Source organism: Aotus nancymaae, unplaced genomic scaffold (assembly GCF_030222135.1).
Source record: "Aotus nancymaae isolate 86718 unplaced genomic scaffold, 86718_ANA_hifiasm-v0.15.2.pri h1tg000072l, whole genome shotgun sequence".
In the NCBI taxonomy this organism is placed as follows: domain Eukaryota; kingdom Metazoa; phylum Chordata; class Mammalia; order Primates; family Aotidae; genus Aotus; species Aotus nancymaae.
The window spans coordinates 13848814-13988361 of record NW_026988487.1 but is presented as its reverse complement, the minus strand read 5'-3'; the positions used below and the strand labels follow the sequence as shown (position 1 = coordinate 13988361).

At 47.8% G+C, this 139548-nt stretch overlaps 9 protein-coding genes, 1 non-coding gene and 1 pseudogene across 10 annotated transcripts; 6 read left to right on the top strand and 5 right to left on the bottom strand.

The window, feature by feature from the left end:
- The first annotated feature begins 11475 nt into the window (after nt 1-11475).
- On the top strand, nt 11476-12688 carry LOC135270957 (ras-related protein Rap-1A-like; annotated as a pseudogene).
- A 15170-nt stretch (nt 12689-27858) lies between these two features.
- Nucleotides 27859-27965, bottom strand: LOC135271015 (U6 spliceosomal RNA). The gene has a single exon (XR_010339168.1). It is a non-coding gene; the product is annotated as a U6 spliceosomal RNA (small nuclear RNA).
- Nucleotides 27966-50086: 22121 nt separating this feature from the next.
- Nucleotides 50087-58055, top strand: SLC46A1 (solute carrier family 46 member 1). The gene is made up of 5 exons (XM_012449383.3): nt 50087-50314; nt 50739-51591; nt 54522-54605; nt 56090-56246; nt 57355-58055. Exons 1-5 carry the CDS (start codon nt 50087-50089, stop codon nt 57410-57412), a joined length of 1380 nt encoding a protein of 459 aa, XP_012304806.2. The 3' UTR covers nt 57413-58055.
- Nucleotides 58056-58903: 848 nt separating this feature from the next.
- On the bottom strand, nt 58904-83483 carry SARM1 (sterile alpha and TIR motif containing 1). The gene is made up of 9 exons (XM_021669796.2): nt 82680-83483; nt 75608-76226; nt 72912-73124; nt 72552-72643; nt 72207-72442; nt 68971-69073; nt 68708-68897; nt 60983-61104; nt 58904-60837 (listed from the first exon to the last, which is right to left on the bottom strand). Exons 1-9 carry the CDS (start codon nt 83147-83149, stop codon nt 60708-60710), a joined length of 2175 nt encoding a protein of 724 aa, XP_021525471.2. The 5' UTR covers nt 83150-83483; the 3' UTR covers nt 58904-60707.
- A 1192-nt stretch (nt 83484-84675) lies between these two features.
- On the top strand, nt 84676-87757 carry VTN (vitronectin). Its single transcript, XM_012449385.2, has 8 exons — nt 84676-84965; nt 85059-85178; nt 85256-85546; nt 85623-85762; nt 86021-86177; nt 86376-86528; nt 86985-87323; nt 87560-87757. Exons 1-8 carry the CDS (start codon nt 84902-84904, stop codon nt 87670-87672), a joined length of 1377 nt encoding a protein of 458 aa, XP_012304808.2. The 5' UTR covers nt 84676-84901; the 3' UTR covers nt 87673-87757.
- An 89-nt stretch (nt 87758-87846) lies between these two features.
- SEBOX (SEBOX homeobox) lies at nt 87847-91293 on the top strand. Its single transcript, XM_012449388.3, is given in 5 exon segments — nt 87847-89241; nt 89427-89558; nt 89735-89892; nt 90039-90174; nt 90177-91293. Coding segments are annotated over 5 exon segments (687 nt in total). The 5' UTR covers nt 87847-89222; the 3' UTR covers nt 90419-91293.
- A 1401-nt stretch (nt 91294-92694) lies between these two features.
- On the bottom strand, nt 92695-97660 carry TMEM199 (transmembrane protein 199). Its single transcript, XM_012449386.3, has 6 exons — nt 97432-97660; nt 96322-96395; nt 95906-95995; nt 94369-94411; nt 94086-94198; nt 92695-93772 (listed from the first exon to the last, which is right to left on the bottom strand). Exons 1-6 carry the CDS (start codon nt 97640-97642, stop codon nt 93677-93679), a joined length of 627 nt encoding a protein of 208 aa, XP_012304809.1. The 5' UTR covers nt 97643-97660; the 3' UTR covers nt 92695-93676.
- A 192-nt stretch (nt 97661-97852) lies between these two features.
- POLDIP2 (DNA polymerase delta interacting protein 2) lies at nt 97853-106712 on the top strand. The gene is made up of 11 exons (XM_012449389.3): nt 97853-98013; nt 99428-99509; nt 100383-100480; nt 101171-101267; nt 101437-101512; nt 101743-101850; nt 102604-102740; nt 103765-103791; nt 103986-104111; nt 105350-105429; nt 106268-106712. The coding sequence occupies exons 1-11, from the start codon at nt 97853-97855 to the stop codon at nt 106380-106382; spliced, it is 1107 nt and encodes a 368-aa protein (XP_012304812.1). The 3' UTR covers nt 106383-106712.
- A 776-nt stretch (nt 106713-107488) lies between these two features.
- TNFAIP1 (TNF alpha induced protein 1) lies at nt 107489-119226 on the bottom strand. The gene is made up of 7 exons (XM_012449390.2): nt 119123-119226; nt 114731-115049; nt 113978-114147; nt 113157-113246; nt 113028-113080; nt 112035-112230; nt 107489-110150 (listed from the first exon to the last, which is right to left on the bottom strand). The coding sequence occupies exons 2-7, from the start codon at nt 114933-114935 to the stop codon at nt 109914-109916; spliced, it is 951 nt and encodes a 316-aa protein (XP_012304813.1). The 5' UTR covers nt 114936-115049; nt 119123-119226; the 3' UTR covers nt 107489-109913.
- Nucleotides 119227-119486: 260 nt separating this feature from the next.
- IFT20 (intraflagellar transport 20) lies at nt 119487-126476 on the top strand. Its single transcript, XM_012449392.2, has 5 exons — nt 119487-119658; nt 123170-123298; nt 124649-124734; nt 125541-125644; nt 126080-126476. The coding sequence occupies exons 2-5, from the start codon at nt 123172-123174 to the stop codon at nt 126159-126161; spliced, it is 399 nt and encodes a 132-aa protein (XP_012304815.1). The 5' UTR covers nt 119487-119658; nt 123170-123171; the 3' UTR covers nt 126162-126476.
- A 1509-nt stretch (nt 126477-127985) lies between these two features.
- Nucleotides 127986-136139, bottom strand: TMEM97 (transmembrane protein 97). Its single transcript, XM_012449391.3, has 3 exons — nt 135929-136139; nt 129274-129418; nt 127986-128406 (listed from the first exon to the last, which is right to left on the bottom strand). The coding sequence occupies exons 1-3, from the start codon at nt 136124-136126 to the stop codon at nt 128147-128149; spliced, it is 603 nt and encodes a 200-aa protein (XP_012304814.2). The 5' UTR covers nt 136127-136139; the 3' UTR covers nt 127986-128146.
- Between the last annotated feature and the right edge of the window lie 3409 nt (nt 136140-139548).

The window sequence follows — 139548 nt, the reverse complement described above, 5'->3', positions numbered from 1 at the left end:
TGATATGTATGTACATATGTATGGTGCATATGTATTTGCTTGCAATATGTGAGTTCATGTGAATGGATTGATGAATGTTAGTGTGTATGGTGGATTCACACATGTGCATGTTAGCATTCTTCAGTTTATGACCAGCCTGGGCAACATGGTCAAAGCCTCTCTCTACTAAAATTACAAAAATTAGCTGGGCATGGTGGTGTATGCCTGTAATCCCAGCTACTCAGGAGGCTGAAGCAGGGGAATCGCTTGAACTCGGGAGGTGGAGGTGGCAGTGAGTTGAGGTCGTGCCACTGCATTCCAGCCTGGGCAACAGAACAAGACTCTGTCTCAAAGAAAAAAAAAAGCTTCAGTCTACACATATACTATACATTTCAGTGACTAAGGGAAGATTTGACAAGTACTCTATGTACCTAATGAGAAAGAAAGATAACCTGACAGCTTGCAACTGGCCCATAGAGTAGTCAACTGTCCCGGGTTTCCCAGGACTCTCCCAGTTTTAGTGCTGAAAGTCCTACATCTTGGGTAAGCCCTTGGGCTTTGGTCTCTTGGCCTCAAATGGAATGATGTATTTGGTCCCAGATAAACTGTGATGGTCACCCTACTGGCCTGGCAGCCAACAGCTAGGCTGTCATGTTCCTTGCTGAACATGGCAGAATATCACAGAATATTGACGTCAGATGAGGTTGCTCTGCCACCATGATAGAACAAGGCAAAATCAAGGACACTATGCCACTCGAAATGACCAAGCATCCTTCTCCCTTGGCGAACATGAGTGACTACTGCTTTTTTTTTTTTTTGAGATGGAGTCTCACTCTGTCGCCAGGCTGGAGTGCAGTGGCGTGATCTCGGCTCACTGCAATCTCTGCCTCCTGGGTTCAAGCGATTCTCCTGCCTCAGCCTCCCGAGTAGCTGGGACTATAGGCACGCGCCACCACGCCCTGCTAATTTTTGTATCTGTAGTAGAAACAGGGTTTCACCTTGTTGGCCAGGATGGTCTCCATCTCTTGACCTCATGATCCACCCACCTCAGCCTCCCAAAGTGCTGGGATTACAGGCCTTTTTTTTTTTGAGACAGAGTGTCACTCTGTCACCCAGGCTGGAGTGCAGTGGTGTGATCTCAGCTTACTACAACCTCCACTTCCCGAGTTCAAGTGATTCTCCTGCCTCAGCCTCCTGAGTAGCTAGGATTACAGGTGCTCGCCACCACACCCAGCTAATTTTTGTATTTTTAGTAGAGATGGGGTTTCACCATATTGGCCAGGATGGTCTCAAACTCCTGACCTCATTATCTGCCTGCCTTGGTCTCCCAAAGTGCTGGGATTACAGGGGTGAGCCACTGCGCCTGGCCCATTGCTTTTTTTTTTTTTTTTTTTTTTTTTAACAATGACAACTCTAGCCCTACTAGGACCCTCCTACCTCCTAGATAAAAATTATTAAGATTCCCAATCATCAAATTGCCCTTGCTTCCTGACAGTGCTCGACCCAGAACAAACTCTTGCTTCCTTAAATGCTCTCCAAAATCACCAAGCACAGTTCCAAACAAGCCCATCCTCACTGCCTCTTACTAAGACGTCCCACAGTCCCTGATGGTGTGTGCTCCTTCACTGCAGCAAGTTGAGAAACCTAACTTTGTTCAATTACAGGTGTACTCCTGGTGCTATTTAGTTACTGGGCTTTATCATGGGGTGAGAGTCTATCAAAATCTCTAGTGAGCAGAATGTATCAATTCAACCATCATTCGTTAAACAAACACTTACGCTTTCTGAGTGGCCGGGAGCAGTGGCTCTCACTTGGTAATCCCAGCACTTTGGGAGACCAAGGAAGGTGGATTACTTGAGATCAGGAGTTTGAGACCAGCCCGGCCAACATGGTGAAACCCCATCTCTACTACAAATACAGAAATTAGCCGGGCGTGCTGGTAATTAGCACACCGGTACTCCCAGCTACTCGGGAGGCTGGGGCAGGAGAATTGCTTGAATCCAGGAGGCGGTGGTTGCAGTAAGCTGAGATTGTGCCACTTTGCTCCAGCCTGGGCGACAGAACAAGACTCTGTCTCAAAAATAACCCCCCCAAAACAAACAAACAAAACACACCTACTGTGTGTCACAGTATCAGGCACTATGCTGGGCACTGGTTTACGGTTGGTGAGGGAGGCAGACTATTAAATAATGACAAAACTAAATACGCAATTAAAGACCACATTAAGTGTTGGGATCCACATTTAGTGGGTCATGGAATAGTTAACAACACCTAACACAGCCTCACTGATCAAAGAAATACCTCATTCAAATCTGGATTCCTCCCCCTCCCCTCAAAAAAAACTGGATTCTCCCAATCCCCTACAAGCCAGCCTTCCAAAGAACCTCTTGGGTTGTTAAAATTCTATCTGCAGCCAAAGACCTATTTGGAGTCTGAGGCACAGAGAGGCAGAAGTTCTCTATTTCTCCTTTCAGGTTTCTTCCCTTAAATGAGTTCATTGGGCTGGGTGAGGTAGCTCACGCCTGTAATCCCAGCACTTTGGGAGGCTGAAGCCGGTGGATCACCTGAGGTCAGGAGTTCGAGACCAGCCTGACCAACATGATGAAACCCCGTCTCTACTAAAAATACAAAAAAAAAATTTAAAAAGTAGCAGGGCATGATGGTGGGTGACTATAATCCCAGCTACCCAGGAGGCGGAGGCAGGAGAATCTCTTGAATCCAGGAGGCAGAGTTTGCAGTGAGCTGAGATTGAGCCATTGCCCTCCAGCCTGGGCAACGAGAGAGACTCCGTCTCAAAAAAACAAACAAACAAACAAACAAAAAAAACAAAAGAATTCACTGGAGCCCTAGGTTGTAACTCCCATCCCAGGAGATGTTGAAGGTCCTAATAGCAGCTAGAGATTGGGAATGTGGGTCTTTGGTAAGGTAAGCCAAATTGGGAGCGGCGTAAGCCCTGCTGGGTGGGACAGTTTAGGGTCTCGGAATTTTCAATCGTCTATGAAAACTCTTGAAACCTGAAAACAAACTTATGGTGTCACCAAAACTAAAAACTGAATTTCAAAATTAAAAAAATCAATTTAATAATTAGTTAAATAGGCTGGGCATGGTGGTTCATGCCTGTAATCCCAGCACTTTGGGAGGCCAAGGTGGGCAGATCATGAGGTCAAGAGATCCAGACCATCCTGGCCAACATGGTGAAACCCCATTTCTACTAAAAATACAAAAATTAGCTGGGCATGGTGGCGCATGCTTGTAGTCCCAGATACTTGGGAGGCTGAGTCAGGAATATCGCTTGAACCCAGGAGATGGAGGTTGAGATGAGCTGAGATTGCTCCATTGCACTCCAGTCTGGGCAACAAGAGGGAAATTCCGTCTCAGAAAAACAGAAACAAAAATCACCAAAAAGGATACATGTTCCTTGTATCAAGGGACAAACTTGCCTGGAATGCAATGTCATTTCCCAGAGCCACACGCAGGAGGCCTGGGCCACCACAGGATTCCCTGCCCAGGCGCAGCTTGCAGGTGGGGTGGGGGTGTGGCCGGGGATGGGTGGGACTGGGCAGCCCAGCTAGGCAGCTGCCCCACCTCACAGGTGAGCCTTACCTCCAAGCCGCTGCTACGATGCCAACCCCAACCACGGCACCCTGAACAAAGGCGTCAACTCTCTCCTGACCAAGCACGAACTTGTGCCGCCCGGACTGGAGGCGTTTGTGGCTTTTAAGTTATCTTGGGGCCTTATCTTTATATTCCACCTTTAGTCTGTCCTTGCCTGAACTTACTCTTCATTCTGTGTAGTCTCATAGGCCCGGCAAGTCCTTTTTGAAATGAAGAAATAAACAAACTGAAATGCAAGACTCCAAGTGCGCCAATAATAAGTATTTTAAATTTCTCTAAGACTAAAGACTCTTAACAAAGTTGAGCAATGACTTGGTGGGAAGAAAAATATGTGGAACATCCGAAACAAGGCATATATAAAATATTAAAAACTCCTACAAATCACTAAGAAAATGGCCAAAAGTCCAATAGAAAAAAGGATTTGGTCTGCTCAGAAAAAAAAGAAAGAAAAAAGGATTTGAACAAGCAATCTGCAGAAGACACTGAGTGACGACCAATAAACATGAAAAAAACTACTGAATGTCAGCAATAGTCAAATAAAGCATTATTTGCCTATCAGATTAGAAAAAATTTTTAGAGAATTGGTGAGAGCAGGGGAAGTGGGCTAGCTTTTTAGTGGGACTATAAATTTGTACAACTTTTCTGGAAGCAATTTAACAGTAACTATCTCAAAAAATAAAAAATGAAACAAAAATCAAAAACGAAACAGTAACTATCCCAATTTTATTTTATTTTATTTCATTTTTATTTTTGGAAACAGAGTTTCACTCTGTCACCCAAGCTGGAGTGCAGTGGTGCAATTCTGGCTCACTGCAACCTCTGCCTCCCAGGTTTAAGCCATTCTCCTGTCTCAGCCTCCTAAGTAGCTGGGATTACAGGTGTGTGCCACCGTGCCCAGCAATTTTTTTTTTTTTTTTTTTTTGGTATTTTTAGTAGAGACGGGGTTTCACCATGTTGGCCAGGCTGGTCTTGAACTCCTGACTTCAAGTGATCCACCTGCCTTGGCCTCCCAAAGTGCTGAGATTACAGGCCTGAGCCACTGAGCCTGGCCATTATCTCAATCTTAAATGCAAATCCCTTTGATTCAGGAATCTTCCTTCTAGGAAATCAATCCTGCAGACTTATTCAAATGACCATACATTTTTTTTGTACAAGAATATTCATTGAAACTTTATTTTCAGTAGTTTAGGATTAATACTTAATTCATAATAAACTATGAAGCATCTGTACAATGAAATATTATGCAGCTATTAAAAAAGAATGGCCTATATGAATGGACATGGAAGAATCTTCACAGTATACTATTAACAGAATGCAGCAAAATGATTCTTTTTTTTTGGGGGGTGGGCAAGGTCTTCCTCTCTCACCCAGGCTGGCATGCAGTGGCATGATCATGGCTCATGGAAACCTCAAACTCCTGGGCTCAAGCGATCCTCCTGCCTCAACTGCCTAAGTAGCTGGGATTACAGGTGCACACCACCATGCCTGGCTAATGTTTTCAATATTTATTTATTTATTCATTTTTGAGACAGAGTCTTGCTCTATCATCCAGGCTGGAGTGCAGTGATAGAGATCTCGGCTTACCGCAACCTCCGCCTCCCAGGTTCAAGTGATTCTCCGGCCTCAGCCTCCCGAGTAGCTGGAATTACAGGCATGTGTCACCATGCCTGGCTAATTTTTGTATTGTTATTATTTTTTTTAGTAGAGATGGGGTTTCTCCATGTTGGTTGGGCTGGTCTTGAACTCCCGACCTCAGGTGATCTGCCCACCTCAGCTTCCCAAAGTGCTGGGATTACAGGCGTGAGCCACCGTGCCCGGCCAGAAAAACATTTCATGCTCATGCATAGGAAGAATTGATATCATTAAAATAGGCATACTGACCAAAGCAATTACAGATTCAATGCTATTCCTATCAAACTACCAATGACATTCTTCACAGAACCAGAAAAAACTATCTTAAAATTCATATGGAACCAAAAAAAGAGCCCAATAGCCAAGGCAATCCTAAGTGAAAAGAAAAAAGCTAGAGGCATCACGTTACCTGACTTCAAACTATACTACAGGGCTACAGTAACCAAAATGGCATGGAACTGGTACAAAAACAAATACATAGACCAACAGCGTGGAACAGCTAACCCAGAAACAAAGCTGCACACCTACAACCATCTGATCTTCAACAAAGCTGACAAAAACAAGCAATGGGGAAAGAAATCCCTATCAATAAATGGTGCTTGGATATGTGGAACTGGCTAAGCATATGCAAAATATTGAATCTGGACCCCTTCCTTACACCATAAGCAAAAATCAACTCAAGACTAATTGAAGACTTAAATGTAAAACCCAAAACTAAAAACCCTGGAAGACAATACCATTCTGGACATAGGAACAGGCAAAGATTTCATGACAAAAACAGCAAAAGCAACCACAATAAGAGCAAAAATTGACGGCGGGGCATGGTGGCTCACGCCTGTAATCCAAGCACTTTGGAGGCCAAGGCGGGTAGATCACCTGAGGTCGGGAGTTCAAGACCAGCCTGACCAACATGGTGAAACCCTGTCTTTAAAAAAAATAAAAAATAAATAAAATAAAATTGACAAATGGAATCTAATTGAACATAAGAGCTTCTGCACAGCAAAAGAAACTATCAACAGAGTAAACAAACAACTCACAGAATGGAAGAAAATATTTACAAACTATGCATGTGACAAAGGTCTAATATCCAACAAAGAGGGGAACAACAGACACTGAGGCCTTCTTGAGGGTGGAGGGTGCGGGGAAGGAGGGGATCAGAAAAAATAATTATTGGGTACTAGGCTTAGCACCTAGGTGACAAAATAATCTGTACAACAAACCCCCATGACATGAGTTTACCTATATAGCAAAGTTGCACATGTACCCATGAACCTAAATAGAAGTTTTAAAAAAATAGTATAGAGCCTCTGTCACATGCCTGAGTTCTAGCAGCAAGGGAAAACAAATTCTAGCTCCTCTGTTGGTAAGACAGAACCGCATAATGTAAGAAATTCCCCCCAGATAGGAAAGCTATTCAAAAGACATACAAGCACGATGCATGCCCACTGCACTCCTCTTCTTGGCTGCCCAACATCTGCTTTCATACTGAAATTCCCAAAACAATAACAAACTCTTCTTGCTCACAATTCATTTATCCTGTGGACAAATGAAAATGAACTTACTCTTCCCTGCAAAGGAAGACGTTGGAAAGCCCCATGACTTACTGCATCCAGCTCCAAGACTAGGATCTCTGGGTAATGTCCCCTTTTCTTTTAATTCTGTCATAGCATTAGCATTCTGCCAATAGATTATAAAGTTAATCAACAAAAAATAAATATTTTTTATAAAACGGGGAAAATTCATTAAAAATGTCAACACAGCAAAGAAGAAAATATGGGTGCATGCTATAGTCCTCATTTACGCAACTGGTCACTAGGTCACTAGGAAATGACATTTGTAATTTCCTCCTTCCACCACTCATTCCATGCTCTCTTAGCTCACAACCAGCAGCTCAGCCCAGCAGCTCTCCATCTCGTGCTGTGACCCAAACGTTTATTTCTAAAGGATCTGGGCCCTTGGTACCCTTATGAGGTTGCTTTCTATTGACTTCTTTTTTTTTTTTTTTTTTTTTGAGATAGAGTTTCGCTCTTGTTACCTAGGCTGGAGTGCAATGGCACAATCTCAGCTCACTACAACCTCTACCTCCTGGGTTCAAGCAATTCTCCTGCCTCAGCCTCCCGTGTAGCTGGGACTACAGGCGCACACCACCATGCCCAGCTAATTTTTGTATTTTTAGTAGAGACAGGGTTTCACCATGTTGACCAGGATGGTCTCGATCTCTTGACCTCGTGATCCACCCACCTTGGCTTCCCAAAGTGTTGGGATTATAGGCGTGAGCCACCGCGCCCGGCCTTTCTACTGACTTTTAACCCCTAAACGTGGTAGTATTAGGAAGCATCTGCAAGGTGTTCCTCTAGATTCTAAGTAGCTCTTGTTTTGCTCTTATTGTACAGCAGCAACCCTATTTCTTCTATTTTACAATTTTGAAAATCAGGATCAATAATCAATAATAAAATAATATTTCGATCTCATCTTTTTCCTGATTATTCAATGGTAGAAAAGCCCAAAAAGTCTAGGAGACAGTCTCAACTTCCAATTCAATGGAACCGCTCTCATGTTCCTTAGTGGAAGCATGGGAACTCACTTTCTTTCTTTTTTTTTTTTTCAGTGTTCTTTTTCTGACTTCTTAGTTTAAGACCTATCAGCCCCTTGCTTTTCTAATATAGGCATTTAAAGCTATAAATTTCCTCTAGAGGACCATGTTGGCTTCATCCCACATGTTTTAAAAAATCTGGTGAAATTTGTTGAGCTTCAATGAATAGACCATGAACCAGAATATGGTCTATCTGGGTGGACATTCTAGTTGCATTTGAAAAGAATGTGTATTTTGCAGTTGCTGTAAATAGCATTTTATAAATGTCAGTTAGGTCCAGTTTGTTGTTAGGATTATTCAAATCATCTATATGTTTTCTGATGTATTATCTACTTGACTCATCAATTATTGAGAGAGGTCTAAACATCTCAAACTATGGTTGAGAATTTGCTTATTTCTCCCTTTAGTTCTGTCAGTTTTTGTTCATATGTTTTGTTTTTGTTTGTTTTTTGAGATGGCATCTTGGTCTGTCACCCAGGCTGGAGTGCACTGGCACAATCTCGGCTCACTTCAACCTCTGCCTTCCGAGTTCAAGCTATTCTCCTGCCTCAGCCTCCTGAGTAGCCGGAACTACAGGCATGCACCACCACACTTGGCTAATTTTTATATTTTTAGTAGAGACAGAGTGTCACCATATTGGCCAGGCTGGTCTCGAACACCTGATCTAAAGTGGTTGCCCTGCCTCAGCCCCCTGAATTGCTGGGATTACAGGTGTGAGCCACTGTGCCCAGCCTTTTCATATCTCTGTTACAGGTGCAAACATGTTTAACATTGGTATAGCTTTCTAAAGGACTGACTGTTTTGTCATTATGGTCATTTCCCTTTTTATTTCTGGTAATACTCCTTGTCTTTTATTTTTTTAAATAATTGAAGTCAGGTATGGTGGCTCATGCTTGTAATCTCAACACTTTGGGAGGCTGAGGTGGGAGGATGACTTGAGTCCAGGGCTTCAAGACCAGTCTGGGCAACATAGCAAGTCCCTGTCTCAATTATTTTATTTTATTTATTTATTTATTAATTTTAAAATATATATATTGTAGAGACAGAGTCTCATTCTGTTGCCCAGGCTGGTCTTAAAATCCTGGCCTCAAGCAATCCTCCTGCCTCAGCCTCCCAAAGTGTTGGGATTACAGGTTCGAACCACTGTGTCTGGCCAGTACTCCTTGTCTTGAAGTCTGACTTACCTGATATTAAAAGTTACATTAGCTTTCTTATGTGTACAGTTAGCATGTTGTATCTTTTTTTCCATCCTTTTACTTTCAACTGATCTGTGTCTTTACCTTTAAAGTACATCTCTTATAGATAACAAATAGTTGGGTCTTTTTTTTCCCTAGTCTGTAAATCTCTTGCCTTTTAGTTGTATGACTTAGTCCATTTATTCTTAATGTAATTATTGATATGATTATATTTACATTTACCATCTTGCTATTTGTTTTTTATTCATCCCATCTATTTGTACATCAATTCTCTTCCTTTCTTTCTTTTAGGTTAACTGATTATATTTTTAGCATTCTATTTTATTTAACTCCTCTATTGGCTTTTTAGTTATGCCTCTTTGTTTTTATTTTTAGTGGTTGCTCTAGTTATTAAAATAAATAGCCTACGTAGAATTAACAATAATATAATTGTTTACTTCTCTTTCTTCTGTAACAGTATTGTCATATATTTTATTTATATATACATTATAAGCCCCACAATACAATGTTATTTTTTGTTTAACATTATGCTAGACAAATTAAGCCAGTCACAAAAGATCACAAGTTGTATGATTCCATTTTTATGAGATGTGAGGAACAGGAAAATCTATAGTGATAGAAAATGGATTAGTGGTTGCCTAGAGCTGTGGAGGAGATGCTGGGGAAAGAGGAGATGACTACCAGCAAGTACAGGTTTTGTTTTTGTTTGTTTGTTTTGGTAGGTGTCTTAGCTCTGGCTGCCATAACAAAATACCATAGACTGAGTGGCTTAAATAACAGAAATTTCTGTTCTCAGTTTTGGTGACTGAAAGTTCAAGATCAGGGTGCCAGCATGGTTGAGTTCTGGTGAGGGCTCTCTTCCTGGCTTGAAGATGGCCGTTTTCTTTCTTTCTTTCCTTACTTTTTTTTCCCTCCATGACACAACTCTAGGAGGTCCTGAGAACATGTTCCCCGTGGCCACTTTCATGCTGTGTCCTCACATGGTAGAAAAACAGCAAGAGCAAGCTCTCTTGTGTCTCATCTTATAAGGCACTAATCCTATCCTGATGGTTCTACCCTCATGAGCTCATCTAAACCTATTACCTGTCAAAAGCTCCATCTCCACGTACGGTAGTCCCCACTTACCTGCAGACCCCCATGGCATGATTGAAACCACAGGTAGTACCAAACTATATGTATACTATGTTTTTCTTATAACTATGGTAATGCTTAATTTATAAATTAGGCACAGTAAGATATTAATAGAAATTAATAATAAAACGTATAACAATATGCCAGCATCACTACTCTCGCACTTTGTGGAGCCATTATTAAGTAAAATAAGGGTTGCTTGAACACAAGCACTGTGATTCTACAACAGCCGATCTGATAACCGAGATGGCTAAGTGGCTAATGGGCAGGTGGCATGCACAGTACTGATATGCTGGACAAAGGAATGGCTCATGTCCCAGGTGGGATGGAGCAGGACAGCATGAGATTTCATCATGTTACTCAGAATGGCACACAATTTAAAACTTATGAGTTCTTTGAGACTAGTCTGGGCAACATGGCATAACCCTGTCTCTACAAGTAATACAAAAAAATTATCTGCGCATGGTGGCATGTGCCTGTAGTTACAGTTACCTGGGAGGCTGAGATGGGAGGATCACCTGAGCCCAGGAGATTGAGGCTGCAGTGGGCCATTATCATGCCACTCTACTCCAGCCTGGGTGGCAGAGTGAGATCCTGTTTCAAAAACAACAGCAACAACAGCAAAAACAAAAACCTTATGAATTGCTTATGTCTGGAATTCTCCATGTAATCTTTTCAGCCACAGTTAACTGCAGGTTAGTAAAATTGCAGAAAGTAAAACTGGGTAAGAGGAAACTACTGTACCATTATACCGAGGGTTAGGGCTTCAACATGCAAATTTCAGGGGCAACACATTTAGTTCATAGCAGTGGGTAATGAAAATGTTCTAAAATTGATTGTGGTGATGGTTGCACAACTCTGTCAACATACCAAAAACCATTTAATTGTACACCTAAATAGGGAAATTATAAGGTATGTGAATTATAGCTATATAAAGCTGTTATTTAAAAAAAAATAGTTACACTTTATAAACAGAGGCTCTCACCACGTAGAGAGTGCATCAGCAGAAGCCACGGCTGAAAGGTGGAAGGAGGAGGGGAGGGGAGATAGGAATAGATTCCCACAGGGCCAGCCCTGTGTATAAGAGTGTGAGGGCTGGGAGAGATGGCTCTAGCCCGTAATGCTAGCACTTGGGAGGCTGAGGGTGGGAGAATCCCTTGAGCTCAGGAGTTTGAGGCTGTAGTGAACTGTGATTGTGCCATTGCAGCCTGGGCAACAGAGGGAGATCTTGTCTAAAAATAAATAAATAAATAAATAAATCATGCCTTTGTGTCTCACTGCACCTTCAAGGGCATTGAGTAGATTGTCAGTACTTAAACAGACCCTATCATGCATGAGTACAAGCCAGTGGTCCTTGGTTCAGGAGGTGTTGGGAAGTCTATTCTGACAGTTTAGTTTATTCAGGGAATTTTTGTTGAAAAATATGACCCAATGATAGAAGATTCCTACAGAAAGTAAACTGAAGAAGACTGCCAACAGTACATGCTCAAAATCTTGGATATAGCAGGAACAGAGCAACTTACAGCAATTAGGGATTTTTGTATGAAGAATGGCCAAGGGTTTGCACTACTATATATATATATATATATATATATTTTTTTTTTTTTTTTTTGAGACAGGTCTCACTTTATTGCCCAGGCTGGAGTACGGTGGTGCAACCACGGCTCACTGTAGTATCCACCTCCCTGCCTCACACAATCCTCCCACCTCAGCCTCTTGAATAGCTGGGACTACAGGTGTGCACCACCACACCCAGCTAGTTCTTTATTTTTTTAGAGATGGGTTCTCACTATATTGCCTAGGCTGATCTCACACTCTTGGGCTCAAGTGATCCTCCCGCCTTGACCTCCCAAAGTGTTAGGATTACAGGTGTGAGCCACCATGCCTGGCCTGCACTAGTATATTCTATAATAGCTCAGTCCATGTTTAATGACTTACAGGACCTGAAGGAACAGATTTTACAGGTTAAGGACACAGAAGATGTTCCAATGAGTTTGGTTGGCAATAAAGGTGACCTGGAGATGAGTGAGTAGCTGACAAAGAACAGGCAGACAGTGGTATAATTATGCCTTTTTAGAATCTTTTGCAAGGTCAAGGTTAAACTTTTTTTTTTTTTTTTTTTGGATACAGAGTCTTGCTCTGTCACCCAGGCTGGAGTGCAGTGCCACCATCTCTGGTCACTGCAACCTCTGCCTTCCAGGCTCAAGTGATGCTCAAACAATTCTTGTGCCTCAGCCTCCTGAGTAGCTGGGATTACAGGCCACCACGCCTGGCTAATTTTTGTACTTTTAGTAAAGACAAGGTTTCACGTTAGCCAGGCTGGTCTGGAACTCCTGGCCTCAAGTGATCTGCCTGCCTCAGCCTCCCAAAGTGCTGGGATTACAGGCGTGAGCTACCACGCCCAGCTCAAAGTTAAACTTTAATGAGTATTTTATGACCTGGTCAGGTCAGACAGATAAACAGAAAAACACCAGTGGAAAAGAAGAAACCTAAAAAGGAATCATGTTTGCTGCTCCAGGTCCATAGTCAACAGCAGCTCTGAGCCAGATTACAGGAATGAAGAACTGTTGCCTACTTGGAAAGTGCCAGCATTCCAGACTTCAAAACATCAGTCTGAGGAAGCTTCTCGTTTTATATATTATGTGAAGAATTTAGATCTTATATTGCTTTGCACAAGTTCCATGGAGAAAAAAAATGCCCTGTGTGTATCTCTTGGAAAATAAGACAGTATTTTTCCTTTGCAATAGCAGTTATAACACATGTGAAAATAAATATACTTGACTCTAATATGAGTATACTAAAGAGCATGGATGCATTTCAAATGGTAGATATTGCTACTGTAATTAAAGGGTTTCATACTGACCTTTTTGTCATGATTCCTTCTTGTCAAGCACTAAAAAGTTGTACTATTATATTTTATATCTGTTATGATCTAAATTATGAAATTTCCCCTCAAACTTAGTGCAGTGATAACTTTTTTGAGTCATTGACCTCACTTTATATTTTAAATATTATGAAATATCATCTGTCATTATATTCCAATTAAATTTTTTTCATATAAGGCTTTGAAAAATATGGTATTTTATAGAAAGAAAACTGGGATAATTGATTTCTATTGCTTTCAAAGCTAAAACATAATCTACTAAACAAACTCTAATATTGCTTCTTGTGTTGTACTTTCAGATTAAATTACTGCTTTTATGGATGACTGAATTTTATTACATTAAAAAGAGATTAAGAAAAGAAAAAATAGGCCGGGAGTGGTGGCTCACGCCTGTAATCCAAGCACTTTGGAGGCCAAGGCAGGCGGATCACCTGAGGTCAGGAGTTCAAGACCAGCCTGACCAATATGGTGAAACTACATCTTAAAAAAAAAAAAAAGAAAAGATAAAAATAGTTTCTATATTTACCCACAATTTTGCCATTTCTTTTCTTTTCTTTTTTTTTTTTTAAGACAGGGTTTCACCATATTGGTCAGGCTGGTCTTGAACTACTGACCTCAGGTGCTCCACCTGCCTCAGTCTCCCAAAGTGCTAGGATTACAAGCGTGAGCCACTGTGCCCAGCAATTTTGCCATTTCTGATATCTTTCATTTATTTCTGTAGATCTGTATAATGTAGTATAATTTCTCTTCAGTGTGAATAACTTTCTTTAGCGTTTCTTGAGGTGCAGTCTCCAAGTGACACATTAACTCAGCTTTTGTTTAACTAAAAATGTCACTATTTCACCTTCATTGTTAAAGGATAATTTTATTGGATATATAATTCTGGGTTGACAGTTTTTTCCCTGCTTTCAGCACTTTAAAAATGTAGTTCCAAGGTGGGCGTGGTGGAGCATGCCTGTAGTCCCAGCTACTTAGGAGGCTGAGGCAGTAGGATCACTGGAGCCCAGTAGGAAGGCAGATAACTCGAGGCCAGGAGTTTAAGACCAGCCTGGCCAACCTGGCAAAACCCTGTCTCTACTAAAAATACAAAAAATTAGCTGGGCATGGTGGTGGGCACCTGTAATCCAGCTACTAGGGAGGCTGAGGCAGGATAATTGCTTGAACCCTGGAGGCAGAGGCTGCAGTGAGCTGAGATTATGCCAATGCACTCCAGCCTGGGCAACAAGAGTGAAACTCCATTTTAAAAACAAAAATAATAATAATAATAATTAGGTGCCTCTTTTTTTTTTGCTGCCTTTCCCCGCTTTTCTTTACTTTTTCCAACATCTTAGTATGAAAAATTTCAAATATAAAAAATGTTGAAATAATGGAAAAGTGAATATATAATACGTACCCAGCTAGATTCTACTTTTTACTGTATTTGCTTTAACACACATCTATTCATCCTTTACTCCATTTTATTCTTTGGATGCAATTCAAAGTTGTACATCCAGTGGTGTGCTGATAAACATTTAACGAGTGGATCCCTGAAAAAAAAGTCTTGATTTGTATTTGCCAATTACTATTGTGTAAATACTCCCATTGTGTCTGATTCCAAGCTATCAATGTGATACCACTGAATACAGAGTTGGGAAGAGATGTTCAATAGCACACCATTATGTAGGCTATCCACGTGCAAAGAATGAAGTTGGACCATTTTATACCATATACGAAAATTAACTCAAAATGTATCAAAGACCTAAGTGTAAGATCTAAAGCAACACAATTCCTAGAGGTAAACCTAGGGCAAAAGCTTCACGACATTAGATTTAACAATGATTTCTTGGATATGATACCAAAGGCACAGGCAGCAAAAGAAAAAATAGACAAATCAAACTTCAAAAAAACTAAAATAGGCTGGGCACGGTGGCTCACATCTGTAATTCCAGCACTTTGGGAGGTTGAGGCAGGCAGATCGCATCAGCCCCAGAGATTGTGACCAGCTTGGGTAATATGTGAAACCTTGTCTACAAAAAATACAAAAAAATTAGCTGCGTGTGGTGGCGCATGCCTGTAGTCCCAGTTACTCAGGAGGCTGAGGTGGGAGGATCACCAGAGCCTGGGAAGTTGAGGCTTCAGTAAGTTGTGATTGTGCCACTGCACTCTAGCCTGGTCAACAGAGGAGACCCAGTCTCAATCAATCAATCAATCAAGTAAAAAAATATTTTGTGCATCAAAGACACTGTCAACAGAGTAAATGGCAACCCACAGAATGGGAGAAAATATTTGCAAATCAAATACCTGATAAAAAATTAACAACTAGGTTGGGTGCAGTGGCTTATAGCTGTAATCCAAGCAATTTGGAAGGCCGAGGTGGGTGGATCACTTGAGGCAAGGAGTTTGAGACCAGTCTGGCCAACATGGTGAAACCCCGTCTCTACCAGAAATATAAAAATTAGCTGGGAGCGGTGGCACGTGCCAGTAATCCCAGCTACTTGCGAGGCTGAGGCAGGAGAATTGCTTGAACCTGGGAGATGGAGGTTGTAGTGAGCCAAGATTGTGCCACTGCACTCCAGCCTGGGCAACAGAGTATCGCCCTGTTTCAAAATAATAATAATAATAATATCTAGAATATATAAAGAACTCCTGAAACACAACAACAAAAAGTCAAACAACCTGATTTAAAAATGGGCAAAGGATTTAAGGAGATATTTCTCCTAAGAAGTTATGCAAACAGCCAATAAGCACACAAAAATATGCTCAACATTACTAGCTGTTAGAGAAATGCAAATCAAGACTACAAGATATTACTGTCAAATAAAAAAATTAGGCCTAAAAGTTAGTTTAATTCAGTCTTACTGAGGATTGCAACCCAAGAGAGAGAGTTTTTTTGTTTTATTTTGTTTTGTTTTGTTTTTAGACGGAGTCTGGCTGTTGCCAGGCTGGAGTGCAGTGGTGCGATCTTGGCTCACCACAACCTCCGTCTCCTGGGTTCAAGTGATTCTCCTGCCTCAGCCTCCCGAGTAGCTGGAACTGCAGGCGCACATCACCTCGCCTAGCTAATTTTAGTACTTTTAGTAGAGACTTGGTTTCACTATCTTGGCCAGGATGGTCTTGATCTCTTGACCTCGTGATCCGCCCGCCTCGGCCTCCCAAAGTTCTGGGACTACCAGCGTAAGCCACAGAGCCCGAGCAAAATCTCATCAAAGTTTGACATAATAATTAATCCTGTTTGACATTATCTTACGTACAGGAAAAGGCAAGGGCTAGGATCTTTGAACTTACTTTTTCTAACAATGCCGTGATTCAGGGTACAGATGTGGGAGGCTGTGCTCTGTCCTGATCATAGTCTTCAAGGCGTTCTTCCAGAGGGCCGTGCTCAGTTGGGGGGTCATGAAGTTAGGCTGAAAAGCAGAAGGAGAAATCATGGCTTCTTAAGGCAGGGGCTGATAAGAGGCAAACGTCTGCCACTTTATCACACACCATCTCATACCCATTAAGATGACTACTATTTAAAAAACAGAAAATAGGCCAGGCATGGTGGCTCACGCCTGTAATCCCAGCACTTTGGGAGGCTGAGTTGGGCGGATCACCTGAGGTCAGGAATTCGAGACCAGCCTGACCAATGTGATGAAACCCCATCTCTACTAAAAATACAAAAATCAGCCGAGTGTGGTAGTGAGTGCCTGTAATCCCAGCTACTCGGGAGGCCAAGGCAGGAGAATCAGAGAATCACCTGAACACGGGAGGTGGAGGTTGCAGTGAGCTGAGATTGTGCCACTGCACTCTAGCCTGGGTGACAGAGCGAGACACTGTCTCAAAAAAAAAAAAAAAAAAAAAAAGAGAGAGAAAAGAAAAAGAAAAGAACAAGTGTTTGCAAGGATGTGGAGAAATTAGAACCCTTCTGCACTGCTGGTGGGAACATAAATGGTGCAGCTGCTGTGGAAAACAGTATGGTGGCTCCTCAAAAAATTTAAAATGTACTCAGGAGGTTGAGGCAAGAGGGTCACTTGAGGCCAGGAGTTCGAGGCTGCAGTGAACTATGATTGTGCCACTGTGTACCAGCCTAAGCCACAGAGCAAGGCCCCATCTCAAAAAAGAAAAAGTTTAAAAATAGAATTGCCCTGCTCAGATGTACTTTATATAGTAGGAAGAAAAAAGAAAAAAAAAAGTAGAATTACCATATTATCTAGCCATTTCACTTCTGGGTATAAACCCAGAGTCATTGAAAGGAGGGTTTCAAAGAGATATTTGTATACCCATGTTCATAGCAGCACTATTCACACTAGCTAAAATATGGAAGAAACCCAAGTGCCCACAGATAGAGAAATGGATAAGCAAAATGAGGTATATCCATACAATGCAATATTAGCCTTAAGAAGGAAGGAAATTCTGCAATATGCTACAACAATAATGAACCTTGAGGATATTATGCAGAGTGAAATAAGCCAATTACAAAAGGACAAATACTGTATATTCCACTTAGGAACTTAGGTACTTAGACTAGTCAAAATCATAGAGACAAAAAGTAGAACAGCGGTTGCCAGGAGCTGTGTGAGAGGAGAATAGAAAGTTATTGTTTAATGCGTATAGAGTTTCAGTTTCGCAAATTGAGAAGAATTACAAAGATGGATAGTGGTGATGGTTGCACAACATTATGAATGTATACAATACCACTGAACTGTACACTTAAACATGCTTAAGATGGCAAATTTTATCTTATGCGTAATTTACTACAGCAAAAATGGAAATAAAATAGTATACCATAATAATAGTATTCTCACAATACAGATACAATTGATAGATGTAAATAACCTCAAAAGCACAGATTAGGATGGGCGCAGTGGTTCACACCTGTAATCCCAGCAGTACTTTTGGAGACTGAAGCAGGAGGATCGCTTGAACCTAGGAGCTGGACACCAGTCTGGGGAGCATAGTGAGACCTCGTCTCTACAAAAAAATACTTTAAAATTAGTTGGGTGTGGTGGCACACGCTTGTAGTCCTAGCTACTTGGGAGGCTGAGGTAGGAGGCTCGTTTGAGCCTGGGAGATTGAGGCTGCAGTTAGCCATGGTTGTGCCACCACACTCCAGCCTGGGTGACAAGGAGACTCAAAAAAAGAAAAAAAGAGCATAGATTATAGTAAAATATCATAAAGTAATTAAGAAGTGGTGATTTTAAGTATTCATTACCTTTGTTTTATATATATATAAAACAAAACCTTTGTATATATATATTTTTAAAAACCTTTGTTTTATATATATATATGTTTTTTTTTTTAGATAGAGTCTCACTCTGTCGACCAGACTGGAGTGCAGTGGCGTGATCTCGGCTCACTGCAACCTCTGTCTCCCAGGTTCAAGCAATTCTCCTGCCTCAGCCTCCTGAGTAACTGGGATTACAGGTGCGCGCCACCACCCTGGTTAACTTTTGTATTTTTAATAGAGACAGGGTTTCACCATGTTGGCCAGGATGGTCTCATCTCTTGACCTTGTGATCCACCTGCCTTGGCCTCCCAAAGTGCTGAGATTACAGGTATGAACCACTGCGCCCAGCCCTGATTTTAATATTATTTATTATTTTTAAATGTGTATAATTTAATTTTTTTTTTTTTTTTGAGAAGGAGTCTCGCTCTATCGCTCAGGCTGGAATGCAGTGGTGCCATCTCGGCTCAATTCAACCTTTGCCTCCTGGGTTCCAACTATTCTCCTGCCTCAGCCTCCTGAGTAGCTGGGATTACAGGCTCACACCACCATGCCCATCTAATTTTTGTATTTTCAATAGAGACAGGGTTTCACTATGCTGTTCAGGCTGGTCTCAAACTCTCGACCTCAGGTGATCCACCTGCCTCGGCCTCTCAATGTGCTGGGATTATAGGTATGAGTCACTGAGCCTGGCTTAATTTTTAATAATAGCTCCAGTTAACAACTGGTCCTTCTATTGGAAGTTTGGAAGTTTTCTGTTTTTGACTTCTGACCTAATTGTATTATAGTCAGATAATGTTGGTATGCTATTGATTTTTTTGATTGTTGAAGTAAACTTTGTAGCCTCATACACGGCCAATTGTCAGAAATTATCCACATATACTTAAGAAAAATATGTACTCTTGAATTTTTTATAGTGTTCTAATATAATGTATATTAAATCAAATTTAAGTTGCTAACATTTTTCACTTTCTTGTGAATTTTTATCTGCTTGATCCATAACTTACTGAGAAATGTGTGCTAAAGTCTCCTATAATGATGGAAATTAATCTCTGTCAAGTATCCTTTTGTTTTTTTGAGATGGAGCTTTGCTCTTGTTACCCAGGCTGGAGTGCAATGGCACAATCTTGGCTCACCGCAACCTCCGCCTCCTGGGTTCAAGTGATTCTCCTGCCTCAGCCTCCCGAGTAGCTGGGACTACAGGCGTGCGCCACCATGCCCAGCTAATTTTTTTGTATTTTTTAGTAGAGACGGGGTTTCACCATGTTGACCAGGATGGTCTCAATCTCTTGACCTCGTGATCCACCCGCCTCGGCCTCCCAAAGTGCTGGGATTACAGGCGTGAGCCACCGCGCCCGGCCCTCAAGAATCCTTGCTTGTCCGTTTGTCCTGGTAGTTGTACTTGCTTGTTATATATTTTTCTGCCTTTCAAGTTCAAGCTTAAGGTATCTTTACATTGTAGTAGACATTTAAATACCCAAAAAAGTAGCAGTTTTCTGTCCATGCCTCTTCACTCCCCACTTCCTCAACATCAGCCATTTCCAACTCTTTTCACCATTTATTTTGACATTCATATTATCCTTGTTTCTAAATGGAATACTTATATATATATATTTTTGAGACAGAGTCTCACTCTGTCACTCAGGCTGGAATGCAGTGGTGCCATCTGCATATAAAAAATTACATATTTTATATGTAATCTAAAATATATAATTATTTATATATAATCTTAAAAAATATATATATATATATATGTATATTTTCAAGACAGCGTTTCACTCTTGTTGCCCAGGCTGCAGTGCGATGGCATGATTCCGGCTCACTTGCAACCTCCACCTCCCAGGTTCCAGGGATTCTCCTGACTCAGCATCCTGAGTAGCTGGGATTATAGGCACATTCCACCATGCCCGGCTAATTTTTGTATTTTTAGTAGAGACAGGATTTCACCACGTTGGCCAGGCTGGTCTAGAACTCCTGACTGCAGGTGATCCACCCACCTTGGCTTCCCCAAGTGCTGGGATTACAGGTGTGAGCCAAGCACTAGGCCACATTTATATTTTATTCATCAATTTTGGACTTCAGCTATCAACTTCCTATTAGAGTATAATTTAAATATAATATAACCACACTAGAAATATTTAGCTCTCTTAAATTAAATAAGATTATATTATAATTTTAAATTAAATCAGGATTCAGTGTTTACATTAGAACGTTCATGCAAATACTCATAGCTGGATAATGTATATGGTGATTATGATTCCTTTCTTAGTTTTGGCTTTTTCCTGAAGTTAATAATTGCCTAGTGTTTTCATTAGCTTGGTTTCTTTGTACATATCACCAACCCTTCTCACACCATCTAAAGGCCTCTTGAGAGCCAGGCCCGGCATCTTGCACCTGTAATCCCAGCTACTCAGGAGGCGGAGGTGGGAGGATTGCTTGACCTCAGGAGTTTGAGACTACCCTGGGTAACAAAAAAAATAAAAATGAACAAATAAAATTTTTTAAAAAAGCCTCGGTACAATTTTCCACAAGTTTAGTCACATCAGGTCCAGATCCATCACTTCCACACATTTCTTAGAGAGCTTTATTTTCCTCCATCCTGGAGGCCTCCAAACCTCTTCAATCTGGTCTAGCTGGTCTCTGGACCTGCTGCACGGCTAGGGTCTTCCTTTCATGTCTCCTTGTAAATACTCTTTCCCTTTTTCCTGAGTTGGGTTCCGTGCCTTCCTCCTTGATTTAATTCCTTCTTTTGGTGGATCACACTCACCAGCAGAGGGCATGGTTATTATAAGCCTCAGTTACGTCCACTTGCCTCGTGAGTCACACTGCCTCAACGTGAACAGGCTGTCCTCTCCACCTGGAACACAAGCATCATCTTAGGATCTGCCTTTGTCGTCATTCTGGAAATTCCCATACCTTCCCTTCTGTGTTGGATCTCCTGTTTCATGCATCTGCTTTCTGTTTCCTAATTTACACTCTCATTTTGGTAGAGGACAGCTTCTAATAGCTTGTTGAGAAGGGTGTATGAGGTAACTTCTGAGACGTTGCATATCTGAAACTGCGATTCTACTTTCAAATTGAAGCAATAGCTTGCCTGGTTGAAGAATTTGAGGTTGGAGGCCAGGCGCCATGGCTCACGCCTGTAATCCTATCACTTTGGGAGGCCAAGGCGGGTGGATCACCTGAGGTCAGGAGTTCTAGACCAGCCTGGCCAACATGGTGAAACCCTGTCTCTACAAAAGTACACACACACACACACACAAATTAGCCTGGCATGATGGCGGGCGCCTGTAATCCCAGCTATTTGGGAGGCTGAGGCAGGAGAATCACTTGAATCCGGGAGGTGGAGATTGCAGTGAGCTGAGATCACGCCATTGCATTCCAGCCTGGGCAACAAGAGCAAAACTCCATCTCAAAAAAAAAATTGAGGTTGGAAATAATATTTCTTTAGAATGTTAAGTTATTGCTTCATTGTCTTTCTGTTTCAAGTATCTCTTTTGGGAGTTCTAAAGTCATTCTGGTTCCTGATCTTATGAAAGTTTTTTTTTTTTCTTTTTGGAAACTTGAAGGTTATCTCTTTGTCTTGAAGAACCTACAGTGTGACCATAATGTGCATTGGAGAGGGTCTATTTTAACAATTATGCTGAACATTCTGTGACTTCTGTCAATCTACAAGCTCACATCCTCCAATTCTGAGACATTTTCTTGAATAGTTTCATTGATGTGTTCTTCCCTTTAATTTCCCTGTTCTCTCTTTTTGCATTATTTGGATTCTCGGCTTCCTGGGCTGTCTCTCTCTCTTTCTTGTCTTTTCTTTTTGCTTTAGTATCTTAGGTATTTCCTCAACTTTTTCCTCAAGTTTTTCGTTTCTACTACTGCTTTTTTTGGTTCTCTTAATGCTCTTATTTTAAATAGCATCCATTCTTGTTTTGTAGATGTAACATTTTCTCTTATCTCTCTAATGACTTAACAATAGGTTTTTTGTTTTGTTTTGTTGAGACACGGTCTTGCTATATTGCCCAGGCTGGTCTTGAACTCCTGGGCTTCTCACTTCAGTTCTTCTGAGTAGCCGGAACTACAGGTGTGCACCACTGAGCCTAATAATAGGGTTGTTTGGAAATTCGGAGGTTTTTTTCCCTGTCTAGTTTCTATTCTTCTGAGAGCTTTTCCTGTTCGCTTTAGTTCCTCCCTACAACGTTAAAGGCTTAACTCAGATCCAGGCTTATCTCATAATCCATGTCATTTTGTTATGATTAAGAGTGGGAGAACGAAAAACAAATTAGATACTCTGAGTCAGTGAAGTCACAATAAGTTTCATTTGGTGACCTGGATTGGTCACTAGTTTGGAAACACCAAGTTTCTGTATCTTCAGGTCTTTTCTCTGTGGCTGTTCATATTCCTCAGAAATGACTCTTCTAATCTTCCAATTAGAGGATATAGGTTTTACTTCTAGCATTCTGGGAGCCAAGCTGGAGAAAAGGGTTAAGGAAGGTCTTAGCTTTCAGTACATCTACAGTCACATAATCCCACCTTCCAGGGTAGTCTTCAGCTGTGCTAATCAGCCTCCCTCCAGGCAAAGGCGTTCTGTCATTCCTTCTTTCAGGAATAATCCGCCAATCATCTGCTAGGGTGTAGGAGAAGCAGGAATGCCATGGTGTAGAATACTGGAGGGCATTTGGCACCCAACTGCTTCTCAGCTTTTACCTAATCCTCCTTATTTTAAATTCCACTCGCATACCATCTCCAGTTTTAGAGTTGCTTGTAGTTTCCGACGACTACGTATTTTGAGGATCCCATGGTGAGAATGTGGTTGGTGCCTCACTGCTGTCTCAGAATTCTGCTTCTCTGTTGTGTTAAGTCATTTGGCCCATATGTTCATGTCTTCCAAACTGTTGTCTTCCCTTCCCCAACTCTTCTCCCCTCCATTAATTTTATTTCCTTTTTTTTTTTTTTTAAATAAGACGGGGTTCCACCATGTCGGTCAGACTGGTCTTGAACTCCCGACCTCAGGTGATCCACCCGCCTTGGCCTCCAAAGTGCTTGGATTACAGACGTGAGCCACCATGCCCAGACCTCTCCATTAATTTTTAAAAAATAAATATTAAAAAATATATATTGAAGCCAGGCATAGGGGCTCATGCCTGTAATCCCAACACTTTGGGAGGCCAGGGTGGGCAGATCATTTGAGGTTAGGAGTTCAAGTCCAGCCTGGCTAACATGGAGAAACCCCATCTCTACTAAAAATTAAAAAATTAGGCCGGGCGCGGTGGCTCACGCCTGTAATCCCAGCACTTTGGAAGGCCGAGATGGGTGGATCACGAGGTCAAGAGATCGAGACCATCCTGGTCAACATGGTGAAACCCTGTCTCTACTAAAAATACAAAAATTAGCTGGGCATGGTGGCGCACGCCTGTAGTCCCAGCTACTCGGGAGGCTGAGGCAGGAGAATCACTTGAACCCAGGAGGCAGAGGTTGTGGTGAGCTGAGATCGTGCCATTGCACTCCAGCCTGGGTAACAAGAGTGAAACTCCATCTCAAAAAAAAAAAAAAAAAAATTAACCAAGTGTGTTGGTGGGCACCTGTAGTCCCAGATACTTGGTAGGTTGAGGTAGGAGAATCACTTGAACCCAGGTGGTGGAAGTTGCAGTGAGCCAAGATTGAGCCACTGCACTCCAGCCTGGGTGATGGAGCGAGACTCAGTCTCTCTCTCTCTCTCTCTCTCTCTCTCTCCCTCTCCATATATATATATATAACTTTTAATTGGGGCTTTTGGTTGGAAGTGTATGCATCTTAACTTGGAAGACTAGTTGATTCTGCATCTTAACTTGGAAGTATCTTATTCTTCAAATTTAATTCTTCCTCTCCCTCTTTGGTTTGGAGGTTATAAACTCTGTCTTCTCTCTTTTAGAATATTAATCATTTGACATGCATATTTTATATAAAATCTAAAATTATTGGCCAGGCGCGATGACTCATGCCTGTAATTCCAGTACTTTGGGAGGCCAAGGTGGGTGGATTACTTGAGGTCAGAAGTTTGAGACCAGCCTGGCCAACATGGTGAAACCCCATTTCTACTAAAAATACAAAAAATTAGCTGGGCGTGGTGGCGTGTGCCTTTAATCCCAGCTACTCGGAAGGCTGAGGCAGGAGAATTGCTTGAACCCAGGAAGCAGAGGTTGCAGTGAGCCGAGATCGCGTTATTGTGCTCCAGCTTGGGCAACAAGAGTGTAACTCCGTCTCAAAAAAAAATCTAAAATTATTCAAGTTTTCTACCATTCTTCTCATACCAATCATCCCCATCTGTCTTATACAGTCCATTATCTTATTTCTATTTAGTTATTTTTTATAGTTCTCTCAAGTTAAACATTATGACTATATTTTTTGTGCAGTTAATGTTTGATTTACCTACTTGCTTCCCGATTTATTGGCACACAACTCCTTCTTTCATCCCATTTCCAGGAACACTCATTATCCTACGCAGGACTTATGAATTGAATGATTTGTGCCTTTCATGAATTCTGGAAATGCCTCGGCCAATACCTCTGGAAGAGCTGAGCATGGGCAACATAGCAACACTCTGTCTCTAAACATTTTTTTTAAAGGTCTATTTCTATTCTCTCCAGACTCCCTCCTAGAATTCGGAGTAGACCTGTTATATACTTCATACTTTTCTATCCTCTAGGTTTTCAAACCTCTATTTTACTTGCCTCTGTTCTGAATTCTGGGTATTTCTTCAGCTCTATCTTCAGTTCTTCATTTCACTAATTCACTCTTTATCTGTGTCCAGTCAACACAGATGATGTTTAGCCTGTCCTCTGAATTTGGTTTACTTTTATAAAAAAGCAAAACACAACAAAACCAAATTTATCTATCATCTATTTATTTGAGACAAGTAGGAGAGAATGGGGTGGAGGAGAGTATATGGCTAAGGGAATTTTTTAAAAGATAAGATCAATTTAGCATGCTTAAATGCTGACAGGAAGGACCCAAAAGGGGGGGAGAGAGAGAGAATGAGAGAGAGAATGAGAGAGAGAGTCCAGGTTTCCTCATTCTTCCATGTGGAGTAGTTATGATCTGTAAGCAACTGTTGGATCTTCTGTTGCTAGGCACGGTTCCTACTTTTGGTCCACAGCATCTATTCTACCTAATTTAAGCAGAAGGTTATTGGTAGATATCAGGTGACTCTAAGAGGGTTGGACATAGTGGCTCACGCCCGTAATGTCAGCACTAATCCCAGCATTTTGGGAGGTCAAGGTGGAAGGATCACTTGAGCCCAGAAGTTCAAGATGTGGCAAGACCCCATCTCTACAAATAATTAAAAAGTGGCCGGGTGCGGCGGCTCACACCTGTAATCCCAGCACTTTGGGAGGGTGAGGCGGGCAGATCATGAGGTCAGGATATCGAGACCATTTTGGCCAACATGGTGAAATCCCATCTCTACTAAAATACAAAAAATTAGCCGGGCATGGTGGCGTGTGCCTATAGTCCTAGCTACTCAAGAGGCTGAGGCAGAGGAATCGCTTGAAGCTGGGAGGTGGACAGAGGTTGCAGTGAGCTGAGATCGTGCCATTGCACTCCAGCCTAGCGACAGAGCAAGACCCCGTCTCAAAAACTTAAATAAAATAAATAAATAAATAAGTTAGCTCAGTGGGTGGGGTATGCCTGTAGTCTCAACTACTTTGGAGGCTGAGGCAGGAGGATCTCTTGAGTCCAGGAGGTCAAGGTTGCAGTGAGCTGTGATCATGCCACAGCATTGCAGCCTGAGTGACAGAGCAAGACTTCATCTCAAAAATATATAAAAAATAAAAATAAAAAACAGTGAAATCACCAACAGAAAGTCCAAAAATTTAAAAACCAAGGCATTAAATAGACCTTGAAGGACATATTTACTTACGAGCCGAAACAAGATGGCAGAGTGTCGCTCGGTTTGACCTCAGCTGGGAATGTGCATTGGATGACTCAATTTTCACCATGTTGTGTATGTCCCTGAATGACCCAAAAAATGCTGAGAAAGTGCCAAGAGTATTAATTTTGAGTCACACATAAATTTTAGCAACTAGGAGAATTTGCAAATGCAAAATCTCCATGTAATGAGACTGTACTAATGTTGGAAACCATTTGGGAAAAGGGGCTCCATTTCTGCTGGGAGTCAGACTGAGAGGACAGGACCTAAGCTGGGCGCTGCTTAGCTGTAGTTCATTCATTCCCGCTCTGTGATATCCCATTGTGTGAATACCCACAATTATCGATCTGTTCTACCGGTGATAGACATTCGGGTTGTTTCTAGATACTTGGCTATCTCAGTCAATACTTGATATTTTCTGTTTTTTACAAATTTTTTTTTTTTTTTTTTGAGACGGATTTTCGCTCTCGTTACCCAGGCTGGAGTGCGATGGCGCGATCTCAGCTCACCGCAACCTCCGCCTCCTGGGTTCAGGCAATTCTCCTGCCTCAGCCTCCTGGGTAGCTGGGATTACAGGCACGTGCCACCGTGCCCAGCTAATTTTTTGTATTAGTAGAGACGGAGTTTCACCATGTTGACCAGGATGGTCTCGATCTCTTGACCTCGTGATCCACCCGCCTCGGCCTCCCAAAGTGCTGGGATTACAGGCTTGAGCCACCGCGCCCGGCCTACAAATTGTTTTAGCCATTCAGATGTAGTAGCATCACACTGTGACTTCAGTTTGAACTTCTGATGATAAATGAGGTCGTACGTTTTTTATATGTTTTTTAGCCATTTGGATGTTTTCTTTTGTGAAGTATCTGTTCAAGTTGTTTGCCCACTTGTAGAAATTGAGTTTTCTATCCTTTTCTTACTGATTTTTAGTTCTTTATACATCCCGAATATGAGTTCTTTGTCAGTTAAATGCACTACGAGTATCTCCTACTCCATGGCTTGCATTGTCACTCTTTCAAGGATGTCTTCTGAAGAATAAAAGTTCTTTTTGTGTCCTGTTGAAATCATCTTTGCTTACTTCAAGGCTATTAAGGTACACTCCTACGTTTTCTTCTAAAAAGCTTTATTATGCCAGGTGTGGTGGCTCACACCTGTAATCCCAGCACTTTGGGAGGCTGAGGTGGGTGGATCACCTGAGGTCAGGAGATTGAGACCAGCCTAGCCATTATGGCAAAACCCTGTCTCTAATAAAAATACAAAAATTAGCTGGGTGTGGTGGTGCATGCACCTGTAGTGCCAGCTACTCAGGAGGCTAAGGCAAGAGAATCGCTCGAACCTGGGGTGGAGGTTACAGTGAGCCGAGATTGCACTACCTCAAGCCTGGGTGACAAAAACAAAAAAAAACCAACAGCAAAAAACACCTTTATTAGCTTACTATTTACAACTTATCTAGATTTGATTTTTCTATAGGTGTAATGTAGAAGTCAATATTTTTTTTTTCCAAATGGACTTTCTCTCTCTTTCTTTATTTATTTTTAAGACGGGGTTTCACCATGTTGGTCAGGCTGGTCTTGAACTCCCAACCTCAGGTGATCCACCCGCCTTGGCCTCCAAAGTGCTTAGATTACAGGCGTGAGCCACCACGCCTGGCCCCCGAATGGACTTTCAATTGACCCAGCATTACTTATTAAAAACACCTCTGTGATGGTTAGTTATTTTTTCTTTTTAACTTTGTATTTTAAAAAATTTTTTTATATGGAACGCTTCACGAATTTGCCTGTCATCCTTGCACAGGGGCCATGCTAATCTTCTCTGCATTGTTCCAATTTTAGTATATATGCTGCCGAAGCGAGCACGATGGTTAATTTTTACATCAACTTAAGTGGGCTATGGGATGACCAGATAGCTGGGTGTGTTTGTAAAGGTGTTTCCAGAATACATTAGCATTTGAATTGAAAAACCACGTAAAGAAGATCACCCTCACCAATGTGGGCAGGTGTCATCCAAGCCACGGAGGGCCCGAAAAGAACAAAAAGGCTGAGGAAGGGTGAATTCAGTTTCTCTGTTTGAGCTGGGACATTCACCTTCTCCTGTTCTTGGACATCAGTGGTCCTGGTTCTCATACCTTCATACTCAACTCGAGTCATACCCTCAGCTTTGCTGATTCTTCAGCTTTCAGGTGGCAGATCATGGGATGTGATGGTTTCCATAATCATTCGGGCCAATTCCTATAATAAATCTCCCTTTCTCTACACATACACATACACATACACACACACACACACACACACACACATACACACAATTTATATTTATATTTATACTTATATTTATGTATCTCCCATTGGTTCAGTTTCTTTGGAAAACCCTAACTAATACAACTGTCTTGAGGATGGGAATTATAAGAGATGTTACTATGGCTTGTGAAGGGGATCTCTGAAAAATCAGAATGACTTTTGACACTTTCGGTTGTTACACTGTTCTTTCTCCACAACACAGTCCCAAAACGAGGTCAGGTGAAGCGCCAGACTTTATTTTATAATATTCTTTATCTCTAGGTAGAGTACTAAATACATGTGTTTATGATTCGGGTCAGGTGATGGCTCATACCTGTACTCCCAGCACTTTGGGAGGCTGAAGCAGGAGAATCACTTCAGGCCAAGAGTTAAGACCAGCCTGGGCAACATGGCAAGATGCTGTCTCTACAAAAAAAAAAAATTAAAAATTACCTAAGCATGATGGCACATACCTGTGGTCTCAGCTACTCAGAATGCTGAGGCAGGAGGATTGCTTGAGCCCAGGAGTTTGAGGTTGCACTAAACTATGAGAACACCACTGCACTCCAGCCTAGGTGGACAGATCAAGACCCCATCTCTAACAAAAACAAATCTATTTTATTTTATTATTTTATTTTATTTTATTTGAGACGAAGTCTTGCACTGTCACCCAGGCTAGAGTGCAGTGGTGCAATCTTGGCTCACTGCAACCTCTGCCTCCTGGGTTCAAATGATTCTCCTGCTTCAGCCTCCCAAGTAGCTGGGATTACAGGCATGCGCCACCACACCCGGCTAATATTTGTATTTTTAGTAGAGATGGGGTTTCATCATGTTGGTCAGGCTGGTCTTGAACTCCTGATCTCGTGATCTGCCCACCTCAGCCTCCCAAAGTGTTGTGATTACAGGCATGAGCCACCACACATGGCCAACAAATCTATTTTTTTTTTTAATTTTTAAGAGATGGGGTCTCGCCATGTTTCCCAGGCTGGCCTCGAACTCCTGGGCTCAGGAAATCCTCCCTTGTCAGCCTCCCAAAGTGCCAGGATTACAGGTGTGAGCCACCATGCCCAGCCTATTTTTAAAATGTTAAATAGCAATAGAATTCGGCAATATACAAAAGAATTATACACCATGACTAAGAGAGGTTAATTCTAGGTATGCAAGTTTATTTCAATATTTGAAAATCAAACACTAATTCCTTTGGCAGCATTGAGAATATAAGATAAACACACAAAAATTAATTGTGTGTCTATATAAGTTGACCCTTGAACAGCACGATTTTAACTGTGTGGGTTCTCTAGTATGCAGATTGTTCTCCATAAATATTTAAAAGTTAAGATTTATTGAAACGTACACACTCACAGATAATACATGTGCAGTCAAGAGAAATGTAAATGAATGTAAGGATGCAGTATTACATCATAACTGCATAAAATTAACTGTAGTACAGACTATACTACCGTAATTATTTCCACTTCCTGTTGCTATTGTGGTGAGCTTAAGTGTTGTATCTGCTTATAATACTATATGGTGCTAACCGTCTCCATGTGAGCAGTTTGTCTCTGCAGTAAATTGCATATTGTGTTGCGGTAAAAAGTAATCTCCTGCAGTTCTCCTGTATTGTTCCTGTCTTTTTTTTTTTTTTTTTTTTTTGAGACAGAGTATCTCTAGTTTGCCCAGGATGGAGTGCAGTGGCGTGATCTTGGCTCAGTGCAAACTCTGTGTCCCAGATTCTCTGTGTTCAAGCGATTCTCCTGCCTCAGCCTCCTGAGTAGCTGGAATTACAGACGTGTGCCACCACACCGGCCAATTTTTGTAGTTTTAGTAGAGATGGGGTTTCATCATGTTGGCCAGGCTGGTCTCAAACTCCTGACCTCAGGTGATTCACCCACCTCAGCCTCCCAAAGTGCTGGGATTATAGGTATGAGCCATCGTGCCTGGCCTAGCTAATTTTTTTCAAGTGCTGGGATGAGCCCCTGCAACTTGCCTTCCTTTTTTTTTTTTTTTCCTGGAGAATAAGGTACAGTCTATCTTCTGGGGATACCCAATATGTGGTAGCTGGCTGGCTGATGGGGGTCTAGGGAAGAAGTGCAGGCAGTCAAGTCTGGAGTGGGTGAGAGGTCCTGAGTGATCAGAGAAACCCCAGCAAAAGGGTGGGTGCTGGGAAGGAAGTTTCTGGTGGGAGGGCATGTGAAATGTGAAAAGCTAACACTCTAATAGTGTGTACCTTTCATCCTAGCGTAAAGCCCCACGGGGCTGGGGATCTGGCCCCTTGGAGGGACACCACTAGCATGATTTGATCCTTGCAACATCCTGGGACAGTCCTAGTTCCTATACTTCTACATAGGTGACTTGGAACGTGGCTTGCTGGATGTAACTGCTCATTCACAGGACTCGAGTTTACAGGACTCATCATTATATAAGTCAACCCACCAAAAACCAAATCTCTGCCATGACAAGTCTTTGGAAAATATGCCTGCTTAATCCACTGGCTCATTTTCCAGACGTATAGCTGGATCCCTATCTACAGGCTGGGGACTTTTCCCCTGCGTTGGAGAGCACTGTAGTACCAGGCGTGGCCACCAGGAGGGAAACGAGAGCAGCTTGGGGCAGGTCTGGAGGAAGTCCATGAGGACCAAGGAGAGAAGGAAAAGGGAGGCAGCTGGGGCTCCCAGTCAGCAAAAAGCGGGGAAGCCTCCCAGGCTGAGGAGGTTGGAATTCATCTTGCTGCTGAAGCCTGGTCCCTGGAGTTATCTGTGGGGTGGTGAGCACTGAACCCACGTACACCATCAGTCCTAGCCTGTCACCAGGTGAGGTCAGCTCTGAGCACTGCTCACTCCTCATGTCTTCTCAAGGCCTGCTACTGCCCCCACCTGGAAGGCCCTATGCCCGCACCACCTGCCTGTTTGATGGAGAAACTCCTTCCCACTCAACCTTCTAGACTTGCCTTGGATACCCCCTGCTCCAGGAAGCCCATTCCCCCTCCGGAGACGGCACTAACCAGAGCCCTATACTCCATCAAACAGGCAGGTGGTGCGGGCATAGGGCCTTCCAGGTGGGGGCAGTAGCAGTCGCTGGGACTATATGGGTAGTGGGCATAGTGTCTGGCATGGAGTGGGGGCAGAGTGTGAGGGAGCTGGCACCAGACTGGAACGAGCCTCAGATGTCATACCAAGGGAACGATCAAAGGTTTTTAAGTAGAGGGGGAACAAAATGAGATGCATTTTAAAAGATTACCATGGAGAAAGATTTGGAAGCAGAGCAATTCTAGAATATATGAGACAAAGCCAGGTGCGGTGGCTCACGTCTGTAATCTCAGCATTTTGGGAGACCGAGGTGAGTGGATCACTTGCGGTCAGGAGTTTGAGACTAGCCTGGCCAACTAAAAATACAAAAAAAATTAGCTGGGTGTGGTGGTACATGCTTGTAATCCCAGCTACTCCGGAGGCTGAGGCACAAGAATCATTTAAACCAGGGAGGCGGAGGTTGCAGGGAGCCAAGATCTTGCCACTGCACATCATGCCAGTGCAGCCTGGGCACACCAAGATCACACCAGTGCACGCCTGGGCAACAGAGCAAGACTCTGTTAAAAAAATAAAATAAAATATATAAGACAAGTTAGGAGTTCGTTGGAATAGTCCAAGGAGGGCCTGAGATGGTGAAGTGACAGTGGGGACAGGGATGAGGACGATGACAAGGCTATTAAGGCAGTAGAATAAGGGTGAGGGGAGGCAGAGAAGAGGTCACAGAAGGCTTCATTTAGCAGGTTAAGATGTTTAGGTGAAGTTTGTGGGGTGGAGGGAGTGGCTAGTCTTGTTTAAAAAAAAAAAAAAAAGGCCATTCTGTCCATGGCAGCAGAACCTTGGATACCCAGGCCTGGCCCCCAAATGCTAGTTTGTCAGTACAGCCAGACTGTGTTTGGTTTTCAGAGGCCGAGACACAGTAATCAGACTCATAAAGGACTGCCTGACAGGTCCAAACAACAACGTGTTAACTCCCAGTAGGTAATCAAACTTTAAAAAGCCGGAATAGATCTTCCCAGGGACCTGCACACATGTGCCAGTCCATCAAGTGCCCTGGAAGCCAGAAGGTCATCAGAGGTCACCAAGGGAGAAGGAAAATGAAGATGTGCAGATGGGTGGGTGGGGATCTGTAAGGATATTTATGAAGACTTTGAGCAACTTGCTGACAAGGACTGTCTTGCCCGCTGATGTATCCGTGGTGCCTGTGACGTGAAAGCTCCTGTCTGGCTGACCGCATGCAAATCACCCGGAATGGTAAATTTCATTCCAGGTAATTTACTCTGGAATGGATAAACTACCAAGTTCCCTCTTTCCCTTTGATCTCCATTTCCCAGATGTCTCCTATTTCGGGCCACTCTGGTTGATAAATTTTTCTACTATGGCTGTACTTTTATTTTTATATACTGTGGAAGTCAAGAATATAAAAGTTGAGCAATAGATTTACATATCATATGATGGAATCCACTCTTAGAACTCAATAATGCTATAAAAATCTCTATTAATATAAATGTTCATGAGTATCTTTTACATTAAGTTTTATTCGATGTACACATGATTTTTTGGTAAATCTTCAGATTATTTCTGCAACAAGCCAATGGCATTTAAAAAAGCAAATAGGGCCAGACGCAGTGGCTCACGCCTGTAATCCCAGCACTTTGGGAGGCGGAGGCAGGTGGGTCACTTGAGGCCAGGAGTTGGAGACCAGCCAGGCCAACGTAGCCAAACCCCATCTCTGCTGAAAATACAAAAAAATTAGCTAGGCATGGTGGCCCGTGCCTGTAATCACCGCTACTCAGGAGGTTGAGGCAGGAGAATTGCTTGAATCCAGAAGGCGGAGGTTGTGGGAACTGAGATCCACCACTTGCACTCCAGCCTGGGTGACAGAGTGAGACTCTGATTCAAAAAAAAGAGAAAGAAAAAGAAAAAAGGGCAGGGCACGCCTGCACATGCCTGTAGTCCCAGCTACTTGGGAGGCTAAGGCAAGACAATTGCTTGAACCTGAAAGGCCGAGGTTGCAGTGAGCTGAGATCGTGCCATTGCACTCCAGCCTGGGCTACAGACCAAGACTCCATCTTGGGGAAAAATAAATAAATAAATAAACAAATAAGCTGGGCATAGTAATGGGTGCCTGTAATCTTAGCTACTCGGGAGGCTGAGGCAAGAGAGTTGTTTGAACCTGCGAGGCAAAGATTTCAGTGAGCCAAAATCGCACCACTTCACTCCAGCCTGGGCAACAGAGTGAAACTCCGTCTCAAAAAGAAAAAAAAAAAAAAAGAGAGAGAGATTAAAGAGCCTTAACATGCTGTTTGAGTGCAATGCGTGGGCTTGTTTGAAGTCTAATTCAAACACAGCAGTCATAAAAAGATGTTTTGTTGAAACAGTTATTGAGTACCCAGTATCAGATCATGTCAAAGAATTGTTAAATGCTAAGGAGTGACAACAGCACTGTGTTTATGTAAGAAAATGTCTATATATTAATATTTTAGAGATACACGCCAAAGTATGTAGCAGTGAAATGACACTATACCATGAATTTGGAATTTTTCTTAAAATACTTGAGCAAAGGGAAAAATAGATTAATCTGTAGCAATATTTTGATAACTGTTCAACATAAGTGATGAGTATATGACGGCTCATTGCCTGGCTCTATTTTGTGTATGTTTGAATGGTGTTTTTTTTTTTTTTGAGACAGAGTCTAGATCTGTTGCTCAGGCTGGAGTACAGTGGCACAATCATAGCTCACTGCAACCTAGAACTCCTAGGCTCAAAATGATCCTCCCACCTCAGCCTCCCAAGTAGCTGAGATTACAGGCCTGCACCCCCATACCTAGCTAATTTTTTTTGTAGAGACAAGGTTTTGCCATATTGCTCAGGCTGGTCTTGAACTCCTGACCTCAAGTGATCTGCCTGCCTCAGCCTCCCAAAGTGCTGGAATTACAGGTTTGAGCCACTAAGCCTGGCTTGAAATTTTTCATAATCATTAAAGTTAGGCCAGGCACGGTGGTTCATGCCTGTAATCCCAGCACTTTGGGAGGTTGACCTGAGCGGATCACTTGAGGTCAGGAGTTCGAGACCAGCCTGGCCAACATGGTAAAACCCTGTCTCTATTAAAAATACAAAAATTAGCCAGGCATGGTGGCATGTGCCTGTAGTCCCAGCTACCCAGGAGGCTGAGGCAGGAGACTCGCTCGAACCCAGGCGGCAGAGGTTGCAGTGAGCCGAGATCGTGCCGCTGCACTTCAGCCTGGGCGACAGACTGAGACTCTGTCACAAAACAAAACAAAATAAAATAAAAGTTAAAGATGGAGTAAACAGTAGCAACAATAAAAGTTTAAGTTTCTAGGGTAGTTTCTTATCATTCAATTTTCATTTTCTCACCTTACTTAGGAGATAGAAGAAATTTGTTTTTAGGTTAGGAACAAGAACTTGCTGATATTGACTTAAAAAAAGTTTTTTGGCCAGGCACGGTGGCTCATGCATGTAATCCCAGCACTTTGGGAGGCCAAGGTGGGCAGATCACTTGAGGTCAGGAGTTTGAGACCAGCCTGGCCAACATGGTGAAAACCCATCTCTACTAAAAATAAAAAAATTAGCAGGGTGTAATGGCAGGTGCCTGTAATCCCAGCTACCTGGGAGACTGAGGCAGGAGAATCGTTTGAACCTGGAAGGCAGAGGTTGCGGTGAGTCAAGATGGCGCCTTTGTATTCCAACCTGGGCGACAGATCTCTGTAATTATCTTCAAAAAAAAAGAAAGAAAGAAAGGACACTGTAAGAGGCTCTGGGGGCTGGGTGGGCGTGGTGGCTCACGGCTATAATCCCAGAACTTTGGGAGGCCAGTGTGGGCAGTTCACAAGGTCAGGAGTTTGAGACCAGCCTGGCCAATATGGTGAAACCCCGTCTCTACTAAAAATACAAAAGTTAGCCAGGCTTGGTGGCGGGTGCCTGTAATTCTAGCTACTCGGGAGGCTGAGGTAGGAGAATGGCTTGAACCCAGGAGGCAGAGGTTACAGTGAGCCAAGATCGAACTCCAGCCTGGGTGACAGAGTGAGACTCCATCTCAAAAAAAGAAAAAGAGAGAGAGAGAGACAGAGAGACCTGGAGGGAGAGGGACGAGGTACAAGGCTGGGAAAGGAAGACCAGACACTGGCAGCAGCAAACTACCACTGCAAACGAGGTCGAGAATTAGGGCTCCTGGAAGAATCCTGTATTGGTGTTCACTCATCTGTGTTCTAGCTCTCACCAGCAGTACTGAGGCGACTTGTCCTCAGGTGGATTTTTTTAAAAATCCTTAATTCACTTTGTTAGAGATTTCTTATTCCTATTTCTTCATATTTAATCAATTAATTTTTATTTTTTATTTATTATTATTATTGATTTTTGAGATGGAGTCTCACTCTGTTGCCCAGGCTGGAGGGCAGTGGCGCAGTCTCGACTTACTGCAACCTCTGTCTCACGGGCTCAATCGATTCTCCTGCCTCAGCCTCCCAAGTAGCTGGGACTACAGGCATAAACCACCGTGCCCAGCTAATTTTGTATTTTTTGTAGAGACGGAGTTTCACCATGTTGCCCAGTCTGCTCCTGAACTCCTGAGCTCAAGTTATCCTCCCACCCCCACCTCCCAAAGTGTTAAGATTACAGGCATGTGCCATGTGCCTGGCCAACAGATGTATTTACAATTATTATAAATTTGTGCTGCTGAAACTTGGTCACTGGAACATTTTGACTTGCACTGATGCTTTACCTGCCTGCATTTATACTAAAAACTCATACACAGATGAAAACGGGAAAACTGTCGATACCTGATTTCTCTCCCCTATTTTTCCACTCTCAATCATATACTTACATACCTTTTGACCCTATGGGAAAAAAATATCTAACATTCAGAATTACCAGTAATAGGAAGAAGAGAAAAATATTTTGAGAATGAAGTGTTTCCCATTATAGTGAATTCTTAAGCACGTTCTCCACATAGGCAGTGTGTTAGCTGGATGTCTTTGGCATAGTTGTTACATGTTTGGCATGAGTTGCACACGACTTGGGCTCTTTGAAAGGTCAACCAGACAGGCCTCACTTGCCTCCTGCAAAGCACCAATAGCTACGCTCTGGAAGCACAGATCTGTTTTTTGTTTGTTTGTCAAGACGTGGTTTCACCACATTGGCCAGGCTGGTCTTGAACTCCTGGCCTCAAGTGATCCGCCCAAAGTGCTGGGATTACAGGTGTGAGCCACCATGCCCAGCCAGCACAGAACTGTTTTAAAGTCTCAAGCAACTTTTCACACCAGACATTGGAAGGGAAGTTTGCAGTCAGAGGTTCAGTGGACTTCTGAGTATGTCCTCATTCCCGGAGTGCCACAGTGGCAGGCCTGTAAGGATAGCATTTCTTCATCTCTGCAGTAGAGGGCGCACTCTTGCAAGTGGCTTTTGTACCCAGTAGCTCGCTGGGTGCTTTACCTCTGGTCAATTTCGGGCCATTGGCTTTGTACCAGCCATGGTATAGAGACCTCATTACCTACGCGCTTCTCCTTGTATAGAGACCTCCCTACTTATGCCCTTCTCCTTGGGCTGGAGCTCGGCGAGCTAGAGGAAGCACTGGGTTAGAGAGCAACAGTGGCATGGCTGCAGCGGCAAACACAATTGACTTCCCATCTTTATCTGAAAGATATCAGCACTAGAGTCAGCCCCAGGGTCTCCCTTTTTCCACTCAGTCTCATGAAATAAGAAATAATTGTCAACCAAATGTCAAAATAACTGCGTAGAAAAGCTAAAGTGGTGTAGGCACCACAGGACAGCCTGAAGTAAGTATTGGTTCCGCAGGGCTGTGAGGCTGTGCCCGTTTAGCCTCCCACAGGGCTTAGAGGCATTGGGAGTTAAGCATGAAAAAGTCAATTCTGGGCCCATGGAGGGCAGCCGGCTACCTGGACAGGCAATCACCTGGGGAGTGCGTCTGCTGCTGTCAGCCACCTAACCAGTGAGGGCTGGGCGGGGTTGCGCCTTTTGCCTTCTCACTACCCTTGACTGGGTTTCAGCCTCAGATACGCTTCCCTGAGATTGCAATGGCCATGGAGATTAGGCCTGCCTGTCCCTAATGCACCCCAGTCCCACCTTTGAGAGGAGAGCTGCTCTCACCCCAGAATGTGTTGCATCTTGCTTGTTGGAGTCTCTAAGGATGACCTTATCAAGAGACCCCTTTGCTTCATTCCTAGGTATTAAATGTACAATTGATCCTGACTTAACCCATTGTGTTCTGACTTCTATTTTTTTCCTTTTTTAAATCTCACCTGCAGAAACTTCTGGAGTGACCTCTGTTGAGCTTCAATTGACATTTCCCTAGCCCTCTCTTTTTACAGTACCTGGCATGTCACCACTTTTACCTGCAATTCTCTCCTCTTGGCTTAATGCTCCCTTCTGCTTCTTCTCTTCTTCCTCTCTGCCTGCTCCATCTTCCTCCCTTCATCCTGAAATGGTTGTGCTCCTAACTGACCCCTGCCTAGGCTCTCTGTCCCTTGTCAGATCCTCTCAGGATGGTCTGCCACTGCCAGGCTCTATCACATATATACCGATGGCTCCCAGCACTGCCCTTCCTCGTTAGCTCTGGGTACAGCTGCCCATTGGAGCCCCCTCCACCAGGATATCACACAGACACCTCAATCTCAGTGAGATCCAAATTGAACTCCTGAAGGTTAGGCGTGGTGTGTGGTGGCTCACACCTGGAATCCCAGAGGCCAAGGTGGGCAGATCACTTGAGGTCAGGAGCTGGAGACCAGCCTGGTCAACATGGTGAAAGCCTGTCTTTACTAAAAATACAAAAATTAGCTGAGCATGGTGGTGCACACCTGTGTTCCAACTACTTGGGAGGCTGAGGCAAGAGAATCGCTTGAACCCAGGAGGCAGAAGTTGCAGTGAGCTGAGATTGCACCACTGCACTCCAGCCTGGGAGACGGAGAGAGACTTGTCTCAAAACAAAAACAAACCAAAAAAACACGAAAAAACAAAAACAAAAACCAACCAACCAAACAACAACAAAAAAAACCCAACAAACTCAACTCCTTAGAGGCATCATCTGGCCCCTGTTGAGTTCTTGACTTCTTCAGCCTCACACTGTCTCCTCATTGCTCTAATATAGCAGTACCAGATTGTGGTGGGCTGGACACTAAGGTGTTTCTTATTGCTAATTAAATCAGCCTAAAGTGGGAGAAAACACAATGCTTTTCAGACGCTTGGAATAGTAGCTTGGTGTAATGTCGCAGTGATTCCAACTGCTTTATGTTCAGAAAGCCTTGGTCCTCGCCCTGTGAGAAGCCTAGGGTCGTCTTCCCAGGCAACAGCACAGCATGGTAAAGGGGCTGCAAGCTCAACAGCCTACAGGGCCCGGCATCCTCTGTATAAGGGGAGGTGGCCGGTGGTGGGGTGGTGAAGTGGAGAACGTATGCCCCAGCTAAGGGCAGGGGGCAGTCCCTTCCCCACTTTAGCGAGGTACTGCCTGATGTGAATGTTGCCATCATTTCTGAGTTTTCAAGAGAATGCAAAACTCTGGATTTTTCATATGAATCTTCCAATTGTTAGATGTTGGCAACCAATTCAAAATTTAAAATATACGATGTGAGCCAACTATTTTTTTGAAAACACAGTGTGAATCAAGCAAAACACATTTGTGGGCCATATCCAACCCCCAGGCTACCTGTCTGTGAACTATTGAGAGTACAAAGTGTGTAACTTGGTGGCCCATGAAATAAAAATGAATAAAAAAATTTTAAAAAAAAGAGCGTACAAAGTGTGGAGGCTTTGGAGTCAGACAGACATGGGCTGAATATCGGCTCTGCTACCCTTTAGCTGTGTGTCTTTGGGCAAGCCTCAGAACCTAATTTCCTCATCTATAAAGCAGGGATAACAATACTAACCTCACTGAATCATAATGAGGATAAGAGATCATATATGTAAAGTGGCTGGCACACAGCAGTTCCCGAATTAAAAGCTGACTGTTGCTGAATACGCTCTATTGACAGGTTTACAAAAAGAATGTGTACGTGGTCAGCACAGGAAAGTATGGCACAAGAACGCCACCAAGGAAGTGCCACAACACTTTGGTCCCTAGAGAGCAGTTCTCAGCAGTGGCTTCCCTTGTGCCTGCTCTCCCCACCCCAAACTATCCTCTGTCCTTTGCCTCTGATTTGTGGCTCACCTAGCACCCTTCTGTTCCCTGCTTCCATTTTCCATTTCCCGGGCACTGGGAATAGGCAGCCCAAGATAAGCGATGTGGCGATTACCGTTTATGAATAGCTACCCTGTGTTATAAAACAGCTTTCTGATTTGCACCCAGGTCTCGCTTGAGTTTAGTGCTCTGGTGCACTAAAAAAAAAGCCAGGTGCTCCAGGCCTTCACAGCTGGGCTCCCAAGTCTGGAACTGGAGGGAGGGCCTGACCAAAAGATATCCTTCCTGAGACCAAATGGAATTCCTAGACATTACCCCCTGTGTCACTCCCAAACTGTGTCAGCCATGAGGCGCTCCTGCAGAGTCTCCCAGAGATCAAGAGACCTGGGCCACTTTTCTTATTCGAGAATCCAGAGAAACTAAAAATAAAGACTTGACAAGACAGGTTTTCATACCATATTTTAAATATTTATGTTTAATAAATTAACACATTTTAACACATAATATAATGCTACTTAACTGTATTAGTCACAGTATAATTACAGAATTAATATATAAGTATGTATTTATACATACACATATATATTTTCTTGCTCCATGGGTCCCCATGAATAAATATATTCACAGAGAACTGTAGAAACTGGGACACCAGTTAAAACTGTGTGACTTTTTTTTTTTTGAGACAGAGTCTTGCTCCGTTGCCCAGACTGGAGTGCAGTGACGTGATCTCGGCTCACTGCAACCTTTGCCTCCTGGGCTCAGGCAATTCTCCTGCCTCAGCCTCCCAAACAGCTGAAACTACAGGCACAGGCCACCAAGCCTGGTGAATTTTTGGTAGAGACAGGATTTCACCGTATTGGCCAGGCTGGTCTCAAACTCCTGGCCTCAAGTGATCCTTCTGCCTTGGCCTCCCATAGTGCTGGAATTACAGGTGTGAGCCACCACACCTGGCCAAAACTGTGTGAAATATACTCTTCTTTCTCTGAAAGCATTGGTGAGGAGTTAATATAGGGAAGACTGAAGGGGTTATAATCCTTGACAGAAGGGAAGGTCATGAGAAACAATGGAAGCCAGAAGACAATGTAATGACTCTTTAGAAGGTGAAAGGAAATCAAACTGCCTATCTAGAATTTCATACCCAGCAAAATTATTCTTCCAAATGGAGGTAAAATAAAAACATTCTCAGCCAGGTGGGTAATCCCAGCACTTTGGGAGCCCAAGGTGGGCAGACCACCTGAGGTTGGGAGTTTGAGACCTCAAACTCTCGAGCTGATCAACATGGAGAATCCCCATCTCTACTAAAAATGCAAAATTAGCTGGGCGTGGTGGCACATGCCTGTAATTCCAGCTATTCTGGAGGCTGAGGCAGGAGAATTGCTTGAACCTGGGAGGCAGAGGTTATGGTGAGCCGAGATTGCATCATTGCACTCCAGCCTGGGCAACAAGAGTGAAACTCCATCTAAAAATAGATCTATATATACATATATGTATTCTCAAACAGAAGGCAAAAGAATGTGCTGCCAGTAGATATGCACTATAAGATAAATGAAAAGTTCAATCTTTAAGGCAAGGAAAATGACCCTACATGGTAGCACAGAAGAGCAGGAAGAATAAAGAGCACTGAAAACAAGTAAATATGTGAATAAATACAAAAATCAGCAGTTTAAAACAGCAATGATTATAATATCTCATGGGGTTCAAAACATGTGGCAGGCTGGGCAAGGTGTCACATGCCTCTTATCCTAGCACTTTGGGAGGCCGAAGTGGGCAGTTCACTTGAACCCAGGAGTTTGAGACCAGCCTGGGCAATCTGGCAAAACCTCATCTCGATGAAAAAATACAAAAATTAGCTGGGTGTGGTGGCATGTGTGGTGGCCTTTGGTTCCCAGCTACTCCAGAGGCTGAGGTGGAAGGATCACTTGAGCCTGGGAGGCAGAGGTTGCCATGAGCTGAGATCATGCCACTGCACTCCCACTTGGGTGGCAGAGTAAGACCCAGTCTCAAAAAAAAAAAAAAGGTGACAGTAAAATATATGTGGTAACAATAATACAAAAGGCATCAGAAGACTAATGACATTAAATACTTTCAAGGCTAAGCATGGTGGCTCACCCTAGCACTTTGAGAGGCCAATGCAGGAAGATTGCCTGCCTAGGAATTTGAGACCAGCCTGGGCAACATAGTGAAACCCTGTCTCTACAAAAAAAAAAAAAAAAAGTTAAAACTTAGCCCTTGGGCTGGGCACAGTGGCTCATGCCTGCAATTCCAGCACTTTGGGAGGCTGAGGTGAGTGGATCACCTAAGGTCAGGAGTTCAAGACCAGCCTCACCAACATGGTGAAACCCCGTCTCTATTAAAAATACAAAAATTAGCCAGGCATGGTGGCGGGCGCCTGTAATCCCAGCTACTCGGGAGGCTGAGGCAGGAGAATCGCTTGAACCCGGGAGGCAGAGGTTATAGTGAGCCAAGATTGCACCACTGCACTCCAGCCTGGATGACAGAGCAAGACTCCCTCTCAGAACAAAACAAAACAAAACAAAACAACTTAGCCTAGCACGGTGGTGTATACCTGTAGTCCTAGCTATTTGGGAGGCTGAGGTCGGAGGCTCACTTGAGCCGAGGAGTTTGAGGGTGCAGTGAGCTATGATCATACCACTCCAGCCTGGGCAACACAGCAGACCCGATCTCTCTTTTTTTTTTAATTATTATTATTTTTGTTTGTTTGTTTTTTGTTTTATTTGTTTTGTCCCATCTCTAAAAAATAAGTAAATAACACTTTCAAGATTCTTCATTTTTCAAGATGCAGTAAAAAGTACTAATTTGAGGTTTACTGCAAAACATCAAGAAAGCATATTGTCTAGCGTATCTACTAAAAAAGAATTTTAAAAATATAACTGCCGGGGGCGGTGGCCCGTGCCTGTAGTCCCAGCTACTCGGGAGGCTGAGGTTGGAGGATTGCTTGAGCCCAGGAGTTCTGGGCTGTAGTGCAATATGCCGATCGGGTGTCCACACTAAGTTCGGCATCAATATGGTGACCTCCCGGGAGCAGGCGACCACCAGGTTGCCTAAGGAGGGGTGAACCAGCCCAGGTCGGAAACGGAGCAGGTCAAAACTCCTGTGCTGATCAGTAGTGGGATTGCGCCTGTGAATAGCCACTGCACTCCAGCCTGGGCAACACAGTGAGACCCCATCTCTAAAAAAAAAAGAGAAAAATAAAAAAATATATAACTAAAAAGTTAATAGAGGGCCCCGTGCAGTGACTCATGCCTATAATTCTAGCTTTGGGAGGCTGAGGCGGGTGGATTGCCTGAGCTCAGGAGTTCGAGACCAGCCTGGGCAACATGGTGAAACCTCATCTCTACTAAAATACAAAAAAAATTAGCTAGACATAGCAGTGTGTGCCTGTAGTCCCAGCTACTTGGGAGGCTGAGGCAGGAGAATTGCTGGAACCTGGGAGGTGGAGGTTGCAGTGAGCCGAGATCACCCACTGCACTCCAGTCAGGGAGACAGAGTGGGACTCTGTCTCTTAAAAAAAAAAAAGAAAAGAAAAAGCTAATGGGGGCAGAAATGAAATAATATACAATAATTCACCGAAAAGGTAAGAGAGAAGAAGTAAAGAAACAAAGACAGGTGGGAAAAGTAGAAAAGATTTGGCAAGGCTGGGTGTGGTGGCTCACGCCTATAATCCTAGTACTTTGAGAGGCTGAGGTGGGATGATTCCTTGCAGCCAGGAGGTCAAGACCACCCTGGGAAACACAGTCAGACACCATCTCTAAAAAAAAAAGAAAAAAAGAAAAAAAAGAAAAGATTTAGCAAGATGGTAGACTTAACCACAACTATAACAGTAATTACAGTAAATGCAACTAGACTAAACTCTCCAACTAAAAGACAAAGATCACTCTAGGGAGTGAGTCCCCAGGACTGAATGTCTAAAATCGAAACCCTTTGTGAACTGAGGCCTGGGCTCAATTGCCTTCAGGGTATCCTATAATGACTTTGTTTCCCCCAACACAATAGGTGCCCTTGCTGTCTCTCAGAGCTTGCCTTTCCCACTGGACAGAAAGCTCTTTACATGTCTTCTCTCTGTTGTCCTGGTGACTCTGTTTTACCATCTTATGCTTCAAAATTCAGCTCCTCTGCGAATCCTTTGACTTTCTCTTGATGACACACATACACCTCTCTGAAATGATTCATCTTTCTGCATGCTTTTATTATTGTTATTGAGATTTGTCGTGCTGCTTCCCACTGGCCTGAGGACTCATGGAAGGAATTATATAAATTCTTGTCTGTAACCTCAGCACCTAGCAGTGGGCCTGGCAGGCAGTAGACGCTGAATGAATGGATGGATAGATGCAAAGCCTTTATCAAAAGGAAAGTGTTTAAAATGAAACCAAGGGCAGGAGCCCAAAGACAGAAAGTGTTTTGGGAAATCTCCCCCATGTGGTAATGACATCTTTATGCACTTAATGCACTTCCAGCCCTGCACTTCTCTGAATTCTGGGTAGCATTCCTCTGTAAGGCCCAGCTCTTTCTCTCACTTGGGACAGCCTCACTTCTTTCTGGTGAAATCCCTCCTACCTTCAAGCTCAGTTCAACAGCAGTCGTCATCTCTGGCACCTGGACACAGCCACGTAAAGCTCACGGCCATATATATTTTCTCATTTAAGCCTAACATCCACCCCATAGGTAGATATCATTACTTCATTTTTCACAGACAAGGAAACAGAGGCCCAGAAATTATTTCATTGATGAGGAAATTGAGGCCAGAAAGGGACTTGGTCAAAGTCACACAGTGATGGGGACACAGCTGCAGCTTCTACTCAGTTCTGTGAACACCCTTAGTTGTGACAAGGATGCTGCTTTGACTCCTAGGGTTGCTATGTGAGAAGCAACAACTCAAAAAGGAAAACAGTTTTTCTGTCATGCTGTCTCCTTCCTTCCTCTCAGTATCTAAAATCACAAATAGCTCTTCAGAAGCTGTGAGTGGCCTCTTGCAAAAAAGATGCATAGGTTTTGGGTGGAGGCTGTGATAAGACTGCCATTTGGATGAAGAATCTATGTTGCGATCTTCTCTCTCACTGAGGTTGTATAGACAGCCTCTCAGAGGCATTACCCAACTGGGAGCAAAGAAATCCTTATGACTTCTAGGTACTTCCCCAAAGTCTCTCAAAACTTACTGAGCACATATCCTGGGGTTGGACAACATAGGTTTTAGTGCCGATACTTACCATTCCCGAGCCCATGGCAGACATCAAGAATGGATCACAGGATTCCTTCCCACCAAGCCAGAAAAACAGCCCATCTCAATGCAGCAATCCAGACAGATGCAATCAATTAACTGGAGTTGATGGACTTCATCAAAGCTATTTCACATTTCATCCTATTGCATGTGATGCCCAGGGACAGGGAATACTGAGGTGAAAAAACAATTTCTCTGCCCCCAAGTCTGGAGGCAGGACATGGGTAGGGGTTAAAAGGAGACAAACCCGGGAACACATATATAACCAGGTTAAATTTAAAACCAGGGTTAAATGTATGAACCCAGTATTGTGGAAGTACACATTAACCAATGACTAATAATTCTGCCTAGAAGTGAGACACAGAGGTGGGTTTTGCTTCTGAGATCGGGTGTGTTCAGGGTGGTATGGCCGTAGACACAGAGGTGGGTTTTGAAAGATGAAAAGGAGTGGAATAGGCCATGCAAAGTGGGAAGGGTATTCCTGGCAAAGAGACTAATATATACTAAGGCTTAGGATAACAGAAAGCCCTAGAACAGGTGTAAGGAGGAGAGAAAACCTGTACCCAGAGTGAGAAAAACCATTTCACTTCATTCCTCTAAGCTGTAGTTACATCATCTGTAAAAATAGTAATACTTGGCCGGGCGCAGTAGCTCAGGCCTGTAATCCCTGCTCTTTGGGAGGCTGAGGTATGTGGATCACCTGAGGTCAGGAGTTCAGTACCAGCCTGACCAACATAGTGAAACCCCGTCTCCACTAGCTGGGCGTTGTGGCACATGCCTGTAATCCCAGCTACTTGGGAGGCTGAGGCAGGAGAATCGCTTGAACCCAGAAGGCAGAGGTTGCAGTGAGCCGAGATCACACCATTGCACTCCGGCCTGGGCAACAAGAGTGAAACTCCATCTTAAAAAATATAGTAATACCTATCTCACAAGGTTGTAGTCAGGATTCAGTAAGATGATGTATGTAATGCCCTTAGTACAGTGCTGCCTGGTTCAATAAAAGTCAGCTCCTAGTGATGTGTCCAGAACACCAAGGAGCATGAAGCTGGTATTTGGCAATTGAGCCAGAATACATTTGTTCTTTTTTTTCTTTTTCCTTTTTTTGGTTTTATTTGCCTGTTTTTCCCTGTATTAGCAGAGCCAGAATGCATTTGAAGGAAAGGAGTATCATCAGATTTTAAAAATTTTTACATTTTCCATGATTAAAGCATATGTTTATATCTGTTTATATCAGAAAGGCTGAAAACATTTGAAACAGAAGAAAATCTTACCTAACCCTACCACGCAGAGAGGACTTCTGTTAATATATTGTTGCCATGGTTTCCAGTGCAATTCTTTTCTATGCCTATGACCAAGTTCTCTGCTTTTTCTACATACAAATTATTATGTAAGCAGTTTTCTATATTATTGTACTCTCTTTGAACATATCATTTTAATGACACATATTCATGGAGTGTATAGACTATAATTTGCTCAGAGATTTCGCCACTGTTGGACATGTAGGTTGTTTATCTTTATTTTTTTAAACTCTTGTCAATAATGTTACGGAGAATATCTTAGCACATAAGGCTTTTTTCTGTACTTGACAGTATTTCCTTTGGATGGAGACCCAAATGTGGAGTTAGAGACTTTATGGGTCTTGATTAAAGGCTACCAAATTTGTGGGCCGGGCGCGGTGGCTCACGCCTGTAATCCCAGCACTTTGGGAGGCCGAGGCGGGTGGATCACAAGGTCAAGAGATCGAGACCATCCTGGTCAACATGGTGAAACCCCGTCTCTACTAAAAATACAAAAAATTAGCTGGGCATGGTGGTGCATGCCTGTAATCCCAGCTACTCGAGAGGCTGAGGCAGGAGAATTGCTTGAACCCAGGAGGCGGAGGTTGCGGTGAGCCGAGATCGCGCCATTGCACTCCAGCCTGGGTAACAAGAGCGAAACTCCGTCTCAAAAAAAAAAAAAAAAAGGCTACCAAATTTGTTTCCTGAAAGGGTGTATTTACAGGCCTTCAGCGGGTTTGTTTCACTGTAGCCTTACCAGCTTTGAGCATTCTCATTTTAAGCAAAATCATTGCTAATGTGCTGGCTGCAAAGAACAAGCTGAAAGGCACAGTGTTTCTCTTGCTATTCAGAAGCTGGAGAAGTGTTCGCTTGTGTGTCTCGCATGCATGTTCTGCATTACAACCTCTCAGTGCTTGGTTTTTATCTAACTGTTTACTGAGGGAGTGATCTTCAGGTTATTATCAAATATAGTTAAAATAGTAACCTTTGTCATATTTTAAAAGGAAGATTTTGTCCTACTTCGTTCATCATTTGCCTTTGAATGAAGGCTTTATATTCTATGGAAATAAGTCTGCGGATCTTTTCCTTTGTGATTGCTTCTTCTTTCCTCTAGAAATTTGACAGGTGGGACCTTTTAGCTCTCTCTGGGTAAGTCACCTTTCCCTCTGGACGTCAGTTTCCCTGTCATTCAAACGGTTGGATAGGTGGAGATGTGATTTCTCAGCTTCCTTCTAGGTGTAGATTCTTGGGCGCTGGACTCCACACTGCAGCTCAACGTGGGCAACCCTCTCCACGTGCTCTGGGGCTCCAGCTGCGCAATCTCCTCTCCTTGAGACTGAGAGGAGTTCATAGAACCATTGTCTTTTGAGCATCTACCACATGCCAGGCACTATTCTAGGTGCTGGGGATATGGTGGTGATATCCCCAGCAAAACAAAGTCCTTGCCATCATGACCTCTAGTAAAGGGAGATGAAAATAGAGAAACCAGAAAGTTATAATTCAGAGGGTGGTAAATACTATGGAAAAAAAATGAAACAGGGTAAAGGACTAGGGAGTGCCAGCAGGTGGGAAGTTGCTTATATAGGAGGATCAGGTGACATTTTAGCAGAGACTTGAAGGAAGCGAGGGAGCCAGCCAGGTGGATATCCAGGAGAAGCACATTCTAGATAGAAGGAACAACAAGTATAAAGGCCCTGAGGCAGGAGACCAGCATGGCTTGAGCACAGGGGAGAGGGACAGAGAAGAGGCAGGTGGCCTTAGAGCCCTCATAAGGACTTGGCTCTCACTGAGGAAAATGGAAAGCACAGGATGGTTTTGAGCAGGCCAGTGATCTGATTGCAGCTGTTTTTAAGGACTTAGAAAGGCCTCTACCCTACGGGTACTGGAGGCTCTGGCTCTGGGATGAACCACACCCCGTCCCATTCTCTAATGAGGGATCTTGTCCTCTCCTAGCCTTAGTTCTTTATCCAGGAAATAATTCCAAGGATTTAGACAAGGACTTACACCTTCCCTTCCCTCCCCTCTCCTCCCTCCTCTCCTTACCCCACTGTCACTGCAGTTGACCTAACTGGGCCAAGCTTTTGTGTAATGGGAGGGAGAAGTAAGAAGGGGAGGGAGGGGAGGGGAGCCAATCCAGAGGTTTGAATGTTTAATGTGGAATTTCCTCTCTCTAGGGGACTGCAGGTGAGGGGCAGCTTGCAGGGGGAGGTCATTCAGTCCACTAGTTTCTAGCCAGCATCTACATATCATGAGTCTCAGACTCCTGGCTCAGGGGAGGTGGAGTAGTTAACTAGCTCCAACAAGCCCAGGCACAGTCACAGTGGCCAGAAATGGAGCCATCCATCCTCCCAAGAATCAGGCCTGTCAAGACCTGCCTCCAGAAACCCACTCAGCTCCTCTGTTCTCAGGGAAGGTGGCCTTTTCTGATTCTGCTCCCCCTACCCCCATGCCCAGCACCTGAATTAGCACCCTTGGAGTTTGAAACTATTTTTCATGGTTGAAATTTTATACCAATTAATAGGATTCTTGGATTGTTTTCCCTCTCCCTCCATTCTAGAAACTAACGGGCCTGGTGAGAGCTTTGTCTGTTTCCTTTACTGTTGTGGTCCTGGAGTCCCCCAGCACTGTGCCTGGCACATAAGGGGCACTCAGTAAATGAGTTAAATAAATGAAAGATGGGGGAGTATGGCAGGTAATGCTGTTCCTTTTTACAGGCAATAAAAAGACCCAGACAAAGTCTGGCCTGCTCAGCAGCAGAGCAGGTGACTGCCTTCTGGCCTACTTCCTATAATGGGAGCCACCCAGGAGCATAGGGTCACACTCAAGGGCCTGTCAGGCCCTCTACCACCTTCTCCTCTAAGGGAACTGCTAAGCCAGGCCCTGCCTCACCCCAGAAACAAGACAAGTTTCCCAGGAAAAGATCCTAGGGCAGGAGTGGAGCAAGTGACAGACTTCAAAAAAAAAAAAAAAATTAATTTAATGTTATTTTATTTTTTGAGACAGGGTCCTGCTCTGTCACCCAGGCTGGAGTGCAGTGGCATGATCTCAGCTCACTGCAACCAACCTCTGCCTCTGGGGTCAGTGGATCCACCCACCCGAGTAGCTGGGACTACAGGCACACGCTACCACGCCCAGCTAATTTTTGTGTATTTTTTGTAGAGACAGTGTTTCGCCATATTGCCCAGGTTGGTCTCGAACTCCTGAGCTCAAGCGATCCACATGCCTCAGCCTGTCAAAGTGCTGGGGTTACAGTTGCAAGTCACCACTCCCAGACATGACAGCCTGTTAATAACAATAATAGCACTTTGAATATACCAGACACTGTTTTTCCACAACTTTTGGAGACATGTTCTGTTAGCAACTCCATTTTACAGATGAATAAACAGATGCTCAGGGCAGTAAGTGGCATGCCCAAGGTAGTGGCAGAGCCTAGGTGTTCCAGCCCAGGCAGCTGGGCTCAGCCGTACTCCGATCCTCTCCAGCTGCCTCTCTGTGACAGCGCACAACATCAACAGCATCAGGAGTCATGTGCTCTTCCAGCTCTGCCTTGAGTACCCGATGACCTCTTTCCTCATGGGTAGATTGCCCGATCGTTAATAGTGGCTAGGCTGTAGGGTTATCGTGAGACCAACGCACAAAAAGGGTTTAATACCGTGCCCAGCATATAGTAAGTGATCAATACATGTTAATTATTGATATTCTTGTTATTTGTGGTGTGTCTAGGCCGGGAGGGAGGGCTGCAGGGCGCTGTCTATGCACACTTTACAGGTGAGGTCACCCTGGGGGCCGGGGCTGCGGGGCCCCTGGCCGGCCCACGCCCAGCCAGGAGCACCTCCGGCGATAGTCCGCTGGCCTCAGGTCCCAGGCCCCTCCCCGCTAGACATTTAAGGAGGGACGCCGAGCGCAGGCGCAGAGAGCGCAAGCCCCGCGCTACGCGTCGCTGGTCCCCGGCGGCGAGTTGCGCGCGCGCGCCCCCCCACCGCACCCGCCTGTCGACAGCCCCGCCGCGCATGCACATGGAGGGGAGCGCGAGCCCCTCTGACAAGCCCCGCGCCCGCCCCGCGGCTGCCGTGCTGTGCCGAGGCCCCGTAGAGCCGCTGGTCTTCCTGGCCAACTTTGCCTTGGTCCTGCAGGGCCCGCTCACCACGCAGTACCTGTGGCACCGCTTCAGCGCCGACCTCGGCTACAATGGCACCCGCCACACGGGGGGCTGCAGCAACAGCAGCTCGGACCCCATCATGCAGGTAGCGGGGCGGCGAGAAGCGGGACAGCGGGAGGGCCCAGGGCTGGAGCGTGGGGGCAGCGGAGGGGCGGGGCCTGCATAATGGTAGTTGTGGGTAAGTGGAGGGAGGGTGCATTTTGGATAGTGGGCGGGACCAGAGCCAAGGGGCCTGATCCAGAACCTCAGCATCGGGGGTGCGAAAAGTTGATGTAGTTAAAATCTGGTCTTGCAGGTTGACAAAAGGGAGTGGGGGGAGAAAGGGAATGGGGCCTTGGTCCATGTCCTTACCCCTCTCCACTGGCAGATTTTGGAAAGTTGTGCTAAGATTCTCTGAGGTTTAGGGCTCTAAAGAAAGTCCTCATCCCTGTAACTCCCAGGATGGTGAGGACTTAGGGGTTGGGCAACCTAGAGTGAGGAACCGCACCCTGGTCATTGTGCCCCTACAGGAAGTGGAAACCCTTACCTCCCACTGGACCCTCTACATGAACGTGGGCGGCTTCCTGGTCGGGCTCTTCTCGTTCACCCTGCTGGGAGCCTGGAGCGATTGTGTGGGCCGCCGCCCACTGCTGGTGCTGGCCTCGCTGGGCCTGCTGCTCCAGGCCCTAGTGTCCGTCTTTGTGGTGCAGCTGCAGCTCCACGTCGGCTACTTCGTGCTGGGTCGCATCCTTTGTGCCCTCCTCGGCGACTTCAGTGGCCTCCTGGCTGCGAGCTTTGCGTCCGTGGCAGATGTCAGCTCCAGCCACAGTCGCACCTTCCGGATGGCCCTGCTGGAAGCCGGCATCGGGGTGGCTGGGATGCTGGCAAGCCTCCTCGGGGGCCACTGGCTCCGGGCCCAGGGTTATGCCAACCCCTTCTGGCTGGCCCTGGCCTTGCTGATAGCCATGACTCTTTATGCAGCTTTCTGCTTTGGTGAGACCTTAAAAGAGCCAAAGTCCACCCGTCTCTTCACTTTCCGTCATCACCGATCCATTGTCCAGCTCTATGTGACTCCAGCCCCGGAGAAGTCCAGGAAGCATTTAGCCCTGTACTCACTGGCTATCTTCGTGGTGCTCACTGTGCACTTTGGGGCCCAGGACATCTTGACCCTGTATGAACTGAGCACACCCCTCTGCTGGGACTCCAAACTAATCGGCTACGGTTCTGCAGCTCAGCATCTCCCCTACCTCACCAGCCTGCTGGGCCTGAAGCTTCTGCAGCACTGCCTGGCGGACGCCTGGGTGGCCGAGATTGGCCTGGCTTTCAACATCCTGGGGATGGTGGTCTTTGCCTTTGCCACCATCACGCCTCTCATGTTCACAGGTAAAGTGTGGGGGCTCAGGGACAGCTTGTCTCAGAGGCACTGGGTAAGAATTGGGGCCAGCCACTCGCTGCCCCCAAATGTGGTTCATTCCTGTGTTTTTGGAAACATATTTTTGCCCCAGCCTGCACTGGAGGACAGACAACTAAAATTCCTCAAAAATGCCATCTTTGGGCCCGGCGCGGTGGCTCATGCCTGTAATCCCAGCACTTTGGGAGGCCGAGGCCAGCGGATCAGGTTGGGAGTTTGAGACCAGCCTGACCAATATGGAGAAATCCCGTCTACTACAAAATTAGCCAGGAGTGGTGGTGCATGACTGTAATCCCAGCTACTTGGGAGGCTAAGGCAGGAGAATCACTTGAACCTGGAAGGTGGAGGTTGCAGTGAGCTGAGATTACACCATTGCACTCCAGCCTGGGCAACAAGAGTAAAACTCCGTCTCAAAAAAAAAAGTCATCTTTGATACATGGAAAATACAGACCTTCAGTAGCTAAAGTAATTAATCAACAGTTATCAACCCTTAATACTATTAGTAATATAGAGCAAAAGACAAAATGTAGCTCATACACTAATTGCTTTACCCCTTGGCCTCCCACAGCCTATTCATATGTTCCCAAACAAAGTCCATGCAATTAGTGCCTTGGTGCTCACTTCTCTGATAAGAATCACAGGACCAGAAATAAAAAAAGAAAAAAAAAGAAAAAGAATCACAGGACTTACCCCAAATATCCTTGATCAACTTCTTTGGTTTTTTAAAAAATCAGGCTTCTTGGGCCACAGATATGAAATTTCTGCTTCAGTTCCTCTTCTCCTCTTCCTCCTTCCCCTTTCCCTCCTCACTTCCTCTCCTTCTTTTTTTTGGTGGGAGAGGGTCAACAGGCCAGTAGATGGGGAAGTTAACGTTTTAAAATTTTTATTTGATTTATTTATTTAGAGACAGGTCTCACTTTGTCACCCAGGCTAGAATGCAGTGGCACGATCTTGGCTCACTGCAGCCTCCCCTTCCCCGGACCCAAGTGATCCTCCCACCTCGGCCTCCTGAGTAGCTGGGACCACTAGCACACATTACCATGCCCTGCTGCTAATTTTTGTATTTTTTATAGAGATGAGGACCTCACCATGTTGCCCAGGCCTGATCTCTAACTCCTGAGCTCAAGGATCTGCCTGCCTTACCCTCCCAAAGTGTTGGGATTAAGGTGTGAGCCACCATGCCCGGCTTTAGTTAACTTTTTTTTTTTAAAGAGACAGATTTATTTTGATAGAGCCCTAAAATGTGCTGTGTATAGTCAATCATACAATAATCACAGATTTCTTAACTCAACTGCTTGTCTGACAATGAAGCAGAAGGGAGCCAGTACCTTTCCCTTCAGCCGATGGCCCTGGGGGATGCAGAGATGATGAAGATGCTGTCATTGCTGTGGGTGTGGGGGAGGTCTCAGCAGAGTGTGATTTGGGGGGCCTGACACTGGCAGGGGCCCCAGGTGCCTCATCATATACCCTCTTTGGAGGATCCCCCATCCTGTATGAGTTTGCAGTTTTGCTGAGGAGTCAACAATCACACAGGGAGAGAAATGATTATGACGAAGACAGGAAGCCTGCAAGTAACTGAATGCAAAGGGAAAAGGAGCTGACATTTGCTGTGTCCCTATGCCGTGCTCTTCATAGATGTTACCTCTTTACCTCATGTATTGGTTCACTGAGATTGCTATAATGAAATACCACAAACTTGGGAACTTAACATAACAGAAATATATTCCCTCACAATTCTGGAGGCCCGAAGTCCAAAGTCAGTATCACTGGCTGAACGGAAGGAGTCATCAGGCAGCGCTCCCTTGCAAGACGCCAGGAGAGTACATGTTTTTCACTTCTTCCAGCTTCTAGGGGCTGCTGGCATTCCTTGGCTTGGGGCTGCCATCACCAGTCTCTGCCTCTGTGCTCACATGGGCTCTCCTCCTCTTTGTGCCTTCTCCTTCTGTCTGTGCCAAATCTCCATCTGCTTTCCTCTTATAAAGATACATGTGATGGGCCAGGCACAGTGGCTCACGCCTGTAATCCCAGCACTTTGAGAGGCCGAGAGGGGAGGATCACGAGGTCAGGAGTTTGAGACCAGCCTGACCAACATGGTGAAACCCCATCTTTACTAACAATATGAAATTAGCCAGGTGTGGTGGGGCATGCCTATAATCCCAAGTACTCAGGAGGCTGAGGCAGGAGAATCACTTGAACCCAGGAGGCAGAGGTTGCAGTGAGCTGATTGTGCCACTGCACTCCAGCCTGGGAGACAGAGTGAGATTCCGAGTCTCAAAAAAAAAAAAAGATATGTGTGATGGCCTTTAGGGCCCAACCTGCTAATCCAGGATAACCCCACTCTCTCAGGAGCCTTAACTTCATCACACCTGCGTAGACCCATTTTCCAAAGAAGGCAGTATTTACAGGTTCCAGGACTATGAACCTGATGCCTCTGGGCACCATTATCTAGCCTCCTATGCCCCAGAACCATCCTGTGATGAAGGTCTTATCTTCCTCTTGCAGGGAGTCAGGCTCAGAGAGGTTAAGTACCAAAGACCACACAGATAGTACGTGATGGCATCAGGTTTTGAACTCAGGCTGACTCCAAAGCCCATGCTTGTTTTCTGTGCCCTGCTATATCCCTACTAAGTGCCAGGTGGGTGGGTGATGCCTGCTGTGACCACGAGAGGTTCAGACAAGAAAGCAATAGGTGGGAATCAGCATTCATTCATGAGAGCTAGCAGGTGGCCAAGCCTAGACAAGGCCAGTCTCCATTTCTCCTTGGCTACTGTCTCTCCACCCTCACCATCAGGGAAGTTCTTCCTGGGTCTAACCTAAGTCCCACATCGGGTATGGATAGGAGCTGTGCTGCCTCTCCCTTGGACAGGCCCCATTTTCCTGATGAGTGTTTATTTCTCCACAGGATATGGGTTGCTCTTCCTGTCGTTAGTCATCACACCCATCATCCGGGCCAAACTCTCCAAGCTGGTGAGAGAGACAGAGCAGGGTGAGTATCAGGACCCACCTGTGTCTGGTTCCTCACGTCCAGTGCTGCCTGATGGGCAGCCATGGCTGGGGGAACAGCTTGCCTTCCCGCCTCCCACCCTGGAGAATTAAGTGGCCAAGACAAACACAATTCTGTCAAATTGCCCATGAAGCAGAGGATCATGCTGCCTTGGATTTTCAAACCACAGAGTTGGGATTTGCAGTCAGCAGAGCACAGTTATGTTCTTTGTAGATAACCAGAGCAGAGGATTTACTCTCTGCTGACCTCAGCTTTTCCATCTGTAAGATGGGTGTGATGATGCTTAGCGTTCTCTGTTTCACTGGGGTCAGCGTGTACAAGCCCAAAAAAGAACAACCTTGTGACATGGGTTTCATTTTCCACAGTTGACAGATGAAGAAACAGAGGCCCAGGGGGTTACATCGGCTCACCCAGTAAATGGTGGAGCTGGGATGCAAACCCATGTCTGTTTTTAAAAGCAGCTGGTGTCAGGATCTGGGTTTTAGTCTGAACCCTGTCACGGAGGCCTGTTTCTTCATCTGTGATGTAGATGGTTTGCTCTTGATGACATCACAGGCCCCTCTAGATGTGACAGCGTTTAATCTCCACTTGTGTTGGGTTGTTGCGCATTTGTAAACTGGGTTCTTCTGGTGTATCTATAAAGAACAGCTTTTCCAGCCTCTGGGTCTTTATGCCGCAGTCTGGAAACATTCATCTTTCTCCATCTGTCCTGGAATGAGGATCTGATGATGACAGAGACCTGGTGCCATACAGAGACCACTGTGGGCTCTGGTGTCCCCAGAATCCATGTGCCTTCATTCATTCACCTAAACTTTTTTCCCAGCACTTTCTCTGTGCCCAGAGATGTCAAGGGGAGCAGGAAAAAAGAACGCCCTTACTAACTAGCTACTTCCAGGGGGCCAGGCCCAGTGATAGGTGATTTCCATGTGAACTTAATGTTGCTGACTATCCAGGAAATAGGTATTATCCTTATTTAGCAAGAGGGGGAACAGGAACACAAAGGATAAGAAGCTATTCAGTGGTGACACAACTGTGAATGTTGGAACTGAGGAATCAAACCTGCAGTTAGTTCCAAGCAGGAGATAATTCCAAATAGGATATGCCAGAAAAAAGCCATTTTCATCAAGCTTTCATCAGATGATACCACACGTACCTTTTTTTTTCCTTTTTAGTTTTGTATGCTGGGTTCTGTCAGAGCACACGTACTTTTAATGTGGATTTATAGCAGCCATTTATTTAGTAGCCCCTCTGCGCCAGCTACTGTCCATGTACGACCTTATTGTCACAGTACATGATGTAGCAGGATTGACCTGCTTGTCACAGTACATGATGTAGCAGGATTTACCGGTGAGGAAGGGGAGACTTAGGTTAAGTGACTGCCCCGGTCACAGAGCTGTGGGGTCGTGGTGCTGGAATTTGAACATGGCTTTTTCCGACTCCAGAGTACGGTATTGATTTCTTCACAGGTGCTCTCTTTTCTGCTGTGGCCTGTGTGAACGGCCTGGCCATGCTGACGGCCTCCGGCATCTTCAACTCACTCTACCCAGTCACTCTGAACTTCATGAAGGGGTTCCCATTCCTCCTGGGAGCTGGCCTCCTGCTCATCCCAGCCGTTCTGATCGGGTAATGCAGGGCCCTGAACCCATGCTCGTAATGGAGCCCTTTCTTGGAAAAGTTTCCTCTTCTCCTCCCACCCAGACATGGCAGCTTCGTTCCTGGAATCCTTCCCCTCTGGGTGTCTTGTCCCAGGCTGCCCCTCCCCTTGCAGATGGATGCCTAATCCTCCAGGATCCATCTTCCAAGGGCAAGGTGGAGAGGCAGGTGGAGGAAGGAGCAGGCTAACATTGCTACTTGGCAAGGCTGTGTTCTCTCTCCCAGTTCCCCTATTCCCTCCATTCCCATTTTATAGATGGAACTAGCCTGTGGCTGGGCCACAGGCTAGCTTGACTGGCTTTTTCCTGTATGATATTAAGAATTGTATTTCATGGCTAGGCTTGGGGGCTCCTGCCTGTAATCTTGACCCTGTGGGAGGCTGAGGCAGGAGCACCACTTGAGCCCAGGAATTCAAGATCAGCCTGGACAACCAAGCAAGACCTTGTCTCTATAAAAAATTTTTAAAATTGCAGGCGGTGACTCACGCCTGCAATCCCAGCACTTTGGGAGGCCGAGGTGGGCAGATCACAAGGTCAGGAGATTGAGACCATCCTGACTAACACAGTGACACCCCGTCTCTACTAAAAATATAAAAAATTAGTTGGTGTGGTGGCAGGCACCTGTAGTCCCAGCTATTTGGGAAGCTGAGGCAGGAGAATCGCTTGAACCCCACTGCACTCCAGCCTGGGTGACAGAGTGAGACTCTGTCTCAAAAAAAAAAAAAATGCAAAATTTAAAAAATTAGTCAGGCATGGTGGTGTGCACCCTAGTCCCAGCTACTAAGGAGGCTGAGGCAGAAGGATCACTTGAGCCCAGGAGTTCAAGGGTATAGTGAGCTATGATCATGTCACTGCCCTCCAGCCTGGACAACAGAGCAAGACCCTGTCTCTTAAAAAAAAAAAAGTTATTTTCCAGAGCCATGTCCCTGGACATTGTCCTCCAGCTGTCAGCTTGGGGAAGGAGGAGTTTCAGGAGAGCTACCTGGACCAGCCCACCCAAGTAATCGTGCATCGCTTCTCCAGACAGGCACTGAGGGTTCCCCACGTGAAATCCAAACCTTCTCTCTGGTTTCTCACAGGACGCTGGAAAAGGCTGGTCCTCACCCTGAGTTCCAGCAGTTTCCCCAGAGCCCCTGATCTGCCTGGACCAGAAGACAGAGGGCAAGAGGAGCAAAGTGAACACCAGCCACCTGGAGGTCTCCAGCTGGGAGCCCCGCCCACAGCAGCACCACAGCTCCTTTCAAAGGGCAGCGCTCACTGTGGACGACGCGGTCAAGACAGACCAAGGCACCACCCCATCCACAGCTGAGCCAGCCTCTGACTAGGATCTAGAATCATAACCCAGACAGGCCCACTGCAGGGCAGGTGGCAGGGGAGCTATTTGGTACAGGAGTCAGTTCTCCCTTTCTGCCATCCATCACTCACAACCCCTCAGGGCAGAGGAGAGGTCCTGATGGAGGTGACACCTCAGGGACCAGAGGCAGCACGAGGGCTGGCATCTCTCCTTCCAGCCCAAACTGCACAGCCCCAACCAGGTTCCCGACGTGTGCAGCAGCCACCAGTCACTCCTTAATGATGAATGTGGTACCTGGTTAGTGCCAGCCTTGGGAAGGAGGGAGGGAGATGAGAGGAGCCTGGTGATCTTCGGAGGAAGAGTGCTGCTTTCCCTGTGGTTGGGGAATCGATCCTTGGCTATGGCCTACCCACTCCCTGAGCTCAAGAGTGCCAATCATTGTAAATCAATTTCATCAAACTGAAACAAACCTCTTAGTGCCTCGGGCTTTGGAGCCCTCTGTTTTCCTGCTCCCAGTCTGCCTGCCATAGGTCAGACAACAGAAGTTGCTGGGCTGGGCAGGAGCCCCTGAGCTGCCCGGTGGATTGTACCAAGTGGGGCCAGCCAAGGCTTCTGCTGACTTGCTGTGCAACCTTGAGCAAGTCCCACTAGGAAGGGCTAGATCAGTGATGCCCTAAATTGTTGAATTGTGGTGATCACATTTGGTTGGACAAGTTAGGAAACTTAGCTGATGCTCTGAGATCCTTCCCACCTCCTTGTACATTCTACAACGAGACACCTCTCTTCGTGGGCCTGGGGAAAGGAGGAATGAGTTGTGGCTGGACTTCTGACCTCTGAATGTCCCTGAGCAGTTCTTGGCCCCTGGGGAGAAGGGGGAGGGTCTGGCTGACTCAGCCCCCAACCAAGGGGTAGCAGCTGCAGCCCAGCCAAGCAGAACACTCTAGCCCTACAGACATGTGTCCAAGCAGACTTTGGAGGAAAGGCCAATTCTGAGTCCTCTATCTCAGGAGGGGCCAGGCCTAGGTGCCTGCCCTGGTGATCTGAGCTGTGTTTGTCCTGGCAGGGGTGGCAGTCACCTTTGGACCCACTGGCCTTGGCTTAGGGGAGGCTCATGACTTCAGCTGTTCCTTCTGGGGCCAGATGCTGGACTCTGATTCCCCAGAGAGACAGAAGGTCAGTCACAGGTCAACCAGAAGGCCACACAGGGCGGTAGACAGCAGTGAAGGGTACACTAAACAGAAAAAATGCAGGAAACCTCTCTGAATACTGCCCATTGGGACCTCAGGAGGGGGTGGGACTAACTGGAGACAAAGAGCCAGAAATCATCCCCTGGATACACTCAGGCAATATTTTATTGACTCTGTCCTGTGAGGGCAGCATCTGGTCTGCCCTGCTTGTCGTGTCCATGCCCTGGCACCGGTGAGCGTTTGTGCTGCATGAGGAAAGGAGGATCAGGTGGGGTCAAAACCAAAGCGTCAAGGCTGGGACTGGCCAAGACAGACCCCGGCAGGGAGGGGAGTGGAAGGAAGGAGCCCCAAACCTGGAGTGAGACCTTTGACTTTCTGATGATGTGGCCGAGAGCGAGGCGTCACCTAGCATAGCCAGGAGTGGAGCTGGGGGTGCAGCCAGCCTTGAGGTATGAACACTTGGCCCTCAGGAGGGAAGAGCTCTCAGCAGACCCCACGGCCTGGAGCCTGGGTTTATTGGAGGGTACTTTCTTGCCCTCTGAACCCAGTGGAGGAGAGTGCAAGAGGACATTCCTGCTCAGTTATTTCTGTATGGCTTCTGGGTCCACTTTTTGTTGCAAAATCCTGTCCCCCACTGCCAGCTTCTTTGGGGTAAGGGGGAAGCAATAGCCCAGCCTTATGATGATTCCCAGGAGAGCAATTCCACTGCCAGCGGACTGGGTGCCAGGAGGCCTGGGTCTGGATCTGGGGCTGCCACCAATGACAGGAAACTGGGCGTATTCTCAATCTTTCTGAGCCTCACTGTCCTTATCTGTAAAATGGGGATGATAATACCAGGTAGGGTTGCTCCGATGACTAGAGACCATGGAGTGGAGTGTTTGGGAAATGGCAAGATTTGTGAGGGCTTTATGCTTTAGAGATTTCCTGCCCTTAACCACCAGCACCAGCTCCCCTGGGAATCTAAGAAATGCAGAGTCTCAGGCCCCACCCCAGGTGATTTGGACTTTAAAGGTAACACTTTCCCTTTTTAAGATCTTGCCTCTTTCCACTGAGCTGCAGATTCTATTGAGGCTACTTCTGCTGCCATGGGGGCTGCCTGGTCCCTGAGCAAGCGGTGGGTAGCCCTGGCTGGCTGAGGGGCTGGGGAAGCCCTCTGGTCCCGACCAGGCGGGAGCCTGAGGCACAGCACCAAGGCACGGGGTAGGATGGTCTTTGAGGCACTGCCTCCCCATGTCCAGACCCAGGCCCAAACAGGAGGCTCCTGTGCACCAGCAAGTGCAGCAAAGCTGGCTGCAGCAAAGTCAGAGGGAGGGCTGGTTTGCCTCAACCCCTGGCCCTGGATGTGGCAAAAGACGCCACACCAGAGGAAGCTGTAGGGGATCTGGGACCTTGTCAGGCTGGCTAAGGGCACTGAGTGATTACAGGGCAAGGCCACGGAGCGGCAGGAAGTTGTAAGCGCAGGGGCCGGGCATGGTCTGGGTGGAAAGCCACAAAGGCACTCATCCCCGGCTGGCTCCCTGGCCCAGACTCTTGCTCAGAATACAGTGCTGAGGCCCACCAGGGCATTGCCCCGATTCCTGTCTGAGCTGCCTGCCTTCATCCTCTCAAGTTGGCTGCTATCTGAGCAGGAGAAGGGAATGCAGGAACCACCTCCACCCCAATCCAGCATCTCCAGAACTGAGCAGGGATCCTCCCCATGACTGAGACAGACAACAAGACAACACGCTTGCAGGGCCTGGGGGAGTTCTAACCAGCTCCCCCACCCAAGCCTGACTTCCCCTCCCTTTCCATATACTGAGAAAAGTGGGTTGGAGGTGGGCCATGAGGGTGGGGGACAGGGAGAGCCATTTCCTGAGAAGAGCACAGGTTGTCTCAGCCCAGGGAGGCCGGTTTCCTTCAGAAAGGACAATGGAAATGGAAGTCACAGCGGGGCTGGGAAACTGAGGACTGGTTAAGTTGGACCCATGGGTGCAGCACCCTCCAAACTGGTGTCAGAGCCTGCAGATGAGTCCTGGGATGAGCGGCCCTGCAAGAAGCGGATGATCTTCTCAATGGTGGCTTCCTGGTATTCGTGGGACCACCTGTGGGCACAGAAGCATGTGGGTCAGAAGCTGGGGAGAGGGAGCTGCTAGTCAGCTGTTCTATCTGACTCCAAAGCTCATGGACATGCTGCCTGTCATGGCGACTTGTACCCTACCCAGCTGGTCCCGTGGCCCTGGGGCTCACTTGATTCCGTTGAAAGTAAGTACAGCCTGCATGTCCTCAGGCAGGACCTGGGGCTCAGGCCATTCGAAGCCATCAATGACGGGCACAATGTTCTTGCCACAGCTTAAAGCAGTCACAATCTCCTGCAGAAAGAAAGGAGAAGAGGAAGATAGCCCTGTCCCCATCTAGATACCCTTGCAGCCAGGCAGGTGCTGGGAGGGCCACTAGCTCGAGGCTGGGCCCGGGGAGGACACTAGTCCTGAAGTCCGCCTTGATGTCTCCCTTATCCCTCATAGTATAATAAAAAATACAATTTGGTGTTCGAAGGAAAACACACTCCTGCATACAGGTTTATCCATCACGCACCCTGCCAATTGTACTCTTTACTTCTCAAATCCATCATTTTCCCCACCACCACCCTCTTCCAATCCCCATTATAGCTTTAAGCCCCCAGCAGGTCTCTTCTCATCCACGCTTGTCTTCTCTAATTCACTTTCCACATTGCCCTTTCATGTAGCTAATCTCTGCAAAACACACATCTAACAAATCAGATCCAGTCACCCCTCACTTAAAACTCTTCCAGACTTTGCATGGTCTTAGAATCAAGTCCCAACTCCTTCATGTGGCCTGTGAGTCCCTGTGTGGTTGGCCACAGTCCACTTCTCAAACTCTACCCCTGCCCTGTCCTCCCAGCCACACAAAATAAGCTTCCTTGGAAGAGGACTGTTCTGTGGAATAAGCGTGACATTCCATGATGAGTAATCAGAACAGCGCTTAGCATACAGTGTATGCTTAATACATAATAGGTGTTCTTATTTCCTCTTCTGCAGAGTGGGGATAATACAACCTACCTCAAAGCTTTGTTCTGAGGAATTATTTGCTATTAATGGGGTTCTGTAAGTGAGTATTGAATGTTTTCCTTCCTCTCAAGAAGGAACCAAGGGGATTTTACTTTCTTGAGTGCAGTTCACTTGTGGTTTTCCATATTGATTACCCACTAATGTGGCTTCAGGGAAAGAGGTTTTAAAACCAGAGGCCATTAAGCACCAGAAACAACCAAAGAGGGATGATGGAGCCTCTGGGGCTGGTCCAAGGCAAAGGCTCCTCCCACCTCCTTGCCATCTGCTGGGATGACAATGGGTGCCAAGCATGTTTGGGAAGTGGAGCCTTCCTGGGGAAAGAACATGCATAACTTCAACCTTGATTGGCTTCCTGGGGAGCTGCTCCAATTTCACAGATGAAGAGAAAAAAAGCCCAAAGACGGAAGGGGATTTCCCCCCAAACCACACATGCGCCCAGCCCACAAGTCAGGGGCCAGTCCTCTGACTCAAGCCGTGAGAGTCCAAGTCCAGGCTGTTTCAACCAAGCCCCGCTGCCTCTCTGCTGAGCATTGGGATGAATCCTGACCCTGCAGCAATTTATTTGGAAATCTTCAGATATTTGTTTCATCCAGAATTATACAAAACCAAAGACAGTATGAAGTGTTCATCGCACAGATTCAGAGGCTGGCCAAGAAAGAGATAATGGCGGCCAGGAGCGGTGGCTCACACCGGTAATCCCAGCACTTTGGGAGGCCGAAGTGGGCGGATCACAAGGTCAGGAGATTGAGACCATCCTGGCCAACATGGTAAAACCCCATCTCTACTAAAATACAAAAAAAAAAAAAAATTAGCCAGGTGTGGTGGCGCACACCTGTAGTCCCAGTTACTCAGAAGGCTGAGGCAGGGGAATTGCTTGAACCTGGGAGGCAGAGGTTGCAGTGAGCTGAGATTGCACCACTGTGCTCCAGCCTGGTGACAAAGCAAGACTCAAAAAAATAAAAATAAAAAAGAAAAGAAAAAAGAAAGGGATAATGCTTTGTTCAGGATCATTTAGCTGGTTGAGAATGAAAACAATTAAGAGTCAAGTCCTCTGTCTGGGCGTGGTAGCTCACGCCTGTAATCCCAGAACTTTGGGAGGCCGAGGCAGGCACTGAACTCCAGGCTTGAGCTCAGGAGTTTGAGCCTGGGCGACATAGTGAAACCTTGTCTCTACTGGGGGGGAAAAAAAAACAAAAAAACAGAGTCAAGTCCACTAACCTGGTAAATCTACTAGATATGTATGGTGTTCCCAGGCATGGCATCTCAGCTTCATGAGTATCACTTGTCTGCTTAATCATTGATTCAATTGTTCTATAAACTCCTTGACAGCTCTCTTTCTCTCTCTCTTTTTCTTTTTTTTTTTTTGGTGCAATCGCATAGAGCCTCCTTTGTACCACACGTGGTTTTAGGCACCAGAGACACAGATAAATGAGGCAAGGTCTGAACTGTCATGAGCTCACAGACACTCTTCTCTTTCTCTCGAAAGGCTGCCTGCCACCTGCTCTGGGTCATCAGCCATGTTCCTCCAGGATGCTCACCTGGCCCAGTGCCCCTCCCTAAACCAGGCCCTGTACTCAGCCCCTCCTACCTGGCCTCTGGGGCTTGACTCCACACTCAAGGTGAACTGCATTTCAGTGTCAGAGGCTTCATTCTAAAACCCGCGGCCCTGGCATCTCCCGCTTCATGGGCTCCTTGTTTCCCAGTGCTTTAAGCACAGGTCTTCTCCTGTCTTCAGACACTCCATAACCTGGTTTCCGTAGTTCTTGTCCAGCCAGTGGTGTGCTGGTAACTTTATAATAACTAGCTATTCAGAGTGGGAGAAAACCCAACCAGCCAACTAAACAAACAAACAAAACCTTGATTTGGAGTGGTTGCCAATTTCCTTGGTGTAAATACTCCCACCACGGCTGATGTCAAGCTACCAACATGACATCACTGGAAGTGGAGTTGAGAAGAGAGGCAGACAATCATCTCTGGTGTCAATTGAATCCAGCCCTACCCTATCACCTCCCCTCACACACCCTCAGATCTATGCAATAGAATGCAGTGAAGATTTTGGGAAAGTGCATGAGCTTTGGAGTCAGATAGATGGAATTTGAAACCCAGCTTTTCTGAGTTCTACACTAGTAGTGCAGCCAGGGGAAAATGAGTCTACTTTTCTGAGCCTCAGTTTCTTCATATGTGATATGGAGAAAGCAGTAGCCAAGATGCATGTGGGCTTTCAGCACTGTTCTCCTCCCTACCTTTATTCCTTTGCTCATGCTGTTACCCTGGGCTGGGATGCCTTCTCTTCCACTTACCTAAACTCTTAAGATTCTTCTCAAGACCTGCTTCCTCCATGAAGTCTTCCCTGATTATTCCAGCCCTCTGAGGACTAAACACTCATTTAAAAAAATTTTTTATCTGCCCAAATTCCTACCTAAGGGGCCTGGGGAGTCATGCCCTACAAACCATAAAGTCTTATCAGAGGGGTTTTAATTTTAACCCGATATAGCATGGTCTGCTTTATTTTTTTCTTTTTCTTTTTTTCTGAGACAGAGTCTCACTCTGTCACCCAGGCTGGAGTGCAGTGGCACGATCTTGGCTCACTGCAACCTCCGCCTCCTGGGTTCAAGTGATTCTCCTGCCTCAGCCTCCTGAGCAGCTGGGACTACAGGTGTCCGCCACCATACCCAGCTAATTTTTGGATTTTTAGTAGAGATGGGGTTTTATCATGTTGGCCAGGCGGGTTTTGAACTCGTGACCTTATGATTTGCCTGCCTCGGCCTCCCAAAGTGCTGGGATTACAGGTGTGAGCCACCACGCCCAGCCACGTGGTCTGCTTTCTAACCTGACTAGTATAACATCACATAATAAGGGAGGAAATAAAAATATTTTAGGGAAAGAGATCCAAGATGGCTGATGATTAGCAGCTCGGGCACGTACCTCCCAGTGAAAGCGCAAAGAACGAGAGGACGCCACACTTTCAGACGAATATTAGTTGCTCACGGACCACGAGATTCCCAGTGGAGGAGCTCCACGGGTCGCCAGGGTGACTCTTGTGGCCGGCGTGGCGGTTTTGCTGGTGCCTTAGCACGCCAGTTCTTGGTGCAGAGTCCGGATATTCCCGGGCAGAAAAGCACCATCAATCTTAACACCGCTCTTTTGGCCGGCTCAGTGGATTGCTCAGATTTCGGCGCAGGGAATCAACAAGTTGGACGTCAGAGACCCAGTTAGAAAGTCGGTAATTATAAAGACGACAGACGGACAAATATATAATGAAGGGAAGAAACCAGCGTAAAAAGGTAGAGAATACTCAAAATCAGAATGCCTCTCCCTCTACAGGGGATTGCAATTCCTCATCAGTAACGGAACAAGGCTTAATAGATTACACCGGTATTCCAATAACAGAAGCAGGTTTCCAAACGTGGGTGATAAGAAACTTCTGTGAATTAAAAGAACTTATTCTAACCCAATGCAAAGAAACTAAGAACCTTGAAAAAAGGTTTAACGAAATGTTAATGAGAATGGACAATTTAGAGAAGAATATAAGTGAATTGATGGAGCTGAAAAACACAACACGAGAACTTCGCGAAGCATGCACAAGTTTAAACAGTCGAATTGATCAAGCGGAAGGAAGGATATCAGAAGTCGAGGACCAGCTCAGTGAAATGAAACGAGAAGACAAAAATGCAGAAAAAAGGATGAAAAGGAATGAGCAAAGTCTCCAGGAAATATGGGACTATGTGAAAAGACCTAATTTACGTTTGATAGGTGTACCTGAATGTGATGAAGAGAATGAATCCAAGTTGGAAAATACTCTTCAGGATATCATTCAGGAAAATTTTCCCAACCTGGCAAGGCAGGGTAATATTCAACTCCAGGTAATACAGAGAACACCACAAAGATATTCTTCAAGAAGACCAACCCCAAGGCACATAATTGCCAGATTTATTAGGGTTGAAATGAAGGAGAAAATACTAAGGGCAGCTAGAGAGAAAGTTCAGGTTACCCATAAAGGGAAACCTATCAGACTTACAGCAGATCTCTCAGCAGAAACCCTACAAGCCAGAAAAGAGTGGGGACCAATATTTAACATCCTTAAAGAAAAGAACTTTCAACCCAGAATTTCCTATCCAGCCAAACTAAGCTTTATGTGCGAAGGAAAAATTAAATCTTTTGCGAACAAACAAGTACTTAGAGAGTTCACCACCACCAGGCCTGCTTTACAAGAGCTTCTAAAAGAAGCACTATACATATAAAGGAACAACCAATATCAGCCTTTCCAAAAATATATCAAAAAGCAAAGAACTTTAACACAATAAAAAATTCACATCAACTAATGGGCAAAACAGCCAGCTAGCATCAAATGCTGGTATTAAACTTACATATATTTTAATTGGATAAAAAGCCAAAACCCATCGGTATGCTGCATCCGGGCCCATCTTACATGAAACAATACACAAAGACTCAGAGAGAAGGAGGAAGATTTACCAATTGAACAGAGAGTAAAAATAAACTAATAAACAAAAAGCAGCAGATGCAATTCTCACCTCTGATAAAGTAGACTTTAAAGCAACAAAGATCAAAAGAGGCGAGGAATGACATTACATAATGGCAAAAGGATCAATGCAACAAGAAGAGCTAACGATTCTATAGATCAACGAGATAGAAAATTAACAAGGATATTCAGAACTTGAACTCAGACCCGGAACAAGTAAACTTAATAAATATTTATAGTACTCTCCACTTCAAATACACAAAACATACATTACCACCTCACACCTATTCCAAAGGTGACTATATAATTGGAAGTAAATCACTCCTCAGTAATCGCATAGCATTTCATAGGTTTAAATTAAATATTGGTTGGCTGTTTGTTTGTTATCTTCTTCCCTTACTCCTTCCTGATTACATCATTAAGTATAATTATCAGTATAAAAGAGGTTTTCAATACCCATTACTAAATTGCATTCTAACCTGGGCAAGAAAGCAATACTCCCATTCTCTCTCCCTCTTTCTTTTCCTTCTCCCTCCTCCCCATTCTCTCTCTCTCTTTCTCTTCCTTTTTTCTCCTTCCTATTCTCTCTCTCTCTTTCTCTAAAAAAAAAAAAAATAAATATTTTAGCCCCAAATACATTTCTCTGCCATATCTTGAAATTGCCCCACAAGGTTGTTTCTTTTGGGGAAAACCTACATTCTATACAGAATCCCCTTTCACCCATTTTTTTCTTTTTCTTTCCAGACTCAGGAGATAATCAACAAAGAGCCAGGCACCCTTTTAAGTCCGATAAGAAATATTTTATAACCTACTCCCTCTGAAGTCTGCTATCTGAGAACTTCCTCTGCACAATAAAACTTGCTCTCCACAACCCTTTATCTTACCTAAACATTTCCTTTCTATTGATCCCAGGTCTTCAGATAAACTCAACCAATCATCAAATGGAAAAATTTTAAATCTACCTGTAGCCTTGAAGCCCCTGCTTTGAGCTGTCCTGCCTTTCTGAACCAAACCAATGTACATCTGAAATGTATTGATTGATGTCTCATGTCTCCCAAAAATGCAGAAACTCAACTCTGCCCTGAACACCTTGGGCACATGTTCTCAGGGTCTCCTGAGGGCTGTGTCATGGGCCATGGTCACTCATATTTGGCTCAGGATAAATCTCTTCACATATTTTACAGAGTTTGACTCTTTTCATTGACACCTTGATGCTCTCTCTCTTCTCCAAATCCCTGTGGCAAGCAAGAGGTTTGCCTACCTGGCTCAGCATTTACACGAACTTGCTTGCGCTCTAGTTATTTTGAGACAGGGTCTCACTCTGTTGCCCAAGCTGGAATGCAGTGGCACCATCTTGGCCTACTTCCACCTCCACTTTCTGGGCTCAAGCGATCCCCCTGCCTCAGCCTCCCGAGTAGCTGGGATTACAGGTATGCGCCACTAAGTCCAGCTGATTTTTGTATTTTTTTAGTAGACACAAGGATTCACCATGGTGCCCAGGCTGGTCTCAAACTCCTGACCTCAAGTGATCCTCCCACCTCAGCCTCCCAAAGTGCTGGGATTACAGTTGTGAACCACCATGCCCAGCCCTGTGGGCATATTCTTGTCTCTGAGCTGGCTGCTTGTCTCATCCTGTCCCTCAGATGACTACTGCATCCTTCAGCCCCAACTCCAATTTCTACTGACCGATGAATGATTAATAACCTGAAGACGCAATATGGATCTATCCATCCATCCATTCTGTAAGTATTCAGTGAGTTCCTACAGTGTGTCAGGCACTGAAAATACAATGATGAATTAAACATGTGTAGTAGTTATAATAATTAATAATGATAATTACTATCATTATTAAGCAGTTACTATGTGCCAGTCATTCTGCTAAGCACGTCACAAATTTTAGCTCTTTTAATCCTTATAACAATGTTCTAGGGCATTACATACCATTATTATGCCCACTTTCCAGTAATAAATACAAAGCTTATTGGGGTTAAGTAATTTACCCAAGGCCAGAGCCAGAATTCAAACTCTCAGTTTTGAGCTCTCAACATCTATTCCATTCTGTCTGTCACTATACTCTCCTGTCTCTTATGGAAGTTATTTTTCAAGGCATTTTTATCTCTCTCTGATCCTCACAACTGTCCTACAAGGTGAGAGGAACAGGTAAGTTACCCCATTTTGTAGATAAGAAAACTGAGGCTCAGAGAGGCAAAGCCTAGTCTCTTGTCGCTTGTGGCTTGCTAAAATCCTATTATAGTCAGAGCTATGGTTCCTGACTTCCAGCTGAGCCAGAGAGGTGCTTCAGGGCTAAGGGTGCCGGGATGTGGAGACAAGAAGGAATAGAAGGATGACCCTATCTCCTGGACCACAGCCAATGCTGGGACCACAGAGGCATAGGCTGGCACCTACCTTATGCACCCAATCCTTACAGTCATGGTCCTGCATGCACTTGTCCAGTGCTCCAGGTGACAGCACCAGCACAAAGTTGCGAGCACCCATAACACTCTGGATGAGTTTGTCCTCGAACTTGCCCGCTTCCAGCTTCTCCACATCAATGAAGACACTGAAGCCATGCAGCTGCAGGTGCACCTTCAGGAGGCTGCAAGTAGGTCCAGTGTCAGTGCCACAGCCTTGCCCCGAGGCCCCGCCGCCGCCTGCCTGCCCCTCCTCACCTGGCCAGCTGGGAACCTGAGTTCCGGCGGTAGCTGATGAAGACATCTGGGGTATCCCCGCTGGGTTTGCCACCAGTACAGGGCAGTGGGGAGTGTAGCATTTCTGAAGTGGGCAATAGGCAGCATGGTGAGGGTGGCCCCCCATCACTTGCTGTGAGGCATATCATCCCGTGGGGACTTAGTCCCCAGTCCACCCAGCCCTCTCAGCCCAGCCTGGGAAGGGTGGCCTGCCGCAAAAAGGAGAGATGGGGCCCACAGAAGGAAGGTCATGTTACTGCTGGGTTTCTCTTAGGAGGTAGGCATGTGTTCTAAGGACATTGATATGCACTTCCAGCCTTGTCCTCTCTCTGGAACTCCAGACCTGCACAGCCAGCTGCCCACAGTCACTCCTGATTCAACATACCCCACATCTTCCCCTCATTCCTTCTTCCCTATTTTCCACCAAAGCCAGATGCCTGGGTTTCAGCCTCAACTCCTGCCTCCCATTTAATTTATTCAACAAATATTTCTTAAGTGCTTGCTATGTGCCAGAACTATCTTTAGGGCTTGAGATTCAGCAGCAAATAAAACAGACAGCACTCTGGTCCCATGGAGCAGCACTCAGTGCTCAGTGCCAGGATTCTACCTACTAAACATCCTGGACTCCAGCCTCCGGGCCCTTTCCTGGGTCAGGTTTCCAATGTCAGCCTCCTCAGTGGCCTCCCCAAACCCAGCTAGAATTGCCTTAGGCTGGGCACGGTGGCCCACACCTATAATCCCAGCACTTTTGGGGGGCCAAAGTGGTGGATAATTTGAGGCCAGGAGTTTGAGACCAGCCTGGCCAATATGTTGAAACCCCATCTCCACTAAAAATACAAAAAATTAGCTGGGCATTTTGGCACATGTCTGTAATTCAGCTACTCAGAGGGCTGAGGCACAAGAACCACTTGAACCCAGGAGGGGGAGGTTGCAGTGAGCCAAGAACGCACCACTGCACCCCAGCTGGGCAACAGAGTGAGACTGTCTAAAAAAAAAAAAAAAAGAAAAGAAAGAAAAAAACAGAATTGCCCAGTCTAGTCCATTTGCCACAGATACCAGAGGATCTTTCTAAAATCCAAACCTGAGCGTGTCACTGGCCCCACTTAAAAACTAAGCATGGCTCCCTACTCCCTATACAAACTATTTTTTGTAAGCTATTTTTGCCCTAGGACTTTCCTGTTGTTTAAAAATGAAATCTTGTGCCTGGCGTGGTGGCTCATGCCCATAATCCCAATACTTTTGGAGGCTAAGGTGGGAGGAGGCCAGGAGTTTGAGAACAGCCTGGGTAACATGGTGAAACCCTGTCTCTACAAAAATTACAAAAATTAACTGGGTGTGGTGTTGCGCACCTGTGGTCCCAGCTACTTGGGAGCTGGGGTGGGAGAATCGCTTGAACCTGGGAGGTTGAGGCTTCAGTGGGTTGTGATTATGCCACTGTACTCCAGTCTGGGTGACAAGAGTGAGAGCTTGTCTTAAATAAATAAGAAATCTTGAAGTTTTATTGGGAGGTGTAATGTAAAAATAATAAAAGCCGACATGCTTTGGTTGAAGCATAAGAATAGAGCCAAAGCCCAGTCCCTTGTGTCTTGCGGGTGCTTAGTCCGTAATTGCTGAATGAATAGATAAAATGAAAAGAATTCATCTTCTTTTAATATTTAGATGTAACACTCACAGACAACACTTGTTTGTTTATGAAGCAGAAAGACAATGGCTCAAGTCCCAGTTTTGCCATCTAATGACTTTTATGACTGTGGGAAATGTATTTGAATGCTTTTTAAAAAAAATATTAGTTTAAAAAACTAACATTTTGTTAGTTATCTTAAAAATGAACACCGATGATGGAAGTATTCTATATTTTTAATTATGCTGGAGGGATCACACAGATGTCTTTCAAAACTCAAACTGACACTTTTTTTCTTTTTGAGATAGGGTCTCACTCCCACTGCCAGACTGGATGGAGGGCAGTGACCCGATCACAGTTCACTGCAGCCTTAACTTCCTGGGCTCAGGTGATCCTCCCACCTCAGCCTCCCAAGTAGTTGGGACTGCAGCATGTGCCACCATGCACGGCTAATTTTTTGTACTTTTAGTAGAGACGGGCTTTCACCACATTGCCCAGGCTGGTCTTAAACTCTGGACTTGAGCGATCCACCCGACTTGGCTTCGAAAACTGCTAGAATTACAGGCATGAGCCATGGTGCCCGGTCCTCAAACTGGACATTTCTTCTTCTTTTTATTCTTTAAAGAGTTCTTTAAGGTTGATTTTAAAAATCGAACACTAACTGCATAGAATCAATGTAGAGATTGATGAGATAACATCTTAAAAATGTTTAGAGTCCCTGGTAATTGACAATAAAGATTAGCTAAGTAATAAATTAGTAAGTTAAAATAAATTAGTATATAAGGAGGGTGGCTAGAGCCCTAGAATTCACTCTAAACCACCTCTAGACCCAAATTTTGTAAGCTGTTGGCCAATAGGATAACACACACATGCACACACTCTTCCCACCTATATACCCCACTATACTTCCATCAGCTGCCGCCTCTGCCTGGGCTGCCCTTCCTGTTGCCACCCTCCAGGCCAGTGCATCTCTCAAGACTTGGTCAGGCATCCTGTCCTCTCTGAAATCTAGACCTGGGTGGATAGGGTGGGCTGGGCTTCCTCTGTGCTCCCACTGGAGACCTGGGCACACTTCCTGCCGGGGCCACCTGCCTGTTTAATACCTCCCTCCCTCCCACCGCCTACCCGCCTCAGAGACTGAGTTTTGTTCTTGCTGCCCAGGCTGGAGTGCAATGGCGAAATCTCAGCTCACCACAACCTCCGCCTTCCGGGTTCAAGTGATTCTCCTGCTTCAGCCTCCTGAATAGCTGATATTATCGGCATGTGCCACCATGCCCAGCCAATTTTGTATTTTCAGTAGAGACTGGGTTTCTCCATATTGGTCAGGCTGGTCTCGAACTCCCGACCTCAGGTGATCCGCCCACCTCGGCCTCCCAAAGTGTTGGGATTACAGGCGAGTGCCACTGCGCCAGGCTAGACTGGGAACTTCTTGAGGCAAAGTGCAACATATTCATCTTTATATCCTCAGAGCCCAGTCTGACCCACGTTTGTGCTCAATCAATCCACAGTGAGGCTGGGAGGCTCCACCCCGTGTCTCCCCTCACCCTTCCAGGGCCGCGGCTGGGGCTGGGGCGAGGTCCCGTGTGGGCGGGCTGACCTCTGGCAGCCGTGAGGATGCGGGCGCGGTGCACGCCCAGGCGGATGCCGCAGTCCTCCAGCAACTGCTGCTCGGACACACGGTGCAGCAGGGAGCGGTCCAGGCCGCAACTGACCAGGCCGTAGGTGTACTGGCGGAAGCGCGGGTCCAGGCTGCCCAGCCAGTCCGCTAGGTTGCTGCGGTCGCACGTAGCATAGTTGGCGAAGGTCTTGAGCTCCGTGAGCTCCCTGAAGAACCTGCAACCCATGGAGGAGAAGACGCTGAGGTCCGGACTCCCACGGGCTGCGGGCGGAGGGGACGGTTATTTAGACCCTGTTGGGGTCGGGCGGGCAGGAGGCTCCGTACCTCTTGCGGGTGATGCCCGATTTCATGCCCAGGTCGGTCTGGAGTTCCTCCTCTGTGAGCCGCAGAAGCAGGTCGCCGTCCACTTGCTGCTCCTGGGGGAGGAGGCAGGTGTCAGGAAGGGCTCCGCTTTTCCGCCCCTGGACCTTGAGCCCAAGAAGTAACGGAAGGAACTGGAGACAGCGCGGAGGAGGTGGACGGGACCCAGATTAGAGCCGAGTGACCCCGAGGGTGGCTGCATACAGGCTCTCCACCCTCAAAAGCCACCCCGGCACCGCGGGAGTGCGAGGCCGGGAGGGGACGCAGTCCCTGTGCCCAAGGCGCCCGCTCTGACTTGGGGGAGGTGGCCCCCAGCGGCTCTACCCGGAAACTCTCGCAGTACTGGGAGAAGCCGATCTGCTGCAGCCACGTCTGGACCTCGGCCTCCTTCCAGCTGGGCACGCAGGGCAGGATGGGCCGCGGCACCTCCTCGCCCAGCAGGCGCAGCGCGCGCTTGGCCAGTGCCGACTTAGTGCCATTGGTAGAGTAGGAAACGAGGCGTTTCAGGCTCTGGACGGCGCCGATTTCGCTGAACACCTGGGGAGGGAGTGGGGCGAGGACTCTAGGCTCCACCAGCTCTCCAGCTGCCCCCATACGTTCCCAGTCCCCCACCTTGTCTCTTCTCACCACCCGAAGTCCCGCCAACTGCCCTGACCCCGCCTTCAGCCACTAAGTCAGGGGTCCTGCGGATTCCCCCTTCTGAAATTCTCTGAATTCTTGAGCAGGTCCTGACTCAGGATGGGCTGAAGGCGGAGGGGCATATCCCTCCTTCATATCCTTTCTACAGCATCCACCGGCCCTGGAATAAAAGTTGAGCTCTCAGCATGGCTGCCAGGCAGGGCACAGTGCAGCTACCCACCACTCCCAGTTCACCTCGCCTTCCACCAGCCCACACTTCACACACCCACACACATACACATACACACACCCCAAGGCTTTCACATCTCTGGGTCTTGGTCCATGATGTTTCTAAACCATTAGTTCTTCCAGCCTGCTGGTAGGAATCCTACTAATCCACGGAAATGATTCCCCCATATCCTGGCCCACACCTCCAATTGGGACTTATGCCACACTCTGAATGCCACTGTCCCTAGTTAACGATGCAACTTCCACTGGAGCATAAGCTGAGGACATGTCTCAGTCACTACTGGAGCCCTGTATCTGGCACGATGAAGGACAGAGTGGGACTCAAGATGTCTTTGTTGAACTGGACTCACTTGGCCTCAATGGGAAAGGGTGACATGCTGGTGATCATGGCTGCTGCCCAGATCCAATCCTTCAGGTTCTCACTCCCTACTTCCTTTGAGTCCCTTCTCCCAAAGCAGAATGACCTGCTTATATAGCAAGTCCTCCTTGGCCCAACTTTGGAGTGCAGAGAGAAGAATCAGAAGTTCCTAGAACACTGGACCCACTGACCCCCAAATACCCCCTAACATAGCAGTCTCCTTTCTCTTTTTCTTTTTTGATACAGAGTCTCACTCTGTAGCCCAGGAGTGCAGTGGTGAGATTCCAGCTCACTGCAATCTCCACCTCCCAGGTTCACATGATTCTCCTGCCTCAGCCTCCCGAGTAGCTGGGATTACAGGTGCCCACCACTATGCTTGGCTAATTTTTGTATTTTTAGTAAAAACAGAGTTTAACCATGCTGTCCAGGCTGGTCTTGAACTCCTGACCTCAAGTAATCCACCTGCACTGGCCTCCCAAAGTGCTGGGATTACAGGCATGAACCACCTCGACCAGCCAGCAGTCTCCTTTTGATCTGCAGGGACACACAGGATAGGTGGCAATCATCTGTGAGATACAATCCTTTGAGCACCCCCAGATGACAGCTGAGGTACAGACAGGGTGGGTCATGGGGTATTCACCACATTCCTGTGCACCAGCTGTCACCAACCTCCAAGACTCCACAGAAGAATGAAAGAAGAGAGAGTGACATTGTAGGGAGAATCTTCAACCTGTAATATTAAAAAAAAAAAAAAGCCCAGCTGGGCAATATGGTGTGTAATTGTAGTGCCAGCTACTTGGGAGGCTGAGGCAGAGAGGATCGCTTGGAGCCTGGGAGTTTGATGCCAGCCTGGGCAATATAGCAGAACTCTGTTTCCAAAAAGAACAATCCAAAAACTTTTGGTTCTAAAACTATCATTCCCACATCCAGGGTAAGAACTGCTGCTGTGGTCCAATTCACTGAATTTTCCAGAGGATAAAAATGAGGTCCAAATAGAGGCCCAGAGAGGGGAAGCCAGGTGCTCAAGCTAACACAGCAAGTTAAAGCAGCGGGCAAAGGTCACTGGTGGATTAGACCCTGGACATGAGGACCCCTTGGGACTCCGGTAGGGGTTATCTGGCTGACACACTGATGTCCTGTCCCAAGCCTCAAGCCTCTGTCTCCAGCAGCTATCTTCCCAGACTCCAGACTCCAAAGGCTAAACTACCCACTGAAGCTCTCCAGCGGGGCATCTCTCCATATGTCCAGCAGAACTCACTTTCTTCTCCTCCCCCACCTCCACCTGTCGCTCACCCAGTTCGCCTTATTCATTGCCTATGTTCATGGCCAGGAGTCATCCTCAGCTCCTCTCTTTCCTTCTCCCAGCCACCACGTGCTAACTACATCTCTTAAATATCTCTTGAATCTGCTCTCTGCCACTGCTGACATCCCAGTCTTCACCATCTTAATTTTCCCCCAATGCCCTCTCCTGGAAGTCATAGTCTTTTATTGGGTGGCCTTGCCTCCAACCTCACCCTTGCCAAGCCCCTTTCCACACAGCAGCTAGGATGATCTTTGTAAAACGCAAGTGTCCCCTGCTCAAAAACCTCTCAGTGTCTTCCTCTTGCCTCCAAAACCAAACCAAGTCCAAACTTTGGGATTTGCCTTCAAGGCCAAAATGACTGGCCCCCTCCTTTGTCTTGCTTCACATAATTCTGATGTGTATTTCAACTCCCGGTTAAATGTGACTTCCTCTGGGAAGAGTTCCCAGAGGCTCTCTAACCCCTGATCCACCCAATCCCAAACCTGCACCCACCTTGGTCTTGCCTTGCAGGCTCTTGATGGCAGCCTCGGCGCAGAGGTAGAAAGCCCCGATGCACTGCGCCTCCAAGCGGGAAGAGTCGAGCAGCGGCACCAGGCGCTGCAGGTCGTCCGGCCCGCGGCCCTGGCTTGTGTCGCTGGCGTCCACCAGACAGCGGGCGAAACGGCCAGGGTCCAGCGAGGCCACAAGCGGCTCCACGAGCGCCAGCGTGCCCGAGCGTTCTACCTCGCGCTCCACCTCCTTGTTAGTCGCCAACACCGTTACCGCGAGGCAGGCGTGCAGCCGAAGCAGCTCGTCCTCCTTGGAGAAGGCAAGTGGGAAGAGCCACTCGGCTGCGCGCTTCTCCACCATGCGTCGCTGCACCGCCTGGCCCCCGTGCAGCGCGCAGTTGCCCAGAGCCAGCGCGCAGTGGCGCAGCAGCGCGGGGTCCGTGCGGCGGCACCAGTACAGCACCGCGTCCAGGCCACCGGCCGCCACCAGCCTCTGGCACGTCTCCTCTGAGTGCTTGAACATGTGCTCCAAGATGCCTGCCACGCTCCGCGCCAGCTCCACGGGTTCACGCTCCTTCGCCAGGTTCAGGATCACGCCCAGCCCGATGCGCGCCACGCGGTCCCTGCCCAGAGAGAGTGAAAGGGGGCGGTGGAACTGCGGCATCCTGGGGAGCTTGGCTTGCCCGTTTGGGGCCTGGTCACTGACCCTCTCTAGGCCTCACCAGCCTCATATAGGGGAGAGCATTCCCCTTCCTGCTCCCCACCCTCACCTCCTCCCTGCTCCCCACCTTCACCTCCTTCCCTGGGAGGACCTGACTTCTGGGATTCTAAGGGTGCTCTATCCTGGCCACAGCCATTCTCCCTCTCCCTTCTTCCCTAGAGAGGCAGTATGTGTGGTGGCTAAGAGCCTCAGCTCAGGAGCAGATTCCCTGGGTCCTGGTTTCTTCTCAGCCCGTTTTCTAACTGGGATAAAGGAGACCAAACTTTGGGCAGCTTCTTTTATCTCTTTACCTTGGTTTCCTTATCTCATACATAGAGAACAGGAATACCTGCCTCATAGGACTATTATCAGGACTAATGAGATAAGCCATATAGAGTGCTTGGCACAATGCCTGGCACGTGGTAAAAACAAACATTAACTTGTCGTTATTTGAAGTGTCACTTGAAGCACACCACTCTTAGCCTTGCCTTTCCCTCACTCCATGGCCCATGACTGCGGCACATCTATTCATTCATTCAGGAAATGTTTCCTGAGGACTTCCCGAGTGCCAGGCACTGCACTGGGGGCTGAGGTTTAACAAAGACTGGCCGGAGCTTATCCTCAGGGCGATGAAGGAAGACATAGACAAGAAACAATGAGTGAACCAGATCGTCGTGATAGGGCCTTGGTGCTAGCAAAACAGGATGATGTAATGGAGTGGGCCTGGAGGAGGGGTATGTGTGAAGAGGTGACATCTGAGCGCTTAATGTGGAGAAACCCCTGCATGCAAATATCTGGGAAGAGCATAACAGGCAGAGAGAGGAGCAAGGATGAAGGCCCGAGGGCAGAGGAGCTGGCATGTTTGAGGAATAGAAAGAATGTCAGAGGTATTGCAATGTCCAAAACCAACAAGGGAAAATATAAAACCAGGCTGGGCAAGGTGGCTCATGCCTGTAATCCCAGCACTAACCTGAACTAATGAGATAAGCCATATAGAGTGCTTGGTGCGATGCCTGGCACACGGAGGCCAGCCTGGACAACAAAGTGAGACCCTGTGTCTACCAAAAAAAAGAAAAGAGAGAGAGAGTGAGAGAGAGAAAACTCCAAAAGAAAAGAAAAAAAAATCTATGAGGGGTTTATATGTAGAATATATCAGCAAAGATTCACATCAACAAGAAAAAGGTAGTAAATTCAAAAGAAAATGGGTAAAGGACATAAACAGGCAATTGAGGCTGGGCATGGTGGCTCACACCTGTAATCCCAGCACTTTGGGAGGCTGAGGCAGGCAGATCATAAGATCAGGAGTTCGAGACCAGCCTGGCTAATATGGTGAAACCCCATCTCTATTAAAAATACAAAAGAATTAGCCGAGTGTGGTGGCACATGCCTGTAATCCTAGCTACTCAGGAGGCTGAGGCAGGAGAATTGCTTGAACCCAGAAGGTGCAGGTTGCAGTGAGCCGAGATCGCACTACTGCACTCTAGCCTGGGTGACAGAGTGAGACTCCATCTCGAAACAAACAAACAAACAAACAAACAAAACCCCCAGGCAATTGACAAAAGAGGAAATGCAAATTTGAACAAACAGATAAAGAGATGCTCTATCTCATTAGAAATCAGAGAAATGAAAATTAAAACAATGGCTATCACTACCTGAAATGTTCTTCAACAAAATCGTCTTCATGGTTCATCATTCCACTGTCTGCTCCAATGCTACCTCCTTCCAATTATCCAATCTAAAGGCTTTTCCCCATTGCTTTCTAACTCATTACCCTATTTGATTGTCTTCAGAGCATTTAATATCTGATATTGTATTAATAGTCTACTTGTTAGTTCCATAGAGCAGAAACCTTATTTGTCATTTTCTTTCTTAAAATGATCTAAACGGAGAAAATTACCTTTCCCTAGAGTTTCTTCACCTAAATCATTTTATTTTATTTCAAAGGTCATTCCCACTCTCCTTTGTCCCTAACCACTCTCCACACACATACCCTGAATAAAATGTTCACTGGCAAAAAACAAACAAACGGAAAACCAGCTACCACTTTATGCCGGTTGGATGGGCAAAATTAGAAGCTGAGCAATACAGGCACCCTCTCCTGAAGAGATTGTCATACAGATAGACAAAAGCACGTGGGTGTTCACTGCAGTGCCATTTGTGGTGCCAGGAAGTTGGCGGCAATCCGTATCAAGTCTGGGGAGAGTCAGGTAACATGGGCAGGTGCCCCTTCTGGAGGATTTCGGGGGAGGTAGAAGTGGCTGAGCGGGTGATAACACAGCAACACGAACCTGGACAACAGAGCCAGGGCAATGTAGCAAAACCCCCGTTTCTACAAAGTCAAAAACTTAGCCAAGTATGGTGGCACAGGCCTGTAGCTACCTGGAAGGCTGAGGCAGGATGATAGTTGGAGCCCAGCAGGTTGAGGCTACAGCGAGTCATGATTGGGCCACTGCACTCCAGCCTGCGCATCAGAGCAAAGACCCTGTCTCAAAAAAAACCAAAACCCCAAAACCAAAACAAACCAACAAAACTCAACACTGAGTGGGAAAAAGTAAACAGAGTGTGCCATGTGACACAGCACCATTTGTATACATTAAAAATACATGCACACAAAACCCAGAATAAAGATTTAAAGATTTTAGCAGAACACAGATAGAAAGATACACATTAGATATGTTGAATGGTTCCCTATGGAGTTAGGGCAAAAGAATAATGGGGGCATTAGTCAGGAGGAGAGGGGCAGACTGCATTTCAGGCACAGATGTATGCAAAGACTTGGAGGTGTCGGAGAGCTGGCGCACTTGAGGAGCTGCCCACACTTCCATGGCTGAGGCAGAAGATTCAAGGGGAGAGCGTGAAAAGCAATTGGACCTAGGGGCCTTTTGAGCCATCTCAAGGCATTTGTACTTTATCTTGATGTCAAAGGGAAGCCACTGAAAACTTTCAGGGAGGGGAGTGATCTGGTCATGTTTGGGTTTTAGAAACTTCACTCTGGCTGTAGTGGGGAGGACAGATCCAACAGACAGAACTTGGAGGCCAGCTGAACAGGTGGGAGAGTTGCTATATCCTGGTAGAGGTTCAGGCTTCCTGCCTTACTGACCTCCACAAATGACATCCTCCATAGATGGCCAGGAGCAGTGGCTCATGCCTGTAATCCCAGCACTTTGGGAAGCTGAGGTAGGTGAATCACTTGAGGTCAGGAGTTCAAGTCCAGCCTGGCCAACATGGCAAAACCTTGTCTCTACTAAAAATACAAAAATTAGCCAGGTGTAGTGGTGTGTGCTTGTAATCCCAGCTACTCGGGAGTCAAAAAAGGCCTGGTGCTGTGGCTTGTAATCCCAGCACTTTGGGAGGCCGAGAGGGGTGGATCACGAGGTCAGGAGTTCAATATTAGTCTGGCCAGCACAGTGAAACCCCATCTCTACTAAAAATACAAAAAGTAGCCGGGCATGGTGGCAGGTGCCTGTAATTCCAGCTACTTGGGAGGCTGAGGCAGGAGAATCGCTTGAACCTGGGAGGTGGAGGTTGCAGTGAGCCGAGATCACACCACTGCACTCCAGCCTGGGTTACAGAGCTAGACTCGATCTAAAAAAAAAAAAAAGATGTCCTCCACAGGTGACAAAGAGGTAGAGGCCCAGCCAGCAACAGAGTCCTTGGCCAGCAGGCATCACAGTGACCATAGTGCGTGTGATTTTATGTCCACTGCAGAACCTAGCTGAGTCCCGAACATGCCTTAGGCTGGCACAGATTTCCTAAGTTGACCCCACAACTTCTCTGCAGCCCATCTTCAAAAAAACAGATGGGTCCTAATCAGCCACAGAGGCAGCTGGAATGACAGCTATTTCCTACTCTTGTATATATATTTTTAATTTGAGATGGGGTCTCACTTTGTCACCCAGGCTGGAGTGCAGTGGCGTGATCACAGATCACTGCAGCCTTGACCTCCTAGGTTCAAGCAATCCTCCCAACTTAGCCGACTGAGTAGCTGGGACTACAGGTATGTGCCACTATGTCTGGCTGATTTTTTTTTTTTTTTTTAATTTGTAGAGACAAGATTCCAATTTCTCGCCCTGGATGGTCTCAAACTCCTGGGCTCAAGCTATCCTCCCACTTTGGTCTCTTACAGCACTGGGATTATAGGCATGAGCCACCTCACCTGGCCCAGTTATTCCTTTTACCAATGAAAAAGCCAAAACTCAGAGAGGTTACATGACATGTCCAGAGCCACACAGCTTCTGAGAGGCACAGCTGAGATCTGAACCCAGATCTGCCTGTCTCCAGAGTTCAAGATCCTTCATCTTCACTTTGTGCTTCCAGACATCTGACTACATAAATTCTCAGAATATCAGAGCCAGGATGTGCTTAAGAAATATCTAATGTGGCCAGGTGCGGTGGCTCATGCCTGTAATTCCAGCACTTTGGGAGGCCGAGGTCAGGAGTTCAAGACCAGCCTGGCCAACCTGGTGAAACCCCATCTCTATTAAAAATACAAAAATTAACTGGGTGTGGTAGCAAGTGCCTGTAATCCCAACTACTTGGGAGGTTGAGACATGAGAATTGCTTGAGCCGGGAGGCAGAGGTTGCAGTGAGCCAAGATCGTGCCACTGCACTCCAGCCTGGGCAACAGAGCAAGACTCAGTCTAAAAAATTTTTTTGGATTTTTTTTTTTTTGAGACAGAGTCTTGCTCTGTTGCCCAGGTTGGGGTGCAATGGCACTATCTCGGCTCACTGCAACCTCCACCTCCCATGCCCGGCTAATTTTTGTATTTTTTAGTGGAGATGGGGTTTCACTAAGTTGGTCAGGCTAGTCTTGAACTACTGACCTCAGGTGATCCACCTACCTCGGCCTCCCATAGGTGTGAGCCACCGTGCCCAGCAGGGACCCTTCCTTTCTTTGGAAGGATTGTGATGCCAACCTGGCACACTGTGCTCTGTCCTTGGTACTGAAGCAACCAGCATGATGTTTCTTGGGACCAGGGACACTGGTTAGTGACTCTTCTCTCAGTAACTCTACACCAGGTGAGGATTGTCATTTTTAACCTTGAGATATAGCAGTACTATTTGTATATTGCAGCCCTCCTCTCCTTGGGGTGCTGGCTGTACTCACTCTCCAGGGATTCTAGTTAGAGCTACCCGACTCTACATATCAAGCCTGCACAGCACACCCACCAGCTTTGACCCGACCGCACCCAGTGAGCACATATTCTATTTGCTACCCACTCCAAATTCATGGCCTATCTCCATCACCGCACCGGATATCAGATGGGAGGTTAATGGCTTGCCAAATAAGCAGAACCCTGTCTTGGTCTCCCAACCTAAACTGCTTCATTCATGCATTTTTGACAGTTGTATCATTTCCACCAATCACAAGATAATTTTTTTCTGTTTGAAAATGGCAAGGAAAACACCCCCAACCCACTCCCCTCACACTTGTGATTGCTGCATGAGCTGAAAGTGACTCTTCCAAAAACTCTTCTAAGTTTGAGAAGCTTGAGACTTCAGTATGAGACTGGAGTGTGACAGCTTGGTCTGCTCTGGCATCAGAAGGGAGGGAAAGTGAGTCCTCGGAGGTCTTCATACTCCAGGAGAGATCCCAAGAGACATGCAAGAGTGGCAACCAGGCCTCTGTTTGACCCTCTTGCTGCATCTTGATGCTAAGTGGGATGGAGGGGGAGAAGACACTCTGCCTGGTGCCTGCCTGGCTCTGCACTCCGGTGACATTTTCCCCCACCCATGCCTCCCAGCAGAAAACTTTCTGTTCCCCATCAGCAGCCGCAGAATGAGATCATGTCTGGCCTATTAGAAGAACCAGAATGAAGGATGGAGCAGAAGGTGGATTGGGGCATTAAGAAGGGAGTAAGGCCGCCTCAGGCCAGTCCTCATTGCTGAGTGCCGGGGAGGAGGGAAAGGAGAAGTCTCCCTCCCTCTTTTCTGAGCATTGTGTTCCCTTCTTCTCCCAGTGGGACGGGGATGGGATGATGGGGAGGGAAGGTGTCATAGAAGGGCACCCAAGCCGATGGGCAGGAGAGCTGTGGGCTTGCAAGAGAGAGGGAGAATTCGCAGTAGGATGCCATCTCCATCCAGAGAGCCAGGGACGGGCTCCTGTCCGCAACTCTACTCCTCACCCCATTAGCCCTGGGAGTAAATTTTGGCTGCACCATTAGTTCACTGTGACCCACTGGGCAAGTCACTAAACTTTCCCAAGCCTCAGTTTCCTCATTTGTAAAACGGACAGGCTGATCCCTAAGAGAGATGTAGTGCAGGCAGGCAAGAGAGGTGAGGCAAGCAAAGGCACGGCGCGAGACACACGGGAGACCCAGGCGATTGACCGTCCACACCACACGGCGCTTTCCCCACCCTGGCCTGGCGCGCTCACCGGTTCTCAGCCACCAGGATCTGCTCCAGCAGGCGTGCGGCCTGTACACGCGTCTCCAGCTCCGGCGCCTGCAGCAGCCGCAACAGCAGGTCGAGGCCGCCGTCCAGGCGGATGGCGTCACACAAACCCTGGGCCACCTCGCGGCCCACGGCTGGCAGCAGCCAGGCCTCCTCCACCAGCTGGAAGACCTCGGCCAGGCCGGCGCCCACGGCCCGCGCGCCGCCCGCCTGTTTCAGCGCGGACAACGCCTGCTGCAGCTCCGGCAGCGCGCGCTCCAGGGCGTCCTGCACCTCGGCGCCTGCCCCCGGCGACACTTCTCGGGGCCCGCGGCTGCCCGCAGCCCACCAAGGGCCCGCGCCACCACTCCCATCCGGCCCTGGCACTGTCAGCCGCTCGGCGCCCGGCCGTGGGCCCGACATGGCGTAGAGGCGACACAGCTTGTAGGCGGAGAGGAGCAGCGTCAGGACCATGGGCGCGGGACTGCGGGGGTCATCCCCGGCCTGAAGGCTGGGGGCGCTCGGAGAAACCCCGGCTTTGAGAAAAGAGAAACCCCAGAGGGAACAGGAGAAGAAGATGGAGGGGGAGGAATGGAGAGAAGGGTACCAGGCAAGGGCGCCGGCCAGAAGTTTGGGGGAGGAGTGAGGGCGGGGTCAGGGGCGCAGCGGTTAGCAAAGGTGATGCGCGCCCAGATGCAGGGAGTGAACGAAAGGAGAGAGCGAGGAGGCGAGGAATGGCTCCGGACGCCGGAGGGTAGAGGAGGCGGCGGCTGGAACAAAGCGTGGCTCCGGCAGGGGCTCCTCTGGGGCTGGGAGATGCTTGGTAGCAGCCACGCCCCGGAGGCGCCGCGGCCCCGGGAACCAACGCCCCGCCTCTGGGTCCCGCGGGGCTCCTCCCACTGCCTGGGCAGCTCCACCCCCAAGCCGCCCCAGCCACGCCCACGCCCCGGCCAGCCTCTCCCAGCCCCTCAGTAGCAGCCGCCTGTCTCCGCGCTGGACTTGGACTAAGGGGTGGAGAGTGAGAGGACGGTCTCAGTTCTCCCCCCGCCCCCGGTGACACCGGTACGTGGGAGCAACTCCGCTGCGTGCCCCCTCCCTACTAAGTGGTTAAAGTAATCGTCATAACTCTTAAGACCCTTTTACGCCTGTTTCTCAGCGAAATTTCACAACATGCCTATCAGGTGGGGATTGGTGTCCATTCCACAGATGACGCAACTGAAGCCCATGGGGAAGAGATTGGCCAAAATCACAGTTCCCTCTGATTACAGAACAGAAAACTTCAGCTAAAATCTTAGGATCACTTCCTTCAGGTGATGGGAGGGCTTCAGAAGTTCTGTGGATACCTTAAATTGGGCACAAAGTTAGGTGTTTTGTGCCAGTGGGCACTTTCCAGGTAGAGGTATCATATTTCTCTTGAGAGCCTAAAGGTGTGCTGAACAAGCCCACTCTTTACAGATGGAGAGACTGAGGCTGGGGACAGGGAGTGGCCTGCTCAGAATAAGTGAAAAGACTCAGAAATCAAATCCAGTCCAGAGGGTTGATATTTACCCAAATTTCCAGCCTGGGGAGATTGATGCACCCAAGAGAAGAACCCAGAAATAAAACTTTGTTCTTTTATGCTAAAAAAGAAAATTCCCCAGAGTGCTTACAATCTCTCCTCCCACTCCCTTTTTCTGCCCTAAATAAACAATAGCAAATGAACACCCAATCAGGGATGTGTCTGATCAAACAATCATGGATCAATAGCCATTTCTGGAGAAGGAATTTGTGGCTGCTCCAGCTACTGGGCATTTTGTCTGTTCTAGTTCATGTAGTCTCCCAACACCCCATGAGGCAAGGCTTTGTTAGTCCCATTTTACTGAAAATGCACTAAGACTCAGAGAGATAAAGCTGTTGCCCAGTGATCCTTCCTTCCGCCCTTCAGACCCACTGTGCTAATTCCCTCTTCTGATGACCTAATGATTCTGAGCTTGGCAAAGGTCTTATCTCCCAGCTCTCCCAGACCCAGTGTTCCAGGAATGTGACCCTTTGCTGCAGCAGCTGCTGGAGGAGGGCAGAGGGGGATGGGCTGGAGGTTGAGCAAACAGAGAGGCAGAAAAGGCATTTCGTCTTCTCCAGTCCCCTCCCTCCCTGTCTCTGCCTCTCCCTCCCTTCCTCAGGCATCAGAGCGGAGTCCTCAGGGAGATCAGAGCCCAGCTCACCAGCCACTGAGCTAGAAGCCCCGTCATGGCACCCCCGAGACCCCTTCTCATGCTGGCCCTGCTGGCATGGGTTGCTCTGGCTGACCAAGGTACAGGAGGGTGTTGGTGGCTGTCTGGATCTATATAGGGTGGGCGAGGGTGGCCCTGGCTTGGCAGCACCGACTGACACCCCTTCCTCATAGACTCCTGCAAGTACCGCTGCACTGAGGGCTTCAATCCCGACAAGAAGTGCCAGTGTGACGAGCTCTGCTCTTACTACCAGAGCTGCTGCATAGACTATATGACTGAGTGCAAGCCCCAAGGTGTGTTCAGAGCCCAGGCGGGTAGGCTGGGGTCCTCCCTGCAGCTGGAGACTCACTACCCTCCATTCTCTCTGCAGTGACTCGTGGGGATGTGTTCGTCATGCCGGAGGATGAGTACGGGGTCAGTGACTATGACGAGGAGAACAAAAACACCACTACCATGCACCCACGGCCGGGGGGGCCCTCCATGCCCCATGACCCCCAGGCCCAGCCTGAAGGGAATCCTGAGCAGCCACCTGTTATGACCTCAAGCTCTGATACCCTTGATCAAGGGGCCTCTGAGACCCTAGCAGAGGAGGAGCTGTGCAGCGGGAAGCCCTTTGATGCCTTCACTGACCTCAAAAACGGTTCCCTCTTTGCCTTCCGAGGTGATTCCAGGGGCAGGTCTTGGGGATAGGGGTCTGCCCCATGAGCATCCCCACTCTCACACCACCTCCACTCTAGGGCAATACTGCTATGAACTGGATGAAAAGGCAGTGAGGCCTGGATACCCCAAGCTCATCCGAGATGTCTGGGGCATTGAGGGCCCCATTGATGCCGCCTTCACCCGCATCAACTGTCAGGGGAAGACCTACCTCTTCAAGGTGCCAGGGGCTGTGGGTCAGGGTAGAAAGCATGTAGGGAGGGTTTGAGAGCTATTGCTCCCAGGGACAGGGTGGATAGGAAGGTCAGACCTGGGCCCTGCAGGACCTTGTGGGGGCTCTGTGAGCACAGGGCAGTCCCAAGACTCCAGGTCCTGGGCAGTTAACCTGGAGCTGTGAACGGCTGCCTTAGGGCAAGAGACTCTGCCTCGTGACCAGTCAGCACCCTCCCTACCTCCTTTCACCTTCCCTACCTCTTAGGGTAGTCAGTACTGGCGCTTTGAGGATGGTGTCCTGGACCCTGGTTACCCCCGAAATATCTCTGACGGCTTTGATGGCATTCCGGACAACGTGGATGCAGCCTTGGCCCTCCCTGCCCATAGCTATAGTGGCCGGGAGCAGGTCTACTTCTTCAAAGGTACTCAGGGGGCGGGTGGGCGTCTGGGCAGGTTTCGGAGCAGTCTCAGATTCCTTTCACACTTCACTGGGGACAGGCCTCAGCGTGTGCCCACCCCCCACCCCACCTCATGTTGGGAGCTCCTAACTTCAACAGCCTCTGGGATCTCCAGTCTTGCTCTGGCCCAGCCCTCCTAATGCCCACCACCCTGCTCCTCAGGGAAACAGTACTGGGAGTACCAGTTCCAGCACCAGCCCAGTCGGGAGGAATGTGAAGGCAGCTCCCTTTCGGCAGTGTTTGAGCAGTTTGCCATGATGCAGCGGGACAGCTGGGAGGACATCTTCGAGCTTCTCTTCTGGGGCAGAAGCTCTGGTATGGAGAGAGGGCAAGTCTTGCTTCTCCCTCAAAAGGGCTGGAACCCCTGGGTAGTGGTAGAGCCAGGCTGGCTGGAGGGGGCTGTGGTTGTGGAGCTATCGATCAAAGGCTGTTTGCTCAGGCTAGACTTTGCTTCTGTTGACCTTTTGGGGGAAGCTCAGCTCCACCTGGACCCCATATTGGACTTTGCCTAGCACAGCTGAGGGCACAGCCAGCAGGGGGAGGGGCTATGGCTCAGGAGTTTAGGGGGCCTAGGGTCAAGACACCATGGAGGGAGCGCAGGGGGAAGGGCATTAGATGGAGAATCAAAGGCCTGGCTGCTGGGCTCTGCCATTAGCTGCTGTTTGTCTTTGGGCAAGGTGCAGCAGATGAACTCTAACAGCGCCCTGCTGGAGGGGGCAAGTGGGAGTCTCAGACCCCCAAGACCTCTCATTCATCCCTTCCCTGCCACAGCTGGTACCAGACAACCCCAGTTCATCAGCCAGGAGTGGCACGGTGTGCCAGAGCAAGTGGACGCAGCCATGGCTGGCCGCATCTACGTCTCAGGCATAGCACCCCGCCCCTCCTTGGCCAAGAAGCAAAAGTTTAACCATCGCAACCGCAAAGGCTACCATTCACGCCGAGGTCGCAGCCGTGGCCACAAGCAGAACTCCCGCCGGCCATCCCGAGCTACCTGGCTGTCCTTATTCTCCAGTGATGAAAGTGACTTGGGAATCAACTCTCATGATGGGATGGACTGGCTTGTGCCTGCCACCTGTGAACCCATCCAGAGTGTCTTCTTCTTCTCTGGAGGTAGGAGCCCCTGCCGCCCCTGAAGCTGGTCTAGCTTGGGTCTTCCTTGCTGTCCCGGGTCCACAGGGGCCGAATACAGGCTGCAGGTAGTGATCACAGAAAGCCAGGCCAGAAGTCCTTAGCTGCATGGTGGGTATTTACTTTTCTTCTGGAAGAGACCCTAGACTTTCTTCTCAAAGAAAGAGTGGGCAGGACCTGGCTGGGCCTCACACACCCTCTGCTTTCTTCTCTTTCAGACAAGTACTACCGAGTCAACCTTCGCACACGGCGAGTGGACACTGTGGACCCTCCCTACCCACGCTCCATCGCTCAGTACTGGCTGGGCTGCCCAGCTCCTGGCCGTCTGTAGGAGTCAGAGCCCACATGGCCGGGCCCTCTGTAGCTCCCTCCTCTAATCTCCTTCTCCCAGCCCAATAAAGGTCCCTTAGCCATGAGTTTAAGACTACTGTCCTGACTAGGGTGGACACTTCCCTGCCTGGGTAAAGGAGAGGAAGCTGGGCTGTCAGAATGGGTTGGTGAGGGGGGACAGAGAAGGGCCTCGCTGTGTCCAATCCATGTTGGGCTCGGGACCTGTGAACTGAAGTTTGGGGCTAGAGAGGGCCTCCTGAGAGTTACCCTTCCTCTTGAGTTAAGCAGCCCCCAGTAACCCACCAGCAGCTAAGCAGGCACTTGAACCCCTCTGATGATGACAGAGTTACCAGGCTACCCTCCCTGGGTGAGGCTTTCTTTGCCCCTTGGAGTTGACTAGGGTCTTGGAGGAGAGAGAATGGGCAATAGGTCATAGGGATCTAGCTCAGCTTTTTTATCCATCCTGATCTGAAATCACAGTAGCTCAGGCTCCTAAGCACTTGGGGAACCAGTCACTGTGCTTCCCCAAACCCACCCTTAGGGTGAGCCTTTCTTGAAGTCTCTGTCTAGGGTCTGGGACGGAGAGCAGCAAGACCAGGAGAGATAGTAAAGGGCAGAAACTGAAGGGAAATTTAAAAGCACACACTTCTTGTAGAAAAGTGGCCCAGGTGCCCAGGAGTTTGAGGCTGCAGTGAGCTACGACCGTGCCATTGCACTCCAACCTGGGCAGTAGAGTGACTCTGTCTCTAAAAGCAGAACAAAACACACACACAAAAATGTGGAAATTTTTGTTTGGGCATGGTAGCTCATGCCTGTAATTCTAGCACCTTGGGAAGCCAAGGTGGAAGAATTGCTGTAGCCCAGAAGTTTGAGACCAGCCTGGGCAATATAGCAAGATACCATCTCTACAAAAAATAAGTTAGCTGGGCATCGTGGTGCGTGCCTGCAGTCCCAGCTACTTAGGAGGCTGAGGTGGGAGGATCGTTTGAGCTTGGGAGGTTGAGGCTGCAGTGAGCAGATATCACACCACTGCACTCCAGCCTGGGTGACAGAGAAAAATAAAATTTAAAAAAATTTAAAAATTAGAAAAGAAAAAATGGCTCAGAAGATGTCCAAGGAAGAGAATACTGTACAAATAAACATCTTTATCGTCTTTCTTAGAACCCCTCAACGGCATCTGTGGAATCTCTTCTGGTTCCAGGTTCAGAACCCCAGGAAGTCCATCTGGCTCTTGAAGGGCCAGAGGGAGAAAGGGTTAGATGCAGGCAAACCTCTAAAGCAGACTTGAGGACAATCTGGTGGTGACATCTGTTCCTCAGTCCTGCTGACAGCAGTTGGCTCCCACTCATCCCGTTGTCACTCCACCATCCTTCTCATCCTGGCCCACTTCACCAGCTCAGTCCCCAGTGGTGGGAGAGGACTCCACCCCCTCTCCCCTGAAGGCAGTCAGGTCCAGAGCACTGAGGGCTCCAGAAGGGACAGCCAGTGCCCTGGGAGAACTGGAGAGATGGTTTTCTTTGGCTTCCTGGAAGGAGCCCTGGGAGGATCTTCATGAAGTATACTATTTCAGGTACAGACTGCCAGAGTTTGAGGTTTGAGGAGGGAGGCTGGGTCCAGTTTCCTTTGTGAGGCCCTGGAAGGGCAGGGGCTACACAATTTGCCCCACCTGTACCCTCATAAGCCCAACCCGGCCTCCAGCCTCCCTTCTTTCACCTAAGACTTCTCTGCCTTACTTGAACTTCTCCCCTCCTGGAGGCAGGGCCAGCCACTCTGAGCAGGATACAAGCCAAATGGAGGGGTCTGGTGTGGGCACTGCCCTGGCATGGCCCTCTGGCTCCTTACCCTCTGCCAGCTCCATGGCCAGCCCTATGGATGCATCCCCAGCAGGTGATCTGATGGGGGAAGTGTGAGCAGTGTGAGTACGTGGGGCACGGTGGGATGAGGGAAGGCTGAAGAGGGGTGGGAGCAGGGACTTCAGGGTTAGTTGAGGGTTTTTGAGGTCTAGAGGCTCTTGCAGGGAATCCCGGCTTGATCGTGGCTTGATCCCCTACTGTGGCCTGCAGGTGGTGCCAGCAGGTTGGGTCCCCACCGGAGAAAGCGGACCGCCTTCAGCAAAGGGCAACTGCTGGAGCTGGAGAGGGTGTTTGCAGCATGGCCCTACCCTGACATCAGCACCTGTGAGCACCTGGCCTGGGTCACTCATCTTCCTGAGGCCAAGATACAGATGAGCTGTGACCCCTTCTCATACAGCCAACTTCTGGGCTTGGCCCACAGCCCCTTTGCTGGGTAGCCTGCCTTCAGGTTGTTTCCCCTCTCCCTGGCTGGAGGGGATGCTGGGGCCAGAGTAGACCCCTTCTTCTTTCCTAGCAGGTGTGGTTCCAGAACCGCTGGGCCAAAAGAATCAAGAACAGGAAGTCAGGAAGTCTAAGCCCCAGGCCTGAGTCCCTCCAGAGCTCTTGTTCTCTTCCAGACACCCTCCAGCTGCCCTGGGATCCCCAAATGCCGAGCCTTCACCCTCCAGTGGCACACTTCAGCACACCTCAGTGTGTCGACACGCCTCCTGTCCTGCTCCTAGCTTGGGTCCACGGCAGGGCTGGGAAGGGGCTAAAGCTGTAGCCCCATGAGAACTGGCTGGGGCTTCAGGGGTCCACCCTTCTTTAGAGCAAGCTACTCCCTAGACGTCACTAGGCAGCCTGTCTGACCTCATCTATGCCTTGGCCATTGTCACCAATGTGGATCACTCCTAGTCTTGGTCTAGAACCAGCAAGACCCCTCCTCAGACTCCTGTAGCCCACCCTGCCCCTCCTAAGATTGAACACGTCGGAAGTGGATCCCCTGCCTCCACCTTTTATGCAAAGGAGTTCCCTATGGGACGGGAGTTTAGTTCAGGCATCCTCTCTTACACAGGCCTCCAGGCCAGCCTAGATGCAGGTCCTATGCAGACTGGGGTCTGACTCCTGCCACCCCACACCCTGGCCCCTCTGGGGCATATGCCCATCATTGTGGCAGGAGGTACCTTCAGAAGGATGAGGTGAGGGCCGTTTTCCTCCACTCGTCAGGCCTGGTCCCCAGTTCTTCTCACTGTCTGATGACCTCCTCCCTCTGAAGGAGCAGCCTCCTGTCTCCTGAGGTCTCTTCAGGCCATTACCTTGCTAACTGCTAAGTGAGCTAGGAGAGGAGAGTGCTGCTCCTAATCTAGACTGCTGGAGAGCCACCTTCTTATGGGTCAGGGCCCCCTCTCCTGACTGCCGACCACCTGGACAAATTAATCAGAACTACGAATCTGAAGAGGGAGCGACATTAAAGTAATAAAGCAAAGATAGGAGGCCAGGGCTATGTTGATTTAATTTTCACAAAGATCAGATTGGCTGCCCTCTGCCATGGGGCTGTGGAGACAACCTGACAGATCTGGGATGCAGGCAGGTGCAGCAGCATTGGGTTTTGGTATCACCATCATCTGTAATACCAACTAATCTCCAAATAAAACCCAAATTCTGTAACTTAATCTGGATTGTTGTGCTCTGCAAATGAATGGGGACAAGGGCCATTTGCCATGGAAATTTATCTGAGGGCCATGGAAATTTATCTCCATCACCTAATCCCTAAATGGGGCCAGGTTCCACACAGATGCTTGGTGGGAGGTATTACCTAAGCTTCTGCTGGGATTAGAGGGATATTTAATTGAAGGGCTTATGGCTCTGACTGACAGACCCTGGGGAGATGAGAGCCTCTGCTGGCACCCCCCGCTCCTGGTCCCACTGTCTAGAACACTCCAGTTACTTCCACCTCTGGAGCTGCTCTGCTTCGGAAAGAAAAACATGGTGTTTGCAGTCTGCACTGGATTCAAATCCTGACTCTGCTATGTAACCGTGGCAACTCTGGAACTCTATGTGACTAAAAAAAGGGGATATATGTTTGCTGTTTGAGGTATAGGAAATAATGTAGGTAAAGGCCTTTACATGGTGTGTGACATATTGCAAAAAACTCAGTAAATGCTAGTTCCCTCTCCAGACAGGCCCCAGACTTCTTGTTCTTCCTGCCTCCTGCCAAGCAGTTCCTAGACCCAGAGTGCACTAGAGAAAGCAAGGCATAGTGAGGCAGGAGTGGCTAGGAGATGAGAGACCCCCCCTCCACATGCTGAGAACTAGAGGACAGGGCATTTGATCCCCCGCCCCCCTTTTCTTTTGAGACAAGGTCTCACTCTGTTGTCCAGGGAGACTCAGCTCACTGCAACCTCTGCCCCGCCGGGCTCAAGTGATCCTCCCACCTTAGCCGCCTGAGCAGCTGGGACTATAGGCATGTGCCACGATGCCAGCTAATTTTTGCATTTTTTTGTAGAGATGGGCTTTCGCCACATTGCCCAGGCTGGTCTCAAACTCCTAAGCTCAAGCCATCCTTCTGCCTTGGTCTCCCAAAGCGCTGGGATTACAGGCATGCACCACCAGGCCTGGCTAATTTTTTGTATTTTTAGTAGACATGGGGTTTCATTATGTTGGCCATGCTGGTCTTCAACTCCTGACCTCAAGTGATCTGCCCACCTGAGCCTCCCAAAATGCTAGGATTACAGGCATGAATGAGCTACCTCACCTGGCCCAGTATAGCTTTTTTTTTTTTTTTTTGAGATGGAGTCTCACTGTCACCCAGGCTGGAGTGCAATGGGGCAATGTCGGCTCACTGCAATCTCCGCCTCCCGGGTTCAAGCCATTTTCCTGCCTCAGCCTCCTGAGTAGCTGGAATTAGAGGCATGCACCACCATGCGTGGCTAATTTTTGTATTTTAGTAGAGATAGGGTTTCACCATGTTGGTCAGGCTGGTCTCAAACTCCTGATCTTATGATCCACACACTTTGGCCTCTCAAAGTGCTGGGATTATAGGCGTGAGCCACAGCGCCCGTGTAGCTTTTTAACACAAATTTTATACAGCTCAGGTTACTGGAAGCACTGCAAAATGCCACCTACTTTTTCTTCACACAGCTGACACTTTTCCCAACTAACAGAAACTCACAAACATTGTAGAGGAAGTGTCAACTGAGTTAATGAGAATATAATTTATTAAAACAGAAAAGTGCTTTGGAAAAGTAAAAAAGATGACAGGAGTACATACAGTGAACAAAAGAAAGAGTCTACTATGAGGAGCAGACCCCGAACATTTAGAACTATGGAAATGGTTGTGCTTTGTTGTCACAGGAGTTAAAATAAGAATACCCTGGATACAATAAATATTTATTGGATAAATAACTAAGGTTGACATCCTTTTCAGTGCATTATACAGATTCTATCATCACACTACTAAGTTCTCAGAAGTTAAACATTACAAGACTTCAGGAAAACATAGGCGTCTTTGGCTCCATGTAACAGAGGAAGGACCACAGCTGGTCAGTTGATCTCTATGAGTCTGTCTTATCTTCTGGAAAGGGGCCTAATACCATTTTCCAAAAAGGTAGCTGCCTTGCTTCCAGTTCCACCATCTTATAGCAACATCTTTCCTTTATTTGATGTCTATCCTCTGATCAGTTCCTCTTCCAGCACAAACTGGGGAAAGGGGGATCCTTTCTGTTTTCTTGGAGGCTTCTGAACTCAATTACAGGTCTGCATTAAAAACGTCTGGAGAAAGTTGGTGATCAGTTTGTACATATGGACAAGTTCAAGGCAGTACGGTCTACTTCTGGCAAGGCCTGGATTCCACTGCTCCTGATGGAAAAACCCTAGTCCCAGCAGTGTCTAGAATGTACTGGAGAAGGCAGGTGGGTACCGGATTCAGGAAAAGGTACTGATAGACCAAGATCAGTTTTTTCCTTTTTAAAGATGTATTACCTCCATCTCCTCCACTGCTCCCTTTGGAAATTCACAGAAGACTGGGCTCCCCACAGAAACAGCAGGTGGCCTGGGCTGGTCCTCTGACTAACTGGAGTTGAGTACAAAAAGTCTGAGGGGTTGAGTTGGCAACTGGGAATTGGGAACCTGGAGCCCCCAAAGTCTTCTCCAGGCTTGATGATGAAGCACCAGTTACAGTTCTCCCAGCTCGCCTTCCATTGCCCGCACCATGACATACAGCTCGGCCAGACCCACCACTGAGGCGACAATCAATGCAGCCAGCACCCGCTGGAGGTGGGCAGAACCAAGCTTAAGGGATGCAGGCCAACACCCAGCTCTGTACCCCCAGAACCTTTAATGAGGATGGAGAGCCCCCAAATCCCCCTCTAAGTTGGGGGAAGGGAAGAAAAGATAATGTGGCTTCTTCTGGGGTTATCTACCCCCTGTGCCCCCATGACTGCTGGAAAGCTCCAATGCTCCCCTTGTTAATAGCATAAATATCTGTTCAATACCTAACCTGTACAAGGCACTTCACATACGTTCTCCCTTACCCACTAACACCCCTACCTAGGGCACCCTGCACTACCCAGTGCCTACTCACCGAGGCCATTTCTGTGAAGATATATTGACTTCCAAGGTAGGTGCAGACGAAGGCAGCTACCACCGTGACAATGAAATTGAAGATGGTGATGACCAGAGCCTTCAATGATCTCACTTTGGGGAGGAGCCAGAGAGGAAACCTTTAGTTCAACATTCTCTAGGAGGTGCTCTTATCTCATGGCTGCCCGCCCCTCCACCAACTGGGTTCCAGTCAAACAGCAAGCCTGAGTGTCATAACCCATCTCAGGAAAAGGCATTAGAAGCCTGATCTCTCAGTACCTCACCTTGCTTTCCCAGGTCGCTGAGAGTCCCACCATGCCTTGAATCCTGGGAAAAAGAAAAAGCAGATGATTTCAGAATAGAAGCAGCTCAGACAGCATCCATTTGTCAGTCTGGGCTCAGCCCTCTCTATTGCCCAATATATTAACTCTGCCTTCTCCATGGATTCTTTTGTCTTGAACCATTTTGACTCTTTTCTGGACCACAGAGCAAGCATTTCAGAGAGAGGACATAGGCTGCCATTACCCATCTACTCCTCTCCTGTTCCAGGGTAGGAGCATGCCAGAGAATAGTAGGGACTTCTGTCAGAAGAAAGGCTCCAATGGCCAGGCGCAGTGGCTCACCTTGTAATCCCAGCACGTTGGGGGGCCAAGGCGGGTGGATCACCTGAGGTTGGCAGTTCAAGACCAGCCTGGCCAACATGGTGAAACACCATCTCTACTAAAAATTAAAAAAATTAGCCTGGCGTAGTGGCACATGCCTGTAATCTCAGCTACTTGGGAGGCTGAGCCACGAGAATCGCTTAAACCCGGGAGGCGGAGTTTGCAGTGAGCAGATATCCCGCCACTGCCCTCCAGCCTAGGTGACAGAGTGAGACTCCATCTGGAAGAAGAAGAAGAAAGAAGGAGGAGGAAGAAGGAGGAGGGAGGAAGGGGGGGGGGAGGGGGGAGGGGGGAGGAGGGAAGAGGAGGAGAAGAAGAAAGAAGAAGAAGAGGAGGAAGAGGAGGAGGAGGAGGAGGAAGAATAAGAAAGAAGAAGAAGAAAGGCTCCAAGACTCATTCCCACTTTTTTTTTTTTTTTTTGAGAGAGTCTCACTCTTCTTGCCCAGGCTGGAGTGCAAGGGTGCAGTGTCGGCTCACTGCAACCCCCGCCTCCCGGGTTCATGCAATTCTCCTGCCTCAGCCTCCCTAGTAGCTGAGATTACAGGTACCTGCCACCATGCTAGGCTAATCTTTGCATTTTTAGTAGAGATGAGCTTTCATCATATTGATCAGGCTGGTCGCAAACTCCTGACTTTAGATGATCCACCCACGTCAGCCTCCCAAAGTGGTGGGATTATAGGTGTTAGCCACTGTGCCCAGCTGACTCATTCCCACTTCTTTTTTTTTAGAGACGGGGTTTCACTATGTTGGTCAGGATGGTCTTGATCTCTCGACCTTGTGATCTGCCCGCCTCAGCCTGCCAAAATGCTGGGATTACAGGCGTGAGCCACCACGCCCGGCCCCACTTTTATGATATTTAAGAATTGGTCACCATCTCAGCGTTGGGGGCCACTGGAGCTATCACTGCCTGTGTGCTTCTTCCCCAGAGCAGCCTCTAGCTCGGCCCGCAGTTTTCAGGGTAGCTGTTCACGCTCCAGCTCCCCGCCGGGGCTCAGTGAATGAGATGGGAACTGTATTTAGTTTATATGCAGAGCTTCTATGGTCCCTGAACAGTATACAAACCAAGTTTCCATGTTTTTTTATCCTCTGTACCTTCTTCCAGTGCAGGGCCCTACTCTGAGGGGCTGCTTAGTCCATGTGCTGAAGAGCAGGCCCTTACCTGACAAGTGACGTTACGGGTGATCCGCTTATATTCCTCATTGGCCAGTTGTATCTTAATCTTCTCCAGCCGGGCAACTAGTTCTGGGTTCTGAAGCAGAAAAATCAAATGAGAAGAACGATATTCCCAGCTTGTTAGAAAGCACATCACAATCACTGGTTCCAGGGGAAAAGCACTGCTAAAGGTATCAGGAGACCCACATACTAGTTACAACTCCACTGCTTTGAAACTGTTTGCTTTTTTTTTGGATCTCAATTTTCCAAGAAGTCAATGGGGAGGACAATATCTGGTTCCCCCAGGTTCCAAAGATTTAAAAAACAAATTTTCAAACCTAAAAGTTGATTTTTAAGTTCAATGTATCATGAATAAGCCCAACTCAGTCAATACTTATTCCCACAAACGTATCCCTTACATACCCGTGGAGGCTTCACAACTTCTGGGAGATAGATTTCACTGCCTTCTAGGAGCTCATGGAGGTATAGTTTGGAATCTGAGAAGAAAAGGTTTCACAAATGCAGTAATCCACAGAGCTGAGGATGAAGGGTTAAGATCAAGGGGGTCTAGCCCTTCTTTCTACAAAAATAAAACATGGCCATCTCTACATTAATTCATTTCCAGGATCATTTTTAACTGAAAGGAATTTAGGATAATTCTATATAGGTATCTCCCAGTGCTGCACTGCTGACTTTAGCTATCAGCTCTCAATTACCTTGTCAGTATTAAAACTAGCAGGTAAGCCATTTACTTGTGCCTTCGGATTAGATCACTTCTGTGGCCACACAGACCTTCCCTAAATAGGTTTAAGTCACAGTGATGCTAAATGCTCAGAGGACACTAATACTAAGGAATCTCTTTCTAAGGTCCTCTCTAGTTGTAACAATTGAGCCATCTACCCTTTGCACTTCTGGCCAGTCTATGTTAATTCTGGCAAAAGACCTTATGTGCCAGTTTGTCCTATTCCTTCCTTTTACAGATAAGGGAACTGAGACCCAGCAAGGAGAAATATCTCCTTAAAGGTAAGTTTAGTGTCAGAGCTAGGACTAGAACTCACATGCTATTCCCAGGCCAGATCTTTCAACACAGCTTTTCCCATCCTATCTCAAAAACAAAACAAAACAAAGCAATCAGATTTTGCCATTCTTGCTTTCGAGGTGGAAAGAAATCCGGATTCTTACAACCTCACTATGCTGAGCTGATTCCTAATGTGGAGAAAAAGGAAGAGACAGAACTCGTGATATTAGTATTTAGTAAAAAACTAGACTTTCTCAAGAGTCAATTGGGCCTAGGTGTGCCTGGAAGTGAAGGGGGGCTGTCAAGAGAGCAGAAACTGCATAAGCAAATTTGTCATCCACGAGGAATTCCCACGGGAGTTAAGAAAGAAAGTGGGTGGCCCTGGGATTTATGAGGTGATTCTTCGCTTCTCTAGGTGAGTGCTCCGTGGAAGAAGGGGAGTGACGGGAAAAGACCTCAGAAAGGAATCGATCTGGAAACAAGGAGGCGACCCCGGACTGGAGATTGGGGCTCACCCCTTTCTCTCAGGTGCTGGTGCAGATCCCGGATCAGACGAAAAGAAACCAAGCGTTGGGGGCCACTGGAGCTATCATCGCCCGTGTGCTTCTTCCCCAGAGCGGCCTCTAGCTCGGCCCGCAGCTTTCGGGGTAGCCGCTCACGCTGCAGCTCCCCGCCGGGGCTCAAAGCACATACCAACCGCTCGCCCGCTAGCAAAGACGACGCCATACCTAGCCGACTCTCGGGTCAGGTGACCCCAACCACGACTTCCGTCTGCCGCGCGCCGGAAGTAGCTCTGAGTTCCGGGGTGGGACCGGGCAAGGCTGAGGACCAAGGGGGCGGGGACGCGGCGCGGGGCAGTGTGGGGCGGGGGCGGAACGCCGCCCCGCCGCGGGTTAGGGATCTGTGTCAGCAGCCGGGTGGGCGCTCGGGCGGGACATGGCAGCCTGTGCAGCCCGGCGGGCCCTGGCCGTGGGCAGCCGCTGGTGGTCCCGGTCGCTAACTGGGGCCCGGTGGCCGAGGCCGCTCTGTGCGGCGGCTGGAACTGGGGCCTTCTCGCCAGCGGCGACCACGACGACGCGGAGGCACCTCTCGTCCCGGTGAGGGACGGAGCCAGGGGCCTCGGGTACGGGGCTTGTAGCCCAGGGAGAGTGTTCCCGGCCAGTGCGGAGGCCAGGTGTCCGGACCGGCTGAGAGGGACTGGAGTTTGATCCCGGAGAGGGTCCCGAGTAGGGAGTCGACCTGCGCTGTCTGGGACATGTGCCAGGAGCAGGGAAGCCAACGCGGCCCAGAGCCCTGGTTGTGCAGGGTTGGCTCTGAGGGGGAACAGGTTACCCTCCCCGAGTGAATCCTACTTCCCCTGCTGGGGTCCCCAGCACTGCTATCGGAGGGCGGCTTTTTAATTCAGCCCTAGGGCTTTGGCGTGAACCCTCAGCCTTCGGATTCAGTCACGGTCTCCCTCAGAAAGATGCTAGAGGTGGGAAATGAGACACTTGGGTGTGGACCCTCGTAGGCCGCAGGTTTCCAAGTGACTCTGGGGAGATCAATTTTCTATAGGTGACTTGGGGAAAGGGGTGTGAGGCCATGGGGATGGTGTGGAAAGTGTCTTCGCGGATTGGACAGGCGGATCAAACGGGCTAAGGGATCAGTGGGAGGAAGCATAAAGTTCACACCTTAAAAACAGTAGAAACAACCTTTATTTGAAGTGCTCCTAGAAAGAGCAACCCTGTTCAGAGTGGTGACTGACAGTGCTGAGTTTTTCGTGGCTGATATTAGATACTGACATTGGCCAGAGATCATAGCTGTTTGCAATTTAAGACCCCGGCGAGAATATAAACAAAAATGATATTGAGAGACCGCTAGGTGCAGTAGGAAATCTAGAGATGATTAAGCTTTTCAAGGGCAATGTAAGGGCTACAGGTTAGAGGGGGAGATGGACATAGAATTACAATACAGGACAAATATTTTTTGAGCCCCTCTTCTACACTAGGCTCTAAGGGGGCAGTACAGGCTAATCAGACTCAGGCATTGCTCCCAGAGAATTGACAGTCTTCAGTAAAGATAAGGCATGGACACAACTGAAAAGTAAAGTGGGCAGGATATTACTTGATGATTTGTGATATAGAAAATGTAAGAAAGAAGAAAAAAAGATGTTCCCCTTCCAAAAAAAGTGAGCAAGATAGTTAAAGTGCTATGGGAGGTCAAGAGGGTAGGTTAGGGAAGAAACAAGAGCAGGGGTACATTTGAGCAGAGTGTGAAGGCATGATATGAAGAATGCCACGTGGATAGAGAAGGCAGTAATATGGGAGCAGTCACATCTTAACACTGGGAGACTGGGGAGGTTTTCACCAAGGAGGAGAAAAGCTTTTCCTGTTCCAGCTGGCCCCACTACCCTAAACCCTTCTCTGCTGTCATCACCCTGGCCCCTCAGTATCCTCAGGAGCTTTTTCTGACGGATAGGTAACCATTAACTTCTCAGCTTTTCCGTTGCTTGTTCTTTTCCTTCCTACTCAGAAACCGACCAGAGGGCAAAGTGTTGGAGACAGTCGGTGTGTTTGAGGTGCCAAAACAGAATGGAAAATATGAGACTGGGCAGGTGAGTATTGGGCTGGGTCGTCTTTCATTTTCATAGAGTGCTCTGCTTCTGAAAAGAGTCAGATTGGGTCATAGGCCTACATGGTATGGTTTTCTATTCATTGTACCTTGATGTTTGGTGCCAGACCAGAATCAAATTTTTATAGATGGGGTTTCTGTTCTCCTAGATTTGAATGCACTTGATGTGTCATTGGGTTCTCTTTCCAAGTTAGTGTGGACAAGGATGGTGTGGACGTAGTGAGGTTTGGCCAAGTTGCTAAAGATTTCTCTAACATAGTGAATGGTGAGAAGCCAGTGGAGGAAGCTTTCAGAAAAGTAAACCTTTGACGCTTTGCCGTAATAAAACTGACTGCAGTGTGGTAAACTCTCAGTGCGTGGTTCTTTTTCTACATCAGCTTTGTTCTGGGTCCACTGGGATAGGTTTAGGCCCTTCTAGGACATTGTAGGTAAGGAAGACTTTTTGTTGGTTCAACATTTTTTTTTTCTGCGTGCCTACAATGGACAAGGCATTGTGTATTAGAGTTAAATCAGAAAGCAAAGTAGACGTGATTCCTGCCATCATGGAGTTTATAGTCTAGAAGAGAATTAATGATATGCAAATGGCCAGTGGCTGGACATTGTGCTAATAAGTGGAAGGGAGGTTAGGGAAGGCTTTCTGGAGGCCTGAGCATTAACCTAAAGGATGAGTACAGTTAGCCAGGTAAGGAAGAAATAAGAGTGTTCCAGCGTTGGTCTGGTTGATCACATACTTCAAGGGAAAAGGTAGCAAGACCTTGTGCTGGAGTCGCCTCCACCTGTGCTGCTTTGTGGTCTGGGTCCCACCTGGATGGATTTGCCAGACTGCAGACTCACAGAGGCCCCTCTTTCCTCCCAGCTTTTCCTTCATAGCGTTTTTGGCTACCGAGGTGTTGTCCTGTTTCCCTGGCAGGCCAGACTGTATGACCGGGATGTGGCTTCTGCAGCTCCAGAAAAGTAAGTTTTCCTGTCGTTGTGCCTCACCGTATCCTCAGGAGGAGATGGCAGACATATGTACTTGGGGTACCAGGGGTAAAGACAGCATCCTTCTGGGCCTTGGAAACATCCCTAGAGTACCTCTCTGGCACTAAGACCCATGGAGATAAAAGTGCTGAGTGCTCAGGGATAGTCAGAGAGTCCTTTTAGGCTTCCCAAGAATGCTTTCCTAAGCCACTCCTAATTTTCATTATGAGTACCCTAGAGGGCATTTGGGGGAAAAGTCTTCTTGATTTCTTGATGTTCAGCTGGAGTCTTTCCCTCAATCTCACATCATCCCTAGAATACATTAAAACAGAAAAGGTTCAGCTCCATTAAATGATCACAGACAGCCCCTGGGATATAAGAAGACAAGGGTACTCTGGGCCCTGGGGACTGAGGTGGCAATTTGATTTTCTCAGCATGGCCCCCTTCTTTTAAGAGGCATCCACACATCAGACAATGGCTCTACACCATGGTCTTCCATGCTCTATTGTTTGCCCCAACTGAGGAGCAGCTGGGCTGAGGTGCTGCACAGTAGGTGTTCAGCTGGTGCTAAAGCCCCTTGAGATCAGGGACCAGCCCATTTAGGTCAGGAGGGGTAGAGAGCTGAGTCAGGCACAGCTTCCATTTCTCCTGGGGTGATCTTGGCCTCCTTCTCCTGCCACACAGAGCAGAGAACCCTGCTGGCCATGGCTCTAAGGAGGTGAAAGGCAAAACTCACACTTACTATCAGGTGCTGATTGATGCCCGTGACTGCCCACATATAGTAAGTAAGCAAGATGGCTGGGCCTGGGGGTCCTCTCCATGGAAAAGCCCTGCATTCCAATGGGGACAAAGGGAGGGAAAGAGGTCAAACAGAGCCCAGGTCAGTCCTGGTCCCCAAGGCCTTGGACTGCACAGTGGCCAACAAAGCCCTGATTCACTTCTTGCCTTAGTCTCAGAGATCTCAGACAGAAGCTGTGACCTTCTTGGCTAACCATGATGACAGCCGGGCCCTCTATGCCATCCCAGGTGAGTAGTTAGCATTTGAATGGTGCCTGTCAGGAAGGAGTCTGGTGTGTCTCAGGGAGAGGCTTCTGATGTCCTGTCATCCACTGGGAGGGATTATGATGCTGAGAGGTATGATACCAGGGTTATCCATATCCTTGTCCCATACTAGGACAAGGCCAGGAAATGTTTCTTCTCAGCCCCATTTCTCTCCTCTCTTGTGAGTTTCACTGTCTTTTGCATCTCTGTGCCAGGCCTGGACTATGTCAGCCATGAAGACATCCTCCCCTACACCTCCACTGATCAGGTTCCCATCCAACATGAGCTCTTTGAAAGATTTCTTCTGTACGACCAAACAAAAGGTAATCTCTTTCAAGAAGGGGAGGTGGAATGGGAGGGCCTTTTCATCAAAGAATATCATAGAAATAATTCCAGGGCCTGGTGCGGTGGCTCACACCTGTAATCCCAGCACTATGGGGGACCGAGGAGGGTAGATCACCTGAGGTCAGGAGTTTGAGACCAACCTGGCCAACCTGGTGAAACCCTGTCTCTACTAAAAATATAAAACTTAGCTGGGCATGGTGACGGGCGTCTGTAATCCCATCTACCTGGGAGACTGAGGCAGGAGAATCACTTGAACCTGGGAGGCAGAGGTTGCAGTGAACAGAGATCGTGCCATTGCACTCCAGCCGGGGCAACAGAGTGAGACTCCGTCTCGGAAAAAAAAAAAATTCCAAAGCTCTATTTCCACACTTTTTTCAACCTCTTATTAGACAGTTACACCTCATAAGTGTCATACCTGACAGATGGTTGTTATCTCCTTACAGATATGGAAACTGAGGCTCAGGGATGATGACAAGTGATTCAGGGTTGCTAGTAGCAGAGTGAGGGCTGAAAACCAGGGCTCTTAACTCCCAGTCCAATTATCTTCCCATATTATTACACTAGCTTCTCAGGGCTTGTTCTTAGTAGCAGTCCTGTACCTTCTTCCAGCCTGTATTTTTGCTTCATGTATGAGCATCCTGTTTGCCTGGGCCTCCACTAGGAAGGGTTTTCTAGGAGGAGCAATCGCACTGGACTGTTAGCCTGGACTAACCAGTTGTATCTTGCCCCAGCACCCCCTTTTGTGGCTCGGGAGACATTAAGGGCCTGGCAAGAGAAGAATCACCCGTGGCTGGAGCTCTCCGATGTTCACCGGGAAACAACTGAGAACATACGTGTTACTGTCATCCCCTTCTACATGGGCATGAGGGTATGTGGCCAGCCTGGACCCCTTCTAGCAGTGGTAGGCCTCAAGGTGTTTGGTGTCCTCAAGGTGACTGCTGGGGGAGGGGAGTCTAAATATAATCCATGTTCCTTGTTTATATTTATAAAACATATCCCTGTACATTGTGCTAAGTGGAAGGGAGGTCAGGGAAGGCTTCTTGGAGGCCTAAGCTTTGACCTGGGCCTCCAGGTTCTGTATGGTGTCTTCAAGGTGACTGCTGGGGGAGGGTAGTCTAAATATAAACTATATTCCTGTGGTTCTGCTCCAAAGTGGTGGCATGTGTTGAGTGGGGTTGAGTAGCCTTTTGACAATGGCTGACACCAAGACCTAGAGCAGGCAGGGAAACCCATAGGTCCCAGGAAGGAGTCCTTTATCCTGTCTCTTCCCTCTTGCTCAAAGGGAGCCATGTTTATGAAGAATATACACATAATATAAATCAGTGTAGGCATCACACTTTTTGCACATTATACACACTTACATATTGCCTGGCGGTAAGCATCTGCAGCAGTAGGGGCCTCCCAACTCCACAGACAGAAGCTTCGGTCAGAAAAGTGTGTATAATCAGTGCATGCTTGGATACAAATGTAAATGAAACACTGTTCCTGTCTTCCAGGACCTCATAGTAGTGGAGGTGGCTACCTTAAAGTATTATAGTAAGGGACAGTAATGGGAGACAGTAGGAGGATAGGGGCCCAAGGCAGCAGTGATAGGAGGCAGGGCTGGCCAGGAGGGCAGTGAAAAAGGTAAGAGTCCTGTAGCTGATTTCTGTTGGCATCCAGCTCTGTTGGTGATCTTGAAGGGATGAGAAGGAGGGAGGCCAGGAACAGGGAATGCTGCCTCCCTGTGGGCTTACAGGCCATGGTCCAGCTATCATATTTATCCCACAGATACTCGCAGCTTGGTCTGTCTGCAACCTTCCTGGAATACATCAACTACATTGGAGAGATGTTGATTAGAACACACTTGGTCTTGCCCTGTGGGACTTAAATTGTCTTTGTTTTCTCCCTAGGAAGCCCAGAATTCCCACGTGTACTGGGTGAGTGTCTCTGTCGGGGAGAAGGGGAGCTGTGGGTATGCCTGGGGGTCAGGGTGGAGGAGGGGGAGCTCACCTCCTGGCGGGAGTGGAACTTGTGCAGTGCACATGTCAGCTTTGTTGACTTTTGCTCTGCACAGAATTCTGGGAGGGTTACCCAAAGTTTATTCTTTAAACTCTGTCCCATATCCCCTTAGTGGCGCTACTGTATCCGTTTGGAGAACCTTGACAGTGACGTGGTACAGCTCCGGGAGCGGCACTGGAGGATATTCAGTCTCTCCGGCACCTTGGAGACAGTGCGAGGTCGAGGGGTAGTGGGCAGGGTGAGCATCCCTGGTCCAGTTTTCTGTGTGGCTTCCTTCTCCTTTGTGGTTAGAGACAGAGGCTCACTTTGTGAATACATTGCATTGTTTTGGATTAAAAATCTTAACAACAACTCCATGAGATAGGTTTACTTAAAACCCATTTCATAGATGAAGAGAGTGAGACTGAGAAGTTAAATAACTAGCCCATGGTCCCATAGCTAGCACTGGCAGGGCCTAGATTTAAACCCAAATGAGTCTGAAGTCAAAACTTGTGTAGCTTTTAGAACTGGTATAGTGTCTTTTAAAAAACAAAATTCGAATGTTGTCAGGTGGGGCACGCACCCCCACCATTCCCTGTGGTCTTTCCTCTTTGCCTGTTCACATGTTTACTTCCTCTGCTGGTCCTTGAAAAGATCTGACTTTATAGTCCCTGCCTACTCAGTCCTGTCTCCTGAGAAATAAAGTCACAAGTAGTACTGGTGTCAGGGGCCACATTCAACAGGCATTTATCCAAGTCAGCAGGGACTGGGGAGGCAGGTGGCAAAGGGAGTAAGAACAGGGCTTTGGATTTAGCCAGTCACTTCAAATTCCAGCTGAGTTATATATTCACTGCATAACTTTGGACAAGTTATTTAACCAAAATCTTAGTTCCTTACTGCTAAAATGTGCATCACACCAATTATCTTATGATCACCAGGAGAATTAAGGCAGCAGAGGTTTGCAGAGTACCTGCCATGGTACTTGTCACTTAGCACATGTGAATGGTCACTGGAGGGAGTATCTCTACAGTAGGTTCTTTGTTTTTAGAGACAGGGTCTTGCTCTGTCATCCAGGCTGGAGTGCGGTGGTGCAACCATAGCTTACTTTCCTGGGCTCAAGCAATCCTCCACCTCAGTTTCTTGAGTAGCAGATATGCCTGGTTAATTAAAAAAAACTTTTTTTTGGTGGAGATGGGGTCTTACTGTGTTCTCCAGGCTGTAGAGGAGGTCCTTTGCCCAGAATCTTTGCACAGCACCCTCAGACATTCAGTCTGAGGTTATCTTTCCCAGAGCCAGGATGAAAGGCCCAGGCCAAATGACCATGCTGTAGGAGGAGGTATTGGCAGGAAGTGTACCATGCAGTGGGAGTGCCTGCTTTGGTGCTGGCTGGATGGGGGACATCCAATCTTGATGAACTGGCAGTCAGCACGTGACCCTGGGGTGCAGGAAACATGTCCCTGGGGCTTGGCCTGACCCATTTTGCCTAAACCCTTTCAGGAACCGGTGTTATCCAAGGAGCAGCCCGCGTTCCAGTATAGCAGCCACGTCTCGCTGCAGGCTTCTAGTGGGCACATGTGGTGAGTGAGTGTGCAGCAGCAGGGGCACCCAGCTCCACAGACAGAAGCTGTAGGTTAGAAAAGTAAGAGCTTAGAGCTTGCCATTAACTCTAAGCCAAGTGACATTCTTAGAGGGAGCCTTATCTGCTATTTATTGTTGTGGGAGACTTGTCTGATTTTCTATTACTGCCTGTTTCTCAGTTCCTTATAATTGGTGGACTGAGGACTTAGGCCAAAGAGGTCTGGTGATTTGATGCTGCAGCAGAGTTGCTCATATAGTTGAGATTTTCCTTGCTGTTTCACTCCTTAACCTGAAAATGCAATTGGGTAGTTTATGCAGTGTGTACGTAAAGGCCAGAATCTGGACAGCTGTGTTTTTCTCTATTTTTTGAGACAGTTTCACTCTTGTTGCCCAGGCTGGAGTGCAATGGCGCAATCTCTGCTCACCACAACCTCTGCTTCCTGGGTTCAAGCGATTCTCTTGCCTCAGCTTCCCAAGTAGCTGGGATTATAGGCATGTGCTACCAAACCTGGCTAATTTTGTATTTTTAGTAAAGACGGGGTTTCTCCATGTTGGCCAAGGTGGTCTCAAACTCCCAACCTCAGATGATCTGCTCGCCTTGGCCTCACAAAGTGCTGGGATTATAAGCGTGAGCCATCACAGCTGCATTTTTCTTTTCATGGATAACCATGAGGGGCTCTTGGGTCTCTGGACCAGTCATCTTGTCATGAGCTGGATAGAAGAGAGCTCAGGCTCACACATCCTCTGTGGCTGGCAGCTGAGGGCCTAGGGCCATCCAGATCCTTAGGAGGGCCTCAGCTCTGGTTCCCTCTAAACCAACTTCTCTCTGACCTGCAGGGGCACATTCCGCTTCGAAAGACCTGATGGCTCCCACTTTGATGTTCGGATCCCTCCCTTCTCTCTGGAAAGCAATAAAGATGAGAAGACGCCACCCTCAGGCCTTCACTGGTAGGCCAGCTGAGGCCCCAAGTGCCCAGACTTGGTCACCAGGAAGAACAACTCTCATCCCACAATTGCTGCAGAACTCTTCTCCCTCCCCATCACAGGCCACAGTGGGTCTCTTAATTTGATTGTGGGGTTTTTTTTGTGGGGAGGGGTGGTATAACTTTTCTTCAGAAGACCCATGTGGGACTCCTCCAAGGCTGGACTCCTCATAAGCCTCCTCATGGTCTAAACCATGTTCCAGTAAACCTCTCCACCAAGGAACTGTGTTCAGCTGCCACAGGCCTGGAGGAGTTTCCTGGCCTGTTGAGGTCTGATCAGTAAACCAGTGCACGCTTGATCACCTTCGCCATTTCTGCTCCTGGAGTCTCAGGCTCCCCTTCTGACCCAGTGGGCGCCCTTGATTGCTTTCTCTGCTGCCCTTCCAGGGAGCTGCCCCCTGATAGGGCATGTGCCTATTTCTCTGTCAGCCTCAGCCTGGAGGCTGGCTGGACATCTCCCAGGGTCACTGTGCCTCTCAGCTAGTTGCAGGGGTGGAGCATTGGAATGGACTCTTATTCACTTTACCTTCTGCCAAATGCAGAGAGGGAAGCCAGTGTCAGGGTTGGAGTGGCCTGGCTCTTAGCACTGACCAACCATTATCATCTCTGGCCTCGCTGGGCCTAGGAGAGGAGTGAGGCAAGCCAGTCAGGTTTCCTGGAGCAAGGGGTGTGCCAGCCCTGAGTATGACTCTGCAAAGTATCCAGACCACAAAGGCAGGAATGTGGCTCCAGGAGCAGCTTTAGATATGGATGATGACTAAGCAAAGCTACTTCCTGAGCCTCTCTCAGATGTTCAAGAGCCAGAGACAAATCGTGCTGCATCTTGCCCCAATTCTTATGATTTCTTCTCCGCCACTGCAGGGATTGTTAGAGGTCGTTTTCTTAACTTAATATTAAATCACAGTTCCAGCCCTTGTTAGTGTTGTCCTTAGTCCTCCTCTAGGGGGAGCTGGGGTTGCAGGGCAACAGTATGGTCGCGCTTATGACCTAGCTAGAACACAAGGTCAGGTGATAAACTCAGCCCATGGCTGTGAGCTGGTCAAGCCCTGCTCACTGTAAACATGGCTCTGTACCATTAAGTGTAACATAATTTTATTAGAAATTAGTGTTTGCTTCCATCGCTTATGCTGAGCAACCAAGTATTACAGTTATGTGGTAAAGGAAAAATTCTCTCCTGCCCATAACCTGCACCAAATTCAATAAAACCCAGTACTGGTCTGTGTTGTTAACAGCAGGCTGCCAGGTTTCTCAGAAACTGACAAGAAAGTTTGACCTTAATCCATACTTTTTTGTTTACTTACTTACCCTTGAGCTGCTAAGAGTTGAAAAATGCACACAGCCAAGAGTTGCTTTCTTAATGGAGCTGTAAACTTTCAAAGAAAACCCCCAAACTTTTAAGCCACAAAGTCTGATTAAAGAAGCTAAAATCACGTCAGTGAGTTCAATGTTAGTATTTTCCTTAAGGAGATATTTTCAGCCAGAGAAGATAAATGCCCTCTCCCAGGCTACTGTGCTTTCTTGGCAAGAAAGATCCAGACATTGAGGATGTGAATGTCAAAGCAGTAAGCAGGGACTAAAGGGGATGGGGAGGTCAAAGGCAAGCATCAAAATACCTCAGTGGGGTGCTGGGAATTTGAGTATTAAAGAATCTCAACAGGGCAGCTGAGAAAATAGGCCAGTGGTCTCAGGCTGAGGCATTCCAGTCTCTGTGGGAAAGCCACAAAGCCAAAGACTGAATTTGGCCAAATAAATGGATTTGTCTTTATCTTGTTACCTCAATGAGGGCAAGAAGAACGAGTAGCTCATCACCAAGGTACCTGACCTGAGAGTCTTAATGCTATTTATACATTCAAGACTGTGACTAACATAAAATGCCTGATGAGAAAGTCCCATTGCCCCTGTCCCGCCATCATATCACTTCAGGTCCTTATGAATGTCTAACCCTGGGTCTGGCGTGTGGCATCAGCTATCATAAGAGTAGTCAAGAGGGATGAACTTGATAACCTGTGTTCTCTCCAGAGTGGAAAGTGGGTACTGTACGTAGCTATGTTGCTTTGTTAGGCTGGCAGAACAGCGCCCTCCCTGACAGCATTCCTTTGGAAAAGAATTCAGATAAGCTGAATTCTTGTTTGGTCATGCCAAACAAAAAGGAATGAAAACCAAAGCCCTAAAGAGGAACTCACCCCCCTGGCTAGTGCTTGGCATCTCCATGGCTGAGTTACCCAACAAGGAGTGAAGGCCTTCAAGGTGCTTCAGTTGCTCTTGTCTCTCATCCTGCGTTCAGAGACACCACTGGGCAGAACCACCTCCCCAGCCAGGACAAGCCAAGAGCATGGATAGTGCGGGCAGGGAGTAGATGGGTGGCCAAGCATGTGCCACCTCTGTGCAGGGGCTGCTGGGAGCACCGGGCTCTGAGATTGCTGTCCTCGGCTGATGGGTGTGCCAACCAACACCTTGCAGTGCCCACAGGCTCCATTGTCTTCCTGCCGTGGCTTGTGTTTCTGGCCCCTGTGACAGCTCTTTGGCTTTACCGTATGTGAGGACAGCACGGCTGGAAGCCAAGGGCACACAAGTGAATCACAAAGAGCAGCCATGCTAGACCTAGGGGTCAGTGATGTGACTCTCAGATTGGGGGGTGGGAAATGTCTTTTCGCACAGGCACCCTGTTAGGACCACAGGTCCCAGCTTAGCCATCCTTCCCTCCTTGGTGCACTCTGAGGTGCTAGCCAGGCTGGCAAAGCCAGAGCTGCTCTTTTGGATTTTTTTTATTGCTTCCTCTTTATCCCCTCCCTCAGATTGATTCTGCAGGGAAGTGGGGATTAGGGTAGAAAGATGTGGGTCAGGGAGAATATCAACCTCCTGAAAAACAGTACAAAGTGCTTTAAAGAAACAGATCCCACAGGCATGGAGAAGGGCCATGGGTTCTGTCATATACAGGGTCTTGGCACCCTGGAGGGCAAAAGAAATGCCCAGTTTCCTCATTATTAGACTTAGAACTATTAATTTCCTAGATTATGTATAAAAAACCAAACTTATCAAGCCTGTGCTCAAACACCTTAGGAAAAAAGACATGCCACCTTCTGTTATGAAACTGGGCCCCCACAGCACCAGGAGCCACCTACCCCCAGAATGAACCCATTCTCTGTGGGCCTCAGCTGAGGGCTAAAGGGCAGCAGTCCTTCTGCAGAGGGCCCAGGGGAAGGTTCTCAGCAGGAGGTGGGTCTGTCCATTCACCCCAGAGCAGAAGCAGCTCCCTGTCAGGCAGGAAGGGTGATGGTGAGCAGACAGGACAGGACTCAGTCATCCAGAAATGCTCAGGGGCAGGGCAGAGGAATGTGGTCCCTCCCCTCTCCAGACCCTCTGACCTCCGAGCAGGGCCTGTCATGCCTCTGGGTGCTGGAGCAGAGACCCAGCCAGCAGCAGCATGGGGTGGCCAATGGGGTGGGATTCCACAGGACGGGAGATAGGGCTTCCTGTGCTCTGACTCCCTGACGGTCTGGTCAGTCGCGATGGGTAGACTGGTGGCCGAGCTGCCGGTCATCGTAAGTGCTGTAGCGCTTGACGTGGATGCGGCGGACACGGTCCCGCAGTTCAAAGGTCTCCTCGTCTTCACTGGGGGAAGCCTGGCTGCGGCTACGGCTTGTGGCCTCCAACAAGGAGTTGTCAGGGACGCGGGGAGTCTCATAGAGTAGGACGTTGAGTGTCTCCTCATAGATTCGGGCCTCTGGGAATTCCACCTGGGGTGAGGGAGGAAGAAGACAGAGCAAGGTTTCATCTTCAAGAGGGAGCCGCGTGTCAGAGCTACTGGCCCTGAGGCTCCATAAGGCCTCTGCTACCTCTCATAAGACAGGTGGTGGTCCGTCTCCAGGGAGAGCTGGCCTCCCTCCGAAGGCGGGGTGAGGGGATGTGCTCTACAGACATGAGGACAGGGAAGACCAACACCCTCCACACCTTTGCCCCAGCCCGAGGTCAAGGGACTGGCGGGCATAGAGGGCAGGCCAGGCCTATATCTAAACACAGCTCCACCACTTGCTAGCTGTGGGGCCTCGGGCTGAACCCTTCTGGGCTGCAGCTCCCATATGTAAAGGATGGTTCAATTCAACCCCTTAGAGTTGCTGTCAATGTTATGGGAAAGATATGACTGCTCAGCAGAAGCCTGGCACACAGCAAACCACCAAACAGAGGCACATAGAGAGCAGCTGCTCTGCTGAGTGGTTTCGCTGCCTTTCTCTGCCTGCCCGACCCAGTGTGTCGCTGCCATGACCTGCCCAGAGGAAAGAGAAAGGGAAGGCAGTCAAGCACCTGAATTCTTGCCTGACCTGCTGTGTTGGACTCAGCTTCTGTTCTCTCATCTGTCACATGGGGAGAGTGGCTCTAGCCCTGCATGTCTTGCAGGTGTGTTGTGAGGGGTCACAAGGTTCATGAAAGAGACCACACTTAGGAAGATGCCAGGTGCTGCTGCCACTTCCGCTGCAGCCTCACCAGCCACCAGAGACCTGCCTGAACCCTTACGCCACTGACAGGCTCAGGAGCCACCCATGCTGTTGCCCTCCCTCCTACCCCTACACCAAAAACTGCGAGAGGAAGCAGGGCCCCCTGTAAGCTGCCCTTCCCCAAGCCCTCTGCAGACCTCCCAGCTGGAGGCACCTGAGTAATTTAGGGGTCAGCAAGGTGTGTGGCAAGTCTGGCTACTTTGAGCTCTTCACACCCATATGGCCCTTCCTGGATGATCTGCTATTCACCCCAGCAGATCATCTCAGGACATGCACTCACAGGAGGCAGCTACTCTCTGGGGTAACTGACTGTAGGCTGGGGGAGAGAGGCCAGCTGAGTTTCTGATAACTGTCACCTATCAAATGCCTCATGTGTACCTGGCAGTAAGTTGATTAGCCAAAAACCCCCAGCTAATGGGGCCAGTGAGGAGATTTCATTTTATTATTAAGAGTGTTTGGAGATGGAGTCTTGCTATTTGCTTAGGCTGGCCTCAAACTCCTGGGCTCAAGGGATCTTCCCACTGCAGCCTCCTGAGTAGCTGGAACTACAGGTGTATGCCATGATGCCCAGCTAATTTTTGTATTTTTTGTAGAGACAGGGTTTCACCATGTTACCCAGGGTGGTCTTGAACTCCTGGGCTCAAGTGATGTGCCCACCTCTGTCCCTGGCTCAGACAGGAGATCTGAACAGCATTCTAACACAAAAGCCCAAGCTATTTCTACACCACACTGCTGCTCTCAAGAGTTGTATCCTTTTCATATCTCGTTCAATTCATACTGTCATCCCCATGTCTGCAAATGAGGAACTGGAGGCCCAGGTGACTTAAGTGGCTTATCCAAAGTCAGAAAACTGGCAAGTGGGCCAACTTCAAAGACCCAGTCCTTCCCACTGTACCAGGCTGTTCCCTGCTAGCCAGCGGCTCCTGCCCTGAGCTCTCAGGAACAAAGTGGTTCCTGTCCATCCCCCACACCCTTTGTTCTGGATTTGTCCTTGCCCAGCGCGTTGTGTTTGGAAAGAAGAGCCAAGTGTGTGCCCCTTTTGCCCTTTGCTGGTCACACCCCGACCATGCCCCCCATAGCGGGTGTGTGTCCTCCCCTCCCCCACCCATGCAGGGGGAAGCCCCGCACCTTGGTCTGCTTCTTCTCTGTGGCATACACGATGGAGGTGCAGCACACCTCTGCCAGCTTACGGCCCTGGCCATAGAAGGACCAGCAACAGATCTCATCGCCAATAACGTCCTTGATGAAGAGCACGCGGCCGTTGAAGCGCAGGGAGAGCTTGTCAAACAGCTCGATGTTTTTCAGCAGGTGGTCGTCAGAGTTGCTGAAAAACCCGTGAGGGCCAGCAGGCCTGGGAATGAGGCTGCAGCCCAAGGGAAGGTGCTAGGGCAAGTGGGGCCCTCCCCTCCCTCCCTTCCCTGTGCTGTCCTGCTGAAACGAAGGCAAGACACCAGGGGGCCAGGACAGCAAGGGCCACGGGGCACTCTCTGGGTTGGGGGGCCTTCGAGGAAAAGGAACTGAGTTGGTTTTAAGTCAAAGCAGGGACAACTGAGGGAGGTTTCCCCTCACTAAGCCTGGAAGGAAGGAGGCGACACTGCTATTTCAGTGGGAGGTGTTCCTTCCCTTACTGTGGGGGTGACAGTGGCAATGTGCCTGACCACAGGGAGTCATATGGAGGGTTTGGGACTCTGAACCTGCAGCCCCCTGCATCTACCTAACTGTGGCCTATGGAGAGGACATGGACTGGAGGGTGTGGGGAGGGAATCAGCTCAGTGTGAACTACACAGGCTGGCTCAGGGGGACTCCCAGCTCACAGGCCTCCTAGCATCTCTGCCACCCAGTAAGATAACACGTGTGAAAACACCTACCATGCTGCCTTCGTGATGCATGCTGAGGGCGCATTTCACCTTCAATCATTTATATCCCAGCCAGGGCACCCTGCCGAGTTCCAAAGGCCTCTGTCCCAATTTCCTTTCTACTTTCTGTTCTTCCCCCACTTAGCATAACCAGTTCTAACACCCGGCCCAGACCCACGCCGACCATGCTGGGAGTGCAGGCAGCTTCCCTTGGGTCTGTTGCCCGGCGTCTGCTCCGACTGCTCAGCTGTCTGAGCCACCCTACCTGGTGTAGGAATACTTGTTGTTGCTTCTGTTGTATAGCAGCTTCACCACGGGCTGTGAAGGAGGACAGAGTGAGGGCCGGGACAGGGGCCTGGCCTCCCCGGCCCACAGCCCTCCCAGGTCCCGGTACCTTGGTGGAGGATTCGATCAGTCGCTCCTCCTCCTTCAGGGATGTGATGATGGGGATGTTGCACACGGGCTGGTAGGAGTCCTTCTTGTCCTGGGCGACACATAACAGAGAACCCTCTTTGGGATCTTCTGCTTCCCAGGCTTAGCCAGGTACCTCTGGAGCCCCTCTGCCATGGCCACCCCCTGCTTGGTGAGGAAGTGTCAGACTCAGATCTGAGGCCCCTGGCAATAGAAACTGCCAGATGGAAAATAGACCCCCATTTAGAAAACCTAAGATCCAGGCCAGGCGTGGTAGCTCATGCCTGTAATCCCGGCGCTTTGGGAGGCTGAGGCAGGTGGATCACTTGAGCCCAGGAGTTCGAGACCAGTCTGGGAAACATGGTGAAACCCCATCTCTACAAAAAATACAAAGATTAGCTGGGTGCCATGGCGTGTGCCTGTAGTCCCAGCTACTCCGAAGGCCAAGGCAGGAGAATCGCTTGAACCCAGGAAGTGGAGGTTGTAGTGAGCCGAGATTGCACCACTGCACTCCAGCCTGGGTGACAGGAGTGAAACCCTGTTTAAAAAAAAAAAAAAGAGAGAGAAAACCAAAAATCCAGGTATCAAAGCATAGAAACCAGAAGCGGGGCCTATTCACGCTGCCAAATGTGAAACCCGGCGACCAGGTCGGTGGGCCTGGGTGACATCTCACTTGCTTCATTAGGTCTGCATTCACCAACCATGCCTCCCACACAAACTGCCAGGAACCACAGACCTCCATCCCACAAGAAGGGGCAACTCCTGACCTTGTCCACCTCGCCCCACCCCACCCCACCCGTGTACCTGCAGGGCACTCTGGCACATGTTCACCAGCCCCTGGATGAGGTAATACTTTGCTTCAGCCATCAATTCCTTGATTTCTTGCCGGTTCTGAGGGAGGGTGATGGTGTCATCTCGGAGGTAATTCAAAATGGTGCCAAAGTGCTTTCCACATCGGTCTATGAGGATCCAGCCTAGGGGTGCAGACAGCCCTACAGGATTAGTTTGCCACCAGGTACCTCCAAGGCAGGCAAAGGCCACCTGATGAGCTGGTGGCAGATGGCAGGTGGCAGGAAAGGGGCTCCATGAGCACAGAGCTCTCGCGCAGGGTGACGGAGGTGGGGATGGAGGTTCTAGCACTCGGGCCCACGGCTGCCCTTCACCCTTCCTCCCTGAAACCCAGAACTGGCACACCCCATGGGAGAGTCAGCCCTCCAGGCTGTGGAGGCTACTGGGGCCTAGGCTTAGGGCGCCAGGGCCAGTCCAACACAGAAGCCACCCGCCGCTGCCAGCTTCTGCCCGCTGCCCAGTCTTAAGGTGATGGCTCCTATGAGAATCTTGTCCTATTTGAATATTTTAAAAGGATGGCTCTTCTTCCTGAAAAATGCATAAACATATAGCACTCCACGCAGAACTTCACAGAATTCTGAAGCTCAACTAGGGACTCCGCCCTCCACAAGGTGAAGAGGAAAAGTGACCCTGAATTCTAGATCTGGTCATTTCCCTGGGAACCTCTCCTGCCCTCCCCACCCTGCACAGCAAGCCCCGACGTCTCACCTTCCTTGTCCGTCAGCACCTCCATGCGCCCGCTGAACATGGCCTTGAGCATGGTGTCGTGCCGGGTCAGGGCCCGCACGGTGGTGTAGTACAGGGAGCCGCCCACGTTCAGCTGGACGTACTTGTTGCCCAGCCCTCCGCCCTTGAAGCCGCTGAGCTTGGGCTTGGCCCCCGAGGCCGGGCACAGGCAGGTGTCCCCCGACATCTCCCGCTGCAGGTAGATCACCACACGGCAGGAGGTAGGCTTGGAAGGCTCCGCCGTGGTGGAAAGGGTCACAAGTGAGTGGCCAGTGGAGGCCACAGCCTCATACTCTCTGTGCTGTACATGGGAGATGGGAGAGAGGACACGAGTCAGCTGAGAGAGACCTCAGACCAGGAGCGGACAAAAGCAGAAACATGACCGTATCATTCTCTCCTTGACAAGCCCAAGCACCACTCGCTGGCAGAGACTGAGTCCCTGCCATTTTGTTTTCTTTTTTTTTTTCTTAGAGACAGGATCTCACTCTGTCACCCAGGCTGGAGTGCAGTGGTGCCATCTTGGATCACTGCAGCCTCTGCCTCCCGGGCTCAGGTGATCCTCCCACCTCAGCCTCCTGAGTAGTTGGGACCACAGGTGCCCGCCACTATGCCCAGCTAATTTTTTTTTTTTTTTTTTTAGTAGAGACAGGGTTTTACCATGTTGCCCAGGCTGGTCTTGAACTCTTACACGCAAGCGATCTGCCCACGTCAGTGTCCCAAAGTGCTGGGATTATAACTGTGAGTCACCGCATCTGGTCTCCCTGCCATTTTTACTACACCAGGAACTGGGGCTGGGAGCAGTCTCCCAGATCCCTGCCCTGGTCACCTCACCAGCCTCCCTGAGACTCAGCTCCACTCAGGGCAGCAAGGAAGACAAGCAAACCCATGGAACCAGTCAGAGAGGGCCAGAGGAACAGAACACCTTAGGGATCTACCAGTCCGATTCCGGTGACCCTCTTGTCAAGGTTCCCAGGATCCCAGACTTTCAGCCAAGCCTACTGGGAATCCGGCCAGCCTAGGAGTTTCCCAGGAGCCACAGGGACAGGATGCACTTCCTTTCTAAAGATTCCAGCCTCAGGAGCAGTCTGCGCCAATGTTTATTTTGAGCACCACCGAGAGTCTGGCTTCAGGAAGGAAAGTAAAAGCAGCTTCAGGAGAGAATGGAGTGAGCCAGGGTGGAGGGCGCTGGCCAGTGTTCTTGGCGCAGGTTACCTGGGCTTCAGCTGGGGCTTTCTGACCTTCCCTTTTCTTGGCACCAGCCTTGTCCCAAGTTCCTGAAACCGTCACCATTTTTCAGGGAAGAATATAGATGGCTATTTTTGTCTCTTTTTCCTGAGAGGGAGCTCAGCCCTACTCTCCTACCTTCCAATAAGAATGGCAGAAGAAAGGACTAGAAAAGATCAGACAATAAATCTAAAAACAATGAGGTATGCTGTGTGCTGCCACATGCCTGTACTCCCTGCTACTCAGTAGGCTGAGGTGGGAGACTGCTTGAGCCCAGGAGTCAAGACCAGCCTGGGCAACATAGCAAGACCCCATCTCTAGAAAAAAAATTAAAATTAAAATAATAAAGTGATTTGGAAATGCAAACACTGACAGGAGTTCATAGGAGGGAGGAGGAAAGAAAGCAAAACCAGGTACTCCTCGTGATTTAGATTCTATATTATGTTTTTGGCTTTCTAAATCATCACTAAAATTCATTCGCTGGAGAAACAACCTATCTAAAATTCACTGCAATGCTTATTATGTGCTGGGTACCATTCTTGGCATTTAATATATATTAGCCCAGCCGGGTGCGGTGGCTCACGCCTGTAATCCCAGCACTTTGGGAGGCTGAGGCGGGTGGATCACGAGGTCAAGAGATCGAGACCATCCTGGTCAACATGGTGAAACCCCGTCTCTACCAAAAATACAAAAAATTAGCTGGGCATGGTGGCGCGTGCCTGTAATCCCAGCTACTCAGGAGGCTGAGGCAGGACAATTGCCTGAACCCAGAAGGCGGAGGTTGCGGTGAGCTGAGATCGTGCCATTGCACTCCAGCCTGGGTAACAAGAGTGAAACTCCGTCTCAAAAAAAAAAAAAAATATATATATATATATATATTAGCCCATTTAACTCATTCAGCAATTAAATTATTGAGTACCCTGCTATGTTAGGCAGTAGGGAACGGTGAAAAGATACTGTCTTTGCCTTCAAACAGTTCAAAGAGGCATCATAATATTAACAGGAATTTTTAAAAAGAGAGTTAGCATTTGTTGTACTCCTACATGCCAGGCACTGGGTACTCAGGAGAGAACAAATATAGAAAGTCATGTCCACATGGAACTTACATTTTAGTGGAAGGAGCGAGATTATAAATAAGGACCTGAATAAATAAGTAGATAATTCCAGAAAGTGATGAATGCAATAAAGATAATAAAACAGTGATAAGAGAGTGATTAGGGAGAGGCACTAATTCAGACAGAGGGACAGGAAAAGCATCTTTGGGAAGGTGACATTTCATCTGAGGTTTGAAGAGAACATTCTAGACAGGCAGAAGAGTAAGTACAAAGTTCCTGTTAGAAATAAGTTTTAGGGGCTGGGTGTGGTGGCTCACACCTGTAATTACAGCACTGTGGGAGGCCAAAGCAGGTGGACTGCTTGAGCCCAGGAGTTTAAGACCAGTCTGGGCAACATAGTGAGACTTTGTCTCTACAAATAAGAAAACTAGCCAAACATGGTGGCTCATGCCTGTGGTCCCAGCTGCTGAGGAGGCTGAAGTGGGATGATTGCTTGAGCCTGGGCAGGTCAGCCTGGGTGACATAAGGAAATCTCATCTCAACAACAACAACAAGAAACAAGTTTTAGGATCAGAAATAAGGTCATAACGGCTGATGCAAAAAGTAGGGAAAAGTTGGTTTGGGATCAAGTCAGGGAAGGCTAGATGATTTCAAAGTTTGGATTTTATACTAATTGCAATATAGTTTATGAATCAATCGGAGGACTGCAAGCAAGGGAGTGATATGATCTGACTTGCTTGTAGCATATTTTGAAAAGATAACTTGCTGCTGGGTAGAGAATGAATTGTAAAGGTGCAAGAGAGAAAGTGGGAAGACCAGAGGAAGCAGTAATCTAGGCAAGAAGAGATGATGGCGGCCCGGACCACACTGGTGATAATGGAGACAGAAAAAAAGTGGAATGATTTCACTGACTGCTCATCACATGCGGGAGTTTAGAGTCGCTCATCTCTTGTAAGTGCAACCCAGAAGCAGGACGCTGGTTTCCCGTTTACTGCTGTGTCCCCTAACCGTGCTTAGTACAGTGCCATGCACATTTTAAGTATTTAACATATGTCATTTTGTTAGATTGAAATTGTCCCTGAAAAGATTTAGGTAAGTCCCTAGGAAAAATGTCCAAGGAAGTGGACAGCCAGAGTGGGTAATGTGTGAAGCAGTGAATTACTTTGGCGGCTTGTCTGGGAGACCCTTTCACTTGCCACAGGGATTGGGTATAGGAGGTGAGCCCTCACCAGGAGGCTGCCAATGACTAAGAAACACCAGAATGATATGAGATCACTTTCCCTTTTTACGCCTACCTCAAAGGAATAAATCCGCCTCCCTAACACGTATTAGCAAGTTCCCTGTGTATTCTGCGTCTAGCCCCAGTTTTCCCAGTATCAGAGAAAACACACATACATGTTCTGCCAAAGCAAAGGAACACAAAGGATAGGCCTGCCAAGAGAGGTCGACGGATTCAGAGCTAATCTATTCCTTTCCTGCAGAGCAATTGCTTTGAGCCCCTGGATGACGTCAATCAGATTCCGCCCAGACCAATGGGTTCCAGGAATCCTGTGGCCGGTGACGCCCCAGAAGGTAATTCCAGTAAGAATGAAGTTTCCACTGATAGCCACAGTGCTCTTCCTTCCACACTTCGGGAGTGGATATTGGGGATGCCTGGGGCTAGGGGCGGATCCGTGGCTCACTCAGTGAAGCTAATGGAAACCCAAGCAGAACAAAGGGTAAACAGCCGCGGCAGTGGAAAGAGGTGGGGTCTAAAAGGAAGAAGGACCCAGAAATCCGCCAGACACGGAGGACGGCGTGGGGAAAGCTGAGGGCTAGAGTGGGCGGATCTAGCATAAACCCTAAGTGTAAAGGTTAAGCGTCACCCAAAAAGTCCTGGGAAATGTGGTCGGTGTGGGCTCTTCCCTAGCTCGGGCCACTTCTCACTACCGGGAAACCCACACCGGTTCTCACGCCCACCCTCCGTGAGAGATCGGAGCTCTCCATCTCCCCTACGCCGCCCCACGCCTTTTCCCCAGGACCCGGCCAGGCTCGCTTTGCTCCAGCAGGGGCAGTCCATCCCTTCCCCGAGGGCATCGGCGGGCCCGGCTCTCACCGTCCCCGGGGGCGCCTCTCCTCTTAGCTGGGGGACCAGTAGACTCCGAGCCGCCTCTAGCCTGCGGCCGCCTGCCCACAAGCAGTCCCGGGCTGTGAGCTCACATCCTGCACTCGCTGACTCCGCCCGGAGTGCGGCCCAGTCCCGCCGGCTGTGGAGCCTGAGACTACAAGGCCCGGCAAGCCTAGCGCTCTATCCGGGAAAGAGTGGAGGCGGAATACCCCGAAAGTCTTCGCGGTAAGAGAAGGGCAAAGCCATTTCCGGCGGCCTTGCCGGCGCTAAGGCTTCTGTGTCTTGTAGGCCCGACCTCCCCTCGGGCCTCTGTTTCCCAGCAGGCTCCGTGGCATGGGCGGGGGGCGGGGGGCGGCTGTAAGTGCTTCCCGGGTAAGGAAGGTAGTGACGTCGTGGGTAAACAGGTCCTGTAGCCGTCGCAGCGGCCCTGACAGGCTGGCTGGGTACCGGCTACCGCCGACCAGGGAGAAGTTGCCGTCTACATCAGCCTGGCTTGCAGTGCGCTGCCGCCGCGGGGCCGGCAGGTAGGCTGACCTCGGGTAGGGGGACGCGGGCGGATCAGGGGAGAGAGGAGCCTGACAGGCCCCCGTCCTGGAGAAAGGTAGTCCGGAGCGGAAAGAGACGGGGGAATTCCGCCTCACTCTCAATGGGTGCCTTCCCACCCACCTTAGGCCTGGAGTTTGATGCGTTGATGCTTGCAACGATCTTATGAGGAAACTGCGGCTCGGATAACTTCAGGGAGTTTACAGAGTAAAGAGTCGGCTCGCAGGGCCTCGCACGCATCTGGGAGAACCGGGGCGCAGAGAGTGTGCCACCGTATATACTCAGGGAGCTTAGTCCTAGCTCTTGGGCCAGGTATTGCTCAGATGCTCAGACACGCATGTGGTGGGAGTTGGTAGAGAATCTGCGAATTCTTTCCCTGCACCCCTTCTTCCATCTTACCCATCTCTTAAGCTAGCCCCTCCATCAGAGGGGCCAAGCCAGATTCATGGGAGTCAGGCCTGACTCGTTTTTCTCTTATCCTCAAACCCCCACATTCAGTCAGTCCCTACTGAGCCCCATCAACTCGACTTACAAAAACATCTCAACTCGGAACACTTGTCTTCAGCTGCCAGCCTTGGTTACTGTAATAGTCTCCTGTTTCCACGGTCATTCATTCCACAAACATTTACTGAGTGCCAGTTATGTGTGGGCACATGCTAGGTGCTAGGGTCACAGTGATGAATAAGGTAGGTAGGGCCTTGCCCTCTCGTTTCCTTCAATCCGTTCTCCAGGCTGAGCAAAAGCGATCTTTCTAAATCTGATTGTGTTGGTCTGCTGAGAACCCGCTGGCTGCCCATTACTGCCTCTTTTAGAGCCTTCCACGGAAGGCTCTTACCTCCCTATGTAGCCTCATCCTGTTCATTCTCTTGCTAAGTTTCAGTTCTTGGAATGCATCAAATTTCCTCTTACCTCAGGATCTTCACATATGTGTTTCCTTCTGCCTGCACTGCCTTGCTTCCCCTTTCACTTGACAAACTTTTGAACAGTCTTTAGGTCTCAGTTACATCATTTTTTCAGAAGGCCTCTGTTGGCCTCCAACACCGCCCCCCATGAACTGTGTCCTCCTGCTGCACTTCACATATCCCCACAGCACGGATTCAGTGGGCGTTTCTGAATAAATGCGTGCTCTCTCAGGGAAGGGAGTGGAAGTTGAAGCGGATGTTTGCTCCCTCATGTTACTTGAATCTTTCTGGAGCAGCTGGTCAGATTAATGACCTCGTAGCTGCAAAAGATTTTTTTTTTTTTTTTTTTTTTTTTTTGAGACAGGGTCTCTCTCACTCTGTTGCCCAGGCTGGAGTGCACTGGTGTGAACACAGCTCACTGCAGCCTCTACCTCCTGGGCTCAAGCGATCCTCCTAGCTCAGCCTCCCAAGTAGCTAGGACTACAGGCACATGCCACCAGGCCCGGCTATTTAAAAAAATTTTTGTAGAGTTGGTATTTTGCCACATTGCCCAGACTGGTTTCAAATTCCTATGCCCAAGTGATACTCCCATCTTAGCCTCTCAAAGTGCTGGGATTATAGGCATGAGCACCTCACTGGCAGAATTTTTTTTTTTTTTTTGAGACATAGTCTTGCTCTATCATCCAGGCTGGAGTGCAGTGGTGTGATCTTGGCTCACTGCAACCTCCACCTCCTGGGCTCAAGTGATTCTCCTGCCTCAGCCTCCTTAGTAGCTGGGATTACAGGTGCGTGCCACCACACCCAGCTAATTTTTGTATTTTTAGTAGAGACGGGGTTTCACCATGTTGGTTAGGCTGATCTTGAACTCCTGACCTCATGATCCGCCCGACTTGACCTCCCAAAGTGCTAGGATTACAGGCGTGAGACGACGAGCCCAGCCAGCCAGATCTTTTTTTAAAGCCCTATTATAAGGAAGCTACGGATGATTAAAATGCTTCAAAAGGAAGATGCTAGCTCACTTACATCAGTGGATTCCCTTGAGGCCAAAGACTAGAGTCGTATACAGACAGCCCATAGATGTGTTTTAGTTGGCCCACACAGTGTTGGTAGGTTTTCCCCCTTACTTTAAATTTTTGATATACATACCAACATTGAGACATCGGATTTCTGGTCCTCTTGAAAACCAGAAGTTCTGGAAACAGTGAGACTTAATTCTTTTCCAACAATTGCTCTTCCTGTGGCACCTGGACAGCCACCCCTAGAATCACCCCATTCAGAACAGGACTTCTCTAAGGAAGCAAGAAGGGAAACAGGTGAGGCTGGGGACACTGGGGGCAGAGGGGAGGGGCTGGTGCAGGTCCAGGTGATGGTAGCCTTTGGAGCACCTGGGTTTTAGAATTGGCATAGCAGCTAATTGCTAGATGTAACTAGCATTGCCTCCCTTTTTAAACAGGTCATATGCTGTCTATTTTTAATTTTGTGTATGCGTGGAATTTTTTGAGCCAGAATGAGGGTGACTTTTCAGTATTTCCTTTCCAGAATTGAGGCATCCTTTGGATCAGAAATGCAAGGTGGCTTGGAAAAGGAGAAGATATCTTTGTTAGTTCTCTGTTGCCTACAGACAGAAATCCAAACTCCTTAGCTTGGCATACAGGGTCTTCCTGCTCTGGATGCAGCCCACCTTTCCAGCTCCATCCTTTTTCCTTTCATTCTCAGGCAGAATCGGTCCTTTCAGTGACTTCAGGCCTTTGTCCATGCTGTTTTCTTTTTGGAATACCTATCCCTGGCCTCCTGACTGGATATGTTCTTGCTGATACTTCATTCCTTTTTGTGTTTTCCGCTAGAAAGAGAATGACCCAACTTTGATTCTCAATTCAGGCGAGTGTACAACATCCTGTAGCATAAATTTTGAGTAATATTCTTACTCCTTTGTATTTTTTAGCCATAATTTTTAATTCATGCAGATTTCTTTTATTTGCTTTATGTGTATATATTTGCGAAGCCTTCTCATGTGCTTCTGGGTACATAACCGGTGATATAAAGTCAGTACACTTATGGCTCACAACTTAGTTCAGCTGTCACTCCTTCATAAATGGCTCTGTCATGAAGAGCCTCCTCCAGCCCTTTACTGATATTTCTAAACAAGCATTTAACACAGCGTGACTTTTCAGTTTCCATGTCTGTCTTCCCCCAGCTAAACTATGTGTTCTTCCAGGGCGGGGACCACGTTGCATTCATCTTTGTACCCCCAGCATCTAGTAGTGTTGGCATGTAGTAGGCACTCAAGAAATGTGTGTGGAATGAACGATGCCTGTGACAAGCAAGCGGACTTTATTCTTTGCTGACCCTTGCTCCTATGACACACCTCCTCCTGACTGCCACTGTCACTCCTTCAGAGCAGAACTCCTCTAGGGAACCCGGATGGGAAACAGATGAGGCTCAGTGACGTGGTGGCAGAGGGAACAGGGAGCCTTTGGAACATCTGGGCTTTTGGCATTGGTGTCCAACGGTAGGAGTGGGGCTGGCTTGGCAGCAGGAATTTCTGTGGGTGTCTGGGGAGTGATTAGGGACTGGGCCGGTTTCTTTGCAGCTATGGCCAAGGACATCCTGGGTGAAGCAGGGCTGCACTTTGATGAACTGAACAAGCTGCGGGTGTTGGACCCAGAAGTTACCCAGCAGACCAAAGAGCTGAAGGAAGAGTGCAAAGACTTTGTGGACAGTGAGTATCATTTGGGGAGATACCGTGCCACTCGGCTTTGAGCCGGCATTCCAGCTGTACCCCGTGCTTATCCCTGACTGCAGCTCTTGGCCCTGCTACGATGGAGCTGCTGGCTCCCTGGAGGTTGAGCCTGCTGTCTCTCGAGTTTCCATGTGCCACCCTTCTCTACTTGACTCTTATGCTCTCATGTGGTCCCCAGCAGAGCACCAGTCAAACCAAACACTGGGATGGGGAGGGGAGGGTGCTTTTAGATATGCCATCTTTCATTTCTTGCTCTTAGAAACCTTAAATTTCATGGGAACACAACCATGGCTTGGGGTGGAAAACAGAATTATGTACTCATTTGATTTCTTTAGAGTCTTCTCAGTGGCAGGTTCTCTGTTATTTGGAGTTAAAAGTGGTAAATGAAGTTTCTAGAAGCAGTTCAACAGACTGATGTCATCTTTTGGCTAGAAATATTCAGAAGGCCTCTTGTCCCAGCAGCCAAGCAAACCCAATGCCAGTACAGAGCCAGATCTAGCTAGAGCAAGGGATTTCTGAACATTCTGGGGGCTTCCTAGATTGTGGAGAGAGCATGACTAGTGAAAGGTAGCTTGGGTGTTCTGTCACTAACCTTCTCTGATTGCTATGCCGTGCAAACACTTTTCTAGGCCTTAGTTTTCCCTCAGTAAATTGTGTTTGTCACATGCAGGACACTGGAAAAAATGAACGGGAGATTAGGCACTTAAATGCTGTGAGTTCTTTATTTACTGTGGTTACAAGTGGGAAGCCCCATCCCCACCATTAATTGAAATCTGGTGTCATACCTGTAGCTAGTCCAGAGGCAGTGCTTGTGTCCTGAGGCTGCCATTTTGTGAACACCGCTTCCTGTCACTCCTGGGGAAGCAGGGTTAGGGTCTCTCTGGAGGATGAGCCCAACAACAGCATAGAGCTTTCAAAGCCTGAGGTCACAGCAGCTGGCTCAGTGGGGACGCAAGGTCCGGGTATGCCCTGGTCCAGCTGGCCACTCTTCTCTAGGTTCAGACCAAGGGTGGAAGACATAGGCCAACAGGCACCAACATGTTTAAGTGACAGGGTCTCGCTATGTTGCCCAGGCTGGAACGCAGTGGCAGTTCACAGGCACGATCAAAGTGTACATCCTCAAACTCGTGGGTTCAAGTGATCCTCCCACCTCAGCCTCCTAAGTAGCTGGTACTACAGATGCTCACCACCATGCCTGGCTCAACACAGAACTATTTTGATAGAAATCAGAAGGGGCAGTCAGCTCTGTCCTCTCACTGCCTCAGCACTCTGCTGAGGGACAGTAATGATACTTAAGAAATATTTTATTTTTTGTTCTTTTCCTAAAAGAAATTGGCCAGTTTCAGAAAATAGTTGGTGGTTTAATTGAGCTTGTTGATCAACTTGCAAAAGAAGCAGAAAATGAAAAGATGAAGGTAAGATCAGCATGTCTTCTGCCTACATCTTGGCCTGGGACCCTAGTTCACTAGCCTCTCATCCTTCTTCCCTCTTCATTTGTTTAGAGGGGTGGCTGGGTTATTTAATTAAGCTTTTAATAACTTCTGGTCCATTTAGCCTACTGAACTTATGATTTCCTTTTTTAAGACAGTGTCTCACTCTGTCACTAGGCTGGAGTGCAGTGGCGCAATCTTGGCTCACTGCAACCTCCGCCTCTTGGGTTCAAGCAATTCTCCCACCTCAGCCTCCCGAGTAGCTGGGACTACAGGTGTGCGCCACCACACCCAGCTAATTTTTTTGTATTTTTAGTAGAGATGGAGTTTCACTATGTTGGCCAGGCTGGTCTTGCTCCTCACCTCAAGTGATCTGCCCACCTTGGCCTCCCAAAGTGCTGGGATGACAGGCGTGAGCCACCACACCTGGCCGCCTTTAATTTTCATATCAGCACTGATGTAGATGGTTTTATCCTCATTTTATAAATGAAGAGATGAAGGCTTACAGTATGATTGGTGAAAGGCACAAGGCTGAATGGCACCACTGAATATGCCATTGTGCCTGGCTCTAGGAGTACTCCTAGACCCGCCTCAAAACTGCTGTCAAGTTCTTGAGGCACTTTGTGATCAGTAGGTTAATCCTTCCGATTTAGCCCAAAAGCTTTGGGGGCTCTGCTTTCTTTTCCTCTCTGGAGACTGACATAGCTCCCAGATGACCCCTCCCCACTTTGAGGACTTCATGCTGTAGACCGGTTTTAATGAAGCCATGGCCTTCTCTGGCAATACTGTAGGCCATCGGTGCTCGGAACTTGCTCAAATCTATAGCAAAGCAGAGAGAAGCTCAGCAGCAGCAACTTCAAGCACTAATAGCAGAAAAGAAAATGCAGCTAGAAAGGTAAGAAGTCGTGATGTAAAGCAAGTTCTTTACACAGCTGAATTTCTACTCTTCCTTCTGGAATGATCACTTCTTGTCCTTATTCTTCATCGTTTTCCCAGGAATAGCATCTCACTTGTCATCCTGACTTGAAGATTTTTAAAAATAAAATTACATTTGATGGGAAGGAAATAATAGAAAACTTGTTAATATCAAACCACCTCTAGTAGTTTGAGCATGAAAGGGTCCACGAAGTTGGCTGGCTCTCTGAAAGAAGACTTTCCTAGGGCTGGAGATTTCTCATGGGTGGCTCTGGGTAGGGCTTTGCCTCTATCTTTCTTCACTGTGAACTCACACCATTTCTTGAAATCATTTAAACCTCTACTTCTCTAGAAAAATTAAGTCTGTGGTTTACTTCATCCTTTTTTCAGGGCCTCTAACAATTTTGTTTTTCAGGTATCGGGTTGAATATGAAGCTTTGTGTAAAGTAGAAGCAGAACAAAATGAATTTATTGACCAATTTATTTTTCAGAAATGAACTGAAAATTTCACTTTTATAGCAGGAAGGCAAAACAAAAAAAGCTCCTCAAAACCAAAAAAACCTCTGTACCATTCCAGCGGCTTGACCAGTGACCTATGTCACAAGAGGTGGTGTGTAAGGAAGGCAGCCCCCTAAGTCTGGGGGAGCCTGTTTTTAAACATCATCAGCACACAGCTGCTGCTGGTGGCCATGCAGTGCACGTTCTCACCTCTTATGCTCTTAGTTGGAACTAAGCAGTTTGTAAACTTTGGTCCTTTTTTTGTAAATTTACAAAGCTTTGGAAGGAGAAGCAATAAATTTTTTTCAAATGGCTTGATGTACCTTTTTTCCTGTTGCCTTTGAAATATGTTTAGCCCATTGTGAGAGAACCCTGGATTCCATATCCCCGGTCCACAAAACCAACCAGGCAGTGTTCAGCAGCTACATTTATTTGGATCAGACATGCGAGTCAAGACAATACTACTAATCAGACCAATATGGCTAGTGAGCAAAGTGGGCGAAAATTGAGGGAACTGACTGGGACCTACTGTCTTACATCATTTTAAGGTTGGACTTGAGCACAGACTTAGAGAAAGCTGATGGAATGCCAAGCACCAACGTGAAGAGACCCTATATGCACACAGTGCCTATGTTATGCCGGGCTGTGGCCACCTTCCCTTCTGAGAACAAGATGGGAATGACTGAACTATATTAGAAGGATGAAGTTATCCACTAGGGAGCACACTTCCAGATCAGGCTTGAGATGCTAGACTTCAGATAAAGGTACTTGTGTCAGGTGGCCTCTAGAAACGTAGAAGACTAAGATTTAGAAATAAAGTAACTTAAAGACGTCTGGGTACAGTGGCTCACGCCTGTAATCTCAACACTTTGGGAGGCCGAGGTGGGTGGATCATGAGGTCAAGAGATCGAGACCATCCTGGCCAACATGGTAAAACCCCATCTCTACTAAAAATACAAAAATTAGCGGGGCGTGGTGGCGTGCGCCTCTAGTCCCCAGCTACTCGGGAGGCTGAGGCAGGAGAATCACTTGAACCCAGGAGGCAGAGGTTGCAGTGAGCCGATATCATACCACAGATGCCCAGAGCAAGACTGTCTCAAAAACAAAACAAAAAACCCTCCTAGGATGATCTGTTTACAACAAACAAAAACATTTTCCAATCTAACTCATTTCTGACTGAAAGTCATTGTAGGGCTAAACCTTAAGAAAACTAAACTTCCTTTGCATAGTATTTTCTCTTTTTTCCTTGGGTTAGAGGTGGGGACAAGAAAACATGACAGAGTTTTGAATTAATATCAGAGACAAAATTTCACATTTTAAAATGGCCCCAAACGTTGCACTGTTCATGTTGCTGATAGGTGATATACTCTAGGGAATCGGGAGTGGAAGGTTTAGTCATAAGCAGCACATATCCTGTGGGTCCGGTGACTCATGAAAATGTCAAGCAGGCCATGTTCTTTAGCAGTTTCTGGTCTGGTCCTGCTTTAATAATCTTGAAGCGGAACTTAGGTATATAGTCAGGTATTTAGTACCACTTCCCTATAACCCAGCCCACATCCCTTTCCCCACTCTAAGCCAATCAGTCTGTTCATCCCAGTTCCTTCAGAAGGTGAAAGTTTGGGCTGGGCCCAGTGGCTTACATTTATAATCTCAGCACTTAAGGGGACTGAGGTGGTCACATCTGTAATCCTAGCACTTAGGGAGACTGAGGTGGTCACATCTGTAATCCCAGCACTTAGGGAGACTGAGGTGGGTGGATCACTTGAGCCTAGATGTTCAAGACCAACCTGGGCAACATGGCAAAATTCTGTCTCCACAAAAAAAAAAAATAGGGTTTGACATGGTTCCTGATACCATCTTGCTCTTGTGTGTTGTTGCCAGTGTTTCAAATGCTGCTGAAGACGTGGATTCTGAGCAGTGTTCCTTGTATCCAACAAGAAACTGCCCTGTAGGCATCTCTACCCTGGGCCAGTGGTTGTTTCCGTCATTTTTTTTTTCTTTTCTCCTCATACTTGTAGTAGGGACTCCGGAGCATGAAAATTAAAAGAACAAATGGGATGAGTAAGTAGGGGGCATAGACAGATACAAGGGTTAACCGTTCATGCAAAGTCTCGGGTCCTTGTCCTTTAAAACCACTGGCTTTGGAGAAATCCTCAAACACAAATGTGGAGAGTATTGGAATTAAAGTTGTCATGGTGTGAACTGAGTAGATGATTGCAGGGGTTCGAATCCACTTGCAGCTTCCTGAGGTAGTCGGGAAAGAAAAATGATTAGGTCTGTTCATGACTCCAAGGCATCCATGACCTTCCCACTGTCTCTGCCTGCTCTCTTCTACTCCCTTCTCCAAGTGGGAACTTGTAACTGGAAAACTGGATGTGCCACACTGCCCAACATGCAGACTTACGTGACAGCTCACTGACGGCTCGCCAAAGAACCAAGAATGGGGCCAGAACATAACTCAGAAAAACTCTAGGGCAATAAAAGTGCCGTTACCTGTGAAACCTGTGTGGTATAAAATGCAAGGGGAGGGAAATCCCTGCCCCATGGCATCTGTTCAGTAATTATATAGGTGAGAGGATCAGGAAGCAGATTCAGTGACCCCAGAGGATGCCAGTGGGAAATGAGCATTTTCAGCTGTTCTAGCTTCATTATCAAGTACACGTGTATGGTCACCTTCTTTAAAACGTATTATGAGAACACTGTAAGAATAATTTTAAAATGAGAAGCACGTTAGGGATTAGCCTGATGCTATAGCTTATAAGTCACTGTGATACTATTCAATGCAGAGAAATAAGCCAACAAAAAGGGAAATTAATTCTGTTGGGAACAAAACAAAAGGGAACAAGCTCATTGTTTAAGTGGCCTCAGGTTTCATGTGTATGCGAGAGATTTCTAGACAAGTGACCATGCAGCCCCGCTGACCACAGACATGAGCCTGAGCCACAGCCACACTAACGTCCCTTTACAAGATCTACCCTTTATTTCCCCAGATCCTATGGCATCCTCCCACAAACTATGGGGGCCATCCCTTCCCCTTTGGAGATACTTTCCCAAAAGATTTCTGGGACCTGATTCCTGAATAAAAATTGCATTTTCCCACCATTTACCAACCTTTGAGAAAGGCATATGTTGCAATGGGAAAGAAAGGCAGTTGAAACACAAGCTCACAGAAGAGAAAGGACTTAAACCACACTGGGGTCTCCTGCAGCAGCGGGTCTTTGAACTCCTTAGCATACCACTTCATCAGGTTTCTAAACTGAAAAAGAAAACGATCATGATGAATTACAGCCACCTGGCCTCAACAAGCTTGGCTCCAAATCATCTGAAATACATTGGAGGAGCCTGTCATTAATCAGCCCTGCTCCCACCCTGGCAGCAGATGGCATGTCCAGCTGGCTTTTGTGACACAGCCTAGATGGTCATTCAATAAAAACTTACTATCCTTAACTCAAATGTTCCCTTCTCTGTGAAGTTTTCTCAACTCTTCAGCCCCTTCTTTCTGCTATCCAGCATTTGTTCATAATTTCAAGGTAACACATATCCAGGTGTGTTGGCCACTGTCAGGAGCAATAATAAATACCTGGCACTTAGTAGGCACTCAGGATGTTCGCTGAATGAACAAATGTGACATTTCTGCCAACAATATTATTATTATTTTTAAAAAAGACAAACGTGAAAACCATCCTGACACTTTCCCTTTCGCAATGGCAACTACACACTAAACTCCAAAGGCCAGATTCCCTCAAATGCAGAAATGAATTTTTCTCTCTTTTTTTTTAGGGGTGGGGGTGGGAGTGAAAGGGGAAGTAAATCTAACCTCTGTGGAGATGTAATGTTGGACACCTTAACTCCAATATGGCATATGGCAAATAAGTTCCTTTTTTTTTTTTTGAGACAGTCGCTCTTTTGGCCAGGCTGGAGTGCAGTGGTACGATCTCAGCTCACCACAACCTCCACCTCCCAGGTTCAAGCAACTCTCCTGCCCAGCCTCCTGAGTAGCTGGGATTATAAGTGCATGCTACCACACCCAGCTAATTTTTGTGTTTTTAGTAAAGACAGGGTTTAACCATATTGGCCAGGCTGGTCTTGAACTCCTGACCTTGTGATCCCCCCCCCTTTGGCCTCCCAAAGTGCTGGGATTACAGGTGTGAGCCACCATGCCCAGCCAAAAAAGCCCCTATTATCATTCTTAGCTCCCCTAATTCTAATTTTTGGTTTGTTTTAGGAGACAGTAGGATTTTAAGGGAAGAACAAACTCTGCCCCAAACCATAAACTACCAAGAAGCTTCTTGGCTATGCAGGGCTTTAGCATCTTAGTTCTAGCTTGGGCCCCACCCTTGTAATTACTCTGTCAAATAAAAAGAATAAGAATCCATGCTAACCTGGCCACAGACAGAGAAGAGATGCAGAGTTTAAGGCTCCCCATTTTGGGCTTTTATAGGAGCCGAAAGCCTAGTGCTCTTGGCTTTACGTGGACTACTTAACGTCACATTTAACCTCCTAGATATGGCCTTGTCCTGACACACAGGCCTTCAAAGATAAATAAGTCTTGATACTATGATTAATAGAGGCAACTCCAGGGTAAGAATTTATATTACAATGGAAAATCCAAGGATATTTTTCCTGTTAATTTTTATCAAAAGATAAAGGCTCACTATTGTGAAATAGATGGCCCACTGTTGCAAGAGTGCTTTAAGCAAACATCCAGAAACAAACATCATGTTGGCATATTAATTTCAGAAAGGCTCTGGCTACATAACCAATTTATTGACCCAAGGATCTCCAAATTTTTTGTTTTGTTTTTGTTTTGTTTAGGATCTCCAATTTGTACTTAATTTAAATTCATAGCAATACCCTTTGCTTCCTTCTAAGCACTTTTCGTATAGTTTGAATGAGATTGAATTTGACAGGAAACACAAAGGCTAAGTCACTGTTCTCTTCCAGGGCTCTATTTCTTCATCTATAAAGTGAGCAACTTGGACTAGATTTTATTTAAGATCCTTTTTGGCTTTTTAGATTTTTAAATACTGGAGGAAACTACCTGCTTTAAAAGATTGTAAAATTATTATTTTTTTTGAGATAGTCTCTGTTGACCAGTCTGGTGGAGTGTGGTTCACTGCAGCCTCAACATCCCGGGCTCCAATGATTCTCCCACCTCAGCTTCCCCAGTAGCTGGGACTACAGGTATGCACTATTAAGCCCAGCTAATTTGTTGTAGAGACAGGGTTCTGCCACATTGCCCAGGCTGGTTTCAAACTCCTGGGTTCAAGCGAGCCTCTTGCTTCAGCCTCCCAAAGTGCTGGTATTACAGGTGTGAGCCACCGTACCCAGCATGGCTGCAAAATTTAAGTGGCATTCTGGGCCAGGCCCAGTCATGATGCCTATAATTCCAGCACTTTAGGAGGTCAAGGCAGGCAGATCACCCCAGGTCAGGAGTTCCACACCAGCCTGGCCAAAATGGCAAAACCGTGTCTCTACTAAAAATACAAAAATTAGCTGGGAGTGGTGGCTCATGCCTGTAATCCCAGCTACTCGGGAGGCTGAGACAGGGGAACCGCTTGAACCCAGGAGGTGGAGGTTACAGGGAGCCAAGATTGTGCCACTGTACTCCAGCCTGGGTGACAGAGCAAGACTCCATCTTTTTTTTTTAAAAAAAGGGCATTCTGGCCATTTGAACTTGACTTTCTATTCAATTTGTATACAACCTCTCTGATCCACCTGTTTTGTAAATTGAGGCAGACTTGTACAGCACTTTAAGTTCTAAGGCCTACAAGATCAGCAAAATTTAAAAAACAATCTTATCAGCCAAATATCCTAATCAATTAGGACCCAACCATCTATTAATACATATTTGGAGATATTCAACTTTAAACCCATTAAACTCACAGCTCACAACTGGTCATTAAAAATTATTAGTTATGGCCTCTCCACTAAAGATAATGAAACTGTCTCCATTTATAACTGACTCACATTTGACTCAACTCACCCTTGTTATCCATTAAAAGATTCACCTGGCCTGCACACATGCACCTCTAAACCAGGGGTTCCTACTCACCAATCTTGTACTTCTGTAATTTAGAATGAGAACACAGACTGATTTCAGAACCAAATGCTCACTTGTTTTTCCTTATTATTACCAGATGCAATGTCATCCAGCTGCAAATGATACTACAAAATGCTCCCCATCCTCTCTTTCCAATGTTCTTATCCAAACTAAATTCTTACTGTTTCATAATGAGTTTTTCCAGGCCATGCACAGTGGCTCACAACTGTAATCCCAGCACTTTTGGAGGTCAAGGCAGGCAGACTGCTTGAGGTCAGGAGTTTGAGATCAGCCTGGCCAACATAGTGAAACGCCATCTCTAAAAAAAAATACAAAAATTAGCCGGGCATGGTGGCATGGGCCTGTAATCCCAGCTATTCGGGAGGCTGAGGCAAGAGAATCTCTTGAACCTGAGAGGTGGAGGTTGCAGTAAGCGGAGACTGGTCCGCTGCACTCCAGCCTGGGCAACAGAGCGAGACTATCTCAAAAAAAAAAAAAAGTAAATTGAAAAAATAAAGTAAGTTTTTCCAAGCAGTCATTTGGTTCAATCCAAGAAAAAAAATTTAATTTGCAAATTTCAGCCCAACCACTAGGGGATCTCCTACCGGCTTTTTAGCTCTAGGGAAAAATTCCTTAAATTTAGGAAGGAAAATGACAGATGTTACATTTTGGCATTTTTCAAAGAGAAACTGAGAATAACTCAGGGCTTTTATTATCATTTGCCCCATACAGAAGCAAAAAAATCAGCATTTCCTACACCAAAGCAACAAGAATGGAGGCATAGACCTTCCATGCCAGGATGCCCCCATGCTAATGCCTTCAAACATCATCACACACAGATACACACACACACAACCAGGATGCTCCTGTGCTAATGTCTTCTAACATCACACACACACACACACACACACACACACACACCATACCCTAGGATGCCCCTGTGCTGATGCCTAACATCTCACACAAAACACACACACTTGTGCGTGCGCACGCATGCACATTCTGGCCAGATACTGCCTGCACTGGCTCTTGGGCCTTTTGCAGTAAGTCAGCATTAAAAAAATAAAGCTGATGCTGGACATGATGGCTCATGCCTGTGAGCTCAGCACTTTGGGAGGCCAAGCCAGGAGGATGGCTTGAGCCAAGAAGACCAGCCTGGGTAACATAGTAAGACACCATGTCTATAAAAAATACAAAATGAGCCAGGTGTGGTGGTGTGCACCTATAGTCCTAGCTACTCAGGAGACAGGTGGGAGGATCTCTTGTGCTCAGGAATTCAAGGCTGTGGTAAGCCATGACTGCACCACAGCACTCCAAGTCTGGGTGACAAAGGACCCTGTTTCTAAGAAAAAGACTGAGAAAATTTCATCAAATGTAAGCATTTTAATGTTTAATTGGGGATCTTTATGATATGACACGGGGCACCTTTTAAATGTATTTTGTCATGGGTGAGCAAGATAAGCTTGTGGGAATGGTATATCCAGGAAGGATAAAGATACTAAGAAACCAACAGCTGTGAAGTCTGGAATGGTTACGTGGAGTAGTAGGCTAATTACCAAGTATTAAAAGGTCCCGGCCGGGTGCAGTGGCTCACACCTGTAATCCCAGCACCTTGGGAAGTCAAGGTGAGTGGATCACAAGGTCAGGACTTCGAGACCAGCCTGGCCAACATGGTGAAACCCCATCTTTACTAAAAATACAAAAACTAGCTGGGCGTGGTGGCTCAGACCTGTAATCCCAGCTACTTGAGAGGCTGAGGAACCCGGGAGGTGGAGGTTGCAGTGAGCCGAGATCGAGCCACTGCACTCCAGCCTGGGTGACAGAGTGACGCTCCACCTCAAAACAAACAGGTCCCGTAACACCAGATAAACAGGCAGCCTGCCTGAGTATTGCTGGCCACACAGGTTTCGAAAACCACAGATAGGGCAACACAGTAGTAGATTTTCCTTTCTTCAGGGCAACTAATGGTTACTGCAGAGCTGTCATGACCTCTTTGGTCTTTGGGAAGAGTCTGTACTATCTGGCCCTGTAGTAGGCTGAACAATGGCCACCAAAGATAACCACATCCTAATCCCTGGAACCTGTGACTGTCACTTTAATTGGCAAAAGGGACTTTGCAGATGTAATTAAAGATCTTGAGATGGGGAGATTTTCTGGGTTATCTGGTGGGCACTGAATGTATGACAAAGAGTCCTTATAAAAGTGAAGCAGAGGGAACTCTGACTACAGAAAGGGTGGCAATGTGATGACCTAAAGCAGAGACTGAAGTGATGTGACTACAACTCAAGGAACATCGGCAGCCACCAGAAAACGGAGGAGGCAAGGGCCAGATTCTTGCCTGGAGCCCTCGGAAGGAATGAGCCCTGCCGACACCTTGATTTTAGCACTGTAAGATTTCATTGTGAAAGTCTGGCCTCCAGAACTGTAAACAAATAAATCTGTGTCAAGTCACTACATTTGTGGTAACTACAGCAATAAAAGGAAACTAACTCACCCTGTATATGTTTGAGCTTATGATTTAACTCAACTCCCTCCACCAGTCGAGGGTACAGAGCCCTGACCTGCCTACCAACCAGTTCTTGGAAGAACCAAGTCCCCAGACTGCACCTTGGCACACACTACCTACACTTTTCCCATGGAAAAGGAGGCCAGAAGTCTTCCAGTTGTGTTTGGTTCTAGAAGCAAACAAAAAACAGTGATTTATGGGAGCAGTGGAACATTCTTGAGCTGTGGCTTTTAACCTTTTTGAGAGAGTCAGGCTCCTTGAAAAGTCGATGGAAGCTATATTCTCCTTCCAGGAAACAAAAGGCACACACATTTTGCACCCATTTTTGGGAGTTCATGACCCTCAGGTAAAGAATCCCTCCTCGGCAGAGAAAAAGCATTTAAGGAGAAACAGAGGAAAAATGAAATCTTCAGGTAGACAAGTCAGTCCTGTCTGCAGTTCTACAGATAAGTTGGAGAAACAGAACTGAGGACAGAAATTCCATGGAAGAAGGTCACAGGGTCCAGATGAGAGAAAAAAAACCCAACAAACCAAGAAACTAAAACTGTAGCTTTGAAGAAAAAACAAAGCATTAAAGCAGAGTTTGGGGTAAAGAATGCTCTCCAACAACCAGGAAATAGGGATTTTCACCTTTATTTCTACTCAGGTGATCACTGTTACTCGAACTCAGTATTGAAGGGCCAATCAGAAAAGCTGCCAATTTACTCCTGAGCTTTGGAAGTTGCTGGAACCTAATCTTAAAGCAGTGACGATGTGTGAACGTCCCAGCTGCACCAACCAAGGTGCTAAACCTTCAGACGGGTCTATTTCTACTTGGATTTTTTGGGATCAGATTGGGATTTTAAAGCCCTTCCAAAAATAACAGAACTTTCAAACAAACCTAACATGTGACTTTAGACACCAACTCATCCAGGCTAATTCCCTCAGACACTGACAACTGTCCAGAGGTGGAACCGCGGGAACCTTAAACCCAGGGAGTGGCTTTAAAGGAAGCAAAGCGTTCGCCCCTGCTGCTTGGGAGTAGGGTCTGGGATAGAAACAAAGCCCGAGGAAGACAACGAGCTGAAGATGGATAAGGAGCCGGGGGAGCATGGGCAGGACTCGAGGGAGGCGACAGAACTGGAACCAGGGTATGCCAGCGCGGAGGGGGTGAAGGCCCTGTGGAGGCAGCGCGTGGGAGAGCCTTGGCGGGCCGGGATAAGACAGGCGCCCCTCACCTCGACCGGGTAGAGCTCGCGCGGCAGCACCGCCTGCAGGTCCATGAACAGGGTGATGGGGATGTGGGTGAGGAAATAAAGGCCCAACAGCCATTCAACGCAGCGCCTGGGTGCCGGAGCCCCCATCTTCTGTCGGTTGGGCCTGGACCCTCCGTTGTTGAGAAGAGGGCCCAGCACCGCGCGCCTTCCTAGACTCATGCGCTAAGACCGCCGCCCCGCCCCCTCGAAGGCCACGCAGGCTGCTCCCATTGGCTGGCGAGAAGAGGAGGCTCGTGGACAGGAGGCGGCATTCCCCGCAGGGGGCACCCATTGGTCCGTATGAGTATGGCGCGTGGAGAAGGCGGCTCGAAAACCGTTTCCATTGGCGGCTGGGAGCGCCGCGTGGGCGGGGCTTAGCCACGTCGTTCGGCGCTCGGCTATCCTGTGCAGATCCCGGATTCACGGATACGTGCGTGGGCTCGGCATCTGAGTCGCAGCCGCGTGGTATCCTGGGTTCCGGGCGCTGCTGGCGGTGCTCCTTTTCCTCGTGCCTCCGTTTGCTTGTTCCGTTCGTGTATTAGAGACCAGCGACTGTCTTGGGCCGCGGTGCCCCCGTGCAGTGCGGGCGTCACGGAGAGAGGGTTACAGAGCGGGATTCGAGCGCCGCGGCGCACGTTCCCGGCCCAGCCGGGGTTGCGAGTCTGGGGAGGCAGCCAATCGCGGTGAACGAAGAAACGGAGGGAAAGGACTCGAGGGACGTAGGAGGCAGTAAAATGGACAGGACTCCTCACCGGCTGTAGAGCATGAGGGAGGGTCAAGGATTCGTTTACTTGTTAAGTAAGTGTACTTATGTTCAGCTCCACGCTAGGCGCAGGTCTGACTCGGAACAGGAGCCCCTCTTAAGAGGGGACACAGGGCAAGGGAGTGCGAGGAAGAAATGCGGTTTAGACCACGTGGACCTTGAGTGGGCTGCAGCGTTGGCTGGAGGAGGCAGTTGGGCGAGCCTGTCTGGAGACGTAGGCTTGTGAGGCATCAGCCTTTGCTGGCGAGCAGAGGGCCTGGGAGAGATCGGGTAATGGGAGGAGGGGACCGAGATAGGAGCGGACTAGCAGTAGGGCGATGTCACAGGGAGGGGCAGCCGTGTCAACACTGAGTGGTGCCCACCTGTGGCCCTGTGGGGAACGGTTGTGGGGTGGGGGCAGGAGCCGGGGGGCAAGTGGGGAAATGGAAGCAGGAAGTGTAGACAGCTGGTCGTGAAGGGGAGGAGACGTGGGGCTGTAGCTGGAGAGAGCCACTGGAGAGAGAGCCACTTGAGGGAGTGTTTCTTTTTCAGGTGAGAGAGACTTGAGCTAGTTTAGTTTGGACAGTGTGAGAAGTTGCTCCTACGCGAGAAGAGCAGGAAAAGCAGCTCAAAGCCCTTGGAGGAGGCGGATGGAATGGAAGGATTGGGGTGGGTTAGGTGGGTGCTCTGCGCTCCGCCCATCTTCCCCTTCCCTTGGGGCGTTGTGGGTTAGGATGAAGGAATTGTGGCAGTGTTGAAGGCCCAACCGAGGTGGGGGGCCCCTGACCTGGTGGCCCAAATCTCTTAGGCTGTATGCTTTGCATTTCTCTAGTGTAGGGTCTACCCGGAAGAAGGCCCCCTACAGAACTGGAGTTCAGAAAGATGAAAGATGGTTTTGAAGAGTTGAACAAGAGTGATTGAGGTGCTGGAGGTTGCATTTCAAGCTGGGGACGGGGAGAGTTGAGGCCAAAGGTTGTCAGACAGGGAGACCGAGGAGGAGTGAATGGTCCTGAGGCCTGCTGAAGAACACGTGCTAGCGTGACGAAAGTCACCGGGCTGAAAGGGTGGGAACTTATGATGAGGGCGTGCAAGGTCAGAAAGAGGTTCAGGAGTGTGCAGCTGAAATGGAGTGGAGGGGAAGGTCTTTGGAGATGAGGTCAAGGGAAGGCCACCCAGGGTGGTGGTGGCGAAAATGCCGCTGCGTACGGGGGAGTAACCAGACGGAAGTTGAGCATGAGAAGAGTGGAGGGGAAACTGCACATGGTCTCGGGAGCAGGGAGGCTGTCAATCCTGACCTTGAAGAGTAGGAGAAGGTGAATAGCCTGCACTGGAGAGGGCTGTGGGGAAGCTGAGTCCTCAGCCAAGTGCCAGTTGCTGAGGGAGGTGACAGTGGAGGGTTTTACTGGGGAGGAGGAGGAGCAGGATGGAAGGAGACACAGCAGGAGAGAAATGGAGGATTTGGGGTGGGAGCAGGGGATGAACATCATGGGTGGCTGAGCATTGTGAGGACACAGTTCTGGCATCCGCTGAGCCTCAGGTCAGCCTTGCCCAGGACCCCAGAGCTGGCACCCAGAGGGAGGCAGAGGTGTTCAGTGCTGTTCGTGCTGCCCAGAGCAGGGAGCTGGGCTCCATGGAGAAAATATTACCAGGGGCTCAGGAGGGTGGACTCAGAATTAGCTGTTGTTTTTTTTCCAGAAAAAAAGAAAAAAAGCCAATGCCTAGGAAAGTAGGTTACTTGAGGAGAGAGGCCATTTTGTTCATTTATTTGCCCAGGAAATAAATCTTTTTTTTTTTTTTTTTTTTTGAGACGGAGTTTCGCTCTTGTTACCCAGGCTGGAGTGCAATGGCGCTATCTCGGCTCACCGCAACCTCCGCCTCCTGGGTTCAGGCAATTCTCCTGCCTCAGCCTCCTGAATAGCTGGGATTACAGGCACGCGCCACTATGCCCAGCTAATTTTTTGTATTTTTAGTAGAGACGGGGTTTCACCATGTTGACCAGGATGGTCTCGATCTCTTGACCTCGTGATCCACCCGCCTCGGCCTCCCAAAGTGCTGGGATTACAGGCTTGAGCCACCGCGCCCGGCCTGGAAATAAATCTTTAAAGGCAATTTGATCTTTCTCAAGCTCCACTCTGTTCCTATTCCCCTCCTGTTAGTCACTTAGTTATCTTGGTTATCAGATTGACCATTGAGGTATCACAGTGCTTGTGTTCAAGTAACCCTTATGTTATTTAATAATGGGCCTGGTGTGGTGGCTGATACCTGTAATCACTCTGGGAGGCTGAGGCAGGAGGATCCCTTGAGACCAGGAGTTCAAGACCAGCCTGGGCAACATAGCGAGACCCCCCATCTCTTAAAAAAAAAAAAAATTAGCTGGGCACGGTGGTGTGCCTGTAGTCCCAGCTACTTAGGAGACTGATGGAAGGATCCCTTGAGCCCAGGAGTTTGAGGCAGCTGTGAGTCATGCATCACTTCATTGCACTCCAGCCTCAGCAACAGTGAGAGCTTCTCAAAGACCCTAAAGTGCAACAGTAGCGATGTGACAATTCCGATTTGCCAATGAGAAACCAGAAAGTTTCTTTATGTGAAAAGGTGAAGATTTTTGACTTAGGGAAAGACAAAATGCTGAGGTTGCCAAGATCTACAGTACAATAAGATATTTTGAGAGAGACCACATTCACACACCATTTATTACAGTATATTGTTATATTTTATTATTGTTAATTTCTTACTGTGCTTGATTTATAAATTAAACTGTATCATAGAGTATGTATATAGGAAAAAACAATATATATAGGGTTCAGTACTACCTAAGTTTAAGCCTCCACTGGGGATCTTGGAATATGTTCCCCACGGATAA

Coding starts and splice junctions, on each gene's coding strand:
- SLC46A1 (XM_012449383.3), top strand. CDS start 50,087: ATGGAGGGGAGCGCGAGCCCCTCTGACAAGCCCCGCGCCCGCCCCGCG. Junction 54,606..56,089: donor GGTGAGAGAGACAGAGCAGG/GTGAGTATCAGG, acceptor ATTTCTTCACAG/GTGCTCTCTTTTCTGCTGTG. Junction 56,247..57,354: donor ATCCCAGCCGTTCTGATCGG/GTAATGCAGGGC, acceptor GGTTTCTCACAG/GACGCTGGAAAAGGCTGGTC.
- SARM1 (XM_021669796.2), bottom strand. CDS start 83,149: ATGGTCCTGACGCTGCTCCTCTCCGCCTACAAGCTGTGTCGCCTCTAC. Junction 61,105..68,707: donor GTAAGGATTGGGTGCATAAG/GTAGGTGCCAGC, acceptor TTCTTTCTGCAG/GAGATTGTGACTGCTTTAAG. Junction 60,838..60,982: donor CTTACTTTCAACGGAATCAA/GTGAGCCCCAGG, acceptor CTGTGCCCACAG/GTGGTCCCACGAATACCAGG.
- VTN (XM_012449385.2), top strand. CDS start 84,902: ATGGCACCCCCGAGACCCCTTCTCATGCTGGCCCTGCTGGCATGGGTT. Junction 84,966..85,058: donor GGTTGCTCTGGCTGACCAAG/GTACAGGAGGGT, acceptor CCTTCCTCATAG/ACTCCTGCAAGTACCGCTGC. Junction 86,529..86,984: donor CTTCTGGGGCAGAAGCTCTG/GTATGGAGAGAG, acceptor TCCCTGCCACAG/CTGGTACCAGACAACCCCAG.
- TMEM199 (XM_012449386.3), bottom strand. CDS start 97,642: ATGGCGTCGTCTTTGCTAGCGGGCGAGCGGTTGGTATGTGCTTTGAGC. Junction 96,396..97,431: donor CCAGCACCTGAGAGAAAGGG/GTGAGCCCCAAT, acceptor TTTTCTTCTCAG/ATTCCAAACTATACCTCCAT. Junction 95,996..96,321: donor AAGTTGTGAAGCCTCCACGG/GTATGTAAGGGA, acceptor TTTCTGCTTCAG/AACCCAGAACTAGTTGCCCG.
- POLDIP2 (XM_012449389.3), top strand. CDS start 97,853: ATGGCAGCCTGTGCAGCCCGGCGGGCCCTGGCCGTGGGCAGCCGCTGG. Junction 101,268..101,436: donor CCCGTGACTGCCCACATATA/GTAAGTAAGCAA, acceptor TTCTTGCCTTAG/TCTCAGAGATCTCAGACAGA. Junction 102,741..103,764: donor CCTTCTACATGGGCATGAGG/GTATGTGGCCAG, acceptor TTTTCTCCCTAG/GAAGCCCAGAATTCCCACGT.
- TNFAIP1 (XM_012449390.2), bottom strand. CDS start 114,935: ATGTCGGGGGACACCTGCCTGTGCCCGGCCTCGGGGGCCAAGCCCAAG. Junction 113,081..113,156: donor TGATCGAATCCTCCACCAAG/GTACCGGGACCT, acceptor CCTCCTTCACAG/CCCGTGGTGAAGCTGCTATA. Junction 110,151..112,034: donor CAGAGAAGAAGCAGACCAAG/GTGCGGGGCTTC, acceptor CCCTCACCCCAG/GTGGAATTCCCAGAGGCCCG.
- IFT20 (XM_012449392.2), top strand. CDS start 123,172: ATGGCCAAGGACATCCTGGGTGAAGCAGGGCTGCACTTTGATGAACTG. Junction 123,299..124,648: donor GTGCAAAGACTTTGTGGACA/GTGAGTATCATT, acceptor TTTTCCTAAAAG/AAATTGGCCAGTTTCAGAAA. Junction 124,735..125,540: donor CAGAAAATGAAAAGATGAAG/GTAAGATCAGCA, acceptor GCAATACTGTAG/GCCATCGGTGCTCGGAACTT.
- TMEM97 (XM_012449391.3), bottom strand. CDS start 136,126: ATGAGTCTAGGAAGGCGCGCGGTGCTGGGCCCTCTTCTCAACAACGGA. Junction 129,419..135,928: donor GCGAGCTCTACCCGGTCGAG/GTGAGGGGCGCC, acceptor TTTCTTTTTCAG/TTTAGAAACCTGATGAAGTG. Junction 128,407..129,273: donor AACATATGCCTTTCTCAAAG/GTTGGTAAATGG, acceptor CGACTACCTCAG/GAAGCTGCAAGTGGATTCGA.